The sequence below is a fragment of the Onychomys torridus genome, chromosome 4 (assembly GCF_903995425.1).
Source record: "Onychomys torridus chromosome 4, mOncTor1.1, whole genome shotgun sequence".
NCBI lineage: Eukaryota > Metazoa > Chordata > Mammalia > Rodentia > Cricetidae > Onychomys > Onychomys torridus.
The window spans coordinates 123,590,362-123,734,540 of NC_050446.1; the positions used below are offsets into that span (position 1 = coordinate 123,590,362).

General features: G+C 44.2%; 2 protein-coding genes across 5 annotated transcripts; one reads left to right on the forward strand and one right to left on the reverse strand.

Moving 5' to 3' along the window:
* Window positions 1–9,797: 9,797 nt before the first annotated feature.
* Window positions 9,798–59,935, reverse strand: Rprd1b (regulation of nuclear pre-mRNA domain containing 1B). Of its 4 annotated transcripts, none has more exons than XM_036184184.1 (8): window positions 59,345–59,935; window positions 52,225–52,354; window positions 43,593–43,726; window positions 38,221–38,333; window positions 36,381–36,507; window positions 31,140–31,315; window positions 18,996–19,076; window positions 13,874–13,935 (listed from the first exon to the last, which is right to left on the reverse strand). In XM_036184184.1, exons 1-7 carry the CDS (start codon window positions 59,493–59,495, stop codon window positions 19,038–19,040), a joined length of 870 nt encoding a protein of 289 aa, XP_036040077.1. In that variant the 5' UTR covers window positions 59,496–59,935; the 3' UTR covers window positions 13,874–13,935; window positions 18,996–19,037. The 4 variants fall into 4 exon arrangements, with proteins under 4 accessions (XP_036040075.1, XP_036040074.1, XP_036040077.1 ...); XM_036184183.1 differs by having other exon boundaries at window positions 18,996–19,079; XM_036184182.1 differs by lacking the exon at window positions 18,996–19,076 and having other exon boundaries at window positions 9,798–13,935; window positions 38,221–38,327; window positions 59,345–59,934.
* Window positions 59,936–59,969: 34 nt separating this feature from the next.
* Window positions 59,970–115,326, forward strand: Tti1 (TELO2 interacting protein 1). Its single transcript, XM_036184180.1, has 8 exons — window positions 59,970–60,027; window positions 82,756–85,101; window positions 90,220–90,408; window positions 93,905–94,053; window positions 101,763–101,903; window positions 103,976–104,180; window positions 104,449–104,536; window positions 114,956–115,326. Exons 2-8 carry the CDS (start codon window positions 82,800–82,802, stop codon window positions 115,140–115,142), a joined length of 3,261 nt encoding a protein of 1,086 aa, XP_036040073.1. The 5' UTR covers window positions 59,970–60,027; window positions 82,756–82,799; the 3' UTR covers window positions 115,143–115,326.
* Window positions 115,327–144,179: the final 28,853 nt, after the last annotated feature.

The following is a 144,179-nucleotide window of genomic DNA, read 5'->3' on the forward strand; positions in this document are numbered from 1 at the left end:
TAATAAAGCAGAGCAACTTTACTGTTATCCACACTCAAAAGGCATTCGAATCCCTGCTAAATTGAATCCAATGACCAGAAAACTCAGAGATAAATTCTGAGCCCTGGACCTCAAAGCAGCCAAGGCAAGCAACATTAACAGTGGTGACTGGTAACAAAAACAAAAACACAAAATACAGAAAGCTCACATGTGCAAAGGAGACCAGTCATAAAGAAAACATGCTGCAGTCACCATCATTTATACATTCAACTGAGCCTGGCCCATTTTTGTTTGGTTCTCATGTTTAATACAAGACTGTGGACACACTGGAAAACAGACCCATCTGCACACACAAAACAGACAGATGAAACTTTCCAAGCAACAAGAGCTGGGTGGGTGGGCGACATCTCATTTTCCTTCCTGGACAGAAGGGAAAGGGTTTTATAGTTGGTGATAAGATGGGGATGTTTGGGATAGAGGGGTTTTGGGTGTCTCATACTTGGGGATACACCTGGGAGACTAGCAAAGGAAAAGGTGTGTTGGATTGTGTGATTTGGAGGAGAAGGAGAGAGGAAATGGCTGGCAAGCCTGGGGTCAAGCAGAATGGGAAACAAAGGAAATAGAGGCTCCCACTTCAGCTAGGAGGTCCCTCCCCAGCAAGGGACAGATTGGTACCACCAGGGAGGAGTGGGTAAGGGGGATACCCCTAAAGATACAACTGAGTGGTGGGGTTTGGTGAGGTTGGTAAAGCTGTCCCCCCTACCCTGATAATAGGGGAACGAAAAGGGGAGGTGGGTCCCCAAAACTCCATCAGGGTGGAGTAAGTGGCCCTGGTGTCCAGAAGGAAGGAGATTAATTGCACTGATACCATGATGACTAGCCATCATGGAGTTAGCAGTGGTTGGGCCAAGGGATCTCAGGCCCCATCAATTATCCATGCCCAGGCCTAAGAGGTTGGCTAGAGGGAGATCTGGGCCTGATGTCCCGGCACTGTGAGGGATATGAGGGCAGTCAACATGATGGCATCCTGGACATGGTTGAGGTGTGAGGGCTTGGGCAGGACCAGGCCTAGTGACCCCCCCCCCACACACACACACCTCAACTACATTTGAAGCAGGGCCCCTGAGGTTTGAGAGGCAAGGGAGCCTGGACTGTTGCTATGGGTCACTGAAAGACCTCAGCCAACATCAGATTTTTGTTTGTTTGTTTGTTTTTCAAGACAGTGTTTCTTTGTGATGTTTTGGTGCCTGCCCTGGAATTCACTCTGTAGACCAGGCTGGCCTTGAACTCACAGAGAGTCACCTGGCTCTGCCTCCCGAGTGCTGGGATTAAAGGTGAGTGCCACCACCCAGCAACATCAGGTATTTTTGTTTTGGGCTTTTTTAATCTCTCCCATGATACACCTTGAAGTCCACCACTAAAACTTCTGCCTTTGATGTCAGGAGCCCCTCTCTAGGCATTTAAGTTTGGTCTTAATGTCAAGCAAAGTCTGGGAGAAGAAGTAGGTCATAAGGAATTGTTTCCAATCTGGGGTCTCGGGATCCAGACTGGTATATTGTAGCAGGGTCTTTGTAAGGTGGTCTAGGAATTGAGACAGGTTTTCTTGTTTGTCCTGGATGACCTTAGACTTTTTCACAATCTACCACTTTGAGGACAGCTTTATGGAGCCCGGCCAGGAGGCAAGTTATGAACCGATCTGTAGCTAAACTGCTCCCCTCCCTCTGTTTCTGTAATTCTATTCAGGATCCCGGTCAGGGACTGCCTCAGCCCTGGCTGGGTGGGTGATGCTAGTTTGATGGGTTTGTCTGCATGCGCCCCAGCTTATTCCCAGACTTGCCAGCACTCCTCAGGCGGAAGGCTGTTGTGAGAATCATATAAACACCATGGAAGGTGAGGTTGGAAGACTGGGTAATAACTGGAATTCTTTAATAGAGGTGGAAGAATTAGCAGTATAGGACCCCAATCCTTTTCCTATCTGAGAAAGTTTGCTTATTGAGAAAGGGACATGTACCTTGACTAAACCATCCACCCAGGGAACTTCCTGTAAAGGAAAAACCATGGCCAGGTTAAGCCTAGTAGGAGGAGGTAGAGAGGGCTCCATGGTGGAACAGGAATGAGGGGGGGGGGGAGTAAGGGCTGCCAGGGGGGCTGAAAGTGAGTGCCAGGGAAATTTTATTAGGGTGGCCTGTCACTGGAAAGGGAAAAGGGGAGACCCGAGGGACCACAGGAGGAGGAGGAGCTGTGGGTTGAGGCTGGTAGTACGAGGCTTGTTAGCTGGATTGAGAGTGGTGGAGGAATCATCTGGTTCAGGCTTCACGGCTAGGAGGAGCTGGGTAAGGGACAGAGAGAACAGAGAAAGGGTTTGGAATGGAGAGAAGAGAAAACTAGGACATAGGGAAACTCTTTCCATTTCTCTGATTGCCCACAGTAGTTGCAAAGGTCCCAAATATTGGGATCTAGGGTGCTGTTAGACAACCATTTGGATTGGCTGTCTTAGGGATATTGAGGCCAAATTTGATTGCAAAAGTGAGTAAGTTTAGGGCCTTTCAGGTTGGATGTCAGGTGGAGAGGTTGGTTTTCTAGGAGGCATCCCAAGAGGGAATGAAAGGGTATGGATGTCACCGTTCCCGTGGATGCCCCTTAACACGGAGTCACGGGGACAGGGATTTCCAAGTCTCTGAACTCAGGGTCAAGTCAGGGCCAGGGTGTTTTTCTCTTGGCTCTCTTACCCTACACTGTGGTCAGCTTCTTACAAAGTTATTAATCCCACCATGAGCTAATGACCTCTGTCAGGAGCAGAATAAAATTCTGAGTAAACATATATTGTTGACATGGGCACACCCATGTGGGAAGACTTCAAGGCCTCAGTTCCATGGGTTCCCCACATGCCCAGGCTCAAGAGGAGCAAAGGTTTCTGGGGGGTGGGGGTGGTGGTGTCTGAGTGTGTGTGCTTGTAAAAAATTGACTAGTGTGTGCAAAGACTGCAGCTGCAGCTTCCTCCTCTAGGATGTTACAACTGAGACTGCTCCCTCCAGATCACCCCACGGAGACTAGCTACCCCTCCCCTCCCCCACATCCCTCTTCCTGCCCCTCCCCATGCTGCACCAAATAAACACGCTAAGGTTCCAGGTAGTGACACCCCAGTTTTGATGTAACCGTGTCTGTGTGTCTGTCCTTTCTTCGTTCCCCTAGCTGTGTGTCTGTCCTTTCTTTATTCACTAACTGACCCTAGTCAGGGTTCCAGCACTGGTTGGGTTGCAGCACACTTTCCCTGACCTTATTTTCAGATATCATCACTCTGGGGGCCAGGGTTTTAACATCCGAGATGGATGAGTACACAAATATGTATTCCATACTCATTCCGTCAATCACTGAGAGTAGGTATTGACATCTCCATTATAATAGTGTATTCATCTTATTGCAATTTCACCAGCTTTTGCATTATCCATTTTCAAGCTGTTATTAAATGCACAAATGCTTAGGATTACATCTCCTTTATCCTTAGTTTTTTACCATTACAAATGACTGTTCTAACAATAGTAATGTTCTTTTTTTTGATGCCATTTTCCCAATGTTATTACCCAGAGTTGTTCAGTATAAGCATGACATATATTCTTACTCCTTTAAAAAAACAACCAGAAAAAGACAGTCTCATGGATCTCAGACTTCCCTGGAAGTCAGCAAAAAACAAACAAACAAACAAAAAACCAACCAATCAAACAACAACAAAAAGTCATCTGAGAATGATGTTGAATTTCTGATTCTTCTGCCTCTGTCTTCCCAGAACTGGGACTACAGACATGTGGGGGTTGAACTCATGGCTTCATGCATGCTAGGTAAGCAATCTACCTACTTATTTACATTCCTGGCCCCTGTTCTTTGCTTTGAAACTACTTGTGTCTATAGTTAAAGTTTGTTTCTTCTAGGCAGCATATAGTTGGGTCCTTGGAGATGCTCAAACTACTTGCATTATCTGTGATTACTGACATGATTGAGTTTAGGATATCATAACAGTTAATCCTTAATAGATTAGTTATTTTTCATTATTAATTTTTATTTAAAATGTCATTTAACTAATAGGTAGCACCCTTACTGAAGGTTGGTAGAGATAAGTTTTTAAAGTGTGTTTGGAGTAAGTTCATGAATATTCTTGAGTTTTACATTATACCAGGAAACCAGGCTCCATGAACAGTTTTATGAAGTACTGAGTTGGGAAGAAGATCTTTGATCTTTAAGATTAATCTGAGTTAACTAAATCATCACATGACCAAGTAAACTTTTAAATTCCCACTTCAAAGTGTTCAAGACTTTAGCACCAGATATGGTGGTACACAGCTATAATTCTAGAACTCAGAAGACAAAGACAAGAGAATTCGAGGCCAGCTTGGGCTGCATAGTAAGACCTTGTTGCCAGAGTCCAATAGTGGGGCATAGCTCTAAGAAAAAAGTTCAAGATTTTGAAAAGAAAGCCAAACCATTCAAGGGGAAAGAATGGTCTCTTCCACAAATACTGCTAGGACCAGGAAACAAAAGTAAAAATTGACCAATGGGATTATATTAGACTTAAAAATAATCAACAAAAGACAGCCTAGTGAATGGGAAAAAATATTTGCAAACTATTCATCCAGCAAAGGATTAGTGTCCAGAACAAACAAGTTCAACAACAAAACAGTAATAATCCAATAAAAATTTGACAAGTGTTCTGGCTAGAAATCTCTCAAAAAACAAAACCAAAAAAACAAAACAGACTCTAAAGTAGTTAAGATATGAAAAAAATATTCAACACCATATATCATCAGGGTATTATAGATGAAACCCATGAGATGCCACTTTGCCAGTCAGAATGGCTCTTACAGAAGAGAAAAACATAATAAATGCTGACACAGATGTGGAGAAAGGGCAGCTCTCATACACTGTTGGTGGGAACACAAAAATTAATACATTCATAATGGGAAACACCGTGGAGGATTCTCAAGATAGGTCTGGCAAGACAGCTCAGCATGTAAGGCTGCTTGCCACACAGGCCTGGAGATCCATAGAGAACCAACTTCACAGAATTGTCTGCCATTGCACATGCTGCTCACAATATACATATACACATACACAACAATAAATACAATTATTTAAAAGAAACTCAGGGACTGGAGAGATGTCTTAGTGGTTAAGAGCATTGGCTACTCATCTGAAGGACCTGGGTTCAATCCCTAGCATCCACATGGTGGTTCACAACTATCACAAATGGCTGAAATGTGTGTGTGTGTGTGTGTGTGCGCGCGCGCATGATGTGTTCACATGAAAAAACAACTATTGCATGTTCTCATTCATATGTGAATGGCAAACCTCATAGATGTAGGAACAGAACAGTGGCAGGATGGCTGGAGACAGATGACTAACAGGTTTGAGAGCTCAGTCAGAACAGAGAATAATGGCTCATGTTCCGTGTCAAATACGATGACTATGATAGACAACATTTAATTGCATGCTTCAAAATAGCTAGAAGAGGATTTCTAATGTTTTAAACACACACACACAATAAATATTTGAGGTCATGAATACACTCACATTGCTGGGAGTGGTGGTACACATCTTTAATCCCTGCACTTAGGAGACAGAGGCAACCTACACAACCATCTGTAGCTCCAGTTCCTGGAGGCCTGACCTCAGAGGTCACAGACACACATGCAGGCAAAACATTCATAAACATAAAGAGACACAAATAAATAAATACATAAATAAAATATTAAAAACTTAAAAAAATTCTGTCAGCTTGGTTAGGCTGCAGTACTGATACCTAGACACTGTTCTGGATAGTTCTGTGAAGGTATTTTTTAGTTAAGATTATACTTGAAACCAGAGTTTGGGCAAGTAGAGTAGACTGCCTTCCAAAATAGGTGTGGGCCTCCCACGGTCCACTGCAGGCCTTAGCAAAGGACTGATGGTCTCTGTGCACAAGGAACCATCTATTTAAAAACAAAAGCTACCCCTTCATCTGTCTCTCTCCTCTATCTCACATGTATATGCATTCATAATGGTCATTTACTATTTATAAAGATGATTTTAAAGCTTAGGAGAACACAGAGGTAAGTCTTCACGCTCTTAGATTGGCTATTACATATAACAGGGAGACTGCAGAAAATCGCTGGTACAGATGGAAATGATCAGGTGCTGTGGAAAGCTACTCATGATGGTTAATCTTGTCACCTTGACTGGCTGGAAAGCAGCCTGTATTCTAGATTCTGAGAGCCTTTAAAGAGCCCCCTGGCTTGTGTGAGAGCAAGCAAAGAGTAAAGACCCGGCTTGAATGTGGATGGTACCACTCAATAGACCCAGATGGGACCAAAAATGTAAGAAGGGAGCAGCACATGCGCACTACACTCTTTCTGGGCGAGTGCATCTACTGCAGCTACATCACCCATGGATGTCTGACTCCTTTAGCTTTTTTTTTTTTTTTTTGGTTTTACAAGACAAAGTTCCTCTATGTAGCTTTGCGCCTTTCCTGGAACTCACTCTGTAGACCAGGCTGGCCTTGAAATCACAGAGATCGCCTGCCTCTGCCTCCCAAGTGCTGGGATTAAAGGCGTGTGCCACCACCGCCCAGCCTCCTTTAGCTTTTCAAGTGATTCTAAAACCAGTGACTCTGGGGAGCCTCTGGATCTTCAGCTTCCTACTGGGACTGTGTCACCTCGGTCCCTCTTTTTCTGAGGCTTGCAGCTTCTTGGGGTGAGTAGATCCTGAGTCTTCTGGCTTTCTAGCATCCATACAACCACGGACCAGCCAGTCTCCCACTGTGTAAGCCAATTTCAAAGGTTCCTTTTACAATTCAATATATTTTTACAGACTCTAGTCCTCAGAGAACTCGACTAACACATTCCACAAGAAGTTAAGCAAACAATTACCCTGTGGCCTGGCCATTGCACTCAGAGGCACAAACCTTAAAGAACTGAGAACAGAGTGCAAACCAAAACATGAGTTCGCAGCAGCTCAATCAACAAAGCCAGGAAGTAGAAAAAAAGAAAAACAAAAAACCCAAAGGTCCACAACAATGTGGCATGTCTGTACAACAGAATGTCCCTCCACTCTAGAAAGGGAATGAAACCTGGCACCTGTTTCAAACGCAGGTAAAACAACCAGGAAGTACTGAGCCAAGGGAAAAGAGCCACACAAAAGGTCACATTTGTATAATTCTATTTATTTTAAGTATCCCGATTAAGGCATTTCATAGAAATAGAAAGCAGGCTGTTTGCCAGGGGCTGGGATTGAGGGATGGTGGGAGTGGCTGCTTCATGGGTATCTGCTTTCCTAAATTGGAGTGAGAGTGTTCTGGAACTTCATAGTGAGGCTGGCTGCACAACATCACAAATGCAGCAAATAGCATTGAAAATGGGCCGGGTGATTAATCATGCTTTGTGTATCTTACACAATTAAAAGAAGTATTCACATTTACACAGAGAAGGGTAGTTTGTGAGCTTACTTACAGCTTAATGCTGTGGAAATGAAATTGAATAACAGAAACAGAATAGTGAACAGACAATTGAAGGCCCTAAAATAAACCACCAACATGGTAAACAAAAGGTTGGTGGGACTCCAATGACAGCAGTATTGTAACCAATGAGTGGGCAAGTGTAACCAGAGGCTTTCCTCTGTCCCCGTTCTGCAGCCGCTTCCAAATAATCACTCTGAGGCTTATATTAATTATAAATGTTTGGATGACGGATCAGGCTTATTATTAGCTAGCTCTTACATTTAAATTAACCCATTTCTAATAATCATTTATTGCCACATGGTCCTTGGCTTACCAGTTCTCTGGCATCTCATTCCTTAGATGGTGGATGGCATCTCTCGACTCCACCCTTCTTCATCTCCCTCTTCAGTTTGAATGTACAGCCTAACCTTATTCCACCTGGCTATTGGCCAAGAGAGCGTTATTTATCAACTAATGAGAGCAACACATATTCATAGCATACAGAGAGACCATCCCACATCAGGCAAGTGTCTCCAACCAAAGGAAAAGTCAGGGCTCCACACTTCAATGGGGAGTAGTAACGAAGATGTGAGCTGTCCCAACTCAGCTATTGACATGCACAGAGCTAAGTGGCAGTGCAAGAGGCAAGGCTGCCCCAGGTATGCTGCAGGTGAGACACTAGCATAGGGTAGGAAGACCTTTCCAGGGACTGAGTGGTGTCAGGGAAGGGAGAAGCAAGAGATAGCCCTTTCTGAGGGTTGTGACATGACCTGGGTTGGCCAAGGCTCCACAACTTCCTCTGGAGTGTTCTCACCCTCTTCTCCCAGTCCCCCATACTCTCCCAGAGTGATGCCCTCTCCCTGGCTTTTAGTTCATGCATGGTCCTTACCCAGTATGTCCTGACAGAACATGCTAGACTGTGGCCACTGCTCCCAACTTTGCCCTCACAGATCCCAGGAGTGGAGGCCTCACCAGGCTGGGGCACATCTTTTTTTTTTCAATCCCTCATCTGTGCACCTAGGCTGTTGTGGAATATTAGTTGAAGATGTGTTACACTTATTTATGTGTGGAACATTCGTTTAATGATGCAAAGATGTGTTGCATTCTTTTATGTTGCATTTGTTTAACTCTGTGAAGCTCTGTTACTTTGCCTGTCTAAAACACCTGATGGTCTAATCAAGAGCTGAATGGAAAAGAGTCAGGCAGAAGAAAGGATAGGTGGGGCTGGCAGGCAGAGAGAATAGAAGGAGAAATCTGGGAAGAGAAGATCAAGAGCAAGAAGAGGAGAGGAGGACATCAGGGGCTAGCCACCCAGCTACATAAACAGCCACAGAATAAGAAGTAAAGAAAGGGATATAGAATAAAGAAAGAAAAAAGCCCAGAGGCAAGAGGTAGATGGAATAATTTAAGTTAGAAAAGCTGGCTAGAAACAAGACAAGCTAAAACTGGGCATTCACAAAAAAGAATAAGCCTCCATGTGATTTATTTGGGAACTGGGTGACAGCCCCCCTCCCCCCCCAGAGTAAAGCGTAAAAACAACTACACTAGCTAGCTACTAGCACCATATACTTCAGTTTTTGCCAGGCAGGAGTCATCATAGTCCACTAGACCACCACTCTGCAGGTCCCACTCAGCTCATGGAGGCCTCGTATCTCAGTCTTGGGGGAAGAGGCTGTTGGCTCCACTGCTCCCTGGTGGGAGACTCCACATACTGACCAGCGGTGCTCTTTGAAGGAATCCTCACCCCGATATCCTCCTTTGGTTCTAATGCCTCACCCCTGGGGGGGGGAGGTATTAGAGGGATATGGGGTTTTGACCCCCTCCTCCATAAGTACCACCTATGGTATATAGCCTTCCAACATACCTTACTTGTAACCTCTCATCACACATGCATGTAAATACCTACATATATTATTTTACATAGTTACTGAGCTCATGTGTCCCAGACACTGGCACTAATCCCATTTGACATTATGCTTAATGTTATCAATAGGTATGTTTGTAACTGCCTTATCTAGTTCATAACTAAGAATTCATGCAGATAACCAGCATTTAAAAACCTATGGAGGGCATTATGCAGGCACTGAGTTCACTAGGAAGATTCTCAATAGGCAAAAATGCTCTGGAAGCCCAGGCATTGAACTTCAGACCTTGAAAGGACCTTAGCAGTTACTTGGGTAACCTACTCGTTTCCTGTGAAAAGCAGCCAAGGGCCTAAATGACTGGGAGACCTACCCAAGGTCAACACATCTAGAGACAAGATAGTTAGCACTTTTCAAAGCCACCTCTTAAGTTAAAAACAACAACAACAACAACAATAACAATAACAAAAAAGATGAATTGATTCATAATGCTAATTTTAATATTTATCAACCTAGTGGTAGGAGTGAATTTTTAATGCAAAATAACTATTTTGGTATAAAAAAATTGAACAAACTGGGCTTTCAACACTACATAAAGCTGTATGGATCCAACCTACTGTGCAGGGGAATAATGGGTTTTTAATTGAATCTGTGCCTGAGAGTGGAAGAATGATTTTTAAATGGAAAACCTCACAGAGGCGGAGAGAAATAAGTTTAGTCAGATAAATTATTCTAGGAGAAAGAGTAAAACCAGGCCATGAAATGGCTTTTTCTAAAAGACTCCAAATAAACCCAATACAGCAAGTCACAACAAGCACCCACTCACCTTCCTGGCCTCGGCAATATCACCTGGTCCTCATCCCCGTAGACCCAAATCTCCAAGGTGTCATGGAAGCCTGTCTAGCAGGTCTGGGACTCTGCTCACTTATTTCATTTATATTACTGGCATCCCAAAACATCCTACCCAGAGTTCTCAAAAGCAATGTAGGCAACATCTACCCTCAGCTTTCAGGGCTAGAAGAGAGCCTGGGGATGATCTATCACCATACAGCTCAGAGACCAGAAAACTGAAGCCCTGGGAGGAAGGTACCCAGCCCCAAATAGGTCACATGGACTTAATGGCTCTAATCACCCAAGGCAAATAAATGTTTTGGCAGATTTGTCAACTCCATCTCCAGCTGTAAGGACCTGAGAGCCATGTTGTCATCTCAAGTACTAATTAAAATCAACAGAGAATTATGGACATACTATTTATCGGTAGGAGTAAAGGAATTAACAAGATCATGAAAGCTGGGACACAGAAGACCCTGTCTACTGATATTCACATTTTACACTCAACTTTTATTAAGACAGAACATACGGTGAGGGTTGGCAAAGAGCTAGATTGACGGCTCAGCAGTCAAGAGTTGTTGGAGCTCTTGCAGAGGACCCAGGTTTGATTCCCAGCACACAACTATCTAGAACTCCAAGGGATTCAACGCCTTCTTCTGGGCTCTAGAATCACCAGGCATGCACCTGGTGCACATACATATAAGCAAAATTCACACACATTAAAATAAAAATCTAAGGGGGGAAAAAGGACGCAGGTAATACGTAGTCTCAACTTTCCTGGCAATGAATAGGACTTTCGCTGTAGTTAGTCTTGATGGGCCATAGTTACTAAAGTCTCTTGCATCATGAGAGAAACATAAGCCCATACCTGGGAGGTAACACCACAATCACTTAGGAAGATCATAACCATCTTCCAAACACATCGGCTGCTTCAGAGCACCCTGTTTCCAAGGCCTTCTTTATTACTTTGAGTTTTAACCAATAATAAATACTCAGTCACCAGGTCTTCCACTGTGGTGGCAACACCAGAATGGAAACCCATGAAAACCTTTTAAAGGTGGTGTTTTGGTTACTTCGCACTTTTCCTATAGCACCTTCACCATACTGCAAATCAAACAGCTCCCATGAGGCCTGGCAGTGTGAATGAAAATGCTGCAGCCAAAGACGTCCCAAGCTGTCAGTGTGTTGGGGGTAGTCACTGGCTGCTCTCTGCCGTCTGCACTCCTGCACAAGGATAAAATGTAGTTGGCTTTCTCTGCAGGGTAGACTGCTAACTGGTCAATCAAGATCCAAGCAAGAACTGAAAAGAAGTTCATCTTGTTGTTTTATGTTTGTGCCACTAACAGCCCCAAGGGGGAGAGTCTGTGCAGACAGAGCATTCTCCATGGATGATCACTAACCACTACACAAGGCAGGGAGAAGAAACATCACATAATGTTGTTCAACAACACCATCTTTATTCAAAAATATATATCTATGAGACATTTCAGAATATACTGCTGTCACCAATGGCAGCCTATACTTCTAAATAAAGTCCTAAATTAATATACAAATTTAAGCTTTAAAAATATCCTTTAAGAAAAACAAAAACAAAGAAAGACTGAAGACTTTCTGAGGAATATGACCCTAAAGGAAAGATCCTTGAGGCCTATGGATGCCCTAAATAAACACAAAACCAGAAGTCACCCACCCCACCCTCCAGATCAACTCTCAGGGACAAGAAGTTTCATTTAAATTAAACAAGGGAAGTAAGCACACAGCTGGGAGACCGGGGTGGGAAGATTAAAAAACCGAAGCATTTCATTAAAAGGAAACTAACTTCCTCATAGTTAGTCTGCTAGGAACAGGTGTTAAGAGGCCAACACATTCATTTACATAATCACTACAGGTTCACTTCTTGATCTTGCTGTAAGAATTATGTACTGATTGCTGGTCAGAGATGCCGAAGGGTAAAACACAGCAGTGACCTAAATCCATTATGTTATCATCTTTTCTCCTAGTGAGCAGAGAAGAGATGCTACAGTCTTTTGGTCTGGGGCCATGAGAAAGCAGTGTCTGAGGAAGGTGTTGAGAAATGGTGTGGCCACGCGACACTTCAGTGGCACCCTGTGTGGGGAGGTGTCCCACAGCAGAGATTGGGATTTCACTGAGTCAGTGCTGTCCTGTAGCCTTGGGGAAAACAATGTGGACACAACAATGGGCAGAGTGAACAAGGGAATGGCAGCCTGCACTCAGTGAGAACAACAGCTCCAAGAAGACCAGGCTCTAACAGGAACTCAGTGCCACCACTGTCACCTTACAGCAGGGGACAGCTTTGCAGACTGCGGGCTTGTTTTAACATGTCAAACGAAGTGTGCTTGCTTTGGTGATCCTGAAAACAGCAACTCCAAATACTGAAGCTTCTCAGGCCCCCTTCACTGAATTCCTTCTTATGGCTTTTGGACTTCAGCTTCGGGTTATAATTCCTATTACACTAGTAGGGCAAAATGGTTTCTGCCCTTTCCAATGTCAAAAATAAGCCTGCCAGATTAGAAGGATTTTTCAGGTCCAAGCCTGATCTTTACTAGACGTAAGATAAAAATCCTAACTACATCATTCAGTCTTAATGTCAGCTGGCATGATAATGGAATTAGAACCCTAAATTAGTCTCCCTATGTTCCCTTCCTCTGTTGGAGGTGAGTTGTGTGTATGACTGCTCCTCTCCCTGCATGGATGCACAGAGTGGCATCAAGTGCCTGGTATGCTCAGTGTCCTATCTGCAAAGCTGATAGTTTAGTCACCGTACAGTGGAGGAATGCCTACATGGTGGAGTCAGTGTATACTCCAGTACCCAAAGGAAGGGTAAAAGTCCAGACTCCACCTGTGGAACATCCATCGGCGAGGGCATGCCAACCCGGACAGTTTCCTTCACAGCACCAGGGGCCAGAGGGCCCTGCTTTAGGGAGGTGCTCTGACACTGGAGACCCTTGAGAAGTGTGGCATGGGAAGGCTGTGGGGAAAACCAGACAAATGACTTGTCATCCTTGTTACTCTGTACCTGCACTGTGACTTTATGTCCCAGATCAGCTTTGGATATTATTACTAGATTCTCTAGATTGCTTGAAAAACATCACATCTAACCTTGCCAACACTTCTCTAGTAGTTGGATCAGGAAGGGTCAGCAATTTGGCAAACTTCTTGTGGCTGCCAACCTTGTGGGCAGATGGTAGCCAGGAGAGCCAACGCCTGAAGCCTGAGTCCCTCACTGGGAGCCTGTTCTGAACCTGGCCAAGCCCAGCTCAGAAAGAGGCTACCCATGACATGTGCTGTCACCTGGGGCAAGACTCTCTTGAAAGCTTGCGGAAATACACATGATTTTCATGGCTTATGGGTGTAAGAGAGAGCTAAGAATGGAAAGCAACAGGGGCATGAGAACATGAGTGGAGGGAGAATCAGTATTCTTAGCAAATACGAGTCAAAACTGAGTCCATTTGCACGGTTCTGAACTGTGCTCAGGAGGGAGCCGGAGAATGAGAAGTCAGGGTTCCCTGCTTCATTCCTGAGGCGGATGCGGGCTGAAGAGATGGAGCCAGGGCCAAAAGGCTGTCTCCAACAGTGACTTGCTGCTTCTTTTCTCTGGCAAACACGGGAACCTGGAGCATGATACCTGTCCTAGTCAGTTGAGAAGAGGTCACCAGCAGAGGGCAGAGGTGCCAAGCCCCCTGTTACGTTGGGCAGCAGCGAGAGGTCTGGCAAACTCTGAATGTGGGACTTGAGTTCCTTGCGGACCTGGGTTACTCGTGCGAGCTTCTGTTTATACTCCTAGAAGATAAGGGAGACACTGCGTTATACTGGGCAGGCTGCTGGGCTAGCCAAAAGGCCAATCAGCTAGTTCCACCCACTGCTCTGCAGTCCCCAAACAGACTGGCCCTGCTCCTCGGGTCTATCACCACACTGCAGCTGCCAACCACCCAAAGGTCCAGCTTATTAGAGAAACAACCAGTTTGCCAACATGCTGAGAGCCTGTGGAAGAACATCCAGCCCAGCACATGAAGTAAAAAGCAGTGACATATTTGTATTCTTTAACTGGTCCTCAACAGTTGAGTAAATACAGGTGCTCACATGTTCTTGACATTTTGAGGACTTCATCTAGACCAGTGGTTCTCAACATGTGAATCACAACTCCTATCTCCAAAAATATTTTCATTAAGATTCTTAACAGTAGCAACTAATTCTTAGTTATGAAGTAGCAATGAAAATAACTATGAGGTTGGGGGTCACCACAACCGTATTGAAGGATCACAGCATTAGGAAGGTTGAGAACCACTGCTCTCAACAAAGCTAGACAAATCATTATAAAATATTTACATTACACAATTTTGTGTTAAAAGCTTATAGACCACCGCAGACTGATCACTCATAAACAAGTTCTCCACATGCTCAAAATACCCACCTGCCACCACCTGGATCCAAGACCCTTCACTGCCATAGTCCTTGAAAAGGCTCCTAGGAGTCTGTGCTAGCTTCTCCAGGAATGCTGCCAGCCTTACCTCCAGAGTCTAGTCCCCCATACCCTCCCATGAGAAGGTACAATGCTGTGGGACGGTCTTTCTGTATGTTGTGAATATGTGTTGCTACTATTGGTTAATGAAGAAGCTGCTTTGGCCTATGGCAAGACAGGTTATAGCCAAGTGGGGAATCCAAGCAAAGATACAGAGAGAAGAAAGGCAGAGTCAGAGGAGACGCTGCTAGCTACCAGAGGAACAAGATATAATTGAACACAGGGAAAGCCACAAGACAGGTGATGATACACAGATTAATAGAAATGAGTTAATTTAAGATGTAATAGCTAGCTAGCAATAAGCCTGAGCCATAGATCTAACAGTTTGTAATTAATATTAAGCCTCTAAGTGATTATTTTATAGGCTGCTCTGGGGCCAGGTGGGACACAGAAAGCTTCCGGTTACAGTACAATGTGCCCCACCATCCCCACAATTGCTCAGTGCCCAAAGTGTTTGAATGTTACTGATTCCAAACTCATTCCCCACTTCCTGCCCTCTGCACAGGCCACTGCCCATAGAGTCTATTCACTCAGGACGCCACCCCCTTCTACCCACTGGCTGAGCTCCACCTGCCTCAGAAAATCCACTTAGTGCCTAGAGAAGAGGTGTCCCCTGCACCTTGGCTCTACAGACCTCCTGTGCTGGGTGAGCACTAAGGATCCCAGCAGCTGTTGCATGCATGTCCTCTCACCTCAATCACATCAGACTCCCACAGCCTTCTACACTGACTCCCAGTGAGAGAAACGGGACAGGTTTCTGTCCTCACAATACTTCCAATACATCTGTATGAGAAACCACTGGGCCATGTGAGGGCTGAAGCTTAGAGACTCCTAGGGGCTTATTTTCCCCCACAAGGCGTTTTATAAGAATAAGGCAGTTCTTGAGGCCAGGCCCATGCTGCTTAAAGACTTTCTTAGAGGAGCCTCACACACAGTGCTGGTTAAGACTCAGGGGCCAGGGGTTAGCATGCTTTTGCCTGTACCATACTGTTGAAGACGAGTTTCCTTCTTCACTGCCCAAGGTACAGACACAGGCTTTACCATGAAGCTCTTCCTTTAATTCTCAGTTCTTTGGGGGTCGGGAAGGGGAGTTCAAGACAGAGCTTTGCTATATAGTTCAGGCTTTCCTAGAACTCACTATGTAGACCAGGCCAGCCTCAAACTCAGAGCCTTCCTTCTGAGTGCTAGGATTACTCTTTTTTTTTTTTTTTTTTGAGCTGAGGATTGAACCCAGGGCTCTATCACTGAGCTAAATCCCCAACCTTGAGTGCTAGGATTAAAAGCTTGCACCACCACAGCCAGCAGTAATTCTCAGATCTTCAATGCCAAACACCTAGGCACCCTAGGGAGGCATGCGTAAGGGCTTACATAAACTATTAATGAAGACTCTTCCATCAAACCAGAAAGCTCTGGGCCTATATGCCTCACTCCATGACCACCACACCCCACAGAGCCCAGTACAGTTCACAAAGAACAAACATGGGTATAGAAATCTTCAAACTTGACTTCAGGTAGCGTTTTCACTTCTGCAATGGAAGCTACCTTCAAGCATGGAATCTCCAATGCCAAAGTGCCCTCCCTTTGCTTGCACCAACACTTAAGTGACATTTGCCAAAAGCATCAAGCCAATGGTCTTTTTCTGGACATGATGCATTACTAATCACAGCACTCAGAAGGCTGAGGCAAAAGGATCACAAATTTAAGGCCAATCTGGGCAACAGAGAGATTCTGTCTCAAAAGCAGAACAAATCAAAGACCTAGCAGGTCAAAAGGTTTAAATAATCAACAGGGTGAGCAGGGATAGCCTCCGAGTTCTCAAACACAAGTCAAGACTGCCGACTGCCTTAGAATAAGGGCCCCACAGAATGATCCAGCTTAGTGACTGAGAGGCGACCAGGTCAAGCTGTAGCTGTAGTCTTACAGGTCTCTGAGCAGATCTGAAGAGTCAGGCTTTCCAAATAAAGTCAACTATAAATGCTATCATGTACTAACAAAACATTCAAGAACAACAAGCCCAAGTGCAACCTCAACCCACACTCCGAATTCTCCATTCTGATGCTCCCCAGGCAGCACAGTGCCGCTGCCGCCACCAGCACCAGCTCCACCACCAGCACCAGCACCAGCTCCACCAGCACCACCACCCACCACCAGCAGCAGCAGCAGCACCACCACCACCCCCACCTCCACCAGCACCACCACCTCCACTACCACCACCTCCACCAGCACCTCCACTCCACCTCCTCCACCACCACCAGCAGCACCTCCACCAGCATCACCACCACCACCTCCACCACCAGCACCTCCACCAGCACCACCAGCACCTCCACCTCCACCACCACCACCACCACCACCACCAACTCCTCCACCACCACCACCAGCTGCCTTCTCAGTTTTCTCTGGTTCTGAGCAGGAAATTGAGAATCTCATTTCACAACTTCACAATGTACCAGCTTGCCTTTCCTCCTGGCAGTGTGTGGTCCTTAAGCTGTTGCGAAAAGACTCCCTTGGAAAAAAGTGCCCTTGGCAACACCTGCCCCCTCCACAATGCCAACCATGGTGATTTGAATAAGAATGGCCCCACAGGCTCATATATTTGAATGCTTGGTCATCAAGGAATAGCACTACTTGAGAAGGACTAGGAAATGTGGCCTTTTGGAGGAAGTGTGTCACTGGGAGTGGGCTTTGAGGTTTAAAAAGCCCATGCCAGGCCCAGTTCTCTCTCTGCCTGCAGATTAGGATACAGATCTCAGCCACTGCTCCAGGGTCATGTACCCCCATGTTCCCTGATAAGATGATAGTGGACTAAGCCTCTGAAATGTAAGCAAGTCTCCAATTAATACTTTCTCTTTAAAGAACTGTCTTGGTAATGGTGTCTCTTCACAGCCATAGCACAGTGGCTCAGGCAGGACCCAGACCAGCTTCCTAGGAAGAGGCCCACTGAAGTGAAATCACTCCCCAAAGGTAGAGTTTTTCTCTTCTCTTTAGTACAAGAGCCACTTAAACAGGGCACGGACGGAAGCACAGGCTATTTGTTTAGAGGCTCCTGTGCTTGTGCGTGATCCTGACCTTCCATTCACTTTCCCTGCTTGGAGCCACACCATGCACGCCCCAGGAGGCTGCTTCTGCAGTGCCCTACAGCTGTGTTCTCTCCTGCAGTTGTTCTTTGCTACCCTCTTCCTTTACAAGTACCCCCCCAAGAAGCCAAGGCAACCCCCAAAGACCTACCCCTGTCCTTCCTACTTGGGCATACTGCGGCCCTGGCTACTGCAGCCAGCCTGTCCACCCAACATCAGTGCAGAGACCTGAAACTAGTCAAATCACACCTGACCTGCTGCCACCACCTGAGTCAAAACCCAGGGGCTATGATGAGCTTCCAGGGTTTCTGTGGCTGCCAAGAAATGTTTCACATGTAGACAGCCTAAGGTGTGTTCTGAGATAATGCCTAGGATTTATACTCCTGGCAAAGCTTTGGAGTCTTGCCTCACAGCCACAAACTCCAGGAGAAAGTGCATTAACATCCCTGGCTGACACTGTGAACTCAAGCACATGGCACATGGGATGAAGTGCTGAGGGAGCAGGGCTTTCCACATTCTTTGCCTTTTATGGTCAGGGCAGTAAGCCAGACCTGACATACTGTAGATGAGCTCTGGGATACGGGGTTAAAAATGACAGGGCTAACAGCTCAGTGACCTTTCTACAGGAATTCCATTTTGAAACAAACAGAATTATAAGAGTTTCCTCTAGCAACTCATGTAAGAAATGCAGACCAGAATGTGAGCATTCTCAAGCTTATTCTCTCCCTGACTCACTCTTTACATTAGTATGAAGATTGGGCAGGCATGAGTTGCTGAGAAGTAGCAATGAGGCCCCATGGCTGTCTCCTTTATCACATTCCCTGTGCTATGGGACAGAAGACATGGTTCCTTCAAGGTTAGAATCATGAAGGAGTATCATGCACAACACAGTTCATCAAGAGCCTTGCTTTAAATAAACAAGGCACCAGACCAAGCTTAACTCTAAGAGCCACTTTGTTCCAGGAGAAACTGGCCTTTGAGGCTCTGTGGTAGAATACTTGCCTAGCATGCACAAGGAAGTGGAAAGATATGATGTACCCTGACCCACGTCCTCCCATGACACCAGAAGGCTCAGCCTCAGTATGGCTCACACGGCTGGCATCACAATCACAGCCTTAGTTAGTAAGCAGCTCCATCCAACCACCCATCTGGCCAGGAGAATAGCACGTGGGTCTTCCTATTGGACATAAGAATGCTGCTTTAAATTGCCGGTCAAAGATCCATGTGGAACAAAAGTCATCACTAACCTGTACCTCTCTCCCAGCCAGCTCCAGGGCAGTTACCACATTTCAAAACGATACACTCTGGGAGCCACAGCAGGGCTGGAGCTGCTGCGTAAGATACAAGGAAAAGGAGAAATTGTGGCTGCATCCCCCGAGCCTGGGGCCAATGATAAAAGTGCACACAAAACCTTCCAAAAGGACAAATGGCAAGATGGCCACCAGAGGAACGCCTTTGAACCCCCATCCATCCATCCATCCATCCACCCACCCACCAGAGCATCTGTCACATGGCAGGGAGTTGCTTAAACACTGGTACATACAAACTTTGTCTGGGTGCTTCTTTTCGCTCTGGCAATCCTCAAGTGTTTCTATTGTCACAAAAAAAAAAAAAAAAAAAAAAAAAAAAAAACCCTGGTCTTAGGGCTAGAGAGATGGCTTAGAGGTAGGTGAGAGCACTTGTTGCTCTTTCAGAGGACCTGGGTTCAATTCCTAGCACCAACATCGTGGCTCACAACCATCTGTAACTCTATTTCAGAGAATCTGACACCATCTTCTGGCCACTGTGGGCACCAGGTATGCACATGATGCACAGACATACATGCAGACAAAACATGCATACCCATAAAAAAGAAAATAATTTAAAAAAAGTCTGACAGGGATTTGCATGAAAAAGTTATATGCCTATCCATACATTAAGAACATTGTAAAGGACAAAAATAAAATTAATTTTAGGATAAGGCAATTTTTTTCTAATTTTAATGTGGTAATAAAACTAAACATTCGCAATTTAAAGTCACACTTAGTGGTGGCAGGCCTTTATTAATCCCAGATACTTGGGAGGCTGAAACAAGAGGATTAGAAATCCAAGGCTAGCTTGAACTACAAATTGAATTTAAGGCTAGCCTGAACTACAGATGGATTTTAAGGCCAGCCTGAAATACAGAGGGAGTTCAAGTCCAGTCTGAATAACTTACTAAAACCCTGTCTCAAAATTAAAAAATAGAGAGGGTTGGAGACACAGCTCAACAGCAGAGTGCCTCATGTTCAAAGTCCCACATTTAACCTTCAATTCCTCAGAGGTTAAAAAAAACCCCACATACTATAATAATTTAATAGAAATCTGTAAAAAATATTGATGACTCCTGGGTCTTTCAAAATGCAGGTGGTTGTGCAATGGGACCCCTCATAATATATAATACCAGTAAAATCAAAATGCTAAAACGCTTTTTTTAAAGATAGGGTTTTATGTAGCTCAGGCTAGCCCTTGCTATATATCTAAGGATGACTTTGAACTCCTGAGGCTCCTGCCTCCATCTTCCAATTCCCGTGATTATAAGCCTTTAACAGGAACGGGAGCTGTGGGTGGCTAGGAGGCTTGGACAAAACCAGCATGAATGAACAGATCCGAGGAGAATAGAACAACCAGCCCTCCTAGTTTCCATTATTCCATGAGCAATATTTAATCTTCCTGATTTATATGTTAAGAGACATGTAGATTTGAAGAAAAAGAATTATTAATGAAATACAAAATCTTCTCACAAATCATTCAACTGTCTGTACAGTCAAACAAATTTACCAGACTGGGCTGGGGGGGGGGGTTGTTGGGGGAGGTTTCCAGCTAAGTGACATCACACTCCAGATCCATTCATCATTGCGCCTGGAAAGAGGAAGGAACTGGTCTACAAAGTAAGCCCAGACCACATAGGAACACCCTCAGAGTAGAGGAAGTTCCCTGTCAAAGATAAGGCTCCTCAGCATGCTTAGAAATTCATCAAGCCTGCCAGGCGGTGGTGGCGCACACCTTTAATCCCAGCACTCGGGAGGCAGAGCCAGGCGGATCTCTGTGAGTTCGAGGCCAGCCTGGGCTACCAAGTGAGTTCCAGGACAGGCGCAAAGCTACACAGAGAAACCCTGTCTCAAAAGACCAAAAAAAAAAAAAAAAAAAAAAAAAAGAAATTCATCAAGCTATGAGCAGCCCTGATTGCTGAGCTAAAGGGGGCTGGAGGTATGAGAACGGTGATACAGACAGGATTTAGACACACAGGGGAATAACTCTGAGTCCATAAGGGATGGAGAGCTCTGAAGGATAAAGTGGAGGCAGAGGCAACATGCACAGGGGGGCACTTGGCTTTACAGGGTAGGGTCTGAAGGCATGCTGCTGACAGTGAAGTACAGACAGATGGTGTCTTGGTTAGGGTTTCTATCGCTGTGAAGAGACACCATGACCATGGCAACTCTTATAAAGGAAAACATTTAATTGGGTGGCTTATAGTTCAGAAGGTTAGTCCACTGTCATCATGGTGGGACATGGCAGCATGCAGGCAGACATGGTGCAGGAAAGGAGCTGAGATCCTACATCCTGATCCAGAGGTAACAGGAAATGAATTAACACTGGGTGAAGCTTGAGCATAGGAGACCACAAAGCCCACCCCCACAGTAACATAATTTTTCCCACAAGGCTCCATCTTCTAATAGTGCCACTCCCTATGAGCTTATGGGAGCCAATGACACTCAAACTACCACTGATGATGAGCAGAGACTAACAGGTAAGGGGAAATAGTGGAAAGTAAAGGAGAAGTATCCCAAGCAGGTAGAGAAAATAACCTACAGAAAGTCAGAGATGAGAGATCAGCATGGGCAAGTATCAGGCTGGTAGGGAAGGGGGAAGGCAAGCCATGAGTGATGTGGGGGCAGGTCATGACAAGGGTTGGGGGGAAATTGTGATTTGGATCATTTTAGAGGCAACGAGAAGCCACTTAAACGATTAGGTAGGGAATGGTATGCTCAGAGCTGCATTTTGAATACATGAGAGGATTGCCGTGTGAATATGGAGTATAGGGCCACAAGTAGTCAGCAAGTCAGCTACAGCAGGGAGCTGACAGCAGAGGTAGAGACAGCCAGCCAGCCAGGGAAGGCCTGGAAGAGGCCATGCAGCTCCCAGCACAGGAGCACAGTGGGGCAGGCTGAGTCTCTACAGAAACAGCTCCAGCCAGACTCTGCCCCACAGAAGTGAACTCTGGAGAAAGCAGCTACCAGGGACAGCTAGAGAACTGGACCGGCTCACTCAAACCACTGTGCTGGTCTCAAGGGCACTCAGAGGCCTTCCCTGCTGCCTAATTTTGTTGTGTTGAAATTTACAAAATTACTGTGCATGCTAAATTAAGAAAAGAGAGTTAACCACACTCTCTCCAAAGAATGCTTTAAGATAAAGGACCTCAAACAGGAAATGAGCAAACAGGGAGGTAGACAAAGTCCCAGTGACCTGGCTAGTACCTGATGGTACACGGAGCCATCTCAAGTTTCATTTTTACTCCTTGGAGTAACCAGAAGTTGTTGCCCTACACAAAAAGATTGTTTCTGACTTTGTTTTAAGCCCTACCTTCTGTTGTGAACTATTTTATTTAAAAAAAAAATGTGTGTGTGTGTGTGTGTGTGTGTGTGTGTGTGTGTGTGTGTACGTACGTACATGAGTGCTGTTGCCAAGTAGGCCAAAAGGTGTCAGATCCCCTGGAGCTGGAGCTACAGGCAGATTATTTTTTTAATTTTTAAATTTAATTATTAAATTATATGTATATGAGGGGGGTACACACGAGTGTAGGTGCCCTGGGAAGTTAGACTGAGTGTCTGCCGGAACTGGCATTACAAACAGTTATGAGCTGCCAGGACCTGTTTGGGTCCTCTCAAAGAACAGGAAGTGTTCTTAACTGCTGAGCTATCTCTTCAGCCACTTACAGGTGGTTTTGAGCACCCAACGTAGCTGGGACACAAACTTGGGTCCTCTGCAAGGGCAGTCCACACTCTGACCACCGACCCATCTGTTCCATCCCTTACTTAAAAAAAAAAAAAAAAAAAAAAAAGGTAAGTCATTCCATAGTGCAAGCTGGCCTTGAGCTCATATCACAATCCTCCTGCCTCAGCCTTTTGAATGCTGGTATTCTAGCCATGTACACTTGTCATTACAGAGACATAACTTCTGAGACTGCAGAGCATACAACCATCCTCCAGTTTTCCTCTTTCCAAAGCACCAGTCTGAAGTGAGAGTAGAGGCCCGGCTTAGCAGCAGCAGGACACTCACCAAAACTAAAATAGCACCTACCCACTGGGGGAGTTAGCTACCACAGCTCAAATGTCTGTCACCTGAACCCTGTTCTTAAAATTCTGCTCACTCAAGTCAGTGTTACAAGTATCTGTCATTTTCCCACAGCTGTCGCAAATGTAAACAAGTTCATTTAAAAGCCAGAAGACAGCCCACTTTGTCTAATTAAACTCCTTCACAAACAAAGACTCCCCTTATCTTGGAGAGAGCTGTATCTGGAGGTTTTGGAAGAGAACGAGAGCTCCTAAGACAGAAGTGCAGGTGGGGGAAGACCCTGAAACAAATACTCTTCAGTGTGCACAAAGACACAGACCCCCACATGCTTCCAGAGACACCTCTAGAAATCTAGAGGACAACCATCCAAACACTGAGTCGGCAGAGAAGGTGCAGGGTGAAATAAAGAGGCCTTGAGGAGAACAGTGCTCACAAGGGACCACAGGTATCCAAACTGCTCACAGCTTCTGTTAGCAAGGAAAGTAATTATGCAAAATAAAAAACAAGATTAAAAATCTCTAAACATCACCCCTTATTCCAAAGGTTTCTCTTAGGGAGAAAATGCCATGTACAACCCAAGCTGGCACAAGCCTGCAACTTCAGATTCTCCTGCCTCAACCTTCTCTCACTGTTGGAATTACAGGTGTGTTCCACCATGCTTGGCTCTCCATTTAACACTCACAGAAAGAAAAATAAAGCAACTAGACAAAAATTAACACATAGTCTTTGTAGATTATAAACTAATGAGGTTATGATTCTTTCCTTACATGCATTATCTGTTTCCTCTGATTTACTATTTTTGCAATCAGAAAAAACAGAGTATTTGGAGTGTAAGAATGGCTGATTTTTGTACCAGGCAGGAATTAGGGGAGCGACAGAGCCAGTTTGCACCTGCACACACGTATGTGACATCTACACCAGCAGAAATTCATCAAGGCTACACAGAAGGCAGCCACAACAATGGGCTAGGGGGTGCAGCTCAGGGTGCAGCTCAGAGCACAGCACTTCCCTAGCATAAGTGAGATCCTCGGGTCACTCCGAGCAACGCAATACTTGCACTCACATACATACTACTCACATCCTGCTAGACAGCTGCTCTGTATATAAATCTGGCCTATACTATAAGGGCTAGTCAAGTAAAAGGATTAAGAGGAATCCAATACCCCAATGTCTAGTTCCATGTCACTCATGGAACCCCAAATATCAACTCAACAGGAGTCCACAGAGATTGGAGGGAACCAGGAAGAGAGGAGGGGGAAAAGGCCCCTAACAAGGCAGGGAGCAAGCCACAGCCTACTACAGAAATAATCTAGGTACCAGACCCTGTGATCACCCTTCAGTAACTGTTCTAACTGCCCTTAGAGCCGATAATGCTGGCCTAGTGAGGACAGAGCTGTGTGCTACAAAGGCAGACAGGTGGGGCCAGCTTGAGTCTACTTCAGGCCACGAGGCTATTCTGACATGCTCCATGTGGGCCAGCTCTAGTCATGTACTAGATCTAGGAGATCATGTACTGACACTACGACCTTGAGGTCCTTATATAAACCTTGAACTTAATTCTTTTATGAAAAACAAGCATTAGACTGCCTGCATTTACTGTAAGGGACAGTGAGATAAGATAGTGGCTTTGAGCCTGTGGGAAAGAGGAAGAATGTATTTCAAAGCTGACAAAGGGGAGCTCTCTATCTCCACCTACTGTTTGTCCCATGGTTGAAACAAATGTTTCTAACATCTGCACCCTGAAGAGGAGGAAGAGAGGCTGCCAAAACCAACAGGCCATCAGTGTGGTTTAGAAGCCCCTAGGCTGGAGCCAAAGAATTTCTCGAGTTGTTAAAACCTGCAGTACACAGAAATACAAAGAGTCACATGGCAACGCTGGATTCTACATATTCTGCCCTCCCAGCTGTGCTGTCCGAAGTCAAATTCTTAAGGATTCATTACAGGCCAGAAGAGGTGTGGAGAAACAGCAACAGCCTCAAGTTCATTTCTCCCCTGCCTCCAGACCGTGCGCATAGGCACACAGACAGCAACAAGGAGCAGAGTGGACTCTCAAATACTCACAGACCACCCTGGGAATGCCTGCCCGCCATCACTGCCACTTCCCTGCATAAGGTATCACTGCTCCACAACTAGATGCTTTGGAGATTGTCTAAATGACTCAACTCTAGCTGCTCTTATAGAAGAGGGAGATGTCTTCCTGCTGTTTTTCTCTTGGAATGAAGTTTCAAAAACCAAGCATTACAAACCTGAACGGAAAGTTATGAGATGTGTGTGTCCTGGGTTCTATTCCTGCCCTGTGGCTAGTTCCCTCCAGGTCTGAGTTTCTTCACCAATTCAAAATCATATCACATCCTGTTAAATAGACATCCATACCCCTGGGAGCTTTGCTGAGGGTACATATGCATGCCTTCTAGAGATGAGGAGTGACATTTCTACCCTCAATGTGTGCCAAGGAGACTTATGGTGCCTAGACAGGGCTTTCAAAGTGCTAACCACATCAGTAAGTGACACTCTGGTACACTTATTAAAATTCTACAGCAGAGATTACAGCAGGCTTAATGTAAGGCCATCTAGCTCTTGTTTCCAGACCAAAAACAAGGTCCCACCACCAATAAGGATTAAATGCAGCTGACAGTAAAATTCAAATGGCTCTTTTTTTCTTTTGCAGAGATTGAAATGATGATGGGAAATTCTTAAATTCATACGGAATTTTAAGAGGTTTTACAGGCTGGGCGTGGTGGCACATGCCTTTAATCTTAGCACTCAGGAGGCAGAGGCAGATGGATCTCTGTGAGTTCCAGGCCAGCCTGGTCTACAAAGCCAGATCCAGGACAGCCAGAGCTGTTGTGTTACACAGAGAAGCCCTGTCTCGAAAAGCAAAACAAAACAAAACAAAAACAAACAAACAAAAAAAAAAGGGAGAGAGAGAGAAAGAAAGAAAAAAAGAAAGGAAAGAGAAAGAAAAAAAAGAAAGAAAAGAAAACAGATCGAAGACTTATGCTTCTCACTTTCAAACTTCCTACAGAGCTACATGCCAAAAGTGAGGTACCATCATGGGATATACAGAGTTCATCTATGGCCAATTGTGTTTTGACAAGGTGTCATACATTCAGTTGCAGGAAAGAACAGTCACTTCAACAAATGCTGCTGGGCAAATGGACATCTACACGCAACAGGAATTGGTTCCCTACCTCACACCACATACAAAACTAACTCAGAATCGATGACCACCTGAATGTAAGAGCTCAGACACCAAAACTCCTAAAACCCAAAGTAGGAAAGTTTCACGTCTTGGCATTGGGCAATGAGTTCTTAGATGCAACATCCAAAACAAGAGCAACAAAGGGAAAAATGAAGAGTACAACTGGAACTCATTAAAATACAAACAACTTTCATAACAGGAGAAGATATTTGCAAATCTTATCTGGTAAAACAGCTATCCAAACACATAAAGAACGCCGGAGATTCAAACTGCAAACAGCCCAACTTGAAAGTGGACAAAGGGACTTGAACAGACCACACTTCCAACACTGACAACAAACGGTCATGGATTAAGGAAAGATGCTCACTGCCACTGCTACTCTGGGAAACACCAATCAACCATCACAGGTACAAGCTCACATTCTCTAGGTTGGATAGAAGCAAGAAGTGCTAAGTATTGTCGAGGATGTGAAGAAACTGAGGCCTGTACATTAGTGGTAGCAGCAGAAAATGGGGCAGCTGACACCAGATAGTGGTGGCACACATTTTTAATCTTAGCATTTGAGAGGCAGAGGCAAGTAGATCTCAAGCCTGGTCTACAGAACAAGTTCAAGGACAGCCAGGGCTACACAGAAAAACCTTGTCTTGAAAAAAAAAAAAAAGAATGAAAGAAAGAAAGAGAGAGAGAGAAAGAAGAAAGAAAAGGAAGAGAGAGAGAGAGAGAGAGGGAGAGAGGGAGAGAGAGAGAGAAAATGGGGCAGCTGTTCAGGGAAACAGTTTGATGGATGTCAAAGGTTAAACAAGGAATAACCATTTGATCTAGCAACCTCAATCCTCGTACAACACACACCCAAGAGAAACGAAAAAATGTCTACAAAAACTTGTACATCACTGTCTACAGCAGCATTATTCATTACTCATAGTATCAGAAAAGTGGATGTAATTCAAATGCCCATCAATAAAAAAGAACAAATTGTGGCAGATCCATATAATAGCTAATAGCTATTACTATTGCAGTAACTACCAATATTTGCACTAACGTTCATCCTTAGTAAGAATGAGGTACTGGTACATGGTACTTTTTGGATAAATCTCCATTTATTACCTAATTGAAAGAAGAGGCACAAGTATATAAAATCCCCAGGGGCAGAGAGAGAGAGGGTAAGGGCAGTGATGGAAATATTAGGATAGCAGCTCTATACTCTGAAGTACTAAATGTCAGCTCTTTAAAATGGTTAACTTTATGTTATATAAATTTCATCTCAACCTACAATCAAACCTGTAGCTAGGGATGCATCTGGAGCCCTCTCCTGCTTGGCAGTCTTTGTGTACCATAGCCACCTCTTTCAGCCTAGGTCACGGACATACACATGACTTAGTGCAAGAAGCTGCTGTGCTAGGAGGTAAGACTGCAGGCACCTGACTCTTCCATTGTTTCCTTTCTTCCTTTCTTTTTTTGGCCAGAGCTGAGGACCAAACTCAGGGCCTAGCCAAGCGCTCTAAGATTTATTTATTTATTATGTATACAGTGTTCTGTCTGCATGTATGCCTGCAGGCCAGAAGAGGGCGCCAGATCTCACTACAGATGGTTGTGAGCTACCATGTGGGTGCTGGGAATTGAACTCAGGTCCTCTGGAAGAGCAGAGTGCTCTTAACCTCTGAGCCACCTCTCCAGCCTATTTCTTTCTTAAAGCTTGTACAAGTGGCTTCTCTCCTTTACCTCCTTCCCCTCCTTATCCTGGTGGCTCTGATGAACATATGCACACCACTTTTCATCCAAAACGACAGACAGGAACTCTGAACAACCTGTTCAGATTAAAGCTTGGGAGCTTTAAGCAGTTGCTTGGCCTAAGAGTCACCTTTGTCAGCAAGAAACAAAGTTCCCTTTGTTCTGAGAAGTGATGTCTAGAGCTGTTCTGGTGAGCCTTTGGTTCTCACCTTTTTGAGCCAGCCTAGCTTTAGGCTCCACATTGTAGCTTGGCTTCTGAACTGTTAGTAACACTGGTCCCTTCCACAGCCTTCTTTCCTATGTCTCGGTTTTCTCTGTTCACAACACAAAGAATTACGGATTTCCATCAGCTTTTCCTTTAACCTTGCTTGGAGTTTAAGGGAAAAGTGGTACAGCAGTGTCAACCATGACACTCAGAAATGTTAAAATGTATCATCTCTAAATGAACCCTAATTCTACTTAAAGGAGAAAGGAAAGGTTCACAAGAGCAACAGTAGGCTGTTCTACCAGTCACCTTTACCAAGTTTCTCTGCAGCTGGACAGTACAGCAAATCTGTTTAAACCACTTAATGGAACCTAGCAAGAACTCTCTTTCTAGGAAAAGGTGACTTCCACTGAGGAATCTGAGTCAAAGAACAAGCATTTTCTGAAGAACAAATATATCCCTAGTGCCATGACAGCAGCCAAAGAGCATAGTGTCTACCAGATTTCAGGAGACCAGCTGGAGGCATCTGGTGTTCCAAAACAGCTCATGCATTTGATACTTGGTGTACATCCTTAATAAACATCTGATGGAATTAATGTTATTAATAACAAGATTTTTCTTGGTCTGTTTCAGTGTGATGTGATGTGATGAGCTGAAAGACAGTTCTCTTGATGGAGGGCAAGTCATTGAGGAAAGTAAGCAGGCTTCTGGACATCAGGGAAACCCTTTGCTCCTGAGAAGCCTCTGGCTGCTCCCTTTTTATCAACATATTTCTTTCCTTTAATTACCATTTCCTTAAAAAAAAAAAAAAAAAAAGGCTTTATTTCCTATCAGGGATTATCTTAAACCACAACCAGAACTGTCAACTGTCTTAACCATTTGGTTTACCTATGCTGCTGACACCAGACTGATTGGGTCCTCCTCCCTCTAGACTCTGACCCAGAAGCTACTAGACACTCACCATAAAGTTCTCAATGAAAGAGAAGTAAGATGTTTGCTATCTAAAGGAAAATACAAAATTAACAAATAAAATACCAAACAAACAAACAAACCCTTAAGTGTTAACAAATTTGAGCTGTGGGGAAAGACTCCCAAGAAAATACCTATACATCCACAAGTCTATCAACTGTAGCCTTTACAAACTGAAGGCAACAAAAGGTTTCCAAACAAGATTTAACAGCCTTCTGATTTGGCAGTGTTGAGGAACAACCATTACAAAAGGAAGGTGGAGGGGATGCAGCATTGAGGCTTCGTTCCAGCTGCACACTGGGTATTACCATCACCACCAGGACAGAATGAAGATCTGTCTATTACAAGGGGTGAGAGAAAACTGTATATTCAGAAGAGCAGATTGTTCATGTGTTTAGCAAGCACAAATAAAGAGGTAACACCATCCATCAGCCTCTTACATTTTATCTAGTCATTTGCTTTTTAAAATGCAGCAAATTTCATTTTATTTTCACAGAGAATGTTCTTGTCCTGCAGCGCCAGGTTCTTCCTACTCCATCCTCAAGTGCTGGGTTCCAGTGTCATGCCATTCTGTGAAATAGCAACAATGGGGCTGCAAAGCTACAGAATGGACTGACCTCTGACCTTCTGTGCCTCAAACCTCTTGGGGCATCCAGTAAGCTACTTGTTGTGCAGACGGCCCCCTATGAAACAGACAGCTAACTGCAGCTGGGGAAGAGACAGAACAAAGAGTTAACAGGCTCTCCCAACAGTCTCCTTCTCAAAGACTGTCCTCTATGGTGGCTTGCCACGTTCCACCCAACAACAGCTGCTCATGATAATCAATGTCTGACAGATCAGAGAAAGCCCTTAATGTGTCGCCAAGGGGCAGTTCAACAGATGGCACGATGACTTACAACCAGAATCATTAATTACAATCTCTTATTAGTCCCAAGGTACAGTGCTGAAATGCTTCCTCAGTGAAAGATGAGCGCTTGAGATAAATGGCCGTCTGTAGTTGCTTTAGGAGTTCTGGTCAGTGCTGAATCTACAAGAAAGCCACACTACTGCTCAGCTGTCTCCTATCTTCCACTACTCAAGCTGGCACCTCTAGCTATTAGAGCTCCATAATCATTTCAGGTAAGAACACAGCAGTCCCTCTCTAGTCAGCTGACCAAAGAGTGATAAATGCAACAATCATTAGAGCTAGCTCAATGCTCCCTCCCTCGAGGGAGAAGGGTGGCCTTCCACTCCCTCAGCTACAGAGGGGCTGTGTGAGGGGTTTCTTGTGATCATTATGACTTATTCTCTAACTCAGACCCCTCTTCCCATCCTAGAAATGCAGAGAGGAGAAACTCCAAGAAACAAAATCTAACAATGGAAGGCAGACAGAACCCCAACAGCCACACCACTGTCTCTGCTCCCCAGGCACAAGGAGCTAAAAGAAGCAGATGGTGAGGGGATGATTCTAAATCCTTTCTTGCTGGAGACACTGAGACACATGCTCTCAATGTTGGAAAAATGGGTTCCTGCCCACAGTTTGAATCAGGCTACATGAACATGACTGAACTTGTAGAATAAGTACAGGAAGAGCTAGTAGGCAGGTGACTTACTGGCAAGCACGTGTATATGTCGGAAATAAACCTTGAAAACAACTCAAATTCCCAAATATAACCAGTTAAGTACCCTTTAGTTTTGCTGACCCTTTTGCAGCTCAACTCACAATTTTTCAACTGTGACACTAAACTGAAGCAACCTTAAGATCCTAAATGCTGTGTCTGAGAGGCCACTGTTTTCACAATGTGAGTTTTTCTTTCCTGGACACGTAAAAGCGTGACTTCCATTTTAACTAGGCTCTGGTAATTATAGTTATCCGATGGATGCTCCTATCTCATTTGCTTTCAAAAGATTAAAAAAAAAAAGGTTGATCCAGGAATAAAATGGGTTGTAGGAGGGCAATCCAGGCAGTTTGGGTCTGCTCTGCAATGTACTCACTTCTAGCTTTTTCTCTTTTTCTGACAAAACCTCTTTCTGGTTCTGGGTGTACTCCACCAGCATCCGAGCCAGCTGGCGCCGGTCTTCCAGTTCCGCTGCCAGGCGCCCGTTATATTCCGCTAGTAACAGACATGCTTCATCTACCGTTTTTGAAAGACGTTCAGCTGCCTCTTTGTCTGAGTACAAATAAGAGCAGAAAACAGACAACATACAAATCACATAGGTATGATTGTAAACATTCCTGAGAGAAGGTTCAGAGTCCAAAAATAAACCAGAACCCGTGAACCAACAATGCTGGCTAGCCAAGAATCCAAAGGTGCCAACTCTGTCAACAAGACACATTTCTGAATCGCCTGAAGTGAGGCAACAGGATCGGGCAGGACAGCTGGAAGGCTGAAAAGCGCTTCCAGCAAAAGCTCTCCAAAGCAAAGCAGCACACAGATATTTAAGGTCATCTGTGAAATGATTTCCCTAGCCTCTGAGATGACATGCGTTTTCTCCTATTGCCGCATTAAGAACACTCTGTCCACTGCTCTCACATCTTGGGTGTGGAGAGACTGAGAGAAAACACAAGTTGTCTGAGAGGCTCAGAATGTGGTCTCAGAAGCTGATCTGCAGGCCTCTGTTCACTAGAGAAAGAGTGTGGCACCTGAGAATGAGCTTTTCTCCTTCACTTGCAAAATACAGGGTCTGAAAAGGAGGAAAGGCCTTTCAAATGTATCTGAACATGATCCTCAGTGGAAAGTTCATAAAAATACAAATAAGATGCCATGTATGGTAGGTCACACTTGTAGGAGGACTGGAAGAAATTCCAAGTAAGCTGGGTTCCACAGCAAGATTCTAAAAGAAAAAAGAAAAAGGAAGGAAAGGAAGAGGGAAGCATCTTTTTCTTACATGTGCAAAAACATTTGTGTTGTATTTTTAAAGTGTGGGTCATCATTGACCAGACTGATTTCATGTCCTAATAATGGCTTGTCACCCATGCTTTGGGGAAAGAAGAGCAAGCCCTGAATTCTAAGAAATGGGATTCTTAGAATGTAGTGCTAAACAAAGGCTGGTGTAGCAAATGAGCAGAGACAAAAGGATTCAGATCCACAAAGAACTGCTGCAATTGTGTGGTGGGGGCATAAGTTTAAACACATGCATCTTGCTTTAAAAGGTCTTTTGGGGGCTGGAGAGATGGCTCAGTAGTTAAGAGCACTTATTACTGTCGTAGAGAACTTGATTTGGTTCCCAGCACCCATATCAGGTAGCTCACAATCACCTCTAACTCCACTTCTGGAGGATCCAAAGCAATCTCAGCATCTGTATACATATGGTGCATGTAAATCCATGCAGGCACACACATACACATAAATAAAAAATAAATATTAAAAATAAATAAAAGCAAAAGGGTCTTTTGGATGAAAATAGCAGATTGATGCTTTGATGCAAAGGGCACCAGAGCTGCCAGCCAGCAGTTTCATAGACAACTCAGTGACACAAATCTGGGGCTCTTGGCATTCTTCAAGGCAATGGATTTGAGAAATTTCTAGCACAGAACAGCTGTCTGGTCTTACTTGCCTCTGTGAACACCAGGAAAACGAGCTGCTGAGGGCTCCCCAACTGGGTCTGATGGCCAAGACCAAGCTTCCCTCCCTCCTTGGGTTAGAGAACACATACTTAGAAAGTGTGAGCAAAACAAGGTGAGAAGAGGGCCTACAACAGGGAGCAGAGGACCAACGCAGTCTCGACTGGAGATGTGGCCTGGGAACAAGCCTAAGTGACTGCATACAGCCGTCGGTCCTTGACTACTCATCTCTTTATAACAGTAATTGCTAGAGTACCTAGGGCAAAAAATGTCAAGGAAACACTAAATTTTAAGATTTAAGATAAAAAATAATCAATTCTCACCCTCAAGAACTAATATAAGAAAAGCAGATCAGTTACACAAGTAATTGGAACCCAGAAACAGCTTTTTAATCACTCCAGAGTTACACAAAGCCACAATGGCTGGGAATCAGGTCAGTGTCTTGCTCAACCATCATCAATGAAGCTTCCTCCTGCAGAACTAATAGAGAACCACAATTGGACAGTGTACTGAGAGCTTTGGAACACCCAGGCCTAAATGGGATGCCTTTATCAAACCCCTCCTTCCCTTAGGGCTCAGGGAACCCTGAGGTTATAAGAGTCAGTGGTGATGGAGGACACCAAGGAAACAGTGTCTTCCAAACACAACAGGACTGATGCACAAATGAACTCAGAGACTGTGGCAGCATGCACTGGACCTGTACAGGTCCAAGCCAGATGGGGTCCCAGTGCTGAGAGTGGAAGTGGACTGGAGCCCCTATTCCTAACTATCTCCAAGTGTCAAATGCTTGAAAAGGAAAGATTAGTTTTTTCCAATAGAGTCTCACTGGACATACAAACCACATTTAAAGATAGGGCTCATGTCCAGCAGCAGAAGGCCAACACAAGATGAACTCAATGGTTCTTTAGATATTTTGTCCTGTAATGCTTTGTTTGACATATATATATATACATATATACACATGGTTTCTTATTTTCTGTTTTTATATGTTTTGTTTATGTGTGTGTCTGCATATATGTGTGTTTCTTAGGCTTTTCCCCTTTTTAAATTATGATTTATTTGTTCTTTTATTTGCCTGTTCGTTTTCTAAAGAGAAAAAGAAGGTGTGGAGTTGATGGGTGGAGAAATGGGGAGGATCTGAGAAGAGATGAGAGAGAGGAAACTGTGATCAGAATAAATCATAAAAAGTATTTTCAATAAAAGGGGTGGGGGCTACACAAAAACTGCAGTCTAAATGCAGAAGCAGATCTTGCCTGGGGCTGACTGTGGCTGTGCTCTGGCCTGTCCTCCCTATGCCGTGGTGAGCCTCCTGAGGCCAGCCCTCCACTTGGGCTCAGGAATCCTGCATTCCTGGTTGACTCACTCAAACACTCAGTTTCTGGTAATCCCCACGTTCCCCCTATCGCCTCCATTTCTCTCCTTTCTTAAGAACACCACCAGCACAGGAGGGAACCTGTAGCTGTCTCCCTACGAGCTATTACCTCACTTCCCTGCTCCCATTAACAGCAAACTCAAGAGGCCCTTACAGTCCCTGTAGCCCCTCTCCTATGTCAAGAAGTTCACCCCAATCAGCAATCCGCCTTCCAAATTCTCAGTGTACAACCTTCTAATCACTGGTGTGGATTTGTACACTGTGTGAAAATATATTGCTGTGATTGGTGTAATAAAAAGCTGAATAGCCAATAGCTAGGAAGAGGTTAGGCAGGACTTCCAGGGACAGAAAAGACTCTGGGAGAAAGAAGGGTGGAGTCAACAATCAGATTTGGAGGAAGCAGCATTAACAGTATGGAGAGAAGAGGTAACAAGACACACAACAGAACGCAGATTAAAATAAATGGGTTAATTTAAGTTATAAGAGCTAGTGGGACAAGCCTAAGGTAAGGCTGTACTTTCACAATTAATAATAAGTCTCCAGATCATTATTTGTAAGCTGGCAGCCCAAAGCAAAATCTGACTACAAATCACCTAGAAAACATCTGAGCTCCTCCCCTGTGCCTTGGTTTTTAGACAGCAGGGGACAAAAGACAAGAACCATTCTCTGCCTTCAAGTCTGGGCTCTTACAGGAAGGGAAGTCATACACAGTGCTGTATTGGTCATCAGCTGAAGATCAGAACTACAGAGGAGTAGGGCACTGGAAATGAAAGGACCAGCATTTTCAATAAGGGCTCGGGAGAGGATTCATAGAGGTGGTAGGAAAATACAGACAGACCCAAAGGAAGGGAGGCTCAAGGTTCCCATAGCAGAAAGCTTTCCCTAATCACCTCTATCTCCTTCAGTGATTCACTGCCCACCAACTCTGCCTCCTCCTAATTAACATTTTATCCTAGACAGGCTATGGATATGACACCAGGAACATCTGCTATACAGTGAACCTCAAAGATATCTGAATACAATAACTGAAGTAAGTTACTGCCTCAGTAACTGTGACTTCCTTCACACGAACATGGAGAAAGCCAGAGAAGCAGCCAGCTCAAGGGGCCAGAAGGGAAATGACCTGGAGAGAATGGGATGAAAGTATTGGGCTTTTGCAGTGAGAAGACCATTCAATATGCAGCCTAGGTTGGAATCCCCAAATCCACTGCATGTGTGATCTTGGCCAAGATATCTAACTTAGCAACGTCTCAATCCTTTCTTACATATGAGAATACACTTCTTCAAAGACTATCATGAGGCACAGAACATGCTCTTGAAAAAATTTGTTCATACTTTACTCCCTTCTTCAACTGTTAATGCAGAAAGCAAGAACAGTGTCCATTCCTCTGTTTAACCAAGGGTGATTGTGATGAGCTCAACTGCACACCTAGAATTCTTAGCACTGAATCACCTTCAAGCTTGTCAGTGTGCAGTGCAGTAAACAATACACCTGTATACCATACCTTTTTTTTTCCCTCTTAGCAAAGGGTTCATCCCTTCCTGACCTCCAGTGTGCTACACATATACAATTTGCACCATGTTGTCTTATTTAGAGAGTGGCCGACTATGACACCCAGCATTTCTGCTGTAACTATTCAGACCACTACTCATTCTGTTTCAAAGGCTTCATTTGTTGTGGTTTACTTTTATCTATTTATTTAAGATTTTTGTTTGCTTGTTTTTTATTTGTAAATGCTTAAATGTTAAGTGCTTGCCTGCATGCATGTAAGTACATCACCTGTGTGTCTGATGCCCAAAGAGGTCAGAAGACAGTATCAGATGCCCTGGAACTGGAGTTACGGGTGGTTGTGCTACCATGTGGGTGCTGGGAACCACACCCAGACCCTATGAAAGGGCAGTAAGAGCTCTTAACTACTGAGCCATCTCTCCAGCCCCAAGATTTATTTGTATTATTTTTACTTCTATGTATGAGTGCATGTAAGTACGTCATATGTGTATAAGTGTCCACGGAGGCCAAAAGAGTACATCAGATTCCCTGAGTGGGAGTTGAAGGTATTGTTAGCTGCCCAATGTAGGTGTCTGAAATGGAACCCAGGTCCCCTGTAGGAGCAGGAAATACTCTTAATGTGGAGCTACCTGTCCAGCCCCTCCAAGAACTTTCTTGTTCAGCATGCTGAATAGCTTCACATGCCAAGACGGCAAAGCACCCACCATCACACAGAAAGTCTCTGCCTAGGATATAACATGACTACAGATGGCTCCTTCTTCCCTGTCTTTCACCTAACAACCTTCTTACCTGTTATTTTTTCTAGCAGTGACACATCCTGCACTTCTTGGGGCAGGGACGCAATCTTCTGTCGAACAGTAGCATCCCCTGATGCAGCATTTTCCAGATCCTGCAACGCTTTGATTAACTCCTCAGTCTATAAAAGGCAAAGACAAATATAATCCATCCTCAGTCTATAAAAGGCAAAGACAAATATATAATCCATTAAGACATAATGGGGTTAAAGAAAATTAACTAGAGGTAAATTTTATAAAAACAGCCATACTTAGTATTGAAAACAGGTCAAAAGTCACACAAACAACTGTTGTTAGGAGCAGGACTTTGTGGATGGAAATAATATGGATTCTAAAGGACAAAAACTTAATTGTTCTAAGTCTATAACACATAAATAAACCTCTATAGAACTCTATTTTTTTTTTAATTAAAGAGCATATTTTTGGCAACTTAAGAATATGGACTCTAGTTCATGCTGCTTAATTTCAAATGAAGCATTGTTACAGTATGAAACAGTCTATAACATAGAAAAAAGACATAAATACCAGATGTTGAACAGCTGGGTGTTGGCTGATTAAATTTTTTCTAGAGTTTGCTTTACAAAGTAAAGATCATTGCTAATATTAAAATGTCAAATGAATTAACTCATTACGAGTTAAAAACAAGAAAAGCATATTCTGTATCTATTAAAGGGGCTTCACCAAACCCTGAGAAAGCACTGAATGCTGCTAAGTGGCAGAGCACAATGGCCCAAAAATAGCTGGCTGCGGCAATGGTTAGTTCACCCTGGAAGTGGATAACCCAAACTCCTCCCCTTTAAAGGTGTTAGAAGTAAAGATATGGCCTAACATTGCTATTATTTAATCCTGTCTAATCCATCATTTTAACACTACACAACACACACACACACACACTTCCTAGTTACCATGTCCTGACCATGTCCATGTAGAATACAGTGAGGATGACAGGAGACAGTCTCATCCAATGAACAGGACATGGACAGCAAGTATGATGGCATGCACTTGTCATCCCAGCACTGGGGAAACTGAGGCAGAAGTATTGTGGGTTTTTTTGTTTTTGTTTTGTTGTTGTTTTTTTTAATAGTGTCTCATTATATAGCCAGGCTGACCTTAAACCTATGATCCTCCTGCCTCAGACACCCCAGGGCGGTATTACAGGTGTAATGTGCTATAACAGGAAGATATCAAGTTTAAGGCCAGCTGGCATTACATAGTAAGACTCTTATCTCAAAACATTAAAAACAAAACAAAGCAAAAAAAAAGCATGGACTCTGAATTGTGACAGATCTGAATTCAAATTAAGATACTTGGCAAATTACTTAAATGCTATTTAAGTGTGGCTCATTTTCTTTGATGGTAAACAGATGAACCAAACCAAACTTGCTTCAAAGGAGGTTATCTAAAGCAAATACATCCTTAAATGCTAACTCCCTGTTGTAAATCTTATAACAGAGGCTATTGTGCAGTAAATTCACTATTGGCAGTTACAAAACTGTCCTTAGATAGTAGTAAGTTGTTTGCTTAAACAAGAATGCTATTAGCAACAGGCACAGCAAAGTACTTCAGAATATCTTTATCATGCCATATAAATCTTCTTTTAGAATATTTTTCATTTTTAGGAGACAAAACCAAATCCAAATATTTTATAAAACATAAACCCATTGTAAAGTCATGGTGTGAAAGGCAGGGTGAAGTCAGATGTCTGAGAAGCTCTGGGTGGGCTACTGCATCTGCAGCCCTTTGACAAGTCACAATACGAGTAACAAGCGCCACCTCGTGGTCATGATCTTTCAATTAGAGGTCACCTGGAGTCACTTTGTGCTGGGGTCACATACCAAGAGGGGGCCTGCAGAAGGATCTTGGGGAGAGTAACTTCCGGGGTAATCATCATCTTCTTCCTCTTGTATCTGCTGAAAAGTTCGTTTCAGAGACTTCTTCTCTTCTGTTGCTAGGAAAATGTGAAAAATGTGAGCTGCATGTCCTGCCCAAACATCCAGTGTTCTGTACAATGACTAAAGGTAAATTCAAGGGTGGGAGGTGTTCAGTTTCAGAGATGGATTCATGCTAACTTTCTTGCTAGTTATTTTAAATGGTTGTAACTTCTTATGTTATTGAAGAGACAAAAAGTTCCCAGTCTGTCATCTAAGATTGACTCTTTGAATCCAAGAAAATGCTACTGGAAAGCATCTAAAACTGGTATGTCCCAAGCTACCATAGTTAGAACCTTCCTTCCTTCAAAAGAAGTAAACAGTAAAATGGTACAAAGCATGAGGTGATACAATGAAGTAAACCAACATGTATGAGGGGCACAGAGAACACACTGCATATTAAACAGCTTTATTCTTTCCAAGGATCATTTTTGAAAAAAAAATAGGAAGGACAAATTCATCACTAAAACTGTCAAAGATTTCAAGTACAAATACTCTTTTAACTTTTTCTTTAAAACCAGAATAAATCTAATTTTACTGTACAATAAAAAAACAACCATTACTGAGAAACGTGATTGATACTACTGGAAGAAATTACTTAAGTTCTCATCCTAGAATTAACTACTTTTGAGCAAATGGCAAGGTACATTCTTTATTATCTGTCCCCTGTGCTTTTACATGATTATGATATATGTGTTAATTCTAAAATCATTCCTACTGCATCACATCGGGCAACACAAAACAAGCACAAACAACTGGGGGAAACAAGTCTAAATGATAAATCTGTGTAGAAAAGAAATATTGGACACCAAGTATGTGCAGAGCATTGTGATGGTTTCTTTACCTTCATCTTTCCAACAACTCTGACAGAACATTCCATTACAAGCAGAAAAAGACCTAGGGAGGTTAAACAACTCCCTGGCAGAACACCCAAGTCCATACTCTTCCCACTGTATGCAAACAACTAAGCATAAGCACCTTTATCTGTCAAAAAGAGAGTAATGGGCACCCGCCTCAGAACTTGTTACATGTACAGAGTAACTCACAAGGAAGGTATGTACATGTTCACTTGAGTCTCTTCTGGAACCAAGGATGCAGTTTTCGTTTTCTATCTTATACTTGAATTGGCTATGTTAGACAGGAAGGCCAGTCAATGGCATAAACTGTTTTGTTTTTGTTTTTGTTTTCTTATAGTTTTGTTTGTTGGAAGAAAGGGAGAAAATAACCAGCCACAGCAATGACAGAGGCTGTCCCTGTTTCACACAATGTTACTATGGAGAACAGCTCTCACAGTTTAGTGAAATGACACCAGTCCCCAGCAGTACACTTCAGGTCTCACTGCCAGGCGTATCAACTCTAAGTCCTGGGATGAAGTCATTTCTCTAATGGTTCAGCACCCAAATCACAATCAATAGCCAATCATTTCCTTTCTGCAATGTCTGTCAGTGACAGTCACTGTGCATTGGTTCCTCAGCCCACAAGGACGGGAGAGTAGATAATTGTGTCATCCCATTTCTCAGTGATAGATACTGTATCACATTTCATAAAAACAATAAGTAGAGAATAAAAGTGAAAGCACAACAAAGAAGCTGCAACAAAAGCCATGGTGGAACTGAATCTGAATGGTACTAAGAGGAGCTGAGAAGTGAGCGCTTGAGTAAGTGCTCACTGCTACCCTGCAGAGGGGTCTAGAGATGCTGTGAGGCCACCACTGCAGAGGGGAGTCTAGAGATGCTGTGAGGCCACCACTGCAGAGGGGAGTCTAGAGATGTTGTGAGGCCACCACTGCAGAGGGGTCTAGAGATGCTGTGAGGCCACCACTGCAGAGGGGCCTAGTGATGTTGTGAGGCCACCACTGCAGAGGGGCCTAGTGATGCCAAGTTAGCCACAAAAATGAAGAAAGAGGATGATGATGGAAGAAGTAACCCCAAAGAAACACGTCACACTAAAGCAACTTTCAGAGTGTATCTAGTGACAAATGCCTGCAGTCTCAGCCAGACAGAGGCTGAGAGATCGATTCAGAGTTCAAGGCCAGGACTACACAGCAAGACCCTGTCTCAAAATAAAGTAAAAAGGGCAGAGGATGTCAACTCACTGGCAGGACACTTACCCGACACACACGAAGCCCTCTGTCTAATCCCCACCCTTCAAAAAACATTAAAATTAAAAAGGATTTCTCCCCGTTTTAAAATATTGAAGGCAAGACTGTGCAAACCACTTTTGACACATTGGTTACAACGACAGTTACTTTATTTCAATATTTCTACTTTCTGTTTTTCTCTAGCTCTAAGATGGAACTTAGGGTCTTCCCTTGGAGGCAGGCCTTCTGATGTTCAGCTTCCTCCTAGACAATGGTTTACTGAGACAGGATCTCCTTATGTAGCTCAAGCTGGCCTTCAAATCCCATCGCAGCCCAGGCTGGTCTCAAACTAGCAATCTTCCTGCCTCTGTCTCCTGAGTCCTGGGACTGTAGGGATGTGCCACTGTGCCTATCGACAGCAACTGTTAGTTCTACTGTCTTTTTCTTTTCACTATACATTTGTAGTCAGTGTTTTTACTAACCAAAAAAAAAAAAAAAAAAAAAAGGCACAGAATTGTGATTTTCTACATGTATTATTAAAGTATTTTTGCACAGTTTCAATTTACATGATCATTTTATAGTCTTGCCCCTGTAAGATAATCCTTCTGTACACTATGAATATGTATTACTCTCACTGGTTAATATAAAGCTGGTTAGCCCACAGCAAGGCAGGATGAAGCTGGGGGAGATGCCAGCAAGCTGCCCAAGAAGCAAGATGCTAGAGGACACATAAAGCCACGAGTTAAGTGGCAATACATAGATTAATAGAAATGGGTTAACTTAAATGTAAGAGCTAGTTAACAATAAGCCTGAGCTATTGGCCAAGCATTCTGTAATTAATATAAGATTTTATGCATTTATTTGGGACCAGGTGGTCAGGACAGAAAAACTGCTTCCATTTACATCTTGCAAAGCAATGATTGATACACTGTTAAGTGGAAAATCCACATATGAAATACCCAATAGTACTCAATGAACAGTAACTACTTAACGTATGGCATGTGGTATGACCTCCACACACTCAGCCATCACAGCATAAAAGTGTCATGTGAAAGGAGTGGCCACCAGAATAGGAATATAAGATCAAAAGAAAATTTATACCGTGGTGGCACTGAAGAGGTGGCTCAGTAGTTAAGAGCACTGGCTTCTTGCAGAAGACCCAAGTTCTGTTCTCTTTACCCACATGGCAGCTCACAGCTGTAACTCCAGTTCATATATACATAGTTAAAAATTCAATAAATAAAAATAAACAAATAAAAACCTTTTTTAAAAAGTTCCAAAAGAAATCTTTTATTGTAAAGGCAAACTCTGTAAGTTGCCTGAAGATATTCATAAATCACTACTGAAATATGAACAAACTCTTCGGATCTGGAAACGAGCCTCTGGGGAGGTCAAGAGTGTTTGAAAGGACGGTAGTAAATGACTTTGACCACCCAGGTCCCGGGAACACAAGAGTGAGCTGCCATGACCAACACAGCCAGGGGACCTACTGAGTGTCTGTCTTTAAAGGATGAAGGAGGGGGCTGCAAAGATGGCTCAGAGGGTAAGAGCACTGGTTGCTTTTCCAAAGGTTCCAAGTTCAATTCCCAGCAACCACATGGTGGCTCACTACCATCTGTCATGAGATCTGGTGCCCTCTTCTGGCCTGCAGGGATGCATGCAGGCAGAACATTGTATACATAATAAACAAACAAACAAACAAACAAACAAACAAATAAATCTTTTTTAAAAAAAAAAAAAAAAAGGATAAAGGAGAAGAACCTTTAGACAATGAACCAGCACATGTCACTGCTAGCCTGTTTAAAAAAAAAAAAGCCACACCTCAAAGGAGCCATTCCCAACATTGCCACATCTGTGACTACTCCCTGTGGTGTATAATTGTTTCTCACTCCTCTGTGCTCCTTTCCAAAGTACCTAGCACAGCCCAACACGTGTGTGCAGCCATGCCTGAATGGCCATTCCAACATCGGCTTCAAGCTTCCTTTAAGGCAAGAGCTCTCCTGCTTGTTGTCCCAGGCACTATCTACCGAACGAACTGTAAGGCAGGGGGGATAGGGAAAAAAAAACGCTGGATATTTTCCCCAAACTACATTAGAGTGAAACTTCCCAAAGGCACAATGCTGTCACTACTGGAACCCAAGGCAGCAAACACCTTGCTTTTCAGAAGCATTTTTTTAACAGTTCTAAGTAAATCAACAATGGTCCAAAGCCTGAAAGCACTTTCTTAGAAAGCCTCTTTCAGTTTACTGTAAGTACATGCCATTTGCAGAGCTGTGTGCACAGCACCAGAGAACAAGGAGGGGATGGCTACACAGCCCACAGCAAGGAAGCCATGAGAGCCAGGGTAGCATTCCTGAAGAATGCACTGTCACAAGGGGAAGGGGTGGAAAGACATGTTGTAAAGTGCAGCAGTACAGAGAAAAGGGCACTCAGAAACTCAGCCTGCCCAAAGAACCAGGAGCACCGTGAGGGCATGGAAGAAGAATCTGTAAGTGGATTAGTCCACATTAGAAAGCCTCCTCAGTGTGGTGAGTACTTGGACTTGACTCTCAGCAGTAAGCATAAATGGAGTCAGATCGGAGTGACTCCTACTTAGGAGATTGTCATGCCAACTAGAAGTAACCTACAACTAACCAAAGACTGAAAACACCAACATCTGAATTTATTCTTTAGAGAAACAAATAACATAAACTCTTAAAAACCTTAAAATTCACATACATATTTCCCAAGGATACCCTGGGCTCAGTAAAGATCAAGATCAACATAGACAATAAACTGGCAATCATAAAAGTATACAAAACCAGATTTATTATCAATAAAGAGAAGTTCTAAAAGGGCAAGGAACTTATATGAGGCCCTGCTATGCACAATGTCAGAGCCAGGACGAGGTATTCCTTAGTCAGCCACAATTCTAAAGAAGTGGTTGTTCTTTGTGTGTGAGGACAGTTCCTGAAGGAGCAAGGCAGGCCAGAAGAGCACACAGGAGTGAGGAGTGAGAGCATGGCAGCAGGACACAGGGCCAGGCCTGCCCACTGCCAACAATGCATGAATTCTCACCATCGCTCAGGATCATCTTGCTCTGAAGAGTCAGAAAGCGGCTGGTGGATCCCAGCAGCCACAGCAGCCCCCACTGCAGCTTTTCATGTGGGGTTGGGAATAGCAAAGACCAAGAGCTGTAAACATGTGGTGATGTTTCTACCTTTGGGGGGAGGGCTCTTGGAGTCCTCCATAGACAGCTTCAGCTGCTGTATGAACTCGCCGCCATACACACTTCGTTCTTGCCAGATGTTCAGCAATCTTTCTAAAGGTTTTTTACAGCCTTCATCTGCCTCTCTGCCCAGAAAAGATGAAAAGATATATATATAAGCTTAAGTTTTTGTTTTTAATTAGGACAGATCTACTTAAAAAAAAAAAATCAACAACGGCCAAAATGATTTACATACTTAAAACAAGAATGTGGTACATCCTGTGCTACTTGGACTCCCAAATCTTGACAGAAACTGTATTCCTGCCATGGTGATTAGGGAAGAGGCATCCCATAACCCAAGGAATCTTTTTTCCCTTAGACAGGTAGAGAGAATAGGGAAAAGCCTATTTGACTGGTTTAACAGACAGAAAATAAAACTGACCATATCAATTGTGACAACTTGCCTTTTCAGAAAACATCAATTCAAATTAAATCCTAGACACAGACTGGAAATTAAAATTAGCCAAACTTTTAAGATTTTAAAAGCACAAATGTTTAAATTTACATTAACATAGCAACATCTCTACACACATACACATATGTGCTAAAAGTATCTCAACCTTAACTACTTCATGACTTTAACACTGGGCTGAGCCTGAGTTCCGTGTTCACACTCATATATCTAGTGGATAATCTTGGAACACACTGGAAATAATGTAGTCCTTCTTAATTTACATCTGAAAGAAAAAGTTAATTTTTTTCTGGTATGTTGACACAGCGTTAACCTCTTACCTACTCAACATCTGAGATGGCAGCAGACAAGCAGGAGACCTCCTGAAAAGACCCAGACCCTGCCTGCCCCCTGGGCTCCTGTGCACTCTGTTCAGTGAGAATGCATAAAAGCCAACATCTTAACACTGAGCACCATAAGAAGGGTCACTCTATGGCTCACAAGATGGCTCAGCAAGTAAGTATGCTTGCCTAAAAGCCTGACAGCCTGATTTCCATACCCAGGACCACATACTAAAAGAAGAGAAACAATTCAGGCAAGTTTTCCTGTCTCTCATGAGTGTGTCATGCCTCTCTCCAAATTAATTAGTTAATTAAAATGTAACTGTTAAAAAGGGGAGACCTTGAGTTGGAGATGTAGCTCAGCTGACATGCTTGTCCAGCCCTGGGTTCAATCCCCAACACTGCAAAAGCTGAGCCTGGTTGGCCATTTCTGTGATCCCAGCACTGGGGGAGCGGAAGGCAAGAGGATCAGAAGTTCAAGGTCATACATCCATCCTCAACTACACAGTGAGTTTGAGGTCAGAGTTGCATATATGAAACTATGCCAAAATGGGGAAGGGAAAAGACTTCCACATCTCAGGGGCAAAGTCAAGTGTCTTCACTAAGTACTTCAAGAATACCAAACTCAACTAGATGGGAACTCCACCCACCCTCAGCACTGACAGCACTTCTGCGATGCTATGCTAATGCTCAGCCTGGTCTGGCTAGATGTCCTACTTATAAATTACAAGTAGCAAGTCAACTAAACTGAGATCAAAGTACTAAGTCAGGAAACATATAAATTAATGAGTTATAATTTTTTTTCAAGTCAGAGGTAAGCACTAGGAAAACAGGGAAATGCTTCTGCTACTTTTTTTTTTTTTCCCCAGAGCTGAGGACCAAACCCAGGGCCTTGCGCTTGCTAGGCAAGCACTCTACCACTGAGCTAAACCCCCAACTCCTCTGCTACTTCTTAAAGAGCTCAACTATAATAAGCAAGCTCTCTGGTGTTTATGCCGAGACACTCTATCTTCAAACTATGTGCAGAAAAGAGTTACTCTCACCCCTTCTTTCTCTGCCAACAACCTGGCCCAGCAGCAGCCATTCTGGCCAACAGGCCTCTCCTATAGCTTCATTACTGCTCTTCCAGCTTCCAGCCTTATCCTCCTCCAGCCTACTCAGGTTTTAATAATGTAATTCTAGCTACTGTGGGAAGGCACTTCTTGTTTCTTTCCACTCTCCTCAGAGCAGACAGAGTACTCACAAAGCCCTCAAGGCTTTTTCAACCTCGCCTACCTACTCTGGTCCTCAGGCCTAGACCCTGCAGTTAGCTCTGCCTGAGGTGGCTCTCAGTCCCACCCTCCTCTTCAGTAGCACTTCCCTAGTCCCCACAGTGACTTACACTTCTTGCCTCACCTTCATTGTGTTCCATATAATTTAGCTAGCTCTCACATGCTGTACAAAATAGTTGTTTACTTGTTCTGTATAAATGCAATTTCTGGACAGAGGGGTTTATGTCCCCCACGCAGCCACCCATCTCCCCTCCCCCTTGGCACAAGGACCATATTGGCTGAATCAGTCTTTTTTAAATTTTTTTGAATTCTATATAAAGCATGTGATTTCCAACTTTTCTGCAAAGTCATTCAAGTCAAAAATTAACTGAACTAACCGGTTTTGAAATAAGTCACTCCAGTGAAACAGAAATCACTTTAGCACCCAGAATCAGATCGAGCTAGAGCAAAAAAGCAGTTTGACAAAAAAGGGGCACTACCTTTGCAAGTTACACAGATTTCTTTCTAACTTGAGAATTCTTGAGGCTGGAAACATAGCTCATTTGGCACTGCTTGCCTATTATGGACAAAGACCTGAGTTCAATCCCAACCCTGTATAAACTGGGCATGGCAATGAGTACCTATAACCCCACAACTCAAGGGGAGAAGGCAGGAGGATCAGTTCAAAGTCATCTCTGGCTACACAAATACTCTGAAGACAGCCTGGGCTACATGAAGACCTGTCTCCAAACAAAACAAATAAATGATGTGTATATGAGAAATAGCTAAGTGAAAAAGTGAAAATATTTTTAAAATATTTGCTACTGAACTATGGAGAAAAAGAAATAATTACTCACACACTGAGTATATATGTTGAATGTTTAATGTACATTTAATTCTAATTATGAATTCAACCTATGCTCACTTTTCTAATACAGATGTCCAAAACTGACCAAGTCACAGTGTGTAACACACACACAGCACTGTTTCTTCCAGTGTCAGTTAGATCCCTAAGCCCTTGCCAACCTACCCTTAGGGACTTTCCTTGTGATTCCATGGTATTTCTTTGAAAATACACACACACACACACACACACACACACATACACACACTTTTCATGTGTGTGCTTGTATTTTATATTTGTTTTTAATTTGTACATCAGTCTTACACATATATAACAAGTATGCGGTAGACCCAGTAGAATCCTTTCTTCTAAGATGTCACCTCATGCAAAGCTCGAACAGAAAATCCCTTCATAACTGTTCAGAAAGAACTGACGGAGCTGGAGAGGTGGGTCAGCAGTTAAGAGCAGTCCCAGCTGCCTCCAGCGTGAGCTCCAGGAATAGTCTATTGCTTCTAGCCTCCATAAGCCCCTGAACTCATGTACACGTGCACTCCCGTAAACACACAAACTAAAAATGAACCTGAAGAAAAAGAATTAAGCACTTGGGAGGCAGAGGCAGGCGGAGTGAGTCCCAGGACAGCCAGGACTATGAAGAAAAACCCTGTCTCAAAACCTGCTAGAGAGAGAGAGAAAGAAAGAGAGAGAGAGAATGAACGAGAATGAGAATTAATATAAATGCTGTGTCCTAGAAAGACCTGCTGTCAACTGCAATACTGAAAACTCTGACTCCGGCCATGAGGATGCTGTGGATAAAGGAGGGCCAGGCAGGTGCTTACATCATCAATGAGTTCACAGCTGACGGGACCATTAGGAGATAAGCTTCAGAGGGGCCCCTCCAATCCTTCCTCCTCTTTCCTAGCCATCATGAGGGCTCCAGCATACACTCCCTGCTGGGATGTTCTGCCTCCCCACATTCCAAAAATGGATGCTGGCAGCAGGAACTGAAACCTCTGGAACCATGAGCCCAGAGGGCTCCTTAATCCCTTATGCTTGTCTCTGGCATTTTTCCACAGTGACAGAGAGCTAAGACAGGAGCACACCTGGGGACTGGGGTTTCAGGGTGATGCTCCACTTCCTAATGATCTTGGTGGTTTGTGTCTCAACTGTGTAAACGACATGGTTCTACACGAATGACGGCTTACTTCCAGGAATAATGGAAGAGGTGCCTTCCAATATCTTAGCTGAGTCTCTTCCCATCAGAATGGATTCCAAACCTGCTGTCACAATTACCCATGCACCTTCCCCCTTTGCTGATCGTCTGAATCACTGGGTATAGTAAATCAGAGCCACGAGCCCCCCTAGGAAGTTACCCACCTGGGAGAAGTACAGAGACGCACAAACAACAAGGAAGTCTCATGTATTTGGCAATGACTACTGATTTATCTCTCAAGAAATTAAGTCTAGGATCAGAAAAGATGGCTCAGTGAGTAAAGGTATGTGCCACCAAGCCTGAGAACTCGAGTTCAATCCCTGGGACTGAGTGGAAGGAGTGAACTGACTTCTGAAAATTGTCTTCTGTCCTCCACATTTGCTATAGCACATGCACAGGCACAGGCGCATACATACACACACAAATGTAATTTAAAAAAATTAAGAAATTGGCGGGGTGGGGGACAACGACTGAAGAAGTAGTTCAGCAGTTAACAGCACTGGCTATTCTTCCAGAGGACCCAGATTTGATTCTCAGCACCCACACGGCAGCTCACAACTGCCTGTAACTCCAATTTCAGAGATCTGATGCCCTGTGTGGTCTGTGTGGGTACTAGGCACACATGTAGCACACAGGCATGCATGCAGACAAAATGCCCATATACATATAAAATAATAAAAAATTTAAAACTCTATGAATTTTAAACTACTTTACCCATGTGTTTATCCATAATTACCCCTTGGAACACCTAACTAGTAATTTCAAACTTAACATGGCCAAAATAAACAAAAATCATTTCCTACATCAAATCTTCTCCTCCAATCTTCAGTAAACAGTACCATCAACCATCCACTTACACCAAACATTTTTCTCTTCCCTCACCACCAGCTCCCACCTAATTCCAACACATTGTGTAAATTTTATAGGAGAGAAGACTCTATCTACAGAATAAGCACTCAATAAATGGAGACAGCCTTCTCATTGCAAATGCCTTAACTGACCTCACCTTAGCCAACACCATAGCAATACCTTCCAAACTCAAGCTTTCTTGCCCTTCATAACCCATTCTCCACACAAGCCTTTCTTTTATACACACACACACACACACACACACACACACACACACACACACACAGTGTGCGTGCATGCATGTGTGAGCAATCTGAGTGCATATGTGTGTTCACATCTGTGTGTATACACATGTAGAGGCTCGAGGTTGACAACTGACAATCGAGGTGCCTCCCTCAATTGTTCCCCACTTTACATAGTGAGACAGGGTCAACTGTACCCAGAGCTTGCCAATTCAGCTAGGCTGGCTTTTAGCCCGACTCATCTATTCAAAACAATACAAGCCTTTAAAAATTTAAAAGAATTTTCTCTACATTGTAATGAGAAGATGTATACATACTGCCTTATCAACATTCGAGAAGCTGAATAAAAATAGATAAATCTCCTAGTATACTGAACTTTTATTTTTTTAGATACAACTTTTGCCTTAAGTGCTTACTCATTATGCTACAAATGGTTAAACTTTTTATGAAATGGCAGCACAATTAACAAATGGATTGACAGGGAAAAAAATCCTAGATATATGCTTAGGTTTCTTTTTCTCTTTAATTTTACCCAAGCTTTAGATATTTTCCCCTTTTTATTTATATATTTTTTGAAATTATAATTACATCTTTTCCCTCCCCTCTCTACAACTCCTCCCAAATACCCACTCCCCCTCTTTCAAATTCACGGCCTCTTTTTAGCTGTTATATACATATGTGTATAAGTACAAGATTTTTTAAAGAAGGGTAATTTACAATGTCTTTGGGAATTATTTCATTCCCTGGCTTACAATCTTGACTGACATCCTATCAGAATAGACTCTCAGGGAATATGTAACTGGCTCCTTGCTACCTCTCTCTCTGATCTCATCTGCGGCTACATCTCACTTTGCTCACCATTTCCACTGGCTTGCATCCTGTTCCTCTTAAGATACCATGATTAGTTCTACTTCGGTTCTCAAATGTCACTTCCTTTCCCACAATGCCTAGAAGAGATCCCACCCTAGAATACTATTCTACTTAACTATGTCCATATCATTTTGAGATGTCCTGTTCACTTCACTGTCCTTGTCTGCCTTCTTCCCTAATACTCCCCAAGCTCTGGATCAGCGTGTGACATATAAAGGACACTCATATATGTTGAATGACAAATGTGTAACTACCTTCAAACTTAAAGAAAACAGGGTACTTGTAACCATACATGTTTATAGTCTGGCTAATTAAACTGCTACTTAAATCAAATCTACCCTATGAACACTGTGCTTTCTCTGAATTCAAAGATTTTTTTGCTTAGGGATAGAAGCATCATAAAAAGGATTGCTAATAAACTTGAGGATTAATGGGTAGCCACTTTTGTTCACCATCTGGCCACAGCAAAAGCACACCATGAGCACATACTAAATTACTTTTAGTTGATAGTGTCCATTAGTATTACAGTAACTATTGTACTTTCTGTTCTAATAATGGGGTAAAGGAGATAGGCCTAGAAACATGGTCCAAAATGGACCATAAACAGACTGGAGTGCAGACAGGAGCTGGGAAAAGTCAGGTAGGATAGACCCAGATGGTTTTCTAGTGCCTCCTGATTCCATTTCTTTGTGACAAGATCTCACTACATAGCCCGAGCTAGCTTCAGAGTGCTGGAATTATAGGAACATGTTGCCATACCTAGCTTCTGTATAGTTTTAGATGTATCCACATACTAGATAAGCCCTCTGAATTTTGGTACCCACCTTTTAGTCCTTTCCTTATTTAAGACAGTAAAAATATGCCAAGTGGTGGTGGTGGTGGTGGTGGTGGTGGTGAGTTCAAGGCCAGCCTGGTCTACAGAGGAGATCCAGGACAGGCACCAAAACATCACAGAGAAACCCTGTCTCAAACAAACAAACAAATAAATAATAAATAATAAATAATAAGGAAGGAAGGAAGGAAGGAAAGAAGAAAGAAAGAAAGAAAGAAAGAAAGAAAGAAAGAAAGAAAGAAAGAAAGAGAGAAAGAAAGAATGAAATATTATCATTTTAAAATAAAAATGTTAGTTTACTACCCCTGTAGGGTAATTTCTTAAACCAGATCTTGTCTCCAATTAGTCACTATTATCCTAATTCAATCAACAAATATTTACTAAATCCCTGCTCAGCACCAGGACAGACCCCAGTGCTGCTAGGTCTTGGAAAGCCCTGTGAAAGGCTATGTAAATGTACCCCTGAACTGGAGGTTGTGTGCTAGGTACTACAAGGTGTGCAGCCTGGGAGCTAGGAAAAGAAACAGTCCTTTTCTACTGGGAGTGTAGTGCATAAAAACGGTTGAGTAAAACGTGGACCAGGTCTCACAGAAATTCTCACTCTACTAGGAGTCACAATAACTAAGAGATAAGAAGTTTTCATGCCTTTTAACTAGGTAAGAAATTGGGGCTCAGAAACTTAACTTACATACCCAAGGCCACTCACATGGTGTCTGAGACAGAGCAGGCTCTAAGGCACCTAACTGAACCTTATTAAAACAAATCCCTGTCTCCAATTCCTGATAGCTGCTCCAGCGGTCAACTGTAAGCCTACCAGCTGTTCGAAGACTCGGTAATTCTCTCAAGTGACTGATACGTTATGCTACTTCCACGCCCACGTTCATCAGAAGCCAGCACCACGGGTAGAAGCAAAAATCCTTTCCAGCTTTAGAAAGCTAGATGTGGTTTTGAAAATTCTGGACTCCTAACTTTACTCCTCTGCACATTTCAAATCCTTCAAGAAATACAGACTTAAATTCACATTTAAGACCTTTGTACTCACTTCTTTTTTGTCTAATCCACTAGTCTTATTCTCACCCTTCTTGGTTTCTTTTTACAAAGGTCTGTAGATATTTTGTGCATCCTTACAAACACAAGTCTACCAAATACACAAAACCCACAATTTTCCTCCTGGGAACCTAACTCATACCCACAACAAGATGTGAAAATGAGCACAAGTGACGTAAAGTTTTAAGCAGTGTGAGCTTCCTCCCCAGCTGCCTGAGTGCTCCACAGTCCAGCACACTCTGCAATTCCAGAAGCAGACTTACTAGAATCGGCTCAAGCATCTCCTCCTCCACACTTATAATGACTAGTTTTGTAGTGACAGTAATGACTATTATTTTTAGCAAACTAGAAATCGAGAAGAAAATAAAGAAGTCTCAGGAGCCAATTTCTGCTATTGAAGAGACATTACTAAAAGGCTCTTTGTCCTAGTACCTCTGGGTTTTGATCATAAACCAATGAAAACATACTCAAGAAAGAAATCCAGGAGGTGAATTCAGGGGAAAAGATGTGTTTCTGGTACCAGAATGAATCTCTTCAGTGTTTCAAAATGTTTATATGTCTGAGATGATAGTTAAAGGCACAGAAAAACATAAAACCATAATTTGCCCTTTGCAACACTCTGTAAAGTACAATGCCAATTTACAAAGGATATCACAAAAACAGAACAAAAAGGTGCAAAATTTAAAAGCCCCCAAGAAGAAAACATACCTGGCAACATGAGAAAAAGCATCCACAAGGACAGATTCAAATTCTCTCGTGAACTCAGGTCCTTTCCTTTTACTGTTTTGGATGACATCATTTGCTAAGTACAGAAAAGTAAGCTTTCTATTTGATTTGGCTGGAAAAAAAGAAAAAGAAAAAAGGACAATTTAACTTATGCCAAAGACATTCTAATTAATGATTGTTAGGATATTCCTAAAGAACATTACAAATGAGAAGATAGTTCAGCAGGGAAGGCACTTGTCACACAAACATGAGGACTGGAATTTGGATCCCAGCACCCAAATAAAATGCCAGGTGGAGGTTGGTTCTCTGGGGCTAGCGGCTAGCTAGGCCAATTGGTGAGCTCTGGGTTTAAGTGAGAGATTCTACCCTACTCTATAAGGTAGATAGTGGTTAAGGAGGACACATCAACCTCTGGGCTACACACACACACACACACACACACACACACACACACACACTTGCATACACAAAAACCACTAAGGTGAGTTCTACCTTTCAGAGTCAGGTAAGTGTCTGGATAAAACAATAGGGTAAAAACCCTTGAGGTCTCTAACATGCACATCTGGGAATACAATTTTAGGAGAAGAATGAAAAACATTAGCTTTATTTTTGTATTACTTTAACCAGGGCAATTAATTGGCAGCAAAAATGAAGATAATTCAAGGAAAATTCTTAAAGATAAGCTGTCAATCTTAATGTTAAGCCAAGGTGTTCATTCACTGTACTATGAGGATGTCTACTTCGAATACAATCTTCATTACCAAATGTTCTAGAATGAAACACTGAGTTAGGATTCAATTTTGAAAGATAATCTTGTAATTGATGCTTTCAACTGAGAATCTTTCTTTGAGATGCCAATAACCATAGTCAGCCAATGACAGTGACTCTACAGTCCAGAAGATTCTCTAGATACAACAATGAACGTTTATCTCAAAGACAAACATGCAGAAATACTGTATTATTGTTGAAAATTTACACACATCTCAAATCTGAATATGCAAAATTATGGCTCCCACAAAAACCATAATTCTTCTCTGTTACACATACAAAATATACTATTTTCTATTACTCTATATGGAATCATATATTAAACCATAAAAGCTTCATGCAATACACCTGAGTTACAGCTGCTTGGGGGAACATTACTGAATTTTCTGGCTTCTATGCACATAAGTTCTCACCCCTAAAGTTATATCACTACCATTTTTGGTCCCATTTTTCTTTTAAAAGAAATATGAATATAAGATGTTTCAAAATAGTTTGCTTCAATGCTAAAGAGAAAACTGTAGCAGTATTTATGCCAACTTTTACACAACTGTGTTCCTAGCCATTACTCCAGTGCTCTCAAAGAACATTTCTGAAAAGCACAGCAGGCAGATCTGACATTTCAAAACTCAGCTATAGAATAAGTAAATTAAAAACAGGGTTTTAAAAGCACATTATAGTTGTTTTGATGGGTTTTTTCTTTCTTTTTAAAAAATAATTTATTTATTTTTATTTTATGTGCATTGGTGTTTTGCCTGCATGTATGTCTGTGTGAGGATGCCAGATGCCCTGGACCTGAAGTTACAGACAGTCGTGAGCTGCCATGTGGGTGCTAGGAATTGAACCCGGGTCCTCTCGAAGAGCAGCCAGTGCTCTCAACTGCCCAGCCATCTCTCCAGCCCCTTATTTATTTCCTTAAGACAGGGTCTCAATATGCCTGGCTGCACATTAAAATTTAAACTATATCCTAAAATGCTCACAGAATTAGACAGGAAGATATTGAACTACATTAGCCATCTAGTAATAACTTAATTTAGATATTTAACTGAGGAGACTGTGGGAAACCTACACCTGTCATAATGATTATTCAAAAGCCAACCCAAGACAGGCGTATTGAGTAGTGCATGCCTTTAATCCCAATACTGGGAAAAGAGAGGCAGGAAAATCTTCATGAGTTTGAGGCCAGCCTAGACTACCTAGAGTTAGCAAGTTCCAAGGTAGTCAGAACTACACACTGAGACTATTAAAATAAAGTCAAGATAAAAGTATCCAGAGTTGATGCAGTGTCTCACTGCTGCTACAAAGGTGGGATTCCAGCAAGATTGGAGAGACAGCTCAGCAGTTAAGAACACTCCTGTAGCTGCACACCCTTCTCCAGGGACTAATCCCCATCAGGAAATGTTTTCTTTGCAATAGATGGAGACCATTACAGAAAACCACAACCAATCAAAATGCAGTTGCAGAGCCCAGTCTCATCTAAAACCAAACCAAAACAAAAACAAAAACAACCTGCACCTAAGGCTCAGGGATCAGTACAGGAGGTAGAAAGATATTCCAAGTCAGAGGCTACACCCACAAAGTCGCACCAACATGACTGCCTCAACTTAACTTATGAGCTGAACAAGGACAACTGCAGACATGCTAACATGGACAGGGAAGGACCCTGAGGCCTCAGCCCTACACAGGCAACTACAGGCAACTGAAGAATCCCGAGAGAGGGACAATAGTCTTCCTCAGTGAAGAACATAGCAACTGGTTATCTGATACCAAACAGTCAGCCTGAAACCATACATATGAGTAACATTATACTAACTGAGCAGGTTATATTTAGGAATATATATGTATATACATGTAAGTATGTAACAACAATTAATTAAAAAAAAAAAAAGAGGCTGTGTGAGTGTGGCGGCACACTCCTTTAAACCCAGCACTTGAGAGGCAGAGGCAGGCAGATCTCTGTGAGTTCAAGGCCAGCTTAATCTACAAAGGGAATTCCAGGACAGCCAGAGCTGTTACACAGAGAAACCCTGTCTCAAAAAACAAAACAAAAACAAACAAAAAAAGAGGCTATAAATTTGAGAGAGCAAGGGGGTATACGGGAAGGTTTGGAGGAAGGAAAGGGAAGGGGGAAATGATGTGATTATATTATAACCTCAAAAAAAAAAAAAAAAAAAAAAAAAACCCTAATCTTAAAAATGATGCAATTAGGGGCCGGGGGTTTAGCTCAGTGGTAGAGCGCTTGCGCAAGGCCCTGGGTTTGGACCTCAGCTCCAGGAAAAAAAAAAAAGATGCAATTAAAATGTCACATAAGTTAAACAAAATAAAATCAAGAGTGGAAATAGAAAAGAGGAATATAGCACTCTACTCAAACGTATTAAAGTTCTCAGTTCTGATAAGCATCTAATTCTATAACCCAAAACTCAGTGTATATGCTTTGGTCAATCAAATGAGGGTTAGCACAGCTTTCCTTTTATACCGTTTTAAGAAATAATAACAAACTATTATTTTGATTTAAGGGGGGAAAATCAAGTATGACTTTTGCCTTTGATCACAGCACCTGGGAGACAGAGAAAGACAGATCTGAGTTCCTAGGCAGCCTGGGTTACATAGTAAGACCCTATCTCAAAAAAACAGCAGACTTGCTACTCTTCCAGAGGGCCCAAGTTTGGTTCCCAGAACCCACATGGCAGCTCAAACTGCCTATCTCTACAGTTCTAGGGGATCCAATGCCTTCTTCAGGCCTAAATCACATTGGGCCACCCTAAAAGTACCCTGTGTGTTGCAGCACTGTGACACAGCAAAACACACAGTACACACATCTTCACTACTCCAACTCCTGGTGACAATATGACAAAATGTATCTTCTCACCTCCTACAAAAGCCCATTCCAAACCAGTAGAACTAGTTGCTGAGCAAAGTTTAAAGGAATGGCTAATCAAAACATTTTTGATGTGTAGAGAAAGGCTACAAAGTATTCTAGAAAAAAGGAACTACTTACCTACATTGTGGCCACAATTAAAAAAAAAACAACATAAAAACAATTCATCTGAGCCAGGTGTAGTAGCACACACACCTTTAATCCTAGCATTTGGGAGGCAAAGACAGGCAGGTCTCTGGGAGTTTGAAGCCAGCCTGGTCCACATGGCATGTTCCAGGCCAGCCAAGGCTACATAGCAAGAGGGGGAAAAATAACTTTTTTCTATCTCAAAAAAATAAAAAACAAACCATCAAACAGCATTGTAATACCAAAATATTCCATAAAGGAGAGAAGTTCTACTTACAATCTAAAAGGACCAATTAGTAATTCCTAGAAAGTGGAAATAACATATGAAAAACAAAAGCGATTCCTAAGCAAGAAGAAATCATTTTTGAAGCGCTCACAAGTACTTTGATGACAACGCAAAGATGGTGGCAGTGTCTTAGCCGGGGAAAACCATCCATAAACACAAATGGCATTTGTAAAAACTCCGGGAGGCTAGAATCCCAGGAGCCAGTCGGGTTCGACCTCAGAGCACAGACCCTTTTCTACTTCAATATGGGAACGTTTTCAGTTCACAAGAGACACTGGCTAGCAGAGGAACATACACCTCAATGCTTGAGGAAGAACTCTAGTTCTCCAAGATCCAATCTGTAGCCATCAGCCATGGGTGGCCAGTCAACACGTGACGGAACTAATAAAACTGGAGAACTGAATCTTCAATTATATTTATTCAAATGTGTAGTTCCTTTGTCACCTTTTTTTTTTTTTTTTTAAATTTTTCGAGACAGGGTTTCTCTGTGTAGCTTTGGAGCCTGTCCTGGACTAGCTCTGTATGTAGCTCAAACTCATAGAGATCTGCCTGCCTCTGCCTCCCGAGTGCTGGGATTCCAGGTGTGCGCCGCCGCCACTGCCCGGCCCTGTTTTGTCACCATTTTAAATGGCCAACAGTCACATGGAGTAAGTGGCTACCTTTGGAAACACGCAACACTGAGACTGCCGCAGACAGCTGAACCAGTGCTGTTTAGATCCTTGACTCAAATATGAAAACATTATCAGAAGCACAACTAAACTGCTAACCTAATTTTTAACTAGGTAACAGAGGGCCCTGGTCAAAACCATCCTAGTGAAGAAGACATACTAAGAGTGAAGCAAAGGTCAGTGGTGATGGGATGGGAGAGAACACTCAGTAGAGGAAGCTAGCTGCACGCAGACCACACGTCACTTGTTAAGATCACAGAGGCACTAGGTACTTGAAAAAGCACAAGCCTTGGAGATCAGTCCTCCCTGGGCCCATGTCCTAGCTAGGGACCCCTGAGCAAGCCACTGACCTTGCTGTATCTATAAAATGGGGATAAAATGCTACCCTACTTGCTACATAGACTCTATCAGCTAAGATCAGAGATAAAGGAGCTTCAGCCATGAAAGTATCCTCTACATTGCTATTCTCTAACATAACTCAAATAGGGTATGGTAAGGAAATGAGGTGTCACAAAAGAAGTTTGAGATGGGCTGACAATTTCAAGATGATCGAGAGATTCTACCAAACAGAATCCAGCAGGTCACTGGCAGTTTTCTCATGTCTCCAGATGTTGCAGATATTTGACTGGCACAGCAGATCGGGAACCCCAGGCTCTACCTAACTGTCCCAGAAGGCTGAAGGGATTCCTATGGAAGCATAGCAAATCATAACTGGGAGGTTCTGCAAGAAGCCTAGAGTAGTCTCCTGAAAAAAAAAAAATCAATCTCTCTCTCTCTCTCTCTCTCTCTCTCCCTCCCTTCCTCCCTCTCTCCTGGAATTCGGTGCTTGCATAGCCTCACCAGTTCAAAGCCCTCGAATATACCATTATCCACATCAGTTTCCTCATCTACAACAAAGAAAGGGTGACACTTCAGAGAGCAAAGACACACATGGAGTTACTTCCCACTACGCTTCAATTCTTCAGCCTTCTGCTAAGGAACCCAGCACAGTGTGAGTTAGCATTGTATGTGTCCTGCCCACAGCTCCACACCAAGTGTAGCAGCCTGAAGGAAAAAAACCAAGCCGCACACCGGGCAATCAACGGGCAACCTACCTCACCACTTCTACTCAAGGCTGCACTGTGCCTGCAGTACACTAAACGTTGACTCGATTATCCTGGCTTCTTACCACAGTTGGCTTCACTGAACCCTGGGTTTCCCCCATCTGCAAAGTTCCTACTTCAAAAGGCCCTGAGCATTAAAAAACCAAACTACATGGCGGCACATGCTGTTAATCCCAGTATTTGGGAGGCAGAAGCAGGGGATCTCTGAGGCCGGCCTGGTCTACAGAGGGAGTTCCAGGCCAGTGCAAGCTAAATAGTGAGACCCTTTCCTAAAACAAAAACAAAAGCAACCTACCTATAGTGGCCCATGATAAAGCCAAGGCAGTATAAGTTACCACCATCTCCATTTTCTTTTTGTTTGTTTGGGGCTTTTTTCCCCCCCAAGACAGGGTTTCTCTATGTAGTTTTTGGTGCCTATCCTGAATCTCGCTTTGTAAACCAGGCTGGACTCGAGAGATCAGCCTGCCTCTGCCTCCCGAGTGCTGGGATTAAAGGCGAGCACCGCCACGACCTTGGCACCATCTCCATTTTCTCTACAAGGAAACACAAAGGACACAGAGGTTAAGCTGTTGAGGTAAGTGGCAAAGACAGGCTTAACTTCCACACGGATGCCAGAGACAACTTGCTATTAAGTGTCCAACACAGGGCTTGAAAAGTAACAGGCAGGGCTCAATGAACGTCAGATTCTGAGTGTCTGAATTTATGGCAAGTGCAGAAGGCTACCCAATTGACAGGGCTGTTCTGAAGTCTATGAATAGTGACCGACATGGAGTAAAGTTTATAAGTACAGCTAACTTTGTGTCCGTCTTACAGATAGATAAGAATACACAAACACAGGGATATGAAGAATCATGCTCAATATTACTTAGCTAGAAAGTGTTTGCACCAGGTTTCGATGTAGAGTGTCTGTCCAGGGACCGCTGGATCTTAATCCAAATGCCCAAAACAGGGTCTGGTGCATAATGCTTACAGCTCCAAGCACAGCCAAGATTTAAAAGCAAAACAAGAAAGCAACTGTCGCCAAGTGTGAGGGGGAGCCTGAGGAGGAAAGCAGCTTAGTAAGTCCAAGTCTCTGGGCATTTGAGCCCTTGGAACCTCAGATGACTATCTTATACCTCACTGGGCCTCGGTTTCCCTCTCTGAGAAAACGTAATAACACTGTCTCCAACCTCCGAAGCTCAATCAGAGACCCAGGCCTGCAAAGGAAGGCTTAATTAAGAAGGCAGAGGGGTCTGGGAACAGACCCATGGGAGAGCCCGGGGGTGGCGGTGATCACCTTTGCGGAGCTCGCGGTGCCACACGGAGACGATGGGTCCTGCATGCTTGCGGTGGTGGATGAGCCACAGGGACAGGGTCTGCACGCTCTGCTGAGAGTTGCTCAGCTCCGAGAGCTTCTTTTCCAGCGCCGACTCCGAGAAGGAGGACATGGTGGCGCCGGTGAGGAGCGGCCTGGGCCGCCCGGTGAGACTGAGAGAGCGACCGCACTCGGCCCAGGCCTCCCCTGACAGGATGCAGGGCTCTCCGCAGACTGACAGACAGCTAGGGGTATCAGGCTGGGGGAGGGGACAGGTCTCCGCAGTAACAGCCGCCCGCGCCGCCGCCACAAGATGGCCACCCGACCTCTCACCCCGCCGCCACGGGGTCAAAGGGCAAGGGCCACAGCCGGGCGCCGAGAGGCCTCGGAGCCGGGGGCCAACGGTGCTCGGAAGGCGGCAGTCTCTTCTGGCCTCGCTCAGGGGACTTCGAACGGGGCAGGCCGAAGGAACAATTCCAGGTCCTCGGACGCCGAGAGGCGCTTCAACCGCTCGCGCCCGCGCGCCGGCGCAGTGAGCCTCACCGAAACCCTTTCTCCCGCTCCGGCAGAACTTTTCTGGCGCGGCGCGGCGCGGCGCGCTACTTGCTCGTCACTTCCGGCTAGGCGCAGGAGGCGGGAGAGTGAGGGAAAGACTGGAAGACGAGGTAAGAGTGGCGGGAACCAGAGGGAGTTCGGCAGCTTAGCAGCGTCCAGAAGCAGATGAGGGGACACTGAGGCAGGAAGCGCGGGGCCTGGGCGTGGGAAGGCCGCGTCGCTCAGGTGGCTGGCCCAGGCCACACTGCCCCGCCGCGCCTGGTGCTCACGCACACCCTCCCCCACCCGCGCTCCTCTGGTTCCGTCGGAGGCCTTCAACCTTGGCTCTTGCTCTGTCTTCAGAAGTGACGTCCCTCCCCTCGCCCGGTGGAACTGCGCAGCCTCCAGGACCACCTTTTCACCTGCAGTGCTTCGCCTCCTGAAGCACGGCTTTGTGTGCTGGACTCTGTCTCAATTGCTGGCTTAAATCATGGAATTACGTCCTCTGCTGTATTGACTTTTTTTTTTTTTTTTTTGAGGGGCGTGGAAAAATGGCTCAAGGGTAGAGTCCTTGCTCTGCAAGAATGAGGGCCTGAGTTCCCATCCCAGCCTCTTTAAAAAACCCAAGTTGGTGGGCCAGGTCTGTGACTCCCGTGCTGTGGGGCTGAGGCAGGCGGGTCGCTGGAGTTTTCTAGTTGCCAGCTGAACTCCAGGTTCAGTGAAAGACCCGGTTCAAAGGAATAAGCTAGAGAGTGAGCAGGACACCTGACATGCTCCTCTGGCCCTTCACACACACACACACACACACACACACACACACACACCTTTCCTAATCATTGTTGAACTTCTTAGTTGTAGGCCCATCCATCCCAGCCTAGAAGACATTCCTATAGTTGATGCCTGGTTTTCTTAACTGTTCTGTTCTTAGTACACATGCTTTAACCCTTCACTTGGACTACATCATGTTCATGGCTACCACAGTGAGAAATTGCTACTTTTCAAAGCTGTGAAGTAGGTTATTGTAGTCTCATGGTTTAACAAATGAGGAAACAGAAGGTTAGAGAAGTATAGGAATCACATAAATTTCAAGATCACATAGCTGAGTCCTGAGTGAAGAGAGTATATCTTAGTGTGTCCCAGCATCTGGGATCAAAGCTGAATTAATAACTGATTGAATTAACATAAAAGTCAATACCTACTCATAAACATAAGCTGGAATTTTTGAACTAGGTGTGGTGGTGCACACACCTCCCCCCCCCCCCAAGACAGGGTTTCTCTGTGTAGCTTTGCACTTTTCCTGGAACTCACTCTGTAGCCCAGGCTGGCCTCCAACTCCCACCTGCCTCTGCCTCCCGCTCACACACCTTTAATTCCAACACTCCTCTCGATCCAGGGTCCTCAGCCCCACCTTGTGGGCGTGACCATTACCGAAGCCTCCATTAATGGGGGTTGGAACTTCCAGGCCAAGGCTGGGATGGCTACCCACTACAGTCGCCTCATCTCAAGTTCTTCATGTTAGCCAAAGACTCTTTGATTCAGTGAATAATTTTTGAGCACCTGTGTATGAAGCACTGTTCCAAGGCAAACAAAACACCCTTGTCCTTGAGAGCTTACCTTCTGCTAGAGAAAGAAAAACAGGCATGCAAGTATAACATGAGTCAATGACCAGGGCTTTGCATAAAAATCCAGGAAGCCAGGGGGAGTAGAGAATACATGGGGGTTGAGAAATATATGTTAGTCTCATAGGAGTCTGTTATATATGCCCTTCAGAAAGGATAAAGTAAATATTTGGTCAACTTGCAAAGAACTAACTACCCATAAGCTGTCTTTCCAGATAGAGAGAAAACCAACTTCAAACCCTTGTTTGCAATTTTGAGGAGTAGAAAAGATGGTATAACCAGAGTGATAAAAATCAGAAGAGTAGCTAGACATGAAGCCAGAGAAGTATGGAGGGACCATGTCCCACGGGCACATGTAGGCACAAGTCAGGATTTATCGTTTCTCTAAATGGACAGTAGCAATTGAAGGCAGAACATTTTATTCTTATTGCACTGTGCTGTCATTACATTTGGATAGAGGCTTTGCTTACATAAGCAAGGCTGTTATGTAGCAAACAGTCATGGTACAAGAAAGATAGGAAGACCAGTTTGTCAGCTGTTACAATAACCCAGGTAAAAGGTTGACTCAGACCAGGTTTGTACCAGTGGAAGGAGGAGGAAAAAGATGGAATATGGAGATGTTTTAAAGGAAGAGATAACAGGATTTGCTGATAGACTGGGCTTAGAAAGGAAAGAAGACAAGGGGGGGGGGGGGGTCCAGGTGGCCCTAGGAATACTGACCTAAGCAACTAGAAGGATGAGATTTCTTTTTACTGAGCTGAGGGGGTGGGGTGCAGGTTTGGGGACTGAACAGTACAGGGTGGACATGTTTGATTGAAAATGCTTATTTAGGAACCGTGTGTCTGGAGAATTGACTTTAGGATACATGCACCATCACTCAGGTGCCACATCATCTCTAATTCATATGTAGTACAGTGTAAAAGATTCGTAAAAGTTGTTACACAGGGGTCCAGGTAGCAGCACTCAGGAGGGAGAGGCAGGTGGATCTATGAGTTTGATGCCAGCCTGATCTACAGAGTAAGTTCCAGGACAGCCAGGGCTACACAGAGAAACCCTGTCTTGAAAAACAAACAAACAAACGTTGTTACACAGTTTTTTAAAGATTAATAGCACTAAGGAGCAGAGTACATGCTCAATACAATCACAGGCTTTTTTACCAAATATTTTTGGTCTGCTTGGTTGAATTGCTAGTTTAGAGCTCACAGGTACAGAGGGCTACCTACACAAATACATAGGCAATTGGTCTTATCAGTCTGGAGTTCAAGGGCAAGTTCTGGGCTACAGATAAAAATATAGGAGTCCTAAGGGAGAAGGTACAAAAAGAGGCTGAGGCTTAGGTCATGTTACCCTTGAGAGGTCTGGAAGAGGAGGTGATTTGGTTATGCAATTTAGCCTCTTCAATCTTTTAATATTAGTTGGAGGGATTTTCAAGTACTGAGCCTGCCTTGAATCTCTGGAACAACTTCACTTTGTTGTATCCTATAGCTTTTTACTTACTGCTAAAGTGGATGTCCTGTTATTTAGTTTAGAATTTGTGTGTTGGTAGACATGAAGGAAATCAGTCCTTAGGTTTTTGTTGTTCACATTAATTAGGGTGTGTGTGTGTGTGTGTGTGTGTGTGTGTGTGTGTGTGTGTGTGTGTGTGCGCGCGCGCGCGCGCGCGCGCGCGCCACAGCTTCCTCACCTCACCAATTCCTCAGCTGATCCCGTTTCCTCAGACTGGAAGCTTCTGTGTCCTAACCAGACTGTCTGGTTTTCACGCCTTATATACCTTTCTGCTTTCTGCCATCACTTCCTGGGATTAAAGCCTCACTTCGTGGGATTAAAGGCGTGAGTCACCATGCCTGGCTGTTTCCAGTGTGGCTTTAAACTCATAGAGATCTGATGGATCTCTGCCTCCCAAGTGATAGAATTAAAAGCATGTGTGCCACCATTTTCTGGCCTCTATATCTAGTGGCTGTTCTGTTCTCTGACCCCAGATAAGTTTATTAGGGTGCACAATATTTTGAGAACACAATACCACCACAAGGGTCTGTACATAATCTTGGCTGTCCTAGAACTCACTCTGTAGACCAGACTGGCCTCAGATTCACAGAGATCCTCCTGTCTCTGCCTCCCAAGTACTGGTTAAAGCCTGGCCCTGGCCTTAGTCTTTAGTTGTGTGCCAGCATCCTACTGACTTCAGAAAATGGTGTTTCTTCCTTCTCTCTTTTTTTATTGTCCAGAATTGGTGTTCATTCATCTCTAAATGTTGGTTAGAATTTGCCAGTGAATTCTTTCTCTCTCTTTTTGGTGAATTTTTTAGTGACAAACTTGTTTTCCACAAAAGTTGCAAAGCGTCTTCAGCAATTTTTCCTAATATGTAATTGCAGTGATTTGATTTAAACCACTTTGTCTCTGCTGTGGTTGGGATATGGTTTGAGGGTCCTCTAGTGCTTCGTGTATTGAAAGTTAATCTCCTTTGTGGAGCATTGAGAGATTGGGCACTTTGGCATTGAGAGGTATGGCCCCCGGGAAGCACCTGGGATTATTACCAATTAAGGATGTTAAAGAGGAGCTGCCCTGATTGAAGAAGCGTTTTAAGATAAGGAGAATGCCAGACAAGTGCACACATGTACTCCCTGTCTCTTGTCATATGCTGCCCTGTACCACTTCAGGGACTCTTCTAACAAGAAGACCATACCCTAACACAGCCCTCAGACCTTCTACCTCTAGAACTATGAGCCAGAGCAACGTAGTCTGCCTGTGTGTGTGTGTGTGTGTGTGTGTGTGTGTGTGTGTGTGTGTGTGGTTTTAGTTGTATAGTTTTTTATTAGAAAATGAAATTGTGTGTCTGTAGAACAATATGAATGGTTAATTGTCTAACTGCAGACCTGCTGTATTTTAATACAGATCATTTATAAATGCAATTTTTAATCTTTGTGTATGATGTATATGGATGTTCCTGTGAATGAATTTGGGTGTCAGGTGCCACAGCATGCATGTGGAAGTCAGAGGACAACCTCAGGTGACAGCCTTTGTCTTCTACCTTGAGATGGGAGTCTCTTGTGGTTTGCAGCAGGGTCTCTTAGTTGCTTGCCACTGTATGGACCAGGCTAGCTGGCCTGAGAGTTCCAGAGAGTCTCCTGTCTCTACTTCCTGTCTCCCTGTAGGAGTACTGAGATTACATACAGATGCTGCTACTGCACCCAGCCTTACATGGCTGCTGGAGATTCAAACTCAGGGTCTCATGCTTGCTCAGTAAGTGCCTTACTCATGGAGCCATCTCCCTGTTCTTAGTGCAATTTCTTTTTAAAAACTTCTGCCTGTTTTTGTCTTTGTACAGTTTTCCACAACTTTCCTGAAAGTGGAATTTATGTACACAAGTCTGAAAAGAGTACAAATTTATGCTGTGGTAAATGCTTTCTGAGTTACTATCAAAAAACTGCCATGACTGAACCTTTACATTATTACTTTTTTTAAAAAAATGTTTTTTGTTTTTTGTTTTTATTTCTGTGTATTTGGGGAGGGGGAATATACACACATAAGTGCAAGTGTCTGCAGAAGCTAGAAGTGTTGACTCCCTTGGAGCTAGAGTTAGAGGTGTTTGTGAGCTATCTGATGTGGTTGCTGGGAACTAAACTCGGGTCCTCTGCAAGAACAGCAAGTACTCTTAACTACTGAACTATCTCTCCAATCCTCACTGTCTTTTTTAATTCAAACAATTTTATGCCAGCTTTCCTTCCACTGTCCCAAACTATGTGACTTTTTAATGAGTTGAAATTAAAGAGGACTGTACCGACTGAAAAAGAAGAAAGTTGTATTAGGCTGAGCTTTCCCCCAGACTGAAAAAGAAGAAAGTTGTATTAGGCTGAGCTTTTCCCCAAACCCAAACTATCATCTTGGTAAAGGCTGGGCTGGGACCTTGGACAGATAATGAGTCTGTGAAGGGGCATCTCTGAGGATTGGGACTTCATTGAGCCCTGAGTACTCTGTCTGCATTGCTCACTGTCTGTCTTGCCAAGTTCTATGCTGGCTCAGTGGGACTTACACTCGTGCATTCTTCTGTGAAAGTGTTTGCTATGAATGCCCCAATAAGATGTCTCCCTCCTACAGTATTACAGTATTTCTAAATAATTACTAAAAGATACAGATTCAAATTGTTTATAATACTCCCATTTTACTTTTGTAAGTTGGGGGGCAGTCTGGGATTCATCATAGTAACTGTAATAGAATCTTGGCCCCCAAGGGCAGAAACCCAAGAGAGAGACAGAGAGACAGGAGGAGGGGGAGGAGGGAGGGGAGGGAGAGAAAAAGAGAGAGGGAGGGAGAGAGAGAGAGAGAGGGAAAGTTTGGAGAGATTACTGGAATCTGTTAGCTATTGGATAAGAGTTTTCCTGTTAAAACTCCAGCTGGCACAGGAATAATGGTAAATGTATCCTTAGGGTACCTGTGGATAAGGTAAATGCATTCCAGTACTGTGATCATTTGTCTTCAGGAATATGTCAGACATGCCCATCTTCCATAGGTCTCAGCAAAATTCTCCATCAATATGAAGGTCATACAGAGGTGCCCTGTATCTGTCCACACTGGAAAGTGCACAATGAGAGAGGGATAGAAACATCCCTAATGATAGTCGGAGTCATTTGTTCCTAAGCATAGATAGCACAGGACCCACAGTGAGCAAACCTGTGTGGACTGTTGACTCCAGAAGGTCTTTCTGTAAACAGTGTTGGTAAAAGCCAACCTTCAGTGGTAAGGACCCTGGGTGATCTTGAAACAGCAGAATCACTACAAAGTCACACCCCATCATGGATGACAGCCTCACTGGAGCTGCAGCTGGGAGTTTTTTGCCTTCTGAGATTTTTGTGGTCGTAGTAACAAAAATCAGACAAATACTGTCTGAATTGTCTGATTAATTTGAAAAGTTTGAAAAGTTATTTACAGTGTTCTTGTGGTATTCTTGTGGTGTCTGCAACACCTGCCCTGCTATTCATTTCATCATTATTGTTAATGTGATGTTCCTCTCTCCTTTTCTCACTGTCTTACCTTTTGGTCTTGCTAGAAGTTTGTTTTGTTGATCTTTTTAAAGAACCAGTCTTTGTTGCTTTTCTTTTCTTCTCATTAGTTTTTGTTTTGGATTTTTATGATTTTCTTCCTTCTGCTTGTTTTAAGGTTAGTTTACCTTTACTCCCACCCCAGGTTCTTGGGAAATGAGAGTTTAAATTTGTTGTGTTGTTTGAAACCTTTCCTTTTTTTCTAATACATAACAGTATTATAAATTTACCTTTGGGGTGGGAATATATAGTTCAATGGCAGAGTACTTGTCTAGCGTGTGTTTATTCTCTGGCCCCACAAAAATACATAAATGAATAATTACCTTGCAATGGTTATAGGTGTTATTTTCATTTTTATTAACTGGGTCCTCTCTCTCTCTCTCTCTCTCTCTCTCCTCCCTCCATCTATCTCCCCCCTCTCTCCCCCCCCTCTCTCTCCCCTCTCTCTCTTCCCCCTCTCTCTCCCTCCTCTCTCTCTAGTTTGGTTTTTCCCCCCTCCACAGTACTGGAAATTGGACCCTTGTACTCTACCACTGAGCTGCAACTATGTAGCCTGGGGTGGTCTGGAACTCACAGATATCTGCCTCTTCAGTACAGAAATGAATAATGTTCACTATCACTCCCAGGTGCTTGAGCTTGTTAAATGCTGAGTTACAAGCATATGTCATCACCCAGAAAAGAAAAAAAGATAATATATTTCTGCTTCTTGTATTTCTTTGGTTTTATTTGTTTATCTTTTGTTCCATGTGTTGTTTACTTGTCACATCTGTGACAATTTTCCCAGTACCCCTCTTAGTGAGTTCAAACTTGATTCCATTATGGTTGCAGAACATTCTCTGTATGATTTCAGTTCTTTTAAATTTGTTGAGATTGGAGGCAGGACAGATGGCTCTGTGGCTAATAGGATGTACTGCTCTTGGGGAGGACCTGAGTTCAGTTCCCAGCACTGAACTCCATAAATTCCTCATCCACAAAATGAGGAGCCCAAGCCTCAGAAAGATGAAGTGAGGCCCACACAGAGAACAAGTATTAGACAAAGGATTTGCCTCAAGCACCCATTCAACTTTTATGCAAATGAATGTTTTGCCTGTGTATATGTATGTATGTGTATCATCAGAAGAGGGTGTTGAATTTCTTGAAACTGGAATTGCAGTTGGCTCTTGACCATCATATGAATTCAGAGAACTGAACATAGGTCCTCTGCAAGAGTAACAAGTACTTTTAACTGCTAAACCTTCTCTTTAGCCCCATGACCTATCTAAGCATTGTTCAATGGGCTCTTGAAAAGAATGTATAATATGCTGTTATGGGGTGGAGTGTTGTATACAGAACATAGCTCTTGAGGGTGGTAGTGGTGTGACTTCTTCAGTATCTTTGTTGATTTTCTGCCTAGTTATTAGTCATTGACTGAGGAGTAGAGATACCTCCACCTGTGAGCATGGATTTGTCCACTTTGTAGCTTTTTATTTTTCACACACTTGTCCGCTGTTGTTTTGTGTATGTAATTTGGAAGTATTATTTCTTAGTAGAGTTACTCCTTAACTATTATATAATGTTCCTCTCTGTGTCAGGTAATCTTGATCTGAAGTCTGTATGTAGTACAGCTCCTGATGCTTTAACATTTGCATGGTAATATCGTCTCTGTCCTTTGGCTCTCATCCTACCTGATTATTACATTAAGTGAATTTCTTGTGAACAGTCTTGTAATTAGATCATGATTTTAAATCCATTCTGGCAGTCTCTACCTTTTAATTAGTATATTTAGGCCCTTTACATTTAGCATAATTATTGATATGATAGAGCTCAAGCATGCCTTTGGTTCTTTTTTATTTCTGTTATCTTTTTTCAGCCTTTCCACTGGTTGCTTGAATAAACTCTTAGAATTCCATTTGATTTACTTATGATGTTTTTATATCTGTGTGTGTATTCTATTCAGTGGTTATTGTACCTTATAGGTTTGTAATTTACCAGTTCTAAGTAGGAGGAAGGCCAAACAGGAAGCAACAGAACTTCAGTGTGCTGAGAGTTTGATATCTATCTTCTTTTGCTCATTTATTGAGTGAAGGGACCACACACAAAGCTGCAACTCTGAGTACATCCTTTACTGGGGAAACAGACAAATATGCTGTTGTTTGAACTCAAGACAGTGATAATGGGAGAAGTCCACAGAGTCTTTAATGAGCAAAGGAATTTATTTGGAGGTTAATTCACTACCATGGGAAATTTATCAAAGGGTTCTGGGAAAGCTAAGCTATGGACCCAAGCTGATTTGCCTGGTCCAAGATCTGAACATCCAATACCACAAGGAGGCAAAGAGAGAGCCACACATGTGCATCCCAGGTCTTAAGGGTCCCCAGTGGGCACACACCAGGGGCATGTACTTGAAGGTCATAGGTAGGTGTAATAGTTACCTGTTACCTCACTGGCGGTGGTGCTTCAAGATCATAGCTAGAACAGCTACCCACTACACAGCCTTCCTCCAAACACCCTGAACATGACTGACAATGGAGTATTGAATATCTGTCATTGCAGAACTCCTGTTTTTCAGGAGAGCCTGCATAGACTACATGATGCAGGGTTCCTGCTCTTGGCTGACCTTGTGAACTCTTAAAGCCATAGATTCCTAAGCAATATATAGATTGCAATTCAGTAGATTTGGTGTGGAGCCCAGGAAGTTGGACTTAAACTATAGCCCCTTAATTCTGATGAGCAGCCAGATTGGCAAGCCCTAGTATAGTACAAAGAATATACTAGCCTTTGGAGTCAGTCTTTAGACAAATCCTATTCCCTGTGTGGGTCTCACTTCATCTTTCTGAGGCTTGGGCTCTTTAGTTTGTGGATGAGAATTTATGGACAAAAAGTATCTAGCATGGTGCATGCCTTTAATCCCAGCACTCAAGAGCTAGAGGCAAGTGGATTTCTGTGAGTTTGAAGCCAGCCTGAGCTACATAAGTAAGTTCTAGGCCAGCCATGACTACATAGTGAGACTCTGTCTCAAACAAACAAGCAAACAAACCTAGCACGGGAGCTAGGGAAATGGCTAAGTAGGTAAGATGCCTACTACAAAAGCATAGGGACCTGGGTTCCAATCCCCATCACCCACGTGAAAACCCAGGAACAGTGGTGTGTACCTATGGTCCTAGCACTGGGAGTATTTTGTTTTCTTTCACAGTACTTAGCACCACCTGTCAAACCAGATTACCTTCCTACCTTGGATTGTGGCCATCAGCAACATAAAATAATCACTTGGTGCTAAAGCTAGGCAAAAATCAAACTTTCTAAAGCCTGAATTTGAGTGAGAGCAGGGAGAGACTAAGGGGTTCCTCAGACTCATTAGCCATCCAGTGTAGCAGAGTCGATGAGCTTCAGATACAGTGAGAGGCCCTATTTCAAAAAATAAAAGTGAATGCAGTTAAGGAAAGACATCTGATGTTGATCTCTGGCCTCCATCCACATGCATGAGTTCTTGCACATAAACATGTACATATCCACACTACAAGTCCAACACACAAATGCCTAGTACAGTGCCTAGCATAGGGTGGTTTTTTGTTTGTTTGTTTGTTTTTAAGATTATTTCTTTTTATTTTATTCATAGAATGTTTGCCTGTGTGTATGTCTATGTATCATATGCATGTCTGGTGCCTGTGAAGGTCAGAAGAAGGCATCAGATCCCTTGGAACTAAAGTCTCACATGTTGTGAGCCACCGTGTAGCATCTCAGACCCAGATCCTCTGCAAGAGCAGCGAGCACTCTTGAACAATGAGGACTTAATCCAGCCCCCATATGATGACAATCTTAAAAAAAAAAAAAAAAAAATGCTAATTTTCTTCTTCAGGAATTGTATTAGAACGTGTTATGTTTGAACTCCCGTCTCTTGGTCCAAACCTAGTCTTCCTTTCCAACAGCAATTATTAGAGATTGAAGTGTTGCAGACCATATTACCCATCAAACTTTAATTTTTTTAAGTAGGCTAAAACTTAAGGAAACCACATAGCCAGGACTGGGAGAATCAGGACTGAAACCCACATCAGAAAAGCCCTGTTTGGGCTTAAAGTCTAAAAGTTGTCTAAGGTACAGACACAATCTAAAACTGGCTGTCTCAAAAAAAACAGGTACATCAAGGTCATCTGGGGTTAATAAGATTAACTGCATAGAGGGATAACTCCTCCCAAGAGAAGAATATGATGATTCTTATCCAGAATCTAGTTCACATACAACTTCATCAGAGTTCCACCAATGAAAGAACCAGACCTTGGGTTACAGCCATTGACAGCATTAAATACTTAGTGCCAGGAGTGAGAAACAAGCTAGGCAAAGATCACAATTCTTAGAACCTACATTTGAGTGAATGGAGATGATCCTGGGTATGATCCAAAACTACAGTAAACAAGTAGGTAGCTAATCTGGTTTGACAGGTGGTGCTAAGTGCTGTGAAGGAAAACTAAAGACAGAGAAAGGGGGTTGTGAGGACCAAGGTGAGGAGGAGTAAGGATGAATTGCAGTTTCAGATGGGGTAATGAGAAGCCCTCACTCAGAAGTCACATCTAGCAGAGGCCTGGAAGAGGCCAGGAGGGAGAAAGCTGTAACATATTCAGGGACAGTCAGTGGAAAGCCTAAGCATGTGATCTCATCAGTGTCACCACAGGGTGAAGCCTGGCATACACCACTGTGGCCTCTTGTTAGGTGTTCGTCTCTGTTTTCATCTGGTCTGTTCTCGTGACAGGATTTTTAGGTATGGTCCTCCTTCCTCAATATAAATCCCTCTGTGAGCACTTCTCTGTTGGCATCCAATTTCTGAGCTCCTTTTGTCTGCTTTCCTCTCTCTCTTCATTGTTTGCTTGTATAATACAGTAAGTGCTTGCCTTGTGATCTGCCCTCTTACCCTTCCTGTGTTAGTAAAGAAGCTGGGCGTGGTAGCACATGCCTTTAACCAGCACTTGGGAGGCAGAGGCAGGTGGATCTCTTGAGTTCGAGGACAGTCTGGTCCACATAGTGAGTTCCAGGACAGCTAGGGCTGTGTAGAGAGACCCGGTCTCAAAACAAACAAATAAGCAAGCAAACAAAAGATAACAGGGCATCCTGTACAGAGTGTGCCTTTGGATTCACCCACTGTTGGTATTGCACATCTCTGAGTTGAGGCAGAAAAGCTTGCAGAGGGAGGACATGATTCATGCTCTCCAGCTGTAAATCTCTTCTGCCACCCCTACAGTGGTACATCTAAGACCACACAGGACACATTAGCTAGGAAAGCTTTAGATGGCCTCTAGCAGTCAGGGCTGTCCACTCCTGCTTACGTTTATTAGCTACTAGCTGAATCATAATTGTTCACTTGTTCTGCTTGCCTCATCTATCTCAGTGTCACTTTTTGGGCCCCTGTTATGTAAACTGCAGCAGCAGCCCTACATTAAATAATCAGGGCTGTGGTTTAAAGGAGTAGAAGCCAGGACTCTACAGCTCTAAGTCTCTAAACAATTCCTTCTGTAATTGACATATTGTCACACAGCACGATTTCATGGCCACCCCATAAAGCTATATGATTGCCTTTTATAGTCATATCAAAGTAGCAATGTGTTATACTATCTTCCTTACAAAAATATGCTTTATATTTCTGATCCTTAGCCCATTCTTTAGATGTCTAGCTATGATAAATTTTTAATCTGATGGTATTCCATTGAGAGAGTTCGTTTATTCATAGGTGGACATTTGAGTAGCTTCCATGCCAGGGTTACAGTGGGTGGTATATTCCTGAACACATCTTATGAGGACATTATATGTGTGTTTCTGCTGGGTGTATATCAATGTGGAATATCTAGATCATGGAGCACACCTGCTCTCCTGCAGAATTAGCTACCGCCAAAGAGTTTTCCTGAGTGTTGCTTCCTATCCTTGCCAGCATCTAGTATTTTCCTTTCCTGATGGATGTGCAGTGATGATGGTAGTTGTGGTTATTTAAGACAGAGTCTCACTATGTAGTTCTGGCTGACCTGGAATTTGCTTTGTAGACCAGGCTGGCCTCAAACTCATGGAGATTCTCTTTCCTCTGTCTCCTGAGTACTGGGATTAAAGGTGTACACTACCTCAAGCAGTTTTTATTGTTATTCATTTTATGGTATGTGTATGAGATTTTCAACTGCTTGTTGCTAGAACTGGAGGTCCAGGTGGTTGGGAACCACATTGGGTACTAAGACTTGAACCCAGGTCCTTTGCAAAAGCTGCATTATCTCCTCAACCTTCCAGCTTTTAATAGTATCTCTTGATGAATATTTCTTACTTGTAATGGCCACCCTATCAGGATATTTTGCTTTGTTTTTCTTTTATGTATCCTGTTTTTATATTCTGGTGTTGTTCTGTTTTGTTATATGACAGTCTTTATGCTGTAGCCTAGGCTAGCCTTAAACTCACTATTGAGATCATACTGGCATTGAGGTTGGTGCAGTCTTCCTGCCTCAGCCTCCCAAGTACTGGGATTATAAATGTGAGCCACTATGTTAGGCTTTTAGGTATTGTTTAAGACATTTTTGCTAGTTGGGTGTTATGCCTATAATCCTAGCACTCTGGAAGCTGAGACAGGAAGACTAAAGCCAGTTCAGGTTACATAGTAAGTAAGGAAGAGTTGGAGTCCCCATTGTTTACCCACTGCAAAGTCACAGAAGTGTTGGTCTTTGGGGTGTTTTCCTTGTTTTACATTCTACATTTAAATTAGTATGAGATGGAAGAAGCCCCTCATCTATAGTTTTGACTTCTGTGGTCAAAATATGTCTTAGTTTCACTGTGTTACCAATAAAATACCCTGACAAAAGCAATTTAGGGAAAAAAGAGTTTATTCCAGCTCACAATTCCACAAGTCCATCACTGCAGAGAAGTCACAGAGGCAGGAACTTGAAGCAGCTAGTCACATCAAATCTACAGTCAAAAAAGAACAGATAGAAATTAAATGAATGTATGCATGTTTAGTGCTCAGCCAGCTCTCTCTACTCTTAACAAGTCCAGGACCCAGCTAGGCTGTGGTGGTACATGCCTTTAATCCTAGCACTCAGAGGCAGGCAGATCTCTGTGAGTTCGAGGCCAGCCTGATCTACAGAGCAAGTTCCAGGACAACCAGGACTAGGACTGTTAATATAGAGAAACCTTGTCTTAGGGAAAAAAAAAAATAGTCCAGAGCCCAAAACCAGACAATGATGCTACCCACTTGTAGGCTGTGTTTTCCCACATCGCTTAAGACAATCAAGACTGTCCCCCACAGACATTCCTACACTATAGGCCAACATGATCTAAACATCTCTCATTGAGACTTTACCCACATAGTGTTAAATTGGTGATCACAATGTGATCTTGACAAGAGAACACATTCATAGACTTAGTCACTTATTATAGACTACATTCTCATTTTTATCATTGCTGTTATTAATCTGGTTTGGGGTGGGGTTTTTTTTGTTTTGTGTTTTGTTTTTAGTTTTTCCTGCTTTACTAATTAAACCTTCTGAGAGTAAACCCTTGTAGGAAAAAGCAGAGTATATATAGAATTTGGTAAAATCCTGGTCTTAGGAACCTATTGGGGTCTTAACACATTCCCCATAGATAAGTGGAAGTGACTATACTTTTTTTCATATGTAGAGCCAAGTGATGTAGCATCTTTAATTGAAAAGGCCATTCTTGAGCCAGGCATGGTGATGCCTCAGCACTCTTAAGTACTAGGGAGACAGAGGCAGACAGATCTCTGAATTTGAGGCCAGCTTGGTATACAAAGCAAGTTCCAGGACAGCCAGGGCTACACACAAACCCTGCTTCAAAGAAAAGAAAATGAAAAAAAAAAAAAAAAAAGAAGAAGAAGAAGAAAGGAAAGATCATTCTTCCACTGCATTTCACTATCACCTTTGTATGTACAGCTAAATTCAGGCAGTGTTCTACATAAGATATAAGATACTAATTCTGAACTTTATTTCACAGAGAGAGAGAGAGAGAGAGAGAGAGAGAGAGAGAGAGAGAGAGAGAAATTGATTGGTTGAGATTGAGATTGATTCTTTATTCCATTATGCAGTGATTGTACCATTCCAGATACCTTTATCTTGAATCAGACAAGGTGAGTCTCCAGTTTCATTCTTCAAGATTGTCTTTGATAGTCTAGGTCTTTTGCATTTCTGGAACCATTTTAGGAGCATGTTCCTTTCGTGTGTGTGTGTGTGTGTGTGTGTGTGTGTGTGTGTGTGTGTGTGTGTGTTGCTTTAAGGCAGAGTCTCACTGTGTAATCCAAGCGAGCCACAAACTCAAAATAGTGTTGCCTCAGCCTCCCTAGCACACAGATTCAGACATGCACCACCGTGACTGACATTACTTTCTAGAAAAGTTCTGTTGGGGGGCCGAAGGGATACATGAGAGCAGAACACTGTATACATAGTAAATAAATACATCTTTTAAAAAAGGGAGAGAGAGAGAGAGAAGTTCTGTTGGGGTTTTGATTGGAATCATGTGGACTTTCCCAGTGGTTCTCATCCAAGAGTGATTTGTTGGCCTCCACAGGCCAGTTGGCAATAGCTAGAGAGAGTTTTGGTTGTCATAGCAGTGAGAATGCTAATGGCATCTAAAATCAAAAGGCCAAGAAAACTGCTAAGTACCCAGCAATGCTCAGGGCAGCCCTCCATCAACAAATTATCATCTGGCTAAAATGTTGGTAGCACTGCCGTAAGAAACTCCGAATTAGTGTGCACGATTGGGCCTTGTCTACCATCTTACTATTTGTTTTCTAAGTGGCTCATTGGTCGGTTGTTTTTTTGTTTGTTTGTTTTCATTTTCACCTTCTTTTAGATTAATCAAAAATAAGTATTATCCCATTTCTACTGACATTGTAAGGATGTTTGTTTACAATTCTTTTAAGAATACATCATCCATGGATTTATTGGGGATTTAGCTCAGTGGTAGAGCACTTTGGGGGTGGGGGAGGTGTTACATCATCCAGCCAGGCAACGGTGGCACACAACTTTAATCCCAGCACTCGGAAGGAAGGCAGAGCCAGGAGGATCTCTGTGAGTTCGAGGCCAGCCTGGGCTACAGAGCAAGTTGCAGAACAGGCTCCAAACAAAACTACACAGAGAAACCTTGTCCTCCCTTCCCCTCCCCCCAAAAAAGAATACATCATCCAGCTTTTAACATGTGTTTGACATCTTAATACAGTTCATCTGGTACAAATGATCTACCACTTCCTGGCTCTTGTAGATTCCCCAAACACTTAACTTCACCCCCATTTTAGTTTTATAGCCACATAAACTATTAAAGACTTGATGCTGACTGACATGAACACTTAACATTGTTTGTGCTAGCCGGCTCCATTCTGCCTCTTCATTCTACCTACTTTCCATTTGTAGGTTAATTTTCTTACTCTACTTTTTCCTTTAATGCATCCCTGACAGCAATGAATTCCCTCAGTTTTTGCTCTAAAACCCAGGGCCTTGAGCCTGCTAGGCAGGCACTCTGCCACTGAGCTAAACCCCAAACCATACCTTCATTTTTAAAAACATTTCTGTAGGGCTGGAGAGATGGCTCAGAGGTTAAGAGCACTGGCTGTTCTTCCAGAGGTCAATTCCCAGCAACCACATGGTGGCTCACAACCATCGGTAACGAGATCTGGTGCCCTCTTCTGGCTTGCAGGCGTATGTGCAAGCAGAATACTGTATACATAATAAACAAATAAATTTGAGAAAAAAAAAAAAGATGCTGGTGTCTGTATGCCATTGTAAGATGCTGGTGTCTTATAGGCCATTGTAAGACACATTTTAAAAAAATTCTGTATGCATAAAATTCAAGGTTGGTAGTTGTCTTCTGGCCCATTAAAGAGGTTGCCCTCATCATTTCTAGTTTTTGTCATGCTGTTGAGAAATCACCTGTCAATCTTATTCTGCTGCTTTTAAGATTTTCCTGGTTGGCTAGGCATAATGGTACACACCTGTGACCCCAGCACTAGGAGGAAGAAGCAGGAGGATCACAAGTTTGAGGCCAAACTAATCTCTACAGGGAGACTGTCTCTTGTCCCCACCCCACTACAAGAAAAAGTTTCTCTTTATTTGCCTTTGGTTTTCAGCAGAATGACTGTGATAGGTTTGTGTCTGCTTCTCTCGCCTTGGTCAACTTGAGATTTGCTGAGTTTCTTGAGTCTATGGTTGATTTTTTTGTTTTGGATATTTCAGTCTTGGTTTGTTTTATGCTCTTTCTTCTGGGACTTACTCACACATGAGACCTTTCAGTATATTCCAGGTGCCTTTATCACATTGCTTACCATTCTTTTTTCTCTCTTGGCTTGAGCTGGGGCAGTTTTTATTGATTTATCTTCCACATCATTAATCTTGTCTTCTGCTAAATCCATTTGCAGCTAAACCTTACAGTGTGTTCTTAATGATAGGTACTGTATTTCTTAGCTCTATGTGTCCATTTGTGGGGAGGGGGGTGCTTTTACTCAGAAAAGAAAGGTTTTCAAATTTATTTTAAGTTAAAGTTTTAGTTATGTTTGTAAGGTGTGGCCCAGGCTAGACTTGAACTCATAATTTTCCTACCTCATCATCCCAAGTACTAGGATTGCAGTCCTATAAGGATATACCAGCAGAAAATTATTTCAAGTAAAAGCAATATTATTTTAGTTGGCTATATAGTAGCACACATTTTAATCCCAGCACTTGGGAGGCAGAGGCAAGTAAATCTCTGTGAGTTTGAGGCCAGCCTGGTCTACATAGTGAGTTCTAAGACAGCCAGAGCTACATAGTGAGACCCTTTCTCAAAACAAGCAAACAAACAAAGAATAATATTGGTATTTTGAGGACATTTTATATAAAATAAAATGGAGTCAAGATGTGTACCTTCACCAAAAAGTTCTTGATTAAGTTTGTTTAAAAGTCTACCTAAGGGTTGGGGATTTAGCTCAGTGGTAGAGCACAAGGCCCTGGGTTCAATCCTCAGCTCAAAAAAAAAAGTCTACCTAAAATAAAATCTAATCCTGGGATTCAGTAACTGCAATCAACTTTTAAGTATAATTAAATGAGTTCAGTTTAGCTTCTGTTAAACAAAATGGCTTGAATTCATAGAATTTTTTAAAAGATTTATTAATTATATATATAGTGTTCTGCCTACATGTATGCCTGCCTGCAGGCCAGAAGAAGGCACCAGATCTTATTACAGATGATTATGAGCCACGATGTGGTTGCTGGGAATTGAACTTAGGACTGCTAGAAGAGCAGCCATTGCTCTTAACCACTGAGCCATCTCTCCAGCACCCCCCATAGAACTTTCTTAATTCTAGCTTCAGCTTTAATATCTTCAGATCACTTATTAAAAAGAAGACAGCAATAAGTAAATAATACCTTAAGATAAACAAAGGAACAAAGGAGCTACCTCAAGAAAAATAGGTCCAGCAAGATGGCTTAGCAGGTAAAGGTACTTGCCATGAGAGGTAGAAGGAAGGAACAAGCTCTTCCTGGTTGTCCTCTGACTCACTCTCTCTCTCTCTCTCTCTCTCTCTCTCTCTCTCTCTCTCTCTCTCTCTCTCATCTTTTTTCAATTGAAAAAGGGAGAAAAAGAGTGTTCCTTGACTATGTTAATTTTTTTTTTCTTCCCCAAGACAGGGTTTCTCTGAATAGCCCTGGCTGTCCTGGAACTCAAGATGTAGACCAGGCTAGCCTGTCTCTTTGCCTCCCAAGTACTAAAAAATAAGGCACACATGTGCCACCACTGCCTGGCTAATCTTGTTTTTTAAAGACTTTGGCTATTAGGTTGCCTGTGGGTCTGGTTGTATTGTCTTTCCTGTGGAATTTCAGTTATATGGTCTTGTTTCTTCACATGTTCAGAAGCATCTTATTGTATGTGAGAGTATATAAAACAACTATTAGTGACTCCATGTAATACTATCTTCTCAGAGGTCTCTGCCTTTCTGCTATTAGACTCATCACAAACAGGAACCAAGATTGAATTAAAGAGGGACTGAGCTGAGTCACCAACCAAGTGTTTAAAGTTTAAGAGCAAACCTCCAGTTTTGTTATTCTAGCTTTAAGGAACACTAAAATATCTCTTGGTTTCTGTCTCAGCAGAAGCCTTCTTTCCAAAACCTTGTATTTTGAAGTTTCTCAAAACTAGGTTCATCTTTCCATCACCATGAGGCATTGTATAGTCAGAAGTTTTCCTTGCTTGCCCAGCACCAAGGTCCCACAGCCACTTACGAAATTCCTGTGTCCTGCCTGGTCCTGCAACTGCTGTGACCCAAGTAAACACAAAGAGGCTTATAGTATTTTTAAACTATGGCCATGGCAGGCTTTTCGCTAGCTAGCTTTTACATCTTAAATTAACCCATTTCTATAAATCTATACTTTGCCGCATGGCTTGTGGCTTACCGGTACCTTTACATCTTGCTTTTCCTGGCAGCGGCTAGCAGCATCTGCCTTGCCTCTCCTTTCTCTTGTCTATCTGTTTGGATTTCCCACCTGCCTCTAAGCTGCCTTGCCATAGGCCAAATGGCTTTATTTATCAACCAGTAAGAGCAACATATATTCACAGCATACAGAAATACATTTCCCCCATCAGCATTGTGTTCTCTTTCAGCACTGACAGCTCTGCCCTGTGCAGACCCCCTAGGTGTATCAAGTTGGGGTGGGGAGCTATAGATCCATTCACCCTGAGTATCTCCCTTCCCTGCACTATTAGGCCACTTGTCTTCATTGTTCCCTTGGGGGTTGGGTACTGTAAGAAATGATTTTGGGGCGTATGTCATGACTCTTCTCCATAATCCAAACACTTGAGAGGCTGAGGCAGAAAGTTTGCCATGAGTTAGAGGGTGTCTTGGGCTATTGTTCACACACATACACACACACAGTAATTTTTGACTTTTCAGCCATCAATAAGAGTGTTAGTCTGCCATACCCTACTCTACCTTGCTTGAGAGCAGGATTTATAAGGATCTGTGGAGATAGTGAATGTCTGCCAGAGGCTTTTCTTACTTCTAGGTACGGAGTTGTCTCTGCTCTCCCAGAGGTCTGGTCTAAAGTAGTTAGATACATATGTTCAAATGTGGCTTTTTGGTACCATAGTTGAAGGATGTGCTAGAAGTATAGGAAGGTGGAGAGAAATATAAAGTATTACTTCTGTTTAGAACATGGCAAGTTTTCCTTTTTGGCTTTTTAAGACAGGATTTCTCTGTAGACCAGGCTGTCCTGGAATTCACTCTGTAGACCAGGCTAGCCTCAAACTCACAGAGATCCATCTGCTTCTCCCTCCCAAATGTTGTGATTAAAGATGTGCACTACCACCTCCCAGCTAGAAAGGAGCAAGTTTTATAATTGTGTATGATTACAGCATTGAGCAGTGAGGTCGATACAGTGAGCAGATGCCTAGCAAGGACTCAGCGAGACTTAGTAGAAGCTTAGGTGGCTGTGGAAAACAGTGGGAGAACTTTAAACAATGAGAAGAGGGGTGAGATTTTGGTTTTGAAAGATTGCTTTAGTGTCGGTTTGAAATGTGGATTCAGGAAGGGCCAGCACACAGGACGAGGGGTGGGGGCTGTTAGAACTCCACAACATGGAGTTTGTGGGCATCTTCCTTGGTTTAGGGAGGCATTGATAGAGTGGAGTGGTGAAATTGAAGGAGTGGAGGATCAAGAGGAAAACGAAAGAAAGCAGAGGTCTCAAGGCTTGGAGCCCGAGTGAGGGCCATAAACAACAGGAGAGCCATTCTGGACATGCCGTGTCCTCTCTTTCATTAGGCCTGTGTCCATGCACAATCTGAGCTTTGGAGCTGCTACCCTGAGGGTCTCCCAGCTCCCTAGTTATTTTCGTGAAATTCCTAAGGTGAATAAGAGAGATGCAGAAGCCCCAGGCAGTTGCCCTCACCTCAGCCTTTTCTGAGTTTTATGTGTTATATACTAGTCATCAACTTAAGCGTTCTATTTGAAGAAAGTTTTCCACACTAAAAGAAAAAGAAATGCTGTTGTTGTCTTCTTTTATTCCTCTTCCTGTCTTAAGTCTCTATTGTGTTTTTGTTTATTTGTTTTTATGTGTGCATATGTTTTGTGATTATGTGTACATGGATAGAGTATACATGGGTATAGGGTATACATGTATACATGCTGTATACGTGTAGATTGTGTATATGTGCTCATGCGTGTATATGGAGGCAGAGGTTGTAGCTTTGGGTATTGTTCCTCAGGAACCATCTACCTTGTTTTGTTGCTTTCAATAGAAGGTCTCACTAGGACCTGGAGCTCACCAATTAGGCTAGACTGACTAGTCAGCCAGTCCCAAGAATCCTGTCTCTACTACCCCAAGTGTATGCCACCTGGCTTTTTTCATGTGGATTCTCAGAGAAGATTGAACTGAGGTCATTGTGGTTGTACAGCAAGCACCTTACCAACAGAGCCCCTTGCTCAGGTTTAAGCTAGCTCTGCTTAACCACTCACTGGTCTCAGCAATTAGCCATCATCCACTCATTATTATATATATCATCAAGTGGACTTTGGGGGCATGGAAAATCATGTTTTTAATGCTGAGAAATATCTTTCATTGTGTACTTGAACTTCTTTGATTCAGATTCTCATCAGTCTCTAGTAGTACTTCTGCTGCAGGTAAGATTCACCACTTCCAGGAGTCTGAAATGCATTTCCTGCCTCTGACTGTGGGGTCCTGGTTAGCTTTCTTCCCTATTCACTAATCCAGCAACCATTACCTCAGGCAGGAGGTGCCACAGATAGTCAGTGTGTGAGCCAGTACCCAGGGGGTGCCATTCGTCCTCAGCCAAGCTTATGCCATCCTCACTTGGCATTTTCCTGACCTAGATGAGGAGGCTTAGAACCCTTTCCTTGGCCTCATGAGGGCCATAGATGCCAGCAGTAGCCTTCCTCGCAGGGTCTGTGGCACTCTGGAGGCCAAACTCTCTCCAGGGTCTTTGTGTGCCCTGGAGCCCTCTTTTGGTTTGCAGGCACATCCACCACAGCTCTCCGGAATGGCCAGGTCTTGGTCCATACACACACCAGGCTCCTCTGCCTACCAGATCACCAATCCAGCCATGGGTGAGCACTCCACCCAATGCTAGCATTTTACAATGTTACACATTTATATCTCCAGCTTTGACTCAGTCCTTAGTACCCTAAGGCCATAGTTTTGTGTCTTCCCTGCATACTCTGTTTTCCTAAAGGGAATGTTTGAGACTTCCTTTCTTACTGTCAGTCTCTGAGTTTGAATTTCTCCTCACAGAAAAGAAAGGCTTTCAGACATTAAGCTGCTCAGCCTCTTCATTCCCTCTAAACCTGTCTCCTTTGTTTTCCTGCCTGCCATCCAACTTTCTGTGCTGCTGAGATCTCTTCCCCCATGATGTCTGTGGCAGTATACACTCCTGGTTTTCCATCTCTGAGCATACCCTTCTGCCTTTTGTTTCTGTCAGTCTCACCCAGCTCTGATCCTTCCTCCATATTACCATTCACTTAAAGATCATAGCCTCCCAACCCCTAACCCCACTCCCCCCACACACACACTTAAACCTCTGAGTGACAAGAACAGGCAAAAGGAATCCTGAGAGAGAGAAGTCAGAATTATAAGGGAAGAAGAATCATTTGTAAAGGACATGAGTGAGCCTTCTCGGGTGCTAGAAACATTTTCTGTCTTGCTTTGGGTAGTGCCTATGCAGGTCTGTACCTATGTGAAAACTCACTGACCTGTACACCAAGACTGTGTTTTCCTTTGTGTGTCCTCTTCTTTCAGCAGCTCAGTCAGGAGTTAGAACCTGAACTCTAGCCTAGCCTAGAACTTTATGCATTTGCCCCTAGGTAATGGTTCAGGCATGCTATTGTGAAACTTAATTCTGGCTTTCCTAGGGATGTGACTCCTCCCTGCAAACTTAGGACCTAAGCTTAGGTCTATCCTAAAACCTAGAGACTGTGGTGTATGCTTACATCCCTCACTAAACTGAGGATACTCCAAGAACAGGAGCCAGTTCTTTGCAGTTTCCTTGCTTCTCTTAGGGCCCCATAATGTTGGATGGATGGATGGATGGATGGATGGATGGATGGATGGATGGATGGATGGATGGATGGATGGATGGATGGATGGATGGGTGGATGGATGGATGGATGGATGGATGGATGGATGGATGGATGGATGGATGGATGGACGGACTGACGGATGGACCTTCACTTTGTATTTGCTTTGAGCTTGACCCTCTTTACTGAGAAGCTTCCCTCTTCCAGCCTGCAGGATGTCTCCTTGGTGAGGAGGGGAAGGCAGTTGTGCAATGGCAGTGTTTGACACTCCTGAGGAGGCCTTTGGCGTCTTACGTCCAGTCTGTGTTCAGCTCACAAAGGCCCAGACAGTGGAGAATGTGGAACATCTGCAGACACAGTTACAGGCCGTGAGTGATGCTGCCCTTCAGGAACTACAGCAGTATGTCCTCTTTCCCTTGCGATTTGCCTTGAAGACCCCAGGTCCCAAAAGAGAGCGCCTGATCCAGAGTGTGGTGGAGTGCCTCACCTTTGTCCTCTCTTCAACATGTGTGAGAGAGCAAGAGCTTCTCCAGGAACTCTTCTCAGAACTTTCAGCCTGTCTGTACTCTCCCAACTCCCAAAAACCTGCAGCTATGTCAGAGGAGTTGAAATTGGCTGTGATCCAGGGACTTAGCACCTTAATGCACTCAGCTTACAGGGACATCATTCTGACTTTTTATGAGCCCTCCACTCTGCCTCGATTAGGGTTCGCTGTGTCCTTACTGTTGGGCCTGGCAGAGCAGGAGAAGTCAAAGCAGATTAAAACTGCCGCCTTACAGTGTCTGCAGGTTCTCCTCCTTCAGTGCGACTGTCAGGACCATCCAAGGCCTGTGGCTGAGCTGGAGCAGCAGCAGCAGCTGGGGGACTTGTTGGCCTCTTTCTTACCTGGAATCTCAACTGCACTGACCAGAGTCATCACAGGAGACTTTAAACAAGGTCACAGCATTGTTGTGTCTTCCCTAAAGGTCTTTTACAAGACAGTGGGCTTCATCATGGCTGATGAACAGCTCACAAGGATTCCAAAGGCCCGAGCAAAGCCTACAGTTGAGCACAGAGTGGCAGCCTTGATGATTCACAGGGAAGCAGACTGGGTCAAAAGCACTGGTGACAAGTTGGCAATCCTTATTAAAAAGATAATCGAGTGTGTCTCTGTTCACCCGCATTGGAAGGTGAGGCTGGAACTTGTAGAGCTTGTGGAGGTCCTGCTTCTGAAGTGCAGTCAGTCCCTGGTGGAATGTACAGGACCCCTCTTGAAGGTGTTAGTTGGCCTAGTAAACGACGAAAGTCCTGAAGTTCAGGCGCAGTGCAATATGGTGCTAAGGCGTTTTGCAGATCAGAAAGTAGTGGTGGGCAGCAGAGCCTTGGCTGACATCTTATCAGAAAGCCTGCATGCACTTGCCACATCTCTTCCCCGCCTAATGAACACACAAGACGACCAGGGCAAGTTCTCTACTCTTTCCTTGTTATTGGGGTATCTAAAACTTTTGGGCCCCAAAGTGCATGTGATTCTCAGTTCTGTAGCCCATGTGCAGCGCCTTTCCAGAGCACTTGTCCAAGTACTAGAGCTAGAGGTGACTGATGTCAAGATGGTCGAAGAGCGGCGCTGGAACTCTGACACCCTGAGTGCTTCTCCAGAGGCCTCCAATGCACAACCATGGAACCGAGTCCAGAGGAGATATTTCCGCTGCTTCACTGATGAGAGGGTCTTCCTGCTCCTGCGGCAGATCTGTCAGCTGCTTGGTTACTATGGGGACCTGTATTTGCTTGTGGACCACTTTATGGAACTGTACCATGCATCTGTAGTTTACCGAAAGCAAGCTGCCATGATCCTTAATGAACTGGTTGTAGGGGCTGCTGGTCTGGATATAGAAGATATTCATAACAAATGTACAAGCATAAGTCCAGAGGAACTGAGAGAGATTGTGAAATCTATACTGGAGGAATACACAAGCCAAGAAAACTGGTACTTGATTACCTGTATTGAAGCTGAGGAGGGGGAGGAGATGACAGTGAAACAGCATGGCCTCCAGGCCATCACATCAGGTGCACACACCTGCCACGGTGTATCTTTTCCAGCCTTGGCAAAGCCGAGCCCCACTATCTGCTCCATGAACAGTAACATCTGGCAGATATGCATTCAGTTGGAAGGGATTGGCCAGTTTGCTTATGCATTAGGAAAAGACTTTTGCTTGCTTTTGATGTCAGCTCTCTATCCAGTACTGGAGAAGGCTGGAGACCAAACCTTGCTCATTAGTCAAGTGGCTACTAGCACCATGGTAGACATTTGCCATGCTTGTGGCTATGACTCTGTTCAGCACCTCATCAATGAAAATTCAGACTATTTGGTGAATGGCATCTCTTTAAATCTGCGTCACCTCGCTCTGCACCCTCATACCCCAAAAGTCTTGGAAGTCATGCTTCGGAACTCAGATGCTAGCCTACTTCCTTTGGTAGCAGATGTGGTTCAAGATGTCTTAGCCACGCTGGACCAATTTTATGATAAGAGAGCTGCTTCTTTTGTCAGCGTTCTGCATGCTCTGCTGGCAGCAGTAGGTACATTGAAAGCCCTTTCTGATGCTAGTTGAGGAGATAGGAGCCAGGATCCTGGTCTGCCTAGTCTCATTTTATTCCGTATTCAGGAATGTGCTGTGGAGGACATTGGAAAAGTTGTCTGTCCAACCCCATGGGACTGTCAGGCTCCAGTGTTTATTTTTTAGACTTTGAATATCTCTGCAATTTCTTGAGCCCTGCTCTATGGCAGGGATATAAACCACACAGACGAGGTAGAAACAGCATTTTTTATTTTACAAATAAGAAAAACCAAGGCTCAATGAGATCCTGCTCAGCCAGGGTCACACTATTAATAAGGGATAAAGTTGAATTTGTGGCTAGTCTATTCTTCCCAGTATAATATGCTGCTACCAGTGCTTCTTAGAGCTGGCATTATCTGTGCTGGGAGAGAGCAGGAGCAGAGGAAGTGCTCAGCCACAGAAAGCTGGAGCAAAGGAAGTGCTCAGCCACAGAGAGCTAGAGCAACAGGAAGTGCTCAGCCACAGAGAGCTAGAGCAGAGGAAGTGCTCAGCCACAGAGAGCTGGAGCAGAGGAAGTGCTCAGCCACAGAGAGCTGGAGCAGAGGAAGTGCTCAGCCACAGAGAGCTGGAGCAGAGGAAGTGCTCAGCCACAGAGAGCTGGAGCAGAGGAAGTGCTCAGCCACAGAGAGCTGGAGCAGAGGAAGTGCTCAGCCACAGAGAGCTGGAGCAGAGGAAGTGCTCAGCCACAGAGAGCTGGAGCAGTAGATAGAACCTTTCTTTTCTTTCTTTGTTTGGGGTTGGCTCTGGGAATTGAACTTAGGGCCTACATATGCTAAGGTATTCTACCACTGAGCTACATCCTCAACCCTCTAGAGTTTCCTGATGATAGTAATACTCACTCTCTCTTGCCCAGTGCAATAGCCAATAGCCCTGTATGTCTAAAACTACTGGAGAATTGAAATTTTTTGGTTTGGGGTTTTTTTGTTTTTGTTTTTTAAGAGAGGGTCTCACTCTATAACCCAGACTGCCCTGGAACTTGCTATATAGCCTAAACTTCGAACTTGCCGCCTGCCTTCTGCTTTAGCCTCCCAAGTACTGAGGTTACAGATGTGAACCATTATGTTCAGCAGGAAATTGAAGTTTTAATTTTGTTTCATTCTTTAGCCATATAGACCATACTGGCTAATACACAGCAGTAATCTAGAAGCTTAAGAACATTTATTTTTATTTTGTGTATATGAGTGTTTTGCCTGTATGCTTGTATATGCCTACATGTGTGTGCTTGGTGCCTGCAAAGGCCAGAAGAAGGCACTATATCTCCCAGAACTGGAGTTACAGTTGGTTATGAGCCATCATGTGGGTACTGGGGATTGGAAATGGGCCCTCTTAAAGAACAAAAAAAGTTCTTAACTGCTGTACCATCTCTCCAGCCCCTTGCTCTTCCTTTTAACCTTTTTTTTTTTTTTTTTAAGATTTATTTATTTGTTTTATGGGTATGGCTGTTGTGCCTGCTCATGTGTCTATGCACCACATGCATTCAGTGCCCTTGGAGGCCAGAAGAGGGTGTCAGACTCCCTGGAACTAGAATTACAAATACCTGTTAGCTGCTGTGTCGGTGCTAGGACTTGAACCCAGGTCCCTTGGAAGAGCAGCCAGTGTTCTTAACCACTGAGCTATCTCTCTGGCCCTTTCTTCTAACCTTTCAATTGTACCGGTTGACTCAATTGTCTCATTTGTATTTTGATCCTGTTGGGTGCCTGCTAGGGATGTTAGCCACCATTAGCATGCCACGATTTTGTACTATGAAAAAAAGCCAGGCTTGGTAGGATTACACCTGTAATCCCAGCTGCCGGGGAACTCAAGCAGGAGATTCATGAGTTCAAGGCCCATCTGAGCTACAGCAAGACTGTGGCTAATAAATAAATCACTGAATTGAACAGTTAGTCATTGAATGAAAAACAGTGAGTTATATCTTGGAGCCTTTATCCAAAGAGCATATCTCTCCAGTGCTGCCAGTAGCCACTGAGGCAGAGGAAAAGGTCCTTGGCCTCATTCTGTCAGGTGAAAAGGCCAAGACCCTGTGAGAAACTTTCTCCAGAGAGGTGACTGGGGCAGGGACTGTGCCCTGCTCTGAGGTGACACTTGGAGTGATCACTCATTCTTCCATGACCATTCACATACAGTGTGAATGCTTTCTTCACTCATAAAGAGTGCCTGCTCTATGTCAGACGCTACACTAAGTGGTGAGGATACGGCAGTGAACAAGATAAACTCAGGGAGCGTCCCAGCTGCTGAGAGAAATGACAGACAAGTAACAAAAGCATTAAGCAAGCTCAGGGAGCCGCTGATAAGGAAGCACTTGGAAGGAAATGAAAACCTCTTGCTAGGGAGGAACAGGGATAGGCTACTCGAAGTTGCACTGTCAGGGAAGACCTCTCTGGGAAATTCAACTAAGGCTCAGACCGGAAGGAGGAGGAGGCTGCCAGCGTACAGGGCTAAGGCCGTTTCTGTGATTCAAAGAGCACTATCAGCAGAGGGAATAGTGGTGTGAATCCCCCAAGGACACAGTGGGACTGAAGTGTTTGGAGAAATGTAGAGAATGTAAAGCAGGATTAAATAGGAAATAGGACAGGTCCTCACGGGCATATAGGCCAAGGGAAGAGTAGAAAAGCTTTTCATGACATGGCAGTCAGGACACAGAGGCAGGTAGAAAAATGGGGTAGGTAACAAAATACACCCTTCCTGGGTGTACCTATAGTGATGACGTCTTCCACCCAGGTCCCAGCTCTTACAGTCACCACCAGCTAAGGGACATGGCCTTTGGGAGGCATTTCAGATCCTAGCCATAACACCTCTCTGTGGCTAATAGTCACTGGAAAAGCAGCTGTGAACAAAACCCACCTAGGCCTGGCCTGACCTGGACCTCCTACTATAAGACAGCTAAGTACTTAGACATTGCAGACTGGGACCAGCTCCTGTTATCAGATGTCCCACCTCTGCTACACTGGGCAACTAGATTATGTTTCAGCTTGAAATTTCAATATTTTATGAAAAGGCTTAGGGAGCTGGAGAGATGGCTCAATGATTAAGAGCACTTGTTCTGCAGGAGGCTCAGTTTCAATTCCCAACACCAACATGGTGGGTCACAAACATCTGTAACTGCAGTCCTAGGGTATCCAATGCCCTCTTCTGACTAATGCAGGCACCAGGTACACACATGGTGCACAGACACATACATCACTGTGTCATACATATAAAATAATTTATTAACGTGTAGGAGATGTGTCTTTTCAGGAGATAGCTGAATTTAGATTTTGACAATTGAGTTTCCTTAGATTTCTGATGTCTTTAGTCATCTGAAGGAGGAAAGGTAAAACATCCTACATAACACTTTTTAATACTGAGGTAGAGGAGTGGAGTCTCTATTGCAAAAAGGAAAATAAGGATGATTAAGACTGGAACATGGGGTGGGGGAAATAAAGCAAAATTGGAAACAGATTTTCCACAAGTTTTGAAACAACCCAATATATAATTGCATTTTGAACAGTAGTTCAAATTAGTAGAACTAATGAAATCAGTAGTCACAGATCAGAGCAGCACTTGAGCTGGCCTTTCTGTTTGTCATCAAATTGCCTAATAGATGGCCTTTCTTTTAAGATGAGAAGTGGAAGTTTGCCTTCAAGGAACTTCTGAAAAGTCTTGAAAGAACCAGATACATGTTTTAGGGCACTAAGTTAACCAAATATGCATGCTTCATATGCATTGACCAAGAAGCAACAGGTGCCCACTGAGGGCAGAACCACCAGGCACATCACTGCTCAGCACCAACCACTGATTGACCAATTGTTGATCACAAGGAAAAACCAGAAAGTGGTCCTGTCACACTCCACACTGGGGCAGTATGCCCCATGCACACAGGGCTGTGATCTTACAGCTGCATCACTGTGTCATGACACTGATTTTAACCAGACCTTTCTTGCTTGACATTTCCGTTCTTTCTCATCCTTTGCCACCACCACAAAAAAATTTTAAAGTTCCCACACAATCTTTTGCCTTCAACATATCAGTAGCATAAATTCCTAACAGAAATGCTTGTTGAAAGAGTTTTACATTTAAATTTTTGATTGAGAGGATCAAATTGCTTTCCTAAGAGGTTGTACCAATTTAAGCTCCATCAGCAATGTAAAAGTGCCAATTTTGCCACACCCTCACCCATACTGTCTTATTACTGAGCCTTTGATCTTTACTAATCCAGTAGGAGAAAAATCACACCTTATTATAGTTGTAATTTGCATTAAGAGTGAGGTTGAGCTTCTTTTCATACGTTTAAAACCCATTTGTGAGCAAAGACATTTTCCAATCTGACTTTGAATGTAGAAATAGTCTGCAGTGGGGACTCCCAGCAGTGAAAATGCTGGGGCTAGGCTTTACCCATCTGGGGACCAGCACTTTAGAGTGTACCCAGAGCCTAATACATATCTGGGAATGGGGCAATGAGGAAATGGCACACTTAGCTGCGGGCATATTAGAGTCAAGAGTTCCCTGGTACCAAAGAGATGGCTCAGTGGGTAAGGGCACTGACTGCTCTTCCAGAGGACCCAGGTTTAACTCCCAGCACCCACATGACAGTTAATGACTGTCTCTAACTCCCAAGACCTGACACTCTTACACAGATATACATGCAGGCAAAATACCAATGCAAATAAATAATTTTAAAAAGAGTTCCCCGATGAAGATTCACATGCCAATCAGTTCACATACACTAAATACATTTAGAACATACAAAAGGAAAGAGCATTGTGATGTGTAAGGGATGGCTTTACTGGGAAAGTGATTATTCTGAAGTGTGCAGTGATTTGGAATTAACCAGATGTAAAGTAGGAAAAGCATTCTGGACATTCAAGAGCAGCATCTGTAAGAGTTCTGAGTCAGAAAAATGTCTCACATACTGGAGCCACTGGAAGATGGCAAGTTATCAGGCAGCTGACTTCTGGTAGAAGGTAGGGATGCAGGACACAGACACTGTCTAGATGGTTCACAGGGCTGTGCCAGCCTCGCCAAAGAGCTTGTTCTGCTTACAAAGTGCTGGTGCCTGTCACTCACTGATCACCAGAGTCCTCATGATAATGTTTTCTTACAGCCCACTGGTTCCCAGACACAAGTTCTACTGGGCAGCTCCAGCAGTGCAGTTTAGAAGAGGAGGGAAGGCAAATACCAGCAGCTCACGGGGCTAGCACCACAGCTGAGGACATCGAGCAGTTTGTGCTGAGCTACCTCAAAGAGAAGGATGTGGCAGAGGGGAATGTTTCTGACCTTGAAACTGAGGAAGGTAATTGCTATTTGGTTTCACTAGTTCCTTCTTTTTCAAACAGATCATTGTGAAAACAAAATGTCATTCCAGAAAGTGAAAGAAAAGTTCCCCCAAACCTCATGTGCTCACAGCTCTGTGTGTGTGTGTGTATGTGTGTGTGTGTGTGTGTGTGTGTGTGTGTGTGTATACATGTGTACTTATCCCATTCCTTTTATTTTTTTAAAAAACTTTTTACATGGTTACAGCCATAGTTTTTGTTTTGTGCTGATGAGGATTGAACTGGGACTCACTACTACTAGGCTATACCTAGTACCTCCTGCTGCTTAGTTATAAAGGACTCTCCAAGTTTTCAGACTCATTTGTTGGAATGGCAGCTACCAAGGGTCCATCCCCCCATGTGAAGTTGAAGTTGCCTGCAGCCTTGCTGTGATATACAATATGACAAGGGATGATTCTGTGTGTGTAATCTTTTCTTCCTATGTGTATATCTCTATAAATTCTCACAAGTAGGGTTTCTCGGTCCAAGATACGAGCATCATCTAGTGCTGACCAGATTGCTTTCCAGACAGTTATACCAATCTGTACCTTCCCAACAATGACAATTACCTACTCACTTTTTCCAATGTTAACAAGTTAAAAATGGCTCATTATTTTACTTTGCATGTCTTTGATTAGTGCCCAAGTTGGACATATTTCTTTATGCTTCTTCCTATCATTTTTTTCTTCCTTAGGCCTATTGTCCATTCCTGAGCTTCATCTATTTCTTTACTGATAGAGAACGACTGCAGTGTTTTTCTTACCTATTTATATGACAGAGGAAAAAGAGAGTTCAAGCCAGCAGCAGCTCTGGCCTCTTGTTTTATTCACAAACTCAATCTGGAGCTTTAGGTCATAGAAGAATTAATAAATTATTAGAATCGCCTCTGCAAATATAAAATGCCAAGTCATAATGAGCTTGTGGTCCCAGAACTATCCTAAATCGAACTGAGTCCCAAATTAGTTTGTTAAGTTGGAAATGAGCAGTTTTTTTTTTTTTTTCTTTTTCATTTTTCCCATCTGTGCTCTCATTCTGGTTTGCTGGAGCCAACACGTCCAGGGTAACAGGAAAATATAGTTCACTGCAGTGAATGCAACAGATTTCCTTGTGAGCAATGGCAAGCAGCACAGGTCCAAACAGGGCTCTTGCAGAGTTGAGCCAGTACAGTTCCCACAGCCAGTGCTCTGGTTATAACCTTCAGGCTTTGTCTTCTATTTCTCTGCTGAGCCAGCCCAAACCTTCCTGTGAGCCATACTCCACCCAAACGTACACCTCTGATGAGGGAGGTGACTTGACCTTTCATGATCAAGGTTGCTGCTCTGGTCCAAGGTCCAAACCCCACCAATAAATCTGCTCTTCTGTGACTAAGGTCTTCTAGTTCTGGTGAGATAACTCAGTCAACAAAGTGTTTGCTGTGCAAGTATGAGGACTCAAGTTTGATCCCCAGAAGTCACATAAGAAGCCTGGCATGGTAGCATGGGCTCGGGTTGTGATGATAGACAGGTCCCCAAGATCTCTGGTCAGCTAGCCTAGCCTACTCAGTGAGCTCCAGACCAAATGAGAAATCCTGTTTCAAAAAATAAGGTGATCAGGAGGCAGAGGTAGGCGGATCTCTGAGTTCAAGGCCAGCCTGGGTTACCAAGTGAGTTCCAGGAAAGGCGCAAAGCTACACAGGGAAACCCTGTCTCATAAAACCAAAATAAATAAATAAGGTGAATAGCTTGAGGAACAAAACACAAGTTTGACTTCTAACCTTTACATGCTCGTGCACACACACATGTACACACCCACACAGATCTACACAAACACACAAAGATCTCGTTCTAGTGGAAAGTTGCTGGGATCAGGTGGAATGCATCCTTCTTCCAAAACCAGAAGCTCACATCCCTGACACTCCACAACAGGCCAATTCAGACAACAGACCCTCCTCTGAGGAGAAGCAGCTCTAGCCCTGTTGCTCTTGCAGTTGTCATTCTTTATGAACATTTGACTTCCTTGACTTTATAAAGATTATTTGGCTTGATACAGCTTTGGCATGAGTGTTCTGTTTAACTATGTAAAGGCACCTGTACATCCAAGGTCCAATAAAGTCAAACATTTCACAAATGCATCTCCCTTCATCCTCTCAGCATCTAGTAGAGACTAGTAGAGCCCCCTAGTATAAGGTTTGGGTTTTCCTGCAGAAGAATCTGAACTCACAAAAAGTTAAGGGAGCAGTGCCCAGCTCAGTGGAAATACTCACTCACAGCTGGTGATAGGACAGTGGAACAGGGTGGGGCCTGTAGACAGGAAAGTCCTGCAGGACAGGGATGAGGCCTAGGGTTCAGGCAGCTGGTAAGTCTTTTTGTTGTTCAGTTTCCATATTCTACCTCTCAAGAAGACTAGGCAGGAAGAGATGATGAGAGCTGTGTCATCCTGCTCACTCACTCTCCTAACAGCAAATGACATGCCTTATCCCTTTGGTGCAGGTGATATAGTATACAGTGGGAGGGGTGTTAACAGATTGTAGATTCTCCCTGACCCAAGCCCTACATCTGTGCATTGCACCAGGCTGCCCTAGAATGTCAGCTCTCAAACAATAAATAAGTTTTTGGTGTTGGCCATCCAACATCTTACAAGTTAGTAGAGATGATAAACATTGGCCTTCTGTGGTCAAGGGATGAATCAGAAAGAAAGGAAAGAAAAGAGAACAGAGAAAAAGCCTCCCGGGGCACTGCCCGGCCTGGAGCTCCAAATCAGAACTGTGCCCTAAAAAAGTTTTAAGTTGTCTATTATCCCATGACCTACCCTTCCCAATACATTGTTACTCTTCCTCCCCTGCAAAAATTCATATCATAGAGCCTGGGCTGCATCTGCAAATGTGGGGGAATAGAGCAAGAAGAGAAGCGGGGTGCTACTCACTGTGTAGCCTTGGCTGACCTCAGACTCTGATATCTACCTGCCTCTGTCTCACAAGCACTAGGATTAAAGGCACACACCACCACTCCTGGTAAACTTCCTGACTTGTGCAATTTGACCTAAATTCCTTATGATGCATCTAAGTCCTTGTCTCAGTTAGGGTTCTATTGCTGTGAAGAGATGCCATGACCATGGCAGGTCTTATAAAGGAAAACAATTAATTAGGGCTGGCTTACAATTCAGAGATTAGTCTATTATGATGAGAAGCATGGCAGCATACAGGCAGACATGGTGCTGGAGAGGGACCTGAGAGTTCTACATCTGGATCGGCAGGCAGCAGGAAGAGAATCACACTGGGCTTGGCTTGAACATCTGAAACCTCAAAGCCTGCCCCTAGTGACACACTTTCTCTAATAAGACTATATCTATTCCATCAAGGCCACACCCCCTGATAGTGCCATTCCCTAGGAGCCTATGGGGGTTGTTTTCTTTCAAAACACCACAGTCCTATTGTGGAGTCTGAAGCTGACAGCCACTCTGGATTTTCCTAAAGCATTGTTACTAATTCTGTTCTTTCAGAGGAGCAGACATCCCCCTCCAAAGTGGACGAAAATGACATCCCTCCAGATGTGGAGTCACCACTGCCAGTGCACATCCAGATAGCCAAGGATGTGATGGAACGCTGCATCCATTTATCATCAGATAAAAATCTGAAAATCCGCCTGAAGGTTAGTGTGCAGCCCTTTTCTTCATTCATAGAGCAGCAGATCTGAGATGTGTTGTGGTCAGTGGTAACTGAATAAACCAGCAGATTTCCTCACCTGGTCCATGTGTGATGTCCAGGAGAAAAAAAGCATTAAGAGAAGTCTTTCTGTGGGTTCACTGAGTCTCCAAGACAAGAACTACCATCTGCTTTGAAAGGCTGTCATTTTTGTGCTAACTTGATGCAGGGTGCAGATTTTAATGCTTTAAGGTAGTTGTTCTTCTGAGCCCTTATCTTTGTTTCTGTTTCTATTTTCATCATAGAAAAATCTAACACTTTCTATAATTTCACCTCCTCATATGTCAACAGTTCCCAGGCAAGCCCCCATTACAAGGACTGAGCCGCATGAGTAACTCAGTAGGACCATGGGAAGAGGGAAATCTCATAATCACTCCAAAAAAGTCCTTAAGCCAAAGAGAAGCATCACTTCTCCATACCTCAAGCAGGAAGGAGAACAATTGCCTTAGTTGTTCCCCATCAGTAGCCTTGTTAAAGGATGGCAACCCTGATCTGCAAGTTATCCCCAGTCTGTGTTATAAAGCTTTTTCTGCCTTTCTGAGACATCTGCCCATTCCACCAGCATTGGGGGCGAGGGTACATGTGACATGCAAGGATTCAGTTTTAGTGCCTAGTCACCATTGGGGTAGCCTTCTGAATACTCTTCATCTTTGTGGATATATATATATATATACACACACACACATACAGTGCACTTATTAAGAGTGTTAGGGGGTTGGGGATTTAGCTCAGTGGTAGAGCACTTGCCTAGCAAGCATAAGGCCCTGGGTTCGATCCTCAGCTCAAAAAAAAAAAGAGTATTAGTTGGTGCCCAGCATGGTGGCACACACCTTTAATCCTAGCACTTGGGAGGCAGGCAGGTCTGTGTGATTTCGAGGACAGCCTGGTCTACAAAGTGAGTTCCAGGACAGCCAGGGCTACACATTAAAACCTTGAAAAAAAAAAAAAAAGAGTGTCACTTGGGCTAGCAAGATGGCTCAGCAGGTAAAACTTGCCACACATTAGAACCAGCTCCCAGGACCTCTACAGTAATGCTATGGCATATATACTCTGGTACGCTGATGCACACACAGACATGCCATACACATAATATTAATAACTAAATCTTCTAGAAGTGTAGGACCCACATAGCTGAGTTAAGGTGATGCCTCTGCCCTTTACTAGCCATGTGAGTTAATTCACAGCCTTGAGCCTTTACATCAGCATGAGGAAAACGGGGACAAGGATGTCGCCCTCACAAGATTATTCATATAAAAATACAAGAGTCTGGCATATGGTGTATACATTCATTCATTCCCTCCCTCATTGAACCCTTATGTAGGGCATTCAGAAGACAGTGATACAGATGTGAACCCTGTCTCCCTGGAGCTTTCTATTTATTGTGGGAAGGGAGCAATATACACACATTCAAGTTTTGGAGGTTCTAGCGACGTAATGAATAGGCACCATGATAGAGAAGGGTAATCCATCCACAAAGCAGAGCTTGCTTTCTGATTCCAACTAGCCAGCTAAGCAGGACTCGGAGGTGACAGCATCTTTAAAGGTTGAAGAGCTGGCCATGCAAAGGAGCCAAGGCAAAGAGAACTTTTCAGGCAGAAAGGGGAAAATAGGTATTTTTGAGTCCATGAAGTAAGATGCAGCTTGTCTAGACAGTGACACCAAAAGCACTGGTGCTGCACTCTTGCTCTCTTCTGTCTCACGAGCTTTCTTTTCCACCTGCTGACTCCGTTTGCTCCAGAAGTGTGGCCTCTGCTATTCATGCCTTAGTGTGGGACAGCTGGTTGTAGAAGACTCCTAGTAAGACTCCCATTGGCCAGCTTCACTCCGCCTTTCGGACTCAAGGGCCCTTACCCTGTGCACTTTTGGGGGCACTCATCCTTGCAAAGCCCATGTAGGCTGCTGTACTGACCATTACCTGTGATTGATACCAGTAGTCAGTGTTCAGTAGTAGTATAAAAGGTCAGTGTGCATCTAGGCTAGCCCAAACCTTGCTGGTAAGATTGACTGGCCCTCAACTTCCTGCCTGCTTCTCCTAATAGCAGCAATAAGACTCGACCCCATCAACTTCTCAGCTTGTTCCTCCTCCCTGCTTTCTGTTTCCTTCAGTGGCACTGCTGCTCATTTCCTACACCTGACTGAGCAGCTCTGTCGAAGTCACACAGTCCTGCTTATGTCAGACGGTTCAGATCCTTTCATGATTCTGCCGAGATCATGTGATCACATGTCTTTGCTGTGGATTCCTAAGAGCCTCATCACTTCTTCCCAACCTCCTTCAAATGCCTTCTTCACTCAGCAACTAGGATGACCTTCAAAAAACATGGATATGTCCTGTTATTTCCCTGCTAAACACTTGGACATACCCCAGTATACATAGCACAAAATGGAAGATTCTTACTATGACCTTTTATGGTCCAGCTCCATCTCAGTCTGCTATTTTGGCTGCTCTCATTTCTTAAACAGGGCAAGCTGTGGGTCTTTTAGTTTTGGTTTGGGTATTTTTGATGGTAGGGATTGAACCCAAGACATTGTACATCCTGAGCAAGCACTCTACCACCAAGATCCATCTCAGCTTCAGGGTCTTCTTTGTTGTGATCCAGCTGTAGGAACCCTCACTATGCACTAAACTAGTGCTTGCTCATGATTTTAGAAGCCATTCTTTGTAGTGGGTAGCCATTCCAGCTTTGACCTGGAAGTTCCAACCCCCACTGAGGCTTGGGTAATGGTCATGCATACAAGGCAGGGCTGAGAGAGAACGTTGGAGACCCGAGTTCTGGTTGCGGGGGCTGTCTTGGTTCCTGGACCCTGGACACTGGAGGTAGACCAAGCAGAGTTCTCCAGAGAACACTGCCAGACTGCAACACACCTTTCCCAGACCCTGCAACCTAACTATCCACTCATTTGTAAGTTACGCCACTAAATAAACCTCCCTTTTAACTATGTGGAGTGGCCTTAATAATTTCACCAATATCTGGCGCCCAATGTGGGGCACAAACCCACGACCCTGAGATTAAGAGTCTCATGCTCTACCGACTGAGCTAGCCAGGACCTACTTTTGCTATATTGGACCACACTTTTCCGATTTGACTGATATTACATATGTAAACATCCGGATATCCAAGGCCTTATGATTTCTGGAAGATGGGTATTTCCATTATCCTGGAAAGACAAAAACAGAACCCAACCCCAACCTTTAATTGTTAAATTGTTAAATTTTTCTTACAACTTGTAGAGATGTCACATTGGTGGATGAGCTTTTACTTCTCAACAAGGGGTTTCTCCTGTTCGAATTGAATTTTTATTAATTTTGTTGGTATCCAACAAATTTCTTCTCCTGCAGAAACAAAAGCAAAATCCCTTCCCCAGTGTAGGACATATCCAGGTTCCATTCTGAGGTCAACACACACATCTTTGAAATAAACCGGTTGGTCTAGCTCAGGAGTTTTGTCTGTCATCCAATGTCTCTCTGCAGCTGTTGTTCCTTTCTCATCAGCATTGAGAAAACTCAAGGTTAATAAAGCACTATGCAATCTATTTCTAGGAGTCATTGTTACCTGTTGCTATTTATTTATCATATCCTTTAGAGTTCAATTGGATCTTTCTATGACTGCTTGGCCTGTGGGATTGTGTGGTATACCTGTAACATGCTTTATATTGTAATAATCAAAGAACTGTCTGATTTTATTGGAGACATATGCTGAGGCATTGTCTGTCTTAATTTGTACAGGTATTCCCATGATGGCCATAACTTATAATAGGTGTATAATCATAGAATCAGCCTTTTCAGAACTCATAGGAGTTGCCCATTGAAATCCTGAATAGGTGTCAATGGTATGGTGTACATACTTTAATCTTCCAAATTCTGCAAAATGAAGCACATCCCAAATTTCACTTCTTTGTATACCTTTTGGATTGCTCCCTGCAGGTAATTGAGTTTGGTTATAGAAGGAACAAGTAGGACATTTTTTCACAATATCCTTAGCTTGTTGCCAAGTGATGGAGAAATCCTTCTTCAAACCTTTGCTATTTACATGGTGTTTCTTTTTTTTTTCTTCTTTTAATTCTGTATTATCAGGAATAAATTCAGCAGTTTCAATATGTAAAACAACTCTCTCTGCATATTGAGAGTCAGTGATTATATTGAGTTCTGTGAAGTCCATCAGTACCATAAGAACGGCATACAGTTCTGCCTTTTGTACAGAGCTGTATGGACTTTGTACCACTTTACTTAAGTCTCCTGATTTATATCCTGCTTTCCCTGATTTATTTGCATCAGTATAGAATGTGAGGACTCCAGAAATTGGCTTTTGTCATACAATATGAGGAAGGACCCATTCGGTCTTCTTTATGAATTCTGTTCTCTTGCTTTGGGGATAATGGTTATTAATCTCTCCCAAAAAATTACTGCAGGCTCTTGGCCAGTATTCATTATATTTCCATAGTGATGAAATTTCCTCATTAGGTAAAGGTACTACAATTTCTGCTGGGTCCATTCCTGTCAACTGGTAAAGTCTTAATTTACCTTTTTGAATCAAATCAGAGATCTTTTCTATATAAGTCTTTAATTTCTTATTTGGCTTACATGGTAGGAATGTCCATTCCAATATAATATCTTCCCTCTTCATCAAAATACCTGTGGGGGAATGTCTGGAGGGGAATATGATAAGAATGCATTTAAGTTCTGGATCCACACGACCCACATGTGCTTCTCAAATTGTCTTTTCTACTAGAGCCAATTTTTTTCTCAGCTTCGGCTGATAATTCTCTTGGACTATTTAATTCTTTGTCCCCTTCTAGAGTAGTAGCCAAATTTTGTAGTGCATCTTTGGGTATTCCCATGATACCCAGTAAGTTGGAAATGCTTCCTAACAACTTTTGAAAATCATTAAGAGTCTTCAACTGATTTCTCCTTAGTTGTACCTTTTGGGGTCTAATTTTTTGTAGCTCTATCTTATATCCTAAGTAATTAATAGAATCTCCTCTTTGTATTTTTTCAGGAGCAATTTGCAGTCCCCAGCAAGGCAAAACTTTTTTTTTACTTCTTCAAACATGCTTTCTAATGTGTCTAACTTTGGATCAGCTAATAGGATATCATCCATATAGTGATAAATTATGGATTGTGGAAAATTTACACGAATTATCTCCAGTGGTTTTTGTACAAAGTATTGGCACAAGGTAGGGCTGTTTTAACATTCCCTGTGGGAGGACCTTCTGTTGATATCTCTTGACTGGCTGAGAATTGTTATAATTAGGTACTGTGAAGGCAAATTTTTCTCTATCATTTTCTTGTAAGGGTATGGTGAAGAAACAGTCTTTTAAGTCAATAACTATTATAGGCCATTCTTTGGGTAGCAGAGAGGGCAAGGGCATCCCAGTCTGTAGGGAGCCCATCAGCTGAATTACTTTATTAATAGCTCTCAGATCTGTCAGCATTCTCCAATTACCAGACTTTTTTTTTTTTTAAGTTTTTTTTGTTTTGTTTTGTTTTAAGATTTATTTATTTATTGTATACACAGCATGTATGACTGCAGGCCAGAAGAGGGCACAAGATCTCATTACAGATGGTTGTGAGCCCACCATGTGGTTCCTGGGAATTGAACCCAGGGCCTCTAGAAGAGCAGTCAGTGCTCTTAACCTCTGAGCCATCTCTCCAGCCCCCACCAGACTTTTTTTTTTAAATAACAAATACAGGAGAATTCCAAGGGCTGGTAGATTCTTCAATGTGTTGAGCATTTAACTGTTCTTGAACCAGCTGTTCTAAAGCTTGTAGCTTCTCTTTTGTCAAAGGCCATTGTCCAACCCAGACAGGTTTATTAGTTAGCCATTTTAAAGGCGAGGCAGTTGGTACTTCTGAGAGTTCAACAGCAGTTGTACTCTGTTTGTGTACAGCCTGAGTGGTTGGTGACTGTGTTTTATAGCATGTTATGATATTCCTAGAAACATACGTTGATCTGTATTCTTTTTCTGAGAGTGTAGGAATTTTAATCTTGGGTATTCCACTGTTGTAACATATCTGGGCCCCAAAGATTTACTGCTACATTTCCTACATATTTTAGCCTTCCTCTCTGTCCTTGTCCCTATGCATTCAACTCATCTTGAACTCTGTTTTATCTGAGATAGGATTCCAGTGCCTAGAAGTTGGACATCTACCTCTTGAAGAGGCCCATTTGGATGCCATGATTTGGGTGTAATTATAGTTACATCCGCACCTGTGTCTGCCAGGCCTTCCAGAACCAGGCCATTAATTCTCAGCTTTGATCTTTGTTCATTTATGGAAGTCTGCCAGAATATTTGTTTTATTGTGTTCTTTGTAAACTGTGATTCATCTATCAGAGCTGTTTTATCATCCATTGCAGAATCAGTTTTTACATTAGGCATTGGTTTATTCAGTTGTCCTGGAGAGGAATTTCTTCCACAGTGGCTGGGAATGTTCTTACCACGTTTGATTTGGGGGCCTGCAAGAGGCCCCCTGAGGCCTTTCCCACCAGTAAAGGGTTGCCTCGTATATCTATTTTTGATCTGCACTCACTGGTCCAATGTCGGCCTTTGCCACATCTTCTACATAATCCAGGAGGTGGTTGGGGTCTCCTGTTTAGGCTCTTCCTAGAAGGAGTATTACTTCTAGGAGTACCCCATGTACAGTTTTTACTTATATGACCTGGTGTACCACATTTAAAATATTTGGTACCACGGGGCCTTCTTTGTCTCTCCTATCCAAGCCTCATTACTGTAGTTAAGAGACTCAACACCCTTAGTATATTGAATCCATTCTTCCAAAGGATCTGATCTGATCTTTAATGGTGTAAGTATTCTTTTGCATTCTGCATTAGTATTGTCGAACGCCAAGGACTTAGTTAATACTTTTCTTAATTCTTTATCTGACACAGCTTTTGTTATAGCTGTGTTCAGCCTTTGTAAAAAATCAGTGAAGGGTTCGTGCAGTCCCTGAAATATCTTTGTGTATACCTCAGTTGGTTGTCCAGGTTCTGGAATTTTTCCCCAAGCATTTAGAGCTGCTGTACAGCATAGGTTTATTTAGTGGCGTAACTTGCAAATGAGTGGATAGTTAGGTTGCAGGGTCTGGGAAAGGTGTGTTGCAGTCTGGCAGTGTTCTCTGGAGAACTCTGCTCGGTCTACCTCCAGGGTCCAGGAACCAAGAGAGCCCCCGCATCCAGAACTCGGGTCTTCAGTGTCCTCTCTCAGCACTTCCTTGTATGCATGACCATTACCAAAGCCTCTGTGGGGGTTGGAACTTCCAGGTCAAAGCTGGAATGGCTACCCACTACAGTTCTTGAAAGAGACCTTCCCAAGTCTGTGCTTTAGAGATTCTCATTTCTTTGCATACTTTACAGTCTTTCTTGGCACAGTGGCTGTTCTTTTCTCTATTGAGTGGTATGATCCTGTACTCCATAAAGGCAAGGAAGTATATATATTTTGTCCTTGCGTGCTTGTGTGCCTCTAGTACCTGGCATAAAAGTCAACAGGAATGGCCAAATTTCCAGGAAATTAGGTTAATGTTATTTTGGAACCAAAAGGTATGTCAAGTTTCTATTACTATCTTAATGCATGTCTCAGGCTCAATCTGTTGAACAAGGACTTGGTCCCAGGCATCTGATTTTAAGCCCCTACTGCCTATTGAAGTTCTGTCTTTTCTTTCAGGTCTTGGATGTGCTGGGTTTGTGTGTGGTGGTTCTACAATTCCACAAGAACCAGCTCCTCCCCCTGGCTCATCGGGCCTGGCCTTCACTTGTGCACCGACTCACTTGTGATGACCCTCTGGCAGTGCTCAGAGCCTTCAAGGTACTGATGTCCAGTAATTACTTCTCATTATCTGACCTCTGAGCACAGACTTTGAAGAAAGTAAGGAAAAATAAAAGAACAGAAAAAAGCTGGGTGATGGTGGTGCATGCCTTAATCTCAGCACTCAGGAGAAAACAGGCAGATCTCTGTGAGTCTGAGGCCAACCTGGTCTACAGAGCTAGCTCTAGAACAGCCAGAGCTACACAGAGAAACCCTGTCTCAGAAAAAGAAAAAGCAAAGCACAGAAGAGACTAAACGACACTTTCTTTAGAATTTAAAGCTGGGTGATCTCATAAAGCGAAGGCCACCAATATTCACTGAGCATCTCTTGTGTGCCAGGCAGTAAGCTTGACATTGTCCACATGGAAGTTCTTGTCATAGTAACCTGCAAGGTGCTTTTTACCTCCATTTTTGGCCAGGAAGGAAACAAGTTCAGAGATGATAACATACCTTGAAACTCTGCAGCTAGTAAGGGATAGAACCCAGGTCAGATCCATGCTTAGTGAACCATATGAGAGTCCAGATGACACCCACTTCTGCTCAGCTGAAGCCCACAGTCACCCATTTTCAGGGGGGATTTAGGTAGTTTTGTCAGGGATGAAATAGAACTCTGGTGAAGGCCTTTGAAAAGCTACAGCCCTGTAGAGATGTCATTCTCCCTGGTTAGTTTGGCTTATATTAGCACATGAATTTTCACTTATTTATTTATATCCTTCCTTGTTCTAAAAAGCACTTAACGGCGTCCTACAGAGATACATTTGCCATGCAAGACAGCATAAGTTAGAAGTGGATGAGCAAGATGAAGCAGAGGGAAGAGATGGGAAGGGGCGGCAGATAGGAGCTGGAAATACAGTCAGTATGCCTGGGAGAAGTAGTCTGGTTTCCTGTAAGATTCTCCAATAGATACTAAGCCAGAATACCAGCTTATTTGAAGGACATAATTTTTAATGTTAATTCCAAAGCAAAATGCATGAAATGGGTGTGTGTGTGGGTGTGTGTGTGTGTGTGTGTGTGTGTGTGTGTGTGTGTGTGTGTGTGTTAGTTAAGAGGGAAGGAGGAGAGAGAGAAAGTATGTGTGTAGAGAAAGAGAAGAGAGCCTGGGGGAGGCAGAGAGGGAAAACCATATTACTAAATCTTATTCAGATGTACTGTTTCCCTTTATGAAAATTAATAGGTTATTTGAAACGACAGCCAACCAGTGTAGAAAAATGAAAACATACTAAGATATTTTAAGCTGCAAGTGGGGCTGCTTTTTCCACATGCAGACACATTAATAGTGCTTTACCTGAGGTCATGTGATACAGCTAAGGGCCCTTGAGAGGAGAACCTTACTTTGCAGACCGCACAGACACTGTGCCCATTATGCCTTGCTTACCAATTCTTAAAGAAATTCCTGTCCTCCTGTTCACTCAGTCTTGTGCAGCGGGGCAAAACATTTCAATATGTTCTGCTACAGAAAGTTTAAACGACACATGCAAAGAGACTGCCTGTTGTGAAAGATAGAAAAAGAGTGATGTACATGAAGATTATACAGTCGAACAGACGGAATGCAGATATGGCTCCAGCCACAGGGACCAGCCTTAGCTTAGCCAGGGACCATAGCCTGGTCACCATCTTGATGCCTGTACATAGAAGCTGCTGAGCCTCAGAGTTTGTGTTTGCTCAGCTAGCAAGAGTTAAAAGCCCAAGTCTTCTCAAGGGATGTTAGAAATATTCCAGAGATGATCTATGTAAACTGCTTTAAGCTCGCTCTCTCACTCTCTCTCGCTCTCTCTCATCAAAAAAAAGGAAAGGAAATCAAGGTATTAATCATATTATTCCTCCAACTCAAGTTCCCTCTGAATTACTCTCCATGTAATCTGTATTTATGGATAGGAGTATCCATGCCTTGGAAGCAGAGACCTCCAAATTCATAACTGTCAGAATCACAAACCATGGGCAAGAAATTAACAGCAATAATTCCATTCTTTTTTCTAAGTGGAGCCCTAGATAGAATTGAATTAGCAACCATGTCCCAGCCCTCTTGCTGCTTTAGAGGTGTGCATTCACCAGGCTGGGGGCTGTTTCTGCAGGTTTTACAGACACTTGGAAGCAGATGTGGCGATTTTCTCCGGAGCCGGTTCTGCAAAGATGTCCTGCCAAAATTGGCCAGCTCCTTAATCACCCAGGCCCCCATCAGTGCCCGGGCTGGACCAATTTATTCTCACACACTGGCCTTCAAGCTGCAGCTGGCTGTTTTGCAGGGCCTGGGTCCCCTCTGTGAGAGTCTGGACTTAGGTAGGTATCACATGAGTCTTCTGGTCTCAGAGCCAGCACAGGACTCGATGCCCCCTACTTTGCATCCTCTGCCTAGTAGTGCTTGTGTCCCTCACTTCCCTTCTTATATACTTCCTTCAATCTACCCTGGCCCCCCATCTGTCCTTTTACCTTCAGTAGTCCTGGCTTGCTGGACAGAGTAAAGCACCCAGGGAATCTTGCATGGCTAATCTTAGGTCCCAAATGCAGTCTGAGGGCCTGAGGCTTGTTTTGTTTTTTTGCCCTGCAGGTGAGGGTGACCTGAATAAAGTGGCTGATGCCTGCTTGATTTACCTCAGCACCAAACAGCCCGTGAAATTACAAGAGGCTGCCAGGAGGTACGTCTGCTTCATCACCCGCATCTCTTTACGTTCGTTCTAAATTATAGATGATTTGCTAATGGCGAGCAGAGTTGAGGCAGTCTCTGCTCTCTTCTCTCTCCTTGCCAGGGTAAGATGATTTCTTTAGCTGTGCCAACTCCAAAGATGGTATTTTGACTAGATGCTTTTTGCACGTGACCTTTTCCTGTGCTGCAATGTCAGCAACAATTCCAGAGGGCCACAAAGCAGAAAGACCAGGTGCTGGAGGGAACTCAAGCCTCCCTGGCTGGAGGGTTTCCATCTCTATTCTGTTCCTTGTGATCAGTGATCCAGCACCTTTCTGTGCCTATGCTCCCTCCATAGCAAAGCCAAAGGAAAGCACTAGGTATGCCATGACTAACTACAGAAAGTCATAGATGGAAGAAGATTCTGTGCTCTGCAGCTGCCTGCCCCTGGACACCTGCTGCCTGGCCTGCCGACTTCATGTAGGCATAGCCCCTCTTCCTCGGGTATCTGGAGTTAGCCCTCAATATCCTTCCTGGAGTGAGAGTCAAGCGACTCCTCATTCCCCCTACGAGCTGGGAAGGCTGCTCTGACTGTGGAATGAGGAGAGCAGCGTTCTCCCTTGTACATTCCCTACAAGTGAGGGGAATATCTTTTGGAGTTGATTTATTGTCTTTGCAATTCTTTGCTCTTGATTTCCTTCGTAGCTTTGTTTCCTTCTGTCCCTTTCCTGTCTAATCTCTTAGACCCGAAATCAGTCCTGGTTTCTGGAGCATGGGGTACATCCCAAAGAGCTTCTTATCCTCAGGCACTCCTGTTCCTTAAAGAACCAGCATAAGGTGAAAGTGGTCCTTCCTGGGCCAAGCCATAGCTGGTTGTGCTGTGACTTAAGGTGCAACCCAAGGACATGATGACTTTATCTTAGAATAAATTCTTTTGAGTTACAGAAATCTGATTTTCACACTTCCCATCCCAGTCTGCTTTTCTTAAATTCACTGCATCCCATCCTTCAAGTTTAGAACCATCAAGCTAATAGTCACAATACATTTATCTTTTCATTTCTAATTCTCTTTTGCCACTCAAAGTAGTTAAGTCCAATTAATTGGACGTGGCTGAATCTTAAGTTGGTGTTGAAGGTGCCTGGAGGAGGAGAACGCAGTCAGACCACTTGCTTGTGGCTCCCTGCTTTGCCCCAGTACCTTCTCTTCCACCAGAGGGTTGAGTTACGTGACTGTGTCTGCCTTGTGGGAGCCAGGGGAAGTACAAAGCTGATTGCTTCACCCACGCCTCATCAAAAACTTATTTTGAAGAAGGTGGGGGTTGAGAATCAGTGTTGTCCTTGATTTAGCATCTTGATTCAGAAATTAATGAGCTCTCTAAACAGGAGGAGTCACCCAAGACAATAGACAGGCCTGGTGTCCTGAGCCACCACCTGGAGTGAGGTCCCTGGTGAGGCTGACTGCACTGAAGCTGTCATGGTAGTCCTGAGGAGAGGAGGCCAGGCCCAGCCTGTTTGTCTTAGTTCTCTTTCTTAGCCCCTGGATCCTTCCTAAGAGAACGCCTGTGCCTCTTGGAAAATTGTCTGTTCCTCTTCCATTCCAAGTACCAATAGTCAAGCCGCCATAACCCAAGACCTGAGCCACCACAGAAGCCTCTGTACCAGCTACTGCCTCCACCTCTGCCCCCGAGTACTCACCTCCTAGCCCCAGTAACACAACACACACTCATGGGAGACAGGAAAGCTCTTGTGTTTGGAGAGTTTGTAGCAGGTTTTAGAAAAAGACAAACCTCACACGCCAGTGGTGGCGCATGCCTTTAATCCCAGCACTTGGGAGGCAGAGCCAGGTAGATTTCTGTGAGTTCAAGGCCAGCCTGATCTAAGAGCAAGATCCAGGACAAGCACCAAAACTACACAGAGAAACCCTGTCTCGAAAACAAACAAACAAAAGACAAACCTTAGCATAATCTCCAAATGTAACGGGAAAAGTCAGAAGGGCCCACAGATGGCCCAGCCCCCTTCAGAACAGGTGAGCTCCCCACCCTGCTCCTCTGACTGCCAGAGAGCTGTTAAGGGAAGCTTTGAGGGCCGGGGGCTACTCTGAGGCCCCTACCTTCTACAAGATGGTGAGCCTCATGCCCAGGGAGTAGGTGCTTCTGTGAGCCTCGGAGCCATCATAATATGAAATACAGGCAAAGCTGGCAACTGGTGAACATACCTTTCATCCATATCATGGCTGTTTTCATTCCCCCTATTTGCTTTTCCTGGCTCCAAAGAAATGTCCAAGCCTCTGTTTGCTTTTTTAATTTGTCCTATTAAATATAGCCTTCGTGGTAGGCTTTTACATCCAGATTGTAAACTCTGGAAATGGGAATTGATCAGGGGGTGGTTGATATAACCAAGGCTGTAAATGCTAAGAGTGGAGATGTCATTCCAGTTTAATGCTTTTCTCGGGCAAACGTGCCTTGTGAGGAGGGTGGGGGTAGGAGATAACCTTGCTGCTTTCTACCACAGGGTATCACTGTTAACTGGTTACGGGTAGGGGGGAGCTCCTTCAAATCCCATGTATTGAAGTAACTTTAATGGATGACAGATAAGTAAATCATATTCAGGGTGTGGGAAGAATGGCCAACAAACCAAGGGCTACAAAGAAGGCGGGAGCCTTGAATCAGCCCTGCCCCACCTAAGCCAGAGGCAGAAGCAAGTTTAACGGTTTAAATTCCCAAGTGACCCAGGAGCCTCCAGGATATCTCCCAGCATGTAGTTCTGTGCCCTTCTGACCACTGAGGCCTTGCCATTTCATACCTGAAAAGAATTCCAGAGGAGAGCAACTCCCCCACTCTTGTAGCCCCATCCCAATTTCCATTTTCCTTGAATACCAGCACTCAGTGGGCCAGTCTCTGGCTAGCCTCTGAGGCTTGTCCTCCAACAAGGTCTTCTGTCATATGCACCTTCACTCTGGGCCAAAAGCAGATAAAAACTAGGCAATGTCTCCTGGTAAAAGCATGAAGTCCATCCCCAAGGAGTTTTGTGATAAAACAGAGTTCCAAGGCTACTTGGTCTCTATCAACTCCTGCCTCCAGCCAACCTCAGAACCTAGGGATGCAGGTAGCCATCAGCCAGCATACTTTCTGGCCATGCAGGTCCTGATGCTGTTATTGCTTAGCCTTGGGGGTGGGGGGTTAAGGGCACTCATTTACCTTCCTTCACCTGATACTCTGTGAAAGCAAGTAGCACCAGTTGGACAAACTATGTTTAGGTCCTACATCTTTTGATATATGGCCACATGGGATCCTTTGCTTTTCAGTTCCTCCCTCTATGAGGAGATGGTGATGATGCCTTCCCCATAAGGTCTTTGTACAGATGACTTGTTTTTATGTTATCAGAAAGTCAACTCTGAAAATTGTGTGCTGAACTCCCATGTGCCAAGCACTGTTCTGGGTACTGAAGATAGAAGAGAAGGCAGGAGCCTCTGGCTCACAGTGCATATGTTTCTATATGTATGTACACATCAGGAAATGCATGTGTGTATTCACTAACCGAATGATGTGTTGTCATACATATAGACACCTGGATGCAGCCTTCCTTCTAAATCTTCTTGTTACTGACATCTGAACAGGGCTTTCTTCTCAAAAGGGTTTTTTTTCCATGTTAATTGGGGCACCCCTTTTCATCTCCATTTGTGGGGGAAGTCAGGAGCAGGTTTGAAGGTTCGTTTATTGACTGACTTCCCAGCTCTCTTTCTAGCAGTGGGATTCCAGCCCATCAAAGAACCAGCTGGCGCCTTCAAACCCTGGGCAACACAGACTAGCACAGGCTCCTTCATTTCATTCCCACCGGAGCCTGACTCCTCTCTGGGCCACCCACTGGCCTGTCTGTTTGAACAGATCAGGAGCCACTGAGGTGATCCACTAGTTCAGCTAGCTCAGAATGAATAGCCCGTTCCTGAATGAGGTGGGCAGCTCGCTTGAGGCCTGAATGCAAAGCTGTCTCCCCTGGGTCGCACCCAGTGTGAAAATGAGGGCACTCCTCCTCTTTTCCCTTCTGACATTTGATTAATAGTTGACAAATCCAGACCCAAGTAGTTAGCTTTCCTATTATCCATCTTTTGACAAGCACTGCTGCTTTCTTTTCAAGGCCCATTGTTCTAAAAATACACTCAGATCTGAAGCTGTTCACTGTGCACATTGAGGCATGATTTCATGGTGTCAGAGATAAGAGACATCTGCCATGCAGACTATAAACAAAGCAGGTTCTGGGTTTCTGATATGAAGGCAGAGATCTCGGCACTACTTAAACCATGTGTTGCCAGTGTTTTCCTGAGGCAGTAGTGTGTTGTAGGATTGCTAACATGCTAGAGTTTGACCCCAGTATGTGTTGGCGGGCGGGGGGGGGGGGGGGTAAGCTTGCCTATACATGTGCATACAGAGGCCAACTGCAAGATCAAAAGCATGCACCATCGTACCCCAGCAGAAATACATTTCTAAGAAACACTTCTCACTGCACCCATCATGGGAGCTGCTGGCTTAGTGCCAAAGCATGGGTCACAGAAAAAGAATTTGAGTAGGAGAGGGCAAGACACTTAGATTGTCACAGAAATGTCATCTTTCTTGTAGGGGCAGGAAACACTGCCCATGGCCTCTTAGTATACCAGCCAGTGCTGAGACAAGAGGCTACTTTGAAGCCAGTGGCAAGCAGCACTGTCATGGAACCTTAGCCTAGGGGCCTAGAAGTAGAAGAACTAGCCAGATGGAAGGGGCTACATTTAAAACCTACCCAGTAGGACTTCAGCCCTGCTAGGTCCTGGCTTCCTTTTGAATTATCTCTAACAGATTGGGCCTCTCTGTGTCATGTCCTTTTCAATATGCATGAAGCAATGGAGGCATTCTACTGCATTTATGATACTCTGTCTTGTGGTACTTTAGGGGCATGATTAGCATCATATGCTACTACTGGTGTTTATGGTTTTAAATCCTGTCCTCTCTGCATTTAAATATTTTTAATGGGAGTCTGAGTGTACATGTTGGAGGTCAATCGATGGATGAATGGTTTTGAACAGGTAAATATAGTTAGGTCTAACAAGTAAGTGTAGCAGCAAAGGTAATTGGTAGCATGTATTTGGAGAGTAAATTGTTGCTTCCAGTCATAATCCCCCATTCCCAACATTTAGAAACCAAAAAAAAAAAAAAACAGCCTCGGTGCATAGGAAGATAGCTAAATTGAATAGCAAGAAAGGACAGGCTTGAAATACTGGTCAACCAATGAACTGAGACCCATTAGAGTAAATTACCAAGTGTGGAAACATAGCCCCACTGCTTGCTGGCTGGGACAAGTCAACACCTTGGGCATCCATTTGTTTAAAAGGCATCACACAGCCTCATTTGCAGTATTGGCATGCACGGAGTAACGGAGGGAGAGGTGGCCAGAGAAAGGGGTGTGGAGGCTGTTCTGCCGAAGATGAAAACAGGCCTGCTTCCCAGTAGGTGATGTGCTTTCAGTCACATTTGCTCAGGCCTCTATGGAAAGAGTGTGTGCCATGCTCCTAGGGAGAGACCCCAGAACCACTTCCTTAGATGCTCCAAATAGACAAACAGATCACAAAGCCACAAGTTCTTTACCTCTGGGATTTGCCCTGACAGCTCCCGGGAGCATTTTATAAATCCAGAAAGAGACAAGGAACACCAGATCCCTCAAGCAAGTAATTGACAGAAAAAGAATAGCCTGTCACCCAGGAGAGCTAGGAGCCTTGCACTTCAGTTACAGTTTATTTAGCAATGCTAGACCCTGATTGGCTTACAGTTTTCTAGAGTAGATGCTGTCTAGACATAGGTGAAGACATACTCTGCTCATACAACACAGGGCTCTTTTTTTTGGTTTTGCCACTGTGGGGAGGGGGGGGGTTGGTCGAGAAGGAGGATAATCCAGTGCTCATGCTGCAGAGTCTGTGGAAGCCAGACAGCACCTTGGAACTATCTATCTGCCCCAGAGTCTCAACTGGCCGTGTGCACTCCTTGAGAATCCTGGCTGCACTCACAGAGGACCTCTAGGACAGCCTAGCCATACTACACTATGATGTCTGCCTTTTCCAGCAGATGAGTCCCTAAACCATAGCCTTCATCAACCACCTTTGCAGCATCTCAGAGACCCAGCACAGTGTCTGCACTGACTGGACGCTTGTGAGTGTCTGAACCACAAAGATGAGGCCCTGATTCAGCTAGCTAGATTCCGTTAGCACGCTTCTTGTCTCCCCAGGCCACCACACCCCATCTGGCTCATTGGAGCAGCCCAGCACTGATCCTGAAGGAATGCTCTCCTGTTGGTTTGGCCTCTGGAGTTTATTAGGTACTTACTGATACCCGTCAACTGTAGATAGGGCTGAAGTGCAGGGAAATGGCTGCCTGCATGAAGTGAAATTCAATAAAACCGCATTTTAAGTGAAAAATCAGTATAAACACCAGGCTTCTTTGCCATGGAAACAGAGGTTGCTTAGAAACTGCCTAACGGCGAGTTCTAAATTTTTTAAAGTCAAGTTATCATTTAAGCTACATGGCCCTACAGGTTATTGGGAGATAATCACCTGCCTCGGGACATGTGGAGGCATGAGGCACAGCTGAGTGCCTCCTGTGCTCTGGGGACCAGGTAATCTCTTGATAACTGTGCTCCCTGGAGCCACCAATTTGGGCCTGGGGGAAGGAGAAAGGAGTTTTTGTTCAAAAGTTAAATAGTGTACATTCTCTTTGGGTTTGAAAAAAGGATGAAACTGACCTCTTGACATATTCAACAACCATCCCTGCCGTGTCTGGAGATAGACTGGGGACATATTCCACAACCATCCCTGCCGTGTCTGGAGATAGACTGGGGACATGTTCCACAACCATCCCTGCCGTGTCTGGAGATAGACTGGGGACATGTTCCAGGCAGCTGCCCTGGTCTCTCAAAGTAGAGGGCTTGCCTCTGTCTTCTGGCTTGATTATGCAGAAAGGCTGGACGAGAAGTGGCCCCAAGCAAGTGCTCAGAGTAGACTCAAAGCCAGGCCTCTGGAGCCCTCCACCCAGCCCTCCAGACCTCAGGCTCGCCAGCAGGGCCGTAAGAATTTGCCAGTGTTTAGGGTTCAGCAGACCGCATGCCTCCTGCCCAGCAAGTGTGCAGCTGCTCCTACCAGCCACCTGCCTTCATGGCACGGGTTCACTCCCCACATCAGGCATGAAGAAGGTGAAATACACTGCGTTCTGCTGTCCCTAAAATAACAGACAAAATTAGAGCCCTGTGGCTGAAAATTGGGCCCCACCGAAGCACTGTGGAGTTGCATGAGACAAGAGACAGATGTTTTGCCCTTTTCAGACTGAGCATTATCCATAGCAGGTGATGCTGCTGAGGTGGTAGTGGTGGTAATAATTCCTCAGGCTCATGGTCCCCACCCCACCCCCGTGTCTCTCTCGCTCTCTTTCTGTCTGCCTCTCTCTCTTTCTCTTCCTCCTTCTATCTCCCCCCTTCTCATCTCTCTCTGTCTCTCTATCTCTCTCTGTCTCTGGAGCAGTGCTTTCATTAGGCACTCGGTACTTTCCTGCCCTCCCCTTCTGTCTCTTCCCCTGAGAACAATGCTTGGGAAGGCTAGACTGCCCGTGACCATCCCTGGGAGGAGTGGAAGCAGGCTCTGGAGGCAGGAGGAGGAACTTGCTTGAGCATCTACCCTTTCTGGAGCAAAGCACTGACGTCTAAAATGACTTCTTAGAGCTTGGCTCTGCTTAATAAAAGTGGGTGAACTCTGCACAGGCTTCCTTCGCTTCCCTGTTGGCATATCATTTGGAGATCCTGGAGGTTACTCCAGCATCCTATTCAGCCTGCTGAAGGGGTCTCAGGAAATGAGTGTTGCTGTGCTCCCAGCCTGTGAACAGAGCAGAGCAGAGCTCTGGCTGAGCTGGGCCTCGGCACCTTCTGCCGACTGCTGCCCAAATAAAAATATTCCTTGAAGGAAGAGCAGCTGCAATTTGAGAAATTGTTCCAGTTCTTGAAGTGGGGGGAAAAAAATCAAATGAAATCATTTGCATTCTAACTGTCTTTGGCACCAAGGGAAACTGTCGGCAGTGTCACGTGTAAACAGAAATGTGCTTCCCGGATTCTTTTTTTTTTTTTGGTATGTTTTTTATCATTTCCCTCACCACTCTAATTATCAAAGATATTTTTGTTTTTAAACAAAAATTGTCTCCCACGCAGGCCCCATCTCTTTCTGCAGTGAAGTGGAAACGATGAATTAGAATAGTATAATCACTTCTTCAGCAACCACTGTGTAGGTTATAAACAAGATTATTCTAAGCTAACACACACACATACACTCACACACATATGCACACACAGTCTCCCCCCCACCCCAGGATATAGCTGTCACACACAAGGAAGAAAGCAAAACTGGCTTCATAGGTTAAGGCCCAGCTGCCCCAAGGGCACAGATTTTTCAGATTAATGAAATTAAAAACCAAAAATTAAGTTGTATTTAGCAATCATTTTATTCCCATTTGACACTCAAAAGTATGCTAGAGGCCCCTAGAAATAATTGGCAAGAATGAGATAATTGTTCCTATCTATATAGTTGTTCCTCGGTACACAGGAGAGATTAGCTCCAGGCCTTATAGGTACCAAGTCCGGTTGTGACAGCATGTCTGCACAACTTGGGCATGTGGTGATCACCTTACACGGTGTAAACACTGAATGCTGGGGAAACCCTGTGTTATGTTCAGTATAAGTGGAATTTGGCTTCCAGGTGTTTTAGTCCATCACTAGTTGAGTCTGGTGCAGTCCACTAATCCTGGGAGCTGATGGTATTTTTAGCTGGTAAATGGGGAGAAGGGGGTGTCACTTGGAGATGAGCAAGAACAACATAGAATGGCACATGTGTGAAAATTGTAACAAAACCCATTACTTTGTATGCTACCTTCAAAAATAAATTTCAAATATACTTGGGGGCTGGTGAGATAGATAGTAAAGGCACTTGCTATGGAGGCTGATGACCTGAGTTCCATCCCAGGACCCACATGGTAGAAATCGAGAACCTAATCCTACATGTTGTCCCTTGCCTCCACACATGCCATGCACATGTTCACACACACACAATAAATGTTTTTTAAAAAAGAGTTTTTATGGAGTTAGTAAGGACTGATCTATGTTTTAAACCTTGGCCAAAACCTGTAAAATGAGAAAACTGAAAAACAGGTGTGGTTGTACTAAAGGAATTCACCAGCACTTGGTAAGTGGAGGCAGGAAAATAAAGAGTTCAAGGCCTGCCTTGGCTACATAGCAAATTTGAAACCAGCCTGAGTTACATGAGACCCTGTCTCAAAGAAAAAAAGGGGGGAGAAGCAGTGGAGAAACTGAGGCCAAACCATGTGTATAGTTTCCACAGCTCCATAGCTAGTGATAATTGATAACACATTTTCTTCACCCTGTTCCTGTTCTTCCTTGATGATGACCTGGTAACCTTTCCCAGATCCTTTCCAAAATGTAAAGACTCCAGGAAGGGGTATCTCTTAAAGTCCTTAGTCAGTTGGGAGCCTGTTGGTCAGCAAGTATTCACTGACTGCTTACAGTGTGCTGAGCCGAGGGAGACCTAGCAGCCACAGTCCATGCCACTGTGAGATGGCCAAGTGCAGAAAGTCATGAGAGAAGGAGAGACGGGAGACCACTTGGACAGAGTGAGAAAGCAGTCTCTCCAGCAGGTGATGCAGTGGGTGGGCTGACGGCCCAGCACAGGGAAGGCACCAGTTACCCTGGGATTGAACAGCCAGGTGTGGGAGGTTGATGACATGGGACTGTCTAGTCTGGTGGCCCCGGGCACATGGCTGGTGGTTCAGAAATAGGAGTTGAACAGATAATAGCCAAAGTTCGGGTCAAGGTGAAGGATCTCATTCCTGGTAACACGGTGGCCTTGGCCCTTGAGCTCCAGGTTGTGTTTGTACAAGGCATTAGAGCCCTGGGCTAGCCTTCAATGAGCACTTATTCTGTTGACCTTGTACTCAGACCTCTAAGAAGCCATGGCTCTGAGTAGCCAGAGTGGGTCCATCCAGGGACACATGAGGACCTTGAAGAAAAGACATTAAGGGCCTTACCCAGGTCCCTGAGCATAGCTGGTGATGCAGGGCTAGGCCTGCCAATCCTTCAGACTCCAGCTTTACACAGAGCTTCTTTGTGTCAATATTGCTTCTCTTGGACTAATTACTATTTTACTCCATGTCAACGGATCGGAAGCTGTTCTCTCTTTCTCTTAGGCTTTGGACTGTCCTAATGGCCCTGTCTTAGGATCTAAGTGGGTTTCCTCCGCTCTTTGAGTGACTTGATATTGTGATCAATTCCTTTCAGCCCAGTAAACAGCCTCTGGGGTGAACAGTAGCCCACCTCCTCCTCCTCCCTCCATCTCCTCTACTCATGCCATCCTCTCTCCACAGGGTCTTCCTCCACCTGGCGAAAGTAGACCCCGACTCTACCTGGCTTCTCCTGCATGAGCTGTACTGCCCTGTGCAGCAGTTCACAGCCCCCCACCCCAGCCTTCACCCAGTGCAGCTGCGGGGGACCACTGAGCAACAGAGCCTCTATGCCACCAATGTGCTCCACCTGCTCCAGCAGCTACAGTGACCCTGTGGGACCCTGTGGGACCCTGTGGGACCCTGCCAGCCAGAAGCTTAGCCGAGGCACCCCTGATGGAGGTGTTTGCAGCAGCACAGAGGTGGTGAAGGTGGATTAGACAGCCAATCGATGTATAAATTGATCGATCACACAACTGCTTAGAAATCGGATTAAAGGAAAGTAGCTGACTGTTGTTTATATTTCACTCTTCATGTTGCAGATGACATTGTCTGGCAGCTCGAAGAGCTTAGCTCCTTAGCTCCTTAGCCTGCTGTCTGCACAGCCCGTCTGCCTCATGGATCCCTACACACACACACACACACACACACACACACACACACACACACACACACACACACACACACACACACACACACACACACACACACACACACACACACACACACACACACACACACACACACACACACACACACACACACACACACACACACACACACACACACACACACACACACACACACACACACCCCTGTGCTCTAGTTCCAAGGGAGCCAACACCCTTTTCTGACCTCCACAGGCACCAGACTTGCCCATGGTGCATAGACACACATGTGAGCAAAACACTAATAAGATAAATAAATCTTTTTTTAAAATTCCTGATGAGAGATTGATTTACTCCTCACATTTCTTAGGGTATATGGGCATGCCATATCAGTCATGTCGCTCCTCAGAGGACAACTTGCAGGAGTCGCTTCTTCTGCCTGTGTGGTTCCCAGGGCTTAAACTCGGGTCAGCAGGCTTGGCAGATGTACCTTTACCTGTTGAGCCGTCCTCCCAGCTCTCCCATCCCACTTAAGACACAGAGTAACACTGTAGCCTTGGCTCTTCTGGAACTCACCAGGTAGCCCAGGCTGGCCTTGAACTCATAACAATTCCCCTTCCTCAAGTTCCTGAGTACTGGGATTACAGACATGAACCATCACACCCAGCTTGATTTCATTTGTTTCTTTGTTTGATGTGTGTGAGTGTTTTGCCTCATGTATGTATATATATGTGTGTGTGTATATATATATATATGTACACCATGGTGTGCTGGGTGCTGAAGGATGTCAGAAGAAAGTGTCGGATCCCCTAGAACCAGAGTTATGGATGGTTTGAGTCACCATGTGGGTACTGCAAACCAAATGTGTCTTCGTTTTCCCATCACATTTAATCAGAATTAAAGAGTATACATTGGGGTACTCTAATACTTCTAATTTACAGCTGCTCCCTGCACCTCTCTTTCCTTGGAAGGTTTGCTGGAAGGATATAGGCTGTCTATTCCTAGCCTCCTAGTCCTGCTAAATGGATTTACTAATTGCATCCATACATCAAGCTCTTCTGGAATTTCTGTAAACTGGGAAACAGCAAGAGTCCTGGGTCAGGTGTGGCTTATTTTTTTCCTTCCAGATTCCTGGCTTCACATTATCCCCTGTAGGTGCCTCAATCAGGAGCTACAACTTTCCTGAATCAGCAGCCATCGGTGTGCCCACCTGTTACCACTCACTCATTAAGGTTGCCAAATACTGCTTTGCCAAGTCTCCCATGCAGATTTGCCTTTGCCTGGGGTATCTGTGAGCCAGGAATCTTCCCTTTCTCAGGTATGTGTAGCTGCAGCTACCATTTATTAGAAAAGGCAGAAAAATAAATACTTGATTTTCTTCTTAGCCTAGGAATTTAGCACAGTACACATTTGAGTGTGCAGTCAGGGGATGGATTGACAAATACCCTACCGGGCACCAGCCAGCGAACTCTCCGAATGATGTGGATGATCCCAAGCTCCAGCACTTCACTGGCATGAGGGAGACGCTGGATTGAGGGACTGCAGCTGGTCACTGTCTCTTCTGCAAGGGCAGTGGAATGTCCAGCTCCCTCAGGTCTTGATGGCCACCACTCTTCAGGTGGGTCCCCATGGCCTTCCTCTCTGGCCTCAGTGCTTTAGCGTAGGAGTGGAGGGGTCGGGCCAGAGGAAGGCTCTGAGTCTTCTGGGTCTGGCCTCTCCAGGTATCTGATGAAATGAAGACTGGCTCTCCAAAGAGATGCCCCTGCTCTTCCTCTGCCACCCCGGGGGGCACTGCATCATCTCACATGTCACTTATCTGATGTTACAGAACTCTGTACAACTCCTGAGATTCACCTGGGACCTGGAGCCAAGAGCCCATAGCAGGACATGGTGTCATTTGTCTCTCTTCCAGCTGTGAAGTTCTGGGATGGCTTTGTCCCCAGCTCTACCAGGACAAAGTGATTGGCTGATTGAGTCTCTAGCCTCTGACAGATGAGAAAACAGGTTGGCAAGGTTGCCTGCCTTACAGAGCATTACACAGCTGTTAAGGGGGGGGGGGGGGATACAGGGAATACAGAATGAATTGCACTGGGCTCCAAACTCGCTCCTGCCCCACAAAGAGTTAAAATAGGCTGAGCTGCTTTCTGATTCCAGCAGGCAGATTGTTACACTTGATTAAAAAAAGAAAAGAAAAAAAAAACTAATTAGTGTGCTGCTGTTAGTATATTCAGGCAACTTTAATTTTGAACCTGCCCAGCTGACTCAGGTAGTCCTTTTTAGCATGGGTATCCTACAGTGGTCCTTCCCCTCTTCCAGCTTGCTGAGGTGGGAAGAGCTCCTTTCCTTCATTGTGTATCAGCACAGGTACACTGTGCACAGAGTGATGCCAGGCTTCGGCCAGGGGCGGGCATGCAGGGGAAGGGGGCTGAGGAGGCAGGGGGCGGGGCAGGATCAAGAGTGCAAGTTCATCCTTGGCTACACTGAGGTTTTAGGCACGTAAGACCCTATCTATTAATTAATTAATAAAAACAGGAAAAGGAGTAGTGAGGTGGCCCAGCTGGTAAAGGTGCTCACCACACAAGCCTGACAACTTAAATTTAATCCCAGATCCTGTGTAAAGATAAAAGGAGAGAACAGACCACAGAGCTGTCCTCTGACACCTCCCCATACACTCACACAACAATCAACTGAAGGATGAGAATGAGAGATTAGGTAGACAGTTCAGCTAATAAGACACATCGAGTATAAGGACCTGAGTTCAATCCCCAGAACCCACAGAGAAGCAAGGTGTGATGGCACTGTGGGGTTGGAGACAGGCCAGCTAGCCTAACCTGCTTGGTAAGTTCCACCAGGCCTGTCTCGAAAACAGAAGTGGAGGCTCACCATGTAAGGGCACTTGTTTCTCTTGCAGAAGACTCACGTGGCAGCTCACCACCACCGGTAACTAGTTCCAGACACCCGATGTCCTTTGACCCCCAAGGGGGTCACATAGCACACATACATACATGCAGGCAAAACACTCAACACACAAAATACTTCTTTAATTTTAATTTTTAAAAAGGCTCCTGAGGAAAACACCAAAGGTTGACTTCTGGCCTCCACATGGCACCTGCACACATGAACACACATGAAGAAAAATGAGTAGGTGAAGACGAAAAGAATTTGAGTAGAAGGTTCTGGAGAGGGCAGGGACTACAGATCTGGATGTAGGGCATCCTGTGGAGGTGGCTGGAGGTGCCACATTGTGGAAAGAATGTGGATGCTTAGGCACATTGGAGCTGGGATGGATTCCTGACTCTGCCTCTGAGTGCCTGGATGACCTTGGACTGGTCATTGTTACTTTTGAGTTTCATTTCCCATCACTCCTGCGGTTGCTGCCTGGGCCTCTCCCAACAGCTGTGTGGGGAGGAATCTGCTCTGTAAACTCTAATATCAATGACCGTGACTCAGCCTCCACCAGTGTCCCTGCTGTCCATCTTGCTGCTCATGGCTTATTATGCAGTTCTGGCTGAGAAAGTCCTGGGTTAGCCTCAGCATGACCCACGTCTGAACTGGAGGGAACTGCAGGTTGGAGCTAGACAAAAGACTGACTCAAGAGTGCCAATACCAGGACTTCAGCCCAATCTGCAAGAAGACGCAATACCCTGGGTGCACTGAACTGGGAAGGCTCCTGCCTGGGAAGCCTGCTAGTGGCTGCTTTTGACTCTGTACAGAGGAAAGCTGAAGATGAAGGCTGGGGGAAGGTCCCAGCCAGGGCCTGGGAAATGTGGGGACTTCTCAGAAGGGGGACGTCTATGCTTGCAGGCCTAGGCATCCCCGCCAGTGTCTGCACCCATGCTACTTGCTATTGGAGTGATAAGAGAGTCGCACTAGCGTGACCACCAAGAGGCTGGAATAGGCCACAGTCCTTCTCCAGCCTTGGACTCCTGTTCCCTGGCATGACCTTCATTCTCCTGCAACCTCTGTCCAGTCAGAGATGGCCACCTGCAGCCATTTCAGGCGGCCATTCTTTCTCTTTCACACTCTTGGAGATTCACCTCCTTCAGCCAGAACCAGACGCAGTCCAGGGTTCCTGCTCCTCAGTTTAGTTGGCTGTCCTACTCCAAACCAGCCATCAGCCACATACAGTAGGTGGCAGTGATCCACCTAGTAACAGGCCTGGCTGTCCTGGAACTCACTCTCTAGACCAGGCTGGCCTCAAACTCACAGAAATCCACCTGCCTCTGCCTCCCAAGAGTTGGGATTAAAGGCGTGCGCCACCACCCAGCTCACCTTTGATTTTTAATACCCTTTTAAAATGTTAATGTGTGTGTGTATGTGTGTGTGTGTGTGAAGTGTGGGTGCATAAATGTGTGGGAGGAAAGCACGTGTGTGCAGGTGTACATGTCCATGCACATATGTATGGTTGTGTGGAGGACAGAAGTCAACTGTGGGTGTCCTTCCTTAGGAAGCACCCATTTTGTTTTCAAACATGGTCTCTTCACTTGGCCTGGAGCTCACCTAGCAAGCATGGCTGGGTGGACAGTGAGTCCCAGGGATCTACCTCCCTGGCTCTGGGATAGGAAGTGTGTACCAGCACACGTCGCTTTCCCATCAGTGCTGGGGATTGAACTTGGGTCCTTGTGCTTACAAGGCAAGCACTTTACCCTGTTGTTCTAGCCCCTGTAATTCTTTTAGGAAATAGAAAAGTCATTTTGGCTCAAAGGTCTAATAAAAATAAGGAGGTGGGTTGTTTTTTTCTTCCTCCCCCCTCCAAAACATATTTGACAATCCCTGATCTACATCTTCACGGACAGGCCTGGAGGCGCAAGTCCGGGTCAGCTCACCCTACCATGGGGTGCAGTGCAGTTCCCCTCTAAAGGAAGAGCTGTGTTTAGCTGCCTGCAGATGCCGAGGTGGGGAGGAGGAAAATGACAGCCATTTATCACCCGAGTTTGCAGCCTGTCAGTAACATATTGCTGGGAGGGGCTGGTAAGGGGTTTGGGGAACCGCTGAGGCCATCCCTACACAGAGCTTTGAATGCCAAGCCTCGGGTCCCAGCCTTGAGGGATCAACCCGGTCATCTTGGAAGGTTCTTGAACAGGATGTGTTGAGAGCATTTTAGGAATATTCCTCTGGCAGCATAGGAAGAAATGAGAAGAAAGAGAGGCCGGCAATGAAACTGTGTTTCTAAAAGTCCCAGGACATGTACCTCTTCCATCAGCCCAGAACTGTTTGACATGCGGCGGTTCACGAGCGACTTGAGGCACATAAATATGTGCTTTAAAGTTTAAAAGTACGAAGTGAGATGAATGAGGCCTCTGATGAGGCCTCCTCGGGCTCCATCCTGAGCAGTGTGAGGAGCCCTGGAAATGATTTCCCTCAGCTCCAGCTGTGCGGAACAATGCAGGAGCCCCTCTCCCTTTGTGTGGCTCACCCCAGTCCTTCTCATCTGCTTGATTGGAAGCCAAGAGCCTGGATTGCCTTTCCTCCAGAGTGAGGAACAGAGGCCAAATTTCAGAAAATAATTCTGAGTGATGGGGGACTCTAGCGAAGCGCTGATTGCTTTACAAATGGCATTCTCCCCACACCGGCACCCCCACCCCACCACGGCTGACTTTGGGAGGCAGCAGCTTTTCAAATCATGCCTGAAAAGCAGCCTGATTTCCCACAGGAATCATCTCCGACATTAGGAGCTCGGGCTACCTTTTCCTACAGTTTTACCCTGAGCCAGAGCCTGTTTGCAAAGCCCAAGGAGGGAGCAGGCCCTCCTCACTTCAAAATCTTCAGCACCTACCATTTGTGGAAGTGTTCCTCACAGCAGCCTTGGCCTGGTACCCAGGGCTGCCTGTTCTAGTCGCAGGAAGGGTTAAAAGGCACTGATGAATGGCTGCCTGCACCACCCCCGGCTGGTTCCAGTTCTTAGGTAATTTGCCATTCTTCCTGCACAACAGCTCGAGGTCTCAACCTCCTCTCTCAATCAGTACCCCCACGTCCTCAGCTTCCTCCCACACAGGGTTCAGAAGTGAGGAAAGCACCTTTCAGAATCTAAGGCCGTTTCCAAGAGAAAAGATGGGGAGCAAGAAGAGGGAAGGGAGTGGAGAGAAAAGCCAGAAGTTTCGTCTGGAAATATAAAAGCTGTCACATCCCCCACGGTGCAGGTGTGCAGCGGAGAGAAACCTCAGAGCGCCCCACGGGACTCATCTTCTCCCCAGATGCTGTCCCCCTTCTCTGGAGGACACCAGAGACACCAGAGATAGGAACCAAACTGGTACCATCCATAAGTGACCTTGGGCGTTACCCCTGTCTTTATGAGCCTCAGTTGTCACATCTGCTCCATGAAGACGGGCTTAAACCAGTCTCCAGGCATAATCCCACCTCCTAAAACATCTGTGATTTGAGACCGTGTTGACAATATGGAAGATGGGTATGTAATTGGCACAAGCTCCTTTAAGGTTGCCTTCAAGGTTGCCATGTACACACAGTACATGAAAATGTGTATGCACAGGCCATTCACTGGCTGTGTTACTTTTAGGGATTCTACAAGGCTCATTGACTAAACCTACATGACTGTGGAGAGTTGGAATGTTGCTAGTCTGAAGCTAAGTTATCTTGGGCTATTTTTAGTTCCTTAATAGCTGTTCTTTGCCTACCTCTGTCTCTGAGCTGACACCCTTGTGACTAACAGACCTCCAGCTTCCAAGGGCTAAGTGCTTCATCAGAGACCATGTGAGGCCCACACCAAAGGTTTCCCTGCTTGGCTGTAACTTGCCTGTGCAGCGCTGAAGTACTCAGGAAACAGACCACACTGGAAGATGGTATTTGGAGCAACATAAATCTGTGTTCCCCAGCCGCGGGCACTCATATTTGGCTCAGGAATCAACTGTTGTTTATATCTCCTCCTTTGAGGTGAGAGTTGGGTTTGTGTGTTGACTTTCCTTGTTTATAAAAGCAATCATGTATCAGCTGTCCTGTATGTTGAAGCAAAAGACAGAAAGTGACAGAGTCATGGGATCACACAGTCTGGAGCGGATGAGACACTTCACATCCCTGCCCAACAAGAGTCTCCAGAGCATCTATGGCAATGTGCTGTGGGCTATTTCCTAAAAACAAATATTAGAGAGGAAGAGGGAGGGCTGAGCAGTGAAGAGCACTTACTGCTCCTGTAGAGGACCTGGGTTCAGTGCCCAGGACGCACATACATGGAAGCTCACACTGTGTGTAACTCCACTTAAAAGGATCCAATGCTCTCTTCTGGCCTCCATGGGCATTATACACATGCGTTATAAATATACACGGGACAGTGCACACCTTTAGAACAATGCTGAGCCACATATTTAAAAACAAAACCTGTAGAATTTTTTTTTAGACTTGTTTTCAATTATGTGTATGTGTGCACATAAGTGTTGGTACATGCACACACACACATTGGACCGTCTGGAGCTAGATGTATAGGCAGTTGTGATGCTGGGAATTGAACCCTGATTTTCTAAAGGAGCCATACATGCTCTTAACTGCTGAGCCATCCCTCCAGCCCCCTAAAACCTGTCAAGTTTTAAGCATATGTGCACTTTGATTTAGCAATCCTGTTCTTCAGAATCCTTTTATACATTTTTTTAGATTGATTTTATGTGTTTGAGTGTTTTTCCTGTGTGTATGTATATATGTATGTGCATTGTGTGCGTGCCTGGTGCTCACAGAGCTCAGGAGAAGGCTTTGGGTCCCCTGGGACTGGAGGTATGGATAGTTGTGAGTTGCCACATGGGTGCTGGGAATCGAACCCAGGTCCTCCTCAGGAGCAGCAACTGCTCTTAACTATTGAACCATCTCTCCATTCCTTAGCACTTCCCTACCCTATGTGCAGGGTGGCGAGTGGCATGTTTACTGGTACATGTCTACATTAATAAAGATTCATAGTAACCTAAAACTCCAGTCAGAGTCACTGGCTAATGAGTGCCTGGTGAACGTGGATGGTGTGTCGCACAGCCTTCCAGAAAGAGATTGCTCGTGTATAGCTCCAAGATGTAGTATTGAAGAGCAGGGTTGTTGTTCTTAGTAGGGGAGATCCTGGCTTAAGGCCGCTCTCTTTAAAGGATGCCTAAGTGCCAGTCTTTAGGAAGGGGAACGGGGTAGCTGATATATTCAGAAAATGCTCTTTACACTATTTCATTTTTTTTTTAATGTGCACGTGCAACCTACAAAAATATTTATCTTTAAAATAGAAGGCTCGGGGGCTGGAGAGCTTGCTGCTCATCCAGAGGACCCGAGTTCAGCACCTACTTTGGATGCTTCACAATCATATGTAATCCCACCTCCAGGGGATTCAGTATCTTCTTCTGGCCTCTCAGAGCAACTGCATACATATGGTATATACGCACACACACATACATAAAAATAAAATATTTTTAATTGGAGGCCTTGTGGGTTTATAGTTCTATAGTTAGCTCACGCTGACATGGGGGTGTGGTGGTGGGGTTCCCCATCATGTGGACCCCTCTCTGCAGGCAAGGAGATTATCTCAGCACACCTAGTCTCTGTGCACTCTAGAGGCAAATCAGGCCTCTTAGTCTTCCTGACTGCCCAGGCTAAGTTCACTTGGCTACTGTTCTTGGCACACTACCTGTCACCCTCACCCTCTGCCCTCCGCCTCCTGATCTTTCCCCCGAAGCTCTGTCCATCTTCACCTTTTCCTCTTTGAGGGGTTGAGTTAGAGTTGGGCCCGCTTCTTCAGCACCATGAACAGAAACACAAACAGCTCCATCCTACAGTTAACATCACACATAACTGAACAAAGATTCGCTCAAAGGCACACAGAGCTGCCACTGGTTTTGAACCCAAAGCTGCTAATGTCACATGATCAGAGATACATCAGGGCTTGTGTAACACGACCCTAAACCTGCTGACTGGTAACATCAGTAAGCATTGTTTTAAGGTCCAGAAGACAAAGATTCAAAATGCTGCCTCCCAGGAACTAGGCTCAGAGAACTAACCAGACAAGCTAGTGTGGGAAGACACAGGAAGTCAGCACACAGGAAGTCAGTAGCAGCAGGCGGGAGCATCCCCCAGGAAGGCTCCCAGGAGGAAGAAGACTTGTGCAGGATGCCTAAGTGGAAGCAAAGAGGGGGCTGAAGGGGACCGGAGGTCTGGAGAGACCATCCAGACGGCAAGCAAGGGAAGCCTCAGGCCAAGGGGAAGCAAAGCCTTCAACATTCAGTAGCTCCTCCAACTGTGAGATAGACGTGAGAGCAGCAGGCAGTGAAAGTGTAGACAGGACAGGACAAGGCCTGAAGGCAGCTACTCGGCTTCCTGAGCAACTGGGTGGTACTGCCTAGGGGAAGTTGTTTTCCAAGCTTTTCTCCAGGGCTCTGTTTAGACCTGGCTTGGAGCCCTGGCTTTGTTATTTATCATACAGGCCAGCCATGCCCCCTTTTACAACAATCTTGTATTTTATTCTTGGACAGTTTCATACATGTAAACACTGTATCTTAATCATATCTGCCCCAGCTCTCCTTTACCTTTGTGCTCCCCCCAGATATCCTTCCCACCATGTCCCCTTTCTACTTCGGTGCGTGTGTGCATGTGTGCCTGTGTGTAGTATAGATGCATGCATGCATGTGTGTGTGTTTGTGTGTGTGTGCATATTTGTGGTATAGATGTGTGTGTGGTATAGATGTGTGTGTGTGTGGTATAGATGTGTGTGTGTGTGGTATAGATGTGTGTGTGTGATATAGGGGTGTGTGTGTGTGTGTGTGTGTGTGTGTGTGTGTGTGTGTGTTATAGATGTCCCATTTAGGGCTGAGCTTTCGACAGTAACTTATCAGCACTCTGGCTACTTAAGAGTCTCCAGCACTGCCAGGTGGTGGTGGCACTCGCCTGTAATCCCAGTACTCGGGAGGCAGAGGCAGATGGAACTCTGTGAGTTCGAGGCCAGCCTGGTCTACAAAGTGAGTTCCAGGACAGCCTCCAAAGCAACAGAGAAACACTGTCTCAAAAAACAAAAAAAAAACAAAAAAAAAGAGTCTCCCGCACTGCAACCTTGACAAATCAGCTTCTCCTTGATCCTCAATGGCTTGGTTTTTTTTGTTTTTTTTTGTTTGTTTGTTTGGTTGGTTGGGTTTTTTTTGTTTTTGTTTTTGTTTTTTAATGTTTTAGGACAGAGTCTTTCTCTATAGTCTGGCACTCACTGTGTAGACCAAACTGACCTTGAACTCACAAAGATCAGCTTGCCCCTGCCTCTCAACTGCTGGGATTAAAGAACTGGACCTCAGTGACTTGGTTTAATGTATTCCAAGTCTGAGGCCAGTAACGTTCTGCAATAGCCTAAGGTCCCCGGGGGTGGGAGGGTATGTGACCCAGGAAAGGTGTCCCCTCACCTGATGGTGCTCAGCTTGCAGGAGGCAAGAAGAGACAGACAGCTTTCTGGACATGGCTCAGCATGGGGAGGCATGAGGCAATGTAGAATGGCTGAAAAACTGGGCAGGCAGGAGGACTCAGTGGGTAAAGGCACTTGCCACCAAAACTGACAACCTGACTTCAATTGCCAGGCCCCACATGGTGGAAGGAGAGGACCAACTCCCCCAAAGTATCATCTAACCTCCCCATGTGTGTAACCTGGCCTGCAAACACATGGGGGGGGGGAAGAAGAGTAAATATAAATAGATGAATAATTTCTTTTCAAAAGATGGACAATTGCCAGGCAGTGGCATACACCTTTAATCTCAGCACTCAGGAGGCAGAGGCAGGCAGATCTCTGAGTTCGAGGCCAGCCTGGTCTACAAATTGAGTTCCAGGACAGCCAGGGCTACACAGAGAAACTCTGTCTTAAAATAAAAACATAATTAATTAATTAATTAATTAATTAATTAATTAATTGATACTTTTTAGCGGACAGCTGAGTCAACACAAGTAGAAGAGTAGGCCCCTTACCCCTTGAAGTCGCTCACCAGCTGTGAGTCAAGAGTCCCCACACAATTAACACTTTTGCTGTGGAGGTTGCAGATATGGAGACAATATTCTGGAGAGGGAAGTTTCTCTGTGTCCTGCCCAGCCCGGCGGTTGTGACGAATCTCTCCCACCCGCGGTCCTGCAGCCGCTTATAAAATAATTACACAGAGGCTTCTATTAATTACACACTGTGTGACCAATGGCTTCAGCTTCTTGCTGGCTAGCTCTTTCATCTTAAATTAACCCATTCCCATCCATCTGTATGTTGCCGCGTGGTCGTGGCGTTAACGGTGACAGGCTGATGTCTCTCTCCTGACTCCATCCTTCTTCTCTCTGTATCTCTGCTTGGATTTCCCACCTGGCTGAAAGCTCTTTTGCTAGAGGCCAAAACAGCTTTATTTATTATCCAATGGGAGCCACACATATTCACAGAGTACAGAAAGACATCCCACAGCAGTGTTCTTTTAAAATAAAGACAAATGTTAAGATAGATGTGAACCTCAACCTTGGTGGTACACACCTTTAACCCCAGCAGGTGGATCATTATGAATTTGAAGCCAATTTGGTCTAGAACAGCCAGGACTTCATAATAAAACCCTGTCTCAAAAAAAAAAAAAAAGCACACTTAGGGTCCGAGCATATACGACTAAGCATGGCCTCTCTTTCTGGCAATCCTGGCCTCACAGTGTCCTCTGATGAGATAGGATTCTGTGCTAATTTTGCAGAGTAGAAGGAGCGGCATCCTGGTATCCCTCTGTGGGAGAACCCTGAGGAATCCAGGGGTCAGCCTAGGTGTTTCCTGCAGGTAGCACCTGCTTTGCTGAATCCTGGGAGTCTATGCAAGAGGGGTACAGCCTTGAGATTATGCTCCAGTGCGGGAGGCCAGACTTCCTCAGAAACATTTTCACTTACTAATGGGTTTAATGAGTGCAGAACTCCCTATTTTAAACAAACAAGTCATTAGCATTGACTATAGACTTGGAAATGGATCCTAATGAATTGCTAATTAGCCTCCTCCTCTTCCCAGGTTCTTTAGCTGGTAGAGTCTGTCTCTGGCTATTGGAGGCTTTATTCCGCTAGACCAAGATTTGCTCATGCACATATTTATTCATTCACCCAGTCAGTGTACATTTCTTGAACACCTACTATGTGTTACTGAACATGACAACCAAGCTCTCTTCCTCACAGCTTGATGGGGGAAACGGCACTAATGCACTAGCCTCAGATAGATGACCCACTGTGGGACAGGGCTACAGCTGTGTACATTAGGAGGACTTGATCTTGTCCTGGGCTGATATGGGGCTTCGTGGAAGTCCTTTACACTGTGTGAATATATGTCACTGTGACTGGTTTAATAAAGACGCTGATTGGCCTATAGCTAGGCAGGATATAGTTAGGCAGGAGAACCAACTTAAAAGAATGCTGGGAAGAAGAAGGGCAGAGTCTAGGAGATGCCATGAGACCCAGAGTGAGCAGGATGGGAAGTGCGTCCATGAGGTAAACAAGCCTTGGGGCAGCACACAGATTAGAAGTGGGTTAATTTAAATTGTAAGAGCTAGCTAAAAATGAGCCTAAGCTATTGGCCACACATTTATAATTAATAATAAGTCTTAGTGTGGTTATTTGGGGAGTGGCTGACTGGGGGTCTAGACGGAAAATTCTGTCTACAGGACTTCCCTCAGAGGAGCCTACTGGGGAAGGTACAAGGAATAACTGAGCCAGTATCTAAAGAATGTGTAGATGCCCTACATGCCAGGAGGGGCATTAATCCTGATGACGGGAGGAGAGAGACCTCAGACCCAAATCATTATGGCCAAATTAATTAAGGCAAGCAGTTAATTAAAGCAAGCTTTTTTTTTTTTTTTATTACTCCTATACACAGGCTGCCTCCCCCTAAGGCGGGGTTTGAGAGGTCAGCACTGGCTGTGAGGAAGACAAGGCTTTTACAGCTCAGGGGTAGGGGGTTTCCAAATGGGGAATTTGACAGGCAAAATAGGCAGGGTTCCAGGAGCAGGACATAAGCATACGCGTTTTTCCTAACACACTCCTGAAACGAAGACATGGTGGCAAGGTGGGCATAACAAGTAGTCAGAAGGACAGGTAGTCAGATCAAGGGTGTCAGAGGTGTTCACATAACCTTCTGAAACAAAAGCAGATTGCAAGATGGTTATAAACAACTCTTTGAAATAAGGACATGGTTGCTGTTTCCTGGAACAGGCAGTACAGAACCATTTGTAGTTAGGGTTACAAGTGGCTCATAGCCCAGTCCTTGAGAAACAGAGGTTTAATCATAAACAGAAATGAACCTAGTTTATCTTTACTATAAGATGGCTTTTAAGCTTAAGATGGAGGCAGGCTGGTTCATGAGGGGGAAGATTGTCCCAGACTCCAGAATAGTCTATGTAAAGGTCTTGCAGTAAGAGGGAACAGGGTGAGTCTGAAGATGAGGTGGTGTGTGTGTGTGTGTGTGTGTGTGTGTGTGTGTGTGTGTGTGTGTGTGTGTAAAAGCTGTGTCAAGGGTGTTGCTCTTCATCCTTTGGAACACACAGCACAAGGTGCCTGCTCACAGCCCTCAGGCCTTACCCCTTCAGGTGTACCAGTCACTTTCCAACTGCCTTCTGTTTGGTCTCTTTGCCTGAGGACATCCTGTAGTGGGGGAGGCCTTCCATCTGCACCCTGGGCAGGCCAGACTACTTGGTGAATTAAACAGGAATTGGGAACAGATGACAAAGGATGCTCAGATCTCTAAGCTCCATCCTCCACCTCCTTGGACAGAATGGCTTTGAGTTTCAAGTTCTGTCCCATGTCCCAGTGTTCCTGGAAGGAATGAGCCTGACTTGTGCACTGTGTTTAAACTATCTGCCTACTGCCCTTTTCCTGGCTTACTCCCTGCCGAGGAGGCTGGTTGGCCCCTGCCTGGGGCCACCTTCCCGGTAAGGTACTCACCCTCCAGTCTTTGCCCCATATCTGCTTCTGGAGGGATGCACACTGAGATGCCCTTGAAACAAGATACAAATATGCCTCTAGACTCCCATTCTTATTCTTATCCTCCTCACCTGGACACCTTCAGCTCACTTCGCTCTCTCACTTGTAGTGTGGGGACTGAATGATTTATTTTATTGATTTGAACCTAAATTGATATACATGGGTTGTAGCAACATTTTGGACACAGCTCTGGGATACACCCTACCCCTTGTGGCTGCCAAGTTTCACAGAGATCAAGCCTGATGAACTATGGGAAAGCCAGGGGACCCAGGTCTCTGTGCCCCACCCCACCCTAACTAGCAGACCCACCTACTGATTCCATCACCAATTCCCTTGAATTCAGTCCTTCAGTTGTTCTGTACCTGCTGTAGCAGACAACCTCCAGATGGAGTGCCCTAGGAGGGCCCAAGTGGTCAGGGGCAGAAGGTACTGGCAAACACCTCCCCAGGCATCAGCCTGGCTTTCTCAGTATGCACTGAAGCGTTCAGGTCATTATCAAGCTTGAGGCAGACTATCAGGAATCTATCCTTAACCTCATCTAAACAAATAGTCCTGGTATCCATCCAGATGCTCAACTGGTCAGAATGAAGGCCTCATCCCGCAGCTTCCCATGCAGCTAGGTGTGGCCATGGAAGTAAATTCTGACCCACAATGAGTAAGAAGAAATGGCCTGTGGCCCCAGGCAGTATACTGAAAGGGAGATTTTGTGCTTCTCTCTCCCCATTTCCTCTTTCCCACTGGCTGAAACAGGCCTCCATGGAGAGGAGAGCAGCCGTCCTTGGCAAGAGTCAGGGTAACAGGATGGAAATGCCAACTAGCTCCCATATTAAGATCAATCCACATGAGTCTATTTAATGGGTAATAGGGATTTATTAAGATATAAATTGAGGAAATACACTCATGAATACAGGATGGAGTAGACAGCTGAAGTCCTCTGATCTGACCAGGAATGAATCCACTTCGCCACAGGCAGCAGGGAGAGGGGTATGTAACCCTCTCCCTTTCCTTTAAGAGGTCATGTACAACAGCAGGAACCACTGCCTCCTTCAGGCCCTATATCCCAAGGTCATGGGCAAAGCAAATGCCACTACATTTCCCCTTTTTGTCTAAATAAGAAGATTCTAGGGCTGGAGAGATGGCTCAGAGGTTAAGAGCATGACTGCTCTTCCAGAGGTCCTGAGTTCAATTCCCAGCAACCACATGGTGGCTCATAACCATCTGTAATGAGGTCTGGCGCCTCTTCTGTATACATAATAAATAAATAAAATTTTTTAAAAAGATTCTAAACTTAACACAAACTATATACAATAAGAATGATTATCAAGTATTGTCCAAGAAAAATAAATGGTAATAACATAAATAAAAATGGAACTACAACCAACAAGAATAACATAAAACAAGAAAGACGAGCTAAATGTCCAGAAATGTCCAGAACATAGGTGAATGGCAAATTATCAAGATTACTCCAATAGCTATCCTATCTTGAAGATTCTAACTCTAGTACTAATACATTCTAGCTAAGATACGGAAGATTGTAACTCTCTAGTCTTCAACTTTATCAAAGACCTGAGAAGAAACATAATAATACCTGAGAAAACGGAAAATGCATGCAAGCAATGTCTATTGTGAGAATAGACAGAGACAGCTGGCAGCCTGGACAGTCACCTGAAGTTTCTCAGCATTGTTGGGGCATCGAATTTAGCTACAGGCCTAGAATATCTGACAGACCATTTTCAGAAGCAGGAATTTTGAGAGACTATCATACCCTGTCTTGGCAGAGTTCAGTAGTCATTTTTCCTTGTGTCCTGATTTTCTGGAAAGGAAAGTGTTCATACTGTCAGCAGTCGAGGCAAGGGCAGTTCTTTGCCCAGCAGGCTATTTTGTGCCAAGAAGACAAACTTGAAAACAGAAATGTCTCAGAAGCCCAACATTCTCTTGGGATCAGATTAGTGCTACCAGGAGCAATCAAGTCTCATGTCAATAGAATTCTAAGTTATTAAAACATTTAAATGCCATATTCTCTAGGTCTATGAAGTATTTGAAGATTACCTATCTGACAAATAAGCAAAAACTATCTAATTTTATTTAAGACATATGCTGGAGCATTGCCAGTCTTAATTTGTACAGGTATTCTCATGATGGCCATTGCTTCAAATAGGTGTGTAATCACAGAATCAGCTTTTTCAGAACTCATAGGAGTTGCCCATTGAAATCCTGAATAGGTGTCAATGGTATGGTGTACATACTTTAATCTTCCAAATTCTGCAAAATGAAACATACATCTGCCAAATTTCATTTCTTTGTATATCTTTAGAGTTACTTCTTGCAGGTAGAGGAGTTTGGTTATAGAAGGAACAAGTAGGACTTTTTTTTTTTTTTTTTTTTTTTTTTTTTTTTTTTACAATTTGCTTGGCTTGTTGCCAAGTGATGGAAAAGTCCTTTTTTTAAACCTTTGCTATTTACATGGTGTTTCTTGTGAAATTCTGAGGCTTCTAGCATAATACCTATTAATAACTGATCAATCTCATTGTTACATTGTGCTAGAGGACCTCGCAGACCTGTGTGAGACCTGATGTGTGTTATATATATAGGATGTTCCATATTTCTGATGATTTCCTGTAATTGTATAAATAGTGAAGTTAATTCTGTATTATCAGGAATAAATTCACTCCCAACAAAGCATCTTGTGACATTTGAGAAGGAGCAGACAGGAACCTTGAACTTCCTTTGATTGGATGAAATGCAGGAAATCCAAAGCTTGAAATAGCTCTCAGCTTTCCATGTCTGTGAGTGGCACATCTTTTATTCATGAACTTCTTAATTGAGTAGGGACCAGAAGCCGAGCACTGAGGGGTCGGGTGAGGTGGGGGAACACTAGGTTTGCAGCTGGAAGCTGGATGCTTGGAGAATGTCCTCAATACCTTCATTGCCATTCCTGACATTTCATTCTAAAATGTTTCTAAAGTCACCTGCAGTGATGATGGCACTGAATTCATGCTTTAAAAATACCTTCTGCTCCTCACCTGCCAGGGTGCAAAGGAACAGCTGCTTTGGAAAGAGGGTGAAAGGTTTTTTTCTTCCTTCCTTCCTTCCTTCCTTCCTTCCTTCCTTCCTTCCTTCCTTTATTCTTTCCTTCTTTCCTTCCTCCCTCTTTCCCTCCCTCCCTTCCTTCCTTTTGTTTCTTTCTTTTTTCTTTCTTTCTTCCTTTTTCTTTTCTTTTCTTTTTGTTGTTGTTTCTGCAGAATCTCATGTAGCTCAGGCTAGCCTCAAACTCCTACACAGTCAAGGCTGGCCTTGAGCTCCTGATCCTCCTGCCGCTACCTCCCAAATGCTAGTACACCACACCAGCTAATCTAGAAGTTCTATGAAGTTAAGCATATACTTACCACATTGCCCAGGAACCCTACTCTTCAGTGTTTACCCAAGGGAAATGAAAACATATCCATGAAAGGACTTGCACATGGATGTCCACCAGTCCCAAACTGGACACAATTCAAATGTCCATCAAGAGAAAAATGGGAAACCATGTCCTCATGCAACCAAATACCATTCCAAAAGCCACGAAGTATGAGAGTCCTCACCAGGAGCTCAGTGAAGATGCCACACAGAGCCCATCCAGTCTCATTCCACTGATGGAATTCTGGTAAATGCACACTGATGTTGGGAGGGACCAGTGCAATCTGGGACAGAGCTGGAGAAGGAGGCTGCAGAGGAACAAGCTCAGCTTTAAGGGGTAAAGGAAATACCTTTCATTGTAGCAGTGGTTATGCCACTGTAGGTTCATCAACATCCACTGGGTTATGCACTCCAGTTGATGGTTTTATTGAATGTAAGTTATACTTCAGTAGTTATGATATTTAAAAAAAAAACTGTTCATGAACAAAGGGGAAAATGTCCTCCACTTACATAATGCTGTAATAACAGACAATTTTTATCTTTTAAAGTTAAAAAAATAATCACCAGGCAGTGGTGGTACATGCCTTTAATCCCAGCACTCAGGAGGCAGAGGCAGGCGGATCTCTGTGAGTTCGAGGCCAGCCTGGTCTACACAGCAAGATTCAAGACAGGCACCAAAGCTACACAGAGAAACCCTGTCTCGAAAATAAATAAATAAATAAATAAATAAATAAATAAATAAATAAATACAGTTTAAAAAAAATCACACTCATAAACATGACAAACTTTTCTTTGAAATAAGAAGAAACTAAAACCCAAAGATATATGGAGCTTGTAAGCTCAGGCCAGGCTGTGATTCTTCAGTGGTTAAAGTCCTACAGAGCACACAGGGATAAAATTGGCCTTGGGGCTGGAAACCAAACCAAAGGAAACAATGGTGACCTGAGGCAAGCCTTCCAAACTCGGTCATCAGGCCAATGACATGCCAGTTCTCATCAGAGGCTAAGAACCCTGAGCTGTTGGTAGGAAGCCTCACTTGGAGCTAAGGTCAGGGACCGGCTTTATCCAAGTGCAGAAAACAACATGGACAGAGCTATTATTCTTCAGAATCACACCGCAAACACAATTCTAAAGGCCATGAAGAAACCCAACATTAAGGGAAATCCAGGTGAGCAAGATGGCTCCGTGGGTAAAGGTGCCTGCAAGTCTGATGACCAGAGTCCAGTCCCTGAGACTCTCATGGTGGAAAGAGAGAAAAGACCCCTGCATGATGACCTTTGACCTCCATATAGGTGCTGCAGCATGCAGACACACACAAAAATAAATAAAAATTAAATACATACATACATCATACATACATATATACTCTAAAAAGAGGGAAGCCAACAAACTCAATACAACAAATAAATCTACTTGTGGTAAATATATGTAATAAGAATTCTGAAGTCACTTTTAAATAGATTTAAGATCCTAACAAAAGTGAAAGAACTGACTCAAAGGAAGAAAAGTTATTAAGCAAAACAAATTGTAATCACCTGTTGATGTAAAAAAGAATGAGAAACTAAAAAACCAAACACCAGGATTGTGGGAGTGAACTCAAATGAGCAAACTCTAGACAAAAGACACACTTGAAGGAGCAATTGGTGAACTGACCGTCCTAAGGAATTCATCTAGAAAGTGTCACAGAGAGAGAAAAACAAAGGACAGATGGACAGGGATGGACCAGCCTGACTCCATCTTAAGGAGAGAAGCCATTTGATTATAAGTTGAAAAAAGTTTTTCTGTTTGCTGTAAAATTCAAACTGACCATGCTTTAACATGTTTTTGGAATCTGACATGCCTCACCCTATGAAGTTTGACTCATACCTTGAATGTACCCTGATAAGATAAAATATTCTGCCAAATAATCTTGAAATGTTTAGCCAAGTCCCTATGTAAACAAAATTCCTCTGGAAATCATCTAACCCTTGAAAACCCCCTACTCTTAAAAGTTTTTTATGCTATATAAACCCTACCTTCTCCTGTGTTCCATGCTAATTTTTTAATTTCACTTTAGGGAGATAGCCCTGTTTGACAGGAAATAAAGCTTGCTTAATTAGATCAAAGAATTTGGGTAATGGTCTTTACTCTCATTCTGTGGGATTAACAGACAGACAGACAGACACACACACACACACACACACAAGATAAGTCTCAAAGACTATAAGAGAATAGACACAATGTTTATAAAGCAATACCAAGTAAGATGATGGGGTTTTGTTCTTGTTGTTATTGTAATTTTTGTGACAGGGTCTCACTAGGTAGCCTTGTCTTGTCTCATGTCACAAAGTCCCTTATGCTTCCTTTTCCAAGTGCTGGGAAAGGTGTGCACCACCACACATGGCTCAGTAGATTTTTCCTTAGCAGTACTGGATGGCCTACAGGAAAGTAATATTTTTAGTATGCCCAATGAAGAGAGTCTATCAATCTACCTCAGTATACACTAAGTGAACTTTGAAAAAGGAGAACATGTCATGGGCATTCACAGAGAATGTAGACTACTTCATCACCCACAGCTTTCCTGAAAAGACTATAGAAGAGCCAAATACACTAGTAAATCTAATTTCTGATCACATGATCAATTGTTTTTTTATTTATTTATGTAAGGCTGGGGATTAAGCCTAAGCTCTTGTGCATTATAGATACACACTCCCCCCACAGACCTATATTTCTGACCAATATTTATCCTCAGAGTGTGGCTGTAGCTCAGTTGGTAGAGTATTTGCCTAGCACTCACAAAACCCTGGGCTTAATCTCTAGTTCAGTGTAACTCATGTGTGCTGGCTCACACTTGGGAGCCGAAAGCAAGAAGATCAAGAGTTCAAAGTCCCCAGGTATGGTGGCACACAACTTTCACCTTTAATCTCAGCACTCCAGAGGCTGAGGCAGGAGGATATCTGTGAGTTTGAGCATAGTCTAGTCTATAAAGAGTTGCAGGAATACCAGGGCTACACAGAGAAAACCTGTTTCAAAAATCTCAAAAAAACAAAAACAAAAACAAAACAAAACAAAAAAACAAAGAAGAGTTCAAAGTCATCCCCAGTTATACAGTAAGACCAGTTTGGGCTTCAGGAAACTGTCACACACATTTTAAAAAATTTTTGTTGCCGGGCGGTGGTGGTGCATGCCTGTAATCCCAGCACTTGGGAGGCAGAGCCAGGCAGATCTCTGTGAGTTCGAGGCCAGCCTGGTCTACAAAGTGAATTCCAGGAAAGGCACAAAGCTACACAGAGAAACCTTGTCTCGAAAAACAAAAACAAAACAAACAAACAAACAAACAAAATTTGTTGTTGTTGTTGTTTTTGAGACAGGGTTTTTTCTGTGTGGCCCTGGCTGTCCTGGAACTCTCTCTGTAGACCAAGCTAGCTTTGCACTCAGAGATCTGCCTGCTTGGGATTAAAGACATCTGTGCTGGGATTAAAGACATGTGCCACCACAGCCAGCAACTCTTTAAAATATTTTAATGATAAGTGTTAGAACTAAAGTTCTAGATAATAATGAAGATGGGGCAGAGAGGGGTAAGACTTCACACTTGGTTATGTGTGTGCAAGAGATTGTCTCCACGGGAGGAGTAATGAGCTGTTAGGACACTTTATACTTAAGCAACTATGTTAAAAATTAAAATGAGTAAGCTGGAGAGATGGCTAGTGGTTAAGAGCACTAGCTGTCCTTTCAGAAGATTATCTACAGGGTGGCTCACAATAATTTATAACTCCAGTTTCAGGAGATCCAACACCCTGTTCTACCCTCCATAGGGAGCAGGCCACAAAGGTGGCATTCAGACCCACATGCAGGCAGAACAGCTGTGCACATAAAGTAATAATAATAGTAATTTTTCGAGTGTCTGGAGAGATGGCTTAGTGAATAAGAGCTCTTGCTGTTCTTGCACAGGCCTGGAGTTTGGTTTCTAGAGCCCAGACTAGGTGGCTCATAACCACTTATAACTCCAACTCCAAATAATCCAGTGCCCCCTTATGGCCTCCAAAGGCATGTGAATGCACATACTAACATGCTGATACACACACACACACACATACATAATATGAATTTTTTTTTTTTTAAAACAGGGTTTTACTATGTAGCCCTGGCTGTCCTGGAACTTGCTTTGTAGAACAGCCTGGCCTATACCTCACAGAGATCCACCTGCCTCTGCTTCCCAAGTTCAGGAATTAGAGATTTTGAGGTGTGTGCCACCACATCCAACAAATTTTCTAAAGAACTCAAAATTGCCCTTGGGAGGCAGAGGCAGGCAGATCTCTGTGAGTTCAAGGCCAGCCTGATCTACAGAGCAAGTTTCAGAACAGCCAGAGCTGTTACAGAGAGGAACCCGCCTCAAAAAACCAAAACCAAAAAGAAAAAAGAACTCAAAATCTGGCTAACAGTTGTATATAAGGTATACCCAACATACTGATAAAGTCAAAGCTAAAAACGGGTATAAAAGACGTCCTAGGCAATGGTCTGCGTGGGGAGTTTCAAGACAACCAAGGCTACATAGAGAGCTCTTGTTTTAAAAACAAATACATCCCAGGCAAATACAAACGTTAAAAAAAATCCTGTCTGCCAATAATAATATCAGGCAAAATAGATCACATAACAGAAAGCAGAACTTGGCTTAAAGTAGGTCAATATATTCACAATGAAAGCAACAATCCCACTCTGATGGCAGCAGACCCAGCACGGAACAGTTCCCCAGCATTTGGATGGAATTCTTATCCAAGAATTGTTTACTCATTAAAGCAAAACTTCACGCAGGCCCAAGTCCCTTAATGTGGAGAAGGATGAGACTCGAGGACCAAGGATATTAAAAAATAAGGTTGCTTACTAAATTATTAACCACCAAGCTATGGGCTAAATCAACATAACTGCAACTTGAACAACACAGGCCCACTGCACCCCAAATCACCAGCAGCACATTTGCATATTAAATTGGAACATTTATATAGATGTAGCCTAGAAAAAGGCCTTTATTAAAACATGCCCACAGTTAACCCTTTTAGATACCACCAGAAATGAGGGAGCAGAGCCTCCTCCGCAGGCAGGGTGAAGGACAGGGGAGAGGGCGGGCTCAGAAACCCGGGCTGTGGGACAAAAGCACAAGAGAGAAGAAAAAGGCTGGAGGCTATCCTGGACCTTGAGGGCGACTGTTTAGCGGACATTGTTAGGCTGGGAACCAGACCCAAATCTTAGGTTTGTTTTTATTCATTGACTGGATGACCTTGGTAAGGTCTTCCCTATCATTACTGGTTTTTACCTTTTATGTTAATCTGTTTATTGTGTGTATGCATGTGTGTGGACACACAAACTACTACAAGCGTGTGGCAGTCAGGTGACAACTTGCAGAAGTTAGGCTCTCCCATTGTGTGGGTTTGAGGGCTCAAATTCAGATCATCAAACTTGACAGCAGGTACCCTTGTCCCCGGTGCCATCTCACTGGCCCTAATATATGTATCTTATATGTGTGTGTGTGTTTGTGTGTGTATGTACATGCATGTGTGATACATGGATGCATGTGATGGATGGAGGGATGCATGTGTGTGCTCGCCCATGTATATGAATGTGGGCACACATGTGCATGGCACACGTGTGGAAATCTGAGGACAACCTCGAATGTGAGTCCTCACTTTCCTCCTTGTGTGTTGCTTGCTGCTGTGACCAAGCCAGCTGGAGGCCAAGCCTCCTGTGTCTGCGTCCTGTCTTACCACAGAAGTGCCAAGATTACACAGCCAGCTTTGCCTCAGTGCTGGGATCCAAGTTCAGGTTGCCCTGCTCATACCACCAGCACGCTACCCACTGAGCCATCCACCCAGCCCTTTCTCGCCTTACTATTCTTTATTGTCTGGCCTTCAGTTTCTCCCAAAAGAGATGGTTGCCTATGTCAAGGCAGTGTGCAGATGAAATGGTGTCCATCTCAGAGGCACTCAGCATGCCGTAAGCACGAGAGCTGCTCTGCTTCCCACTTACAGCACAGGGAGCGGGCTCGGGAGCCAAGGAGCACAAACCGGATTTAGAGTTTTGCTTGAGATACAGAGCAACAGTACGAGAGCTGTCTTCGATTTGGGACTATGACAAGAGAGGAGCGTGCTGTCGTGTTGAGGGAGATGATAGCTCAAATTGTGATTGCAGTTTTAGAAGCTTCGAGTGTGTACCTGCATGTGTGACCACCCCAGATCACCAGTTCTGAAGTCGTGGTGGCCACAGCCAGCACCAGGAACAGTGGCAGCGGTGGAGAATTTTTAAAGAAATGCAAATTTTTATGACCTGCTCCAATCCTGCTGGATGGTGCCCAGTCATTTGCATTTTAACAAGCTACTGTTCACCAGTGTTAGCATAATTCTGACACATGCTGTAATTTGAGAACCAGTGACCTAGCTTGACACACAGTAGGGAAGGATCAAGGTTTCCAACCAGGTCTATGGAGTTCACTGGGGGAGAGATTAGACCAATCCAAATGACAGAAGGGCTGGCTTGCTTCTCCGTGCCCACAGCAATAGTGAGGATCACATGTGGGAAGAGTAGTGTGGTGACTGTCTTAGAAACAGGGGAGTGGCCAAGGCAGAGGTGCTGAGAGACCAAGGATGGAGGGAGACAATCCAGGATGGCTCTTCAGGCAGTGCGTCAGTGAACTACTGAAGGTACCATAACAAGCTTGAAAGGAAAAGTACCACCTCAGGACCCCCAAGACCAAGTTCTCAGCACAAAGGAGATTTATTTGCCCCAGAGGGACAGAGGGCAGGGATAAGAGACAAAGACAGGAGACAGAGAGGAAGAAGGGAACAAGGGAAGGGTCGGGGTATTTGTCCCTGAGGGTGGAGGAGACTGGACAAAGGACTGCCTTTGGATAGAGAGGGGACAAACGTGGCAGGCACATAGGAAAATGGCAGTTTAGAAAGATACAAGGGAAACCCCATGTTCGCAAGAGGTAGTTAATGTTAACTGGGCATCTTAATCAGGTAGGCCAAAGGGGGCTTTTGATGGCTGGATTTCAATGCTTTGTTAGCTGGACCTTGTAGTCAGCCTCAGGGGGGAGGGGCCGGCCAAATAAGGGAATGGACCTTGGGGGCTAGCTTCAGGAATGTAATCTAACGGTTTTAGCAAAGCAAGGGGAATCAGGGAGAAGGGCAAGGCCTGCCAGAGCCACATGTTCAAGTGGGCCAGTGTCCCTTCAAAGCTCACACTCTACAGTGGGAGGAAGGGGTTTGTATGCTCAGGTAGACAAAGGTGAGCCCTAGGCAATCAGAATGTTCCTGGGCTTCCTATAAACCCTGAATATGTCAAATGGCCGCTAGCAATAGGAAGCTGAGAGCCTCAGCTGACTATCTTAATGCCTTTGTTTACCCTGTTTGGAACGTGTGCCAGGGTCAGCTGGGCAAAGTAGCCGTCACAATCAAGATGGTGGCCACGGCTGAAGAGATTGTGCTCAGTGGTTAGCGACACTCCTTGTTCTTCAGAGGATCCAGATTTGGCTCTCAGCACCACATGGTTCACAACAATCCATAACTCCATGTGATGGCTACTCTTGGCTGTCAACTTGACTATGTCTGGAATTAACCAAAATCCAAGGGGCTGGGTACACCAGTGAGGGGTAATTTTCTTAGTTAAATCATTTGAAGTGGGAAGACCCACTTTTAATCTGGGTCTTCTCAGATGGGAAGATATGACTTTAATTATGATCTTATGAGGTGGGAAGATCCACCTTTAATCTGGGTCACATCTGCTGGCAGCCTATACAAGGACATGGAAGAAGGGAGCTTCTCTCTTTGCCTGCTTGCTCCTGCTCTCACTGGCAAGCCCGTTCCTTCACTGGCATTAGAGCCTACTTCTTCAGGATTCTGGTGTCTCCTGAAGACCAGCTGAGGCTTCCAGCCTCATGGACTGAGCAACTATTGGATTCCTGGACCTTCCATTGGTAGAAAGCCATTGTTGGATCAGCTGGACCACAGGGTGTAAGCCATTCTAATAAGTCGTGTGTGTGTGTGTGTGTGTGTGTGTGTGTGTGTGTGTGTGTGTGTGTGTGTGTGTCTATGTATGTGTATATATATATATATATGCATATGAATATATATTCACTCTAAAGTTCTGTTCTGACTAATACACTCCAGTTCCAGAGGATTTGACACCCTCTTCTGATCTCCACAGGCATGCCTGTGGTATACATACATATACATAGGAAAAAACACTCAAATACATAAAGTAAGTAAACACACACACACACACACACACACACACACACACACACACACACACACAAGATGGTAGTCAAGCTAAGTCCCTACCTAGGGTGGATTCTAGAAGGTTCTCTTGGCTACAAGTCATAGACAGCTGACCTAAATGGCCTTGATTATCAGGGATTTATTGGTGGTAGCAGGAGTCCAGAGATAGCCTGTTTCTGCTTTTGGCTAAGCTACAAGCTCCAGGAACCCTCAAAGACACAAGGGTTTCCCATCAGTCATCTCTGCCTGCCAGCTGGCTCAGGTGCCCTCCTAGAGGATACTCGAATGGGGAGAAAGTCTGCCCTCCAGTTCTTAGACATCAAGAAACAGAGAAAGGAAGAATGTTTTCTTCTGCCTCCTTTGAAGAGTTCAAAAACACACAAAACATTTCCACAAGCAATCAATGTTCTCCCTCATCTCACCACGTCAAGGGCACAGTGTAAGCCAGTCTTTGGCAAGGATAATGGACCGTGAAGATCATCAAATACCAGGTTCTCTCTCTCTCTCTCTCTCTCTCTCTCTCCCTTCCTTCCTTCCTTTCTTCTTTCTTTCTTTCTTTTTTCTTTCTTTCTTTCTTTCTTTCTTTCTTTCTTTCTCTCTCTCTCTTTCTCTCTCTGTCTCTGTGTCTCTGTCTCTGTCTCTGTCTCTCTGTCTCTCTCTCCACACACACACACACACACACACACACACACACACACACACACACACACGCTGCAGCCCCTCTGGTAGTGTTGTGAGGCTACAGACATACCAGAATAGTTTTCAATTACATTTATTTTTAAAATGGCAAAAGGAAACCCATTCTAGTGAAATACAATTTCTAAAAATACCTTTTTAAAGCACGCTACAGGAATAAATATGCTTTGTTTCATTTTGTAGTGCTGAGTGATGGAACCCAGGGCCTCATACCTGCTAGGTTGAATGCACTACCACTGAGCCACGCCTCCAGTCTCTACATGTGTGTCTTTCCTGTCATGTGGTAAGACACCCTGACAAGCAATCTAAGGAGAAGAGGTATATTGTGGCTCACAGTTCCAAGAGCTACAGTCCATTCATGGCATGAACAACAGGAGTCAGGAAGGCATGGGGACAGGAGCGAGAGACTAGCTGATCACATTGCATTCAGGAAACAGAGAGGTGGAACAAGTAGTGGGGTTGGTCTAATAAAGCCGGAATGCCCACCCCCAGCGACCCACTTCCTCCAGTGTCCTCAATAGGGGTTCTGTTGCTATGATGAAAAACCATGACCAAAGTATGTTGGGGAGGAAAGGGTTTATCTGGCTTACACTTCCACATCTTAGTCCATCACTGAAGGAAGTCAGGACAGGAACCCAAACAGGCAGGAACCTGGAGGAGCTGATGCAGAGGCCATGGAGGATGCTGCTTACTGGGTCACTCCCCATGGCTTACTCAGCCTGCTTTCTTATAGAACCCAGGACCACCTGCCTGGGGTGGTCCACCCACAAAGGGCTGGACCCTCCCACATCTATTACTAATTGAAAAAAATGCCCTGCAGGCTTGCCTACAACCCAGTCTTATAGAGACATTTTCTCAAGTGAGGCTCCCTCCTCTCCAGTGACTCTACCTTGTATCAAATTGACAGAAAGCTAGCCAGCACATCCAGCAAGACTAATTTCCTAAATTTCCACAGACTTCCAAAACATTGCCACCAGCTGGAGGCCAACCGTCCAAACACGTGAGCCTATGGGGGACAGTTCCCATCTGAAACCCAGGCCTGCTTCTTTACTAGGCCAATAAATAACAGAATCCAGCCTCTGGCCTGATAACAGCCAGTTTTAAAGCCGCAGCAAGTGTGTGCAGTGTTCCGGGCCACCTGCAGAAAGCACTTTAGGATGATAAGAGGACTCTCTGCAGTTCCCATAGTGACAGAGTCACTACCTGTTGATGCTACAGTGACAGCTAACATGGTTCCTTTTGTTCTGGGGAGAAGGGGATGCTGAGTTTTACACAAGGTTAGTGAGAAGAAAGGGGTAAGGCTTTCCCACCCTATGTGGCGGCTTCCCACTCCCGTGTGTGAACCCTGTGCCATCCACAGGGCATCCACAGGGCACTTGGACTTAACAGTAAGAACTGACGGGTGGGGAGGCTGTGTCAGAGTGGCCACAGGTTCAACCTGCCTGGTCCTGAATTAAGTTGAAGTCTAAGTGGACCAACTTAGTAAGACCATGTCTCCAAGTGAAAAGGAAAGAAGGCTGGGAATGGAACTCAGAGGTAGAGCACTTGTCTAGCATACACAAGGCTGTGGTACAATCCCTAGTGCCAAGGGTCAGGGAAGACACCCTTTGGGAGCCTGATCAAGACGTACAAGCTGAAACCAGACAAGTCTTTTCTGAGACAAGTGGTCTAAAAGGAGCATAGAGAACGAAACCAAATCTGGACTAAATCAAGAAAAGAAAAAACTGTAGGATTAGGGAGAATGTGGGAGCAGCTGGAGGAGGCGTGGGTGGACATGGCTCCAGGGTCTGCCTCAGTAGTGATGGCAAGGGCTTCTTCGTCAGCAGAGCAAGACTCGGCACATGGGGAAGAGACGTTGTCAAGGGGACTCAGACACCAGATGGTGCCCAGCCTAGGATGCTTGCCAACTCAGCATTCCTGCATCTCCCTCCCCCATTTTATTTACTCTTGCGTCCTGATTGGTTTTCTTCAAATATTGATCTATGTTTCAGGTGCAGATGTAATACTTACCCTTTGCAAACAGCCAGCCTCCCAGTTCCAGCTTTCCTCTGCAGTGACAGTGGCTCTCACCTCACCTGTCTGTTCCAACACCTCACTCTGCACAAAGGATATCCCAACAACTCCCCTACTCGGGCAGGCAGAGAGGCAGGTTAGCAGTGAAGATTCCCAGGTGCTACCCTGTCACTACCCTATGCTTGTAAATGAGAACAGCCTCACTGGACCAGATGCCACCTTTAGTGCCTGTATAAATTTTCTAAAAAAATTTGGAAGTTCAGGGAGAGAAGGTGGGCCCAACATCACATACCTCAAAGGTGGCAGAGCTTAGATTTGATCCCATGCCTGTCTGTCGGTCCTGGCTGAGACAGCACTGACACTTAAGCTTTATCAATAAGGTTGAGGCTCTTAAAACAGTCTATGAAGGTTGAGTAAGAATAGCTCCCATAGGTTCATACATTTGAATGCTTAGTCACCAGGGAGTGGAACTGTTTGAAGGAATTAAAAGGATGAGGA

Bases quoted from the DNA above. Each gene is read 5' to 3' on its own strand.
- Tti1 (XM_036184180.1), top strand. From the start codon at position 82,800: ATGGCAGTGTTTGACACTCCTGAGGAGGCCTTTGGCGTCTTACGTCCA. The intron at 85,102-90,219 runs GTACATTGAAAG...GTTTTCTTACAG, and splicing joins TGCTCTGCTGGCAGCAGTAG to CCCACTGGTTCCCAGACACA. The intron at 90,409-93,904 runs GTAATTGCTATT...CTGTTCTTTCAG, and splicing joins TGACCTTGAAACTGAGGAAG to AGGAGCAGACATCCCCCTCC.
- Rprd1b (XM_036184181.1), bottom strand. From the start codon at position 59,495: ATGTCCTCCTTCTCGGAGTCGGCGCTGGAAAAGAAGCTCTCGGAGCTG. The intron at 52,355-59,344 runs GTGATCACCGCC...CTTTTTTTCCAG, and splicing joins GCACCGCGAGCTCCGCAAAG to CCAAATCAAATAGAAAGCTT. The intron at 43,727-52,224 runs GTATGTTTTCTT...TTTTCTGGGCAG, and splicing joins GCTTTTTCTCATGTTGCCAG to AGAGGCAGATGAAGGCTGTA.